This window comes from Agelaius tricolor, unplaced genomic scaffold (genome assembly GCF_023055355.1).
Source record: "Agelaius tricolor isolate 1412-34295 unplaced genomic scaffold, bAgeTri1.0.p SCAF_13, whole genome shotgun sequence".
NCBI classification, from domain to species: Eukaryota; Metazoa; Chordata; class Aves; order Passeriformes; family Icteridae; genus Agelaius; species Agelaius tricolor.
In genome coordinates this window covers 17445102-17586112 of record NW_027269273.1, presented here as the reverse complement: position 1 = coordinate 17586112, position 141011 = coordinate 17445102, and the positions used below count along the sequence as shown (strand labels likewise).

At 43.9% G+C, this 141011-nt stretch overlaps 4 protein-coding genes and 1 pseudogene across 10 annotated transcripts in view; 3 read left to right on the top strand and 2 right to left on the bottom strand.

The window, feature by feature from the left end:
* The window catches only part of TLL2 (tolloid like 2), an 85454-nt gene extending 40947 nt beyond the window's left edge, over positions 1 to 44507 (top strand). Inside the window, exons 3-21 of the mRNA XM_071438988.1 lie at positions 6014 to 6085; positions 8550 to 8720; positions 9525 to 9642; positions 10050 to 10228; positions 10514 to 10619; positions 15526 to 15650; positions 19437 to 19552; positions 21475 to 21577; positions 24376 to 24492; positions 27945 to 28090; positions 29030 to 29225; positions 32399 to 32524; positions 34244 to 34404; positions 35758 to 35938; positions 37238 to 37363; positions 38174 to 38301; positions 39069 to 39282; positions 40300 to 40550; positions 41721 to 44507. Of these exons, the coding sequence (XP_071295089.1) occupies positions 6014 to 6085; positions 8550 to 8720; positions 9525 to 9642; positions 10050 to 10228; positions 10514 to 10619; positions 15526 to 15650; positions 19437 to 19552; positions 21475 to 21577; positions 24376 to 24492; positions 27945 to 28090; positions 29030 to 29225; positions 32399 to 32524; positions 34244 to 34404; positions 35758 to 35938; positions 37238 to 37363; positions 38174 to 38301; positions 39069 to 39282; positions 40300 to 40550; positions 41721 to 41855 (2771 nt within the window). The 3' untranslated portion in view covers positions 41856 to 44507. The remainder of the gene's footprint in view (positions 1 to 6013; positions 6086 to 8549; positions 8721 to 9524; positions 9643 to 10049; positions 10229 to 10513; positions 10620 to 15525; positions 15651 to 19436; positions 19553 to 21474; positions 21578 to 24375; positions 24493 to 27944; positions 28091 to 29029; positions 29226 to 32398; positions 32525 to 34243; positions 34405 to 35757; positions 35939 to 37237; positions 37364 to 38173; positions 38302 to 39068; positions 39283 to 40299; positions 40551 to 41720) is intronic.
* A 3110-nt stretch (positions 44508 to 47617) lies between these two features.
* On the bottom strand, positions 47618 to 52576 carry LOC139595658 (cytochrome P450 2C8-like). The gene is made up of 8 exons (XM_071439197.1): positions 52390 to 52576; positions 51766 to 51915; positions 51300 to 51460; positions 50716 to 50892; positions 50075 to 50216; positions 49575 to 49762; positions 48290 to 48431; positions 47618 to 48011 (listed from the first exon to the last, which is right to left on the bottom strand). The coding sequence occupies exons 1-8, from the start codon at positions 52574 to 52576 to the stop codon at positions 47830 to 47832; spliced, it is 1329 nt and encodes a 442-aa protein (XP_071295298.1). The 3' UTR covers positions 47618 to 47829.
* A 4160-nt stretch (positions 52577 to 56736) lies between these two features.
* Positions 56737 to 62274, top strand: LOC139595657 (zona pellucida sperm-binding protein 4-like; annotated as a pseudogene).
* Positions 62275 to 65276: 3002 nt separating this feature from the next.
* Positions 65277 to 96342, bottom strand: LOC139595558 (uncharacterized). Of its 4 annotated transcripts, none has more exons than XM_071438984.1 (9): positions 96039 to 96342; positions 85733 to 86595; positions 78387 to 78548; positions 75666 to 75852; positions 74712 to 74866; positions 73413 to 73439; positions 71858 to 71976; positions 67944 to 68063; positions 65277 to 67440 (listed from the first exon to the last, which is right to left on the bottom strand). In XM_071438984.1, exons 1-8 carry the CDS (start codon positions 96085 to 96087, stop codon positions 67967 to 67969), a joined length of 1659 nt encoding a protein of 552 aa, XP_071295085.1. In that variant the 5' UTR covers positions 96088 to 96342; the 3' UTR covers positions 65277 to 67440; positions 67944 to 67966. The 4 variants fall into 4 exon arrangements, with proteins under 4 accessions (XP_071295085.1, XP_071295084.1, XP_071295087.1 ...); XM_071438983.1 differs by having other exon boundaries at positions 67939 to 68063; positions 96039 to 96337; XM_071438986.1 differs by having other exon boundaries at positions 67939 to 68063; positions 85733 to 86592; positions 96039 to 96336.
* Positions 96343 to 108969: 12627 nt separating this feature from the next.
* HELLS (helicase, lymphoid specific) lies at positions 108970 to 139547 on the top strand. Of its 4 annotated transcripts, none has more exons than XM_071438982.1 (22): positions 108970 to 109087; positions 117996 to 118117; positions 121647 to 121769; positions 123078 to 123137; positions 123621 to 123657; positions 123750 to 123814; positions 124278 to 124319; positions 125090 to 125314; positions 126463 to 126645; positions 126880 to 127023; positions 127596 to 127792; positions 128466 to 128562; positions 129492 to 129653; positions 130161 to 130303; positions 131456 to 131594; positions 133004 to 133087; positions 133175 to 133294; positions 133631 to 133747; positions 134665 to 134824; positions 137025 to 137121; positions 137285 to 137361; positions 139023 to 139547. In XM_071438982.1, exons 1-22 carry the CDS (start codon positions 109072 to 109074, stop codon positions 139118 to 139120), a joined length of 2508 nt encoding a protein of 835 aa, XP_071295083.1. In that variant the 5' UTR covers positions 108970 to 109071; the 3' UTR covers positions 139121 to 139547. The 4 variants fall into 4 exon arrangements, 3 of the variants coding, with proteins under 3 accessions (XP_071295083.1, XP_071295082.1, XP_071295081.1); XM_071438981.1 differs by lacking the exon at positions 108970 to 109087 and adding an exon at positions 117448 to 117947; XR_011681060.1 differs by lacking the exons at positions 108970 to 109087; positions 139023 to 139547 and adding an exon at positions 136687 to 136750 and having other exon boundaries at positions 117448 to 118117; positions 137285 to 137303.
* The last annotated feature ends 1464 nt before the right edge of the window (positions 139548 to 141011 follow it).

Genomic DNA, 141011 nt, shown 5'->3' with positions numbered 1-141011 from the left:
CTCCCAGGGCATAAGAAGGTACCAAAACTCTCCAAGAAGCTCCAGGACTGTGAGTGTCTGAATGTCTAGGCAGGAAGAAAGGTCTCTCTAGTGGCACAAAACATTCTTCATGGAAAGGGTTTTAATTCCATTCAAACATAATTTAGCTTCCCATGTAAGTGTTTTCTTTTTGAGTTAATTTTTATCCAGCATAAACAAAGGTGGGGGGAAAACAAGAGGGTTAGGGAGCTGAAGGGGAGGAGTGGCCTGGCTGGGTTTCTGAGAGCAGCAGGCTCTCCCTGGAGCCCCAGCTGGAGCAGGGCAGGGAGCTGCTCAGGGCAGCACAGGGAATTCTGCATGGCCTTGTCCAGAGCGGCCTGGGCTGCACTGAGGCTGGACAGCAATGGGTGAACCCAAGCCAGCTCTTACAGTTTCCTTATTGCCTGCAAGTTCACTTTCCTTCTTCCTTTTCCTTTCTGTTTCCTTCCAAAAGAGAGACAGGGAGGGAAGGTGTTTTTTGTGAATTGAGAGGAATGTAATAGTGAAGCAGACACCTGTTAGGAGTAGATCTTGATCCATCAGATTGACAAGAAATCAAGTGCAAGGGGATGGGGACAGTTGGTACTATGCATTACTCAGTTATATGCTGGGAGGGGAGAAGTCCTTACCCCATGTGTGAGGACCTGGCTAAATAACAGAGACACTCACATGGCCAGGATACTCATGTGCCCACTTTAGTATTTCATTTTTACTTGCCTCAGTAAAAGGGCTCTTTGTCACTGGAAGAAACCAGTGAAATGACACAGGTTGTAGGTAACTTCTTTCTTTCTTTTATCTCTCATTTATCTGTCTTTTTACCCTTGGGAACAGAAGTGATTGTTACAGCCCACTAGAAAACACCTCTTTCAGTCTTCAGTCCTTCCTTTTATCCAGAGAATGTTGGTCCTCTTAAGCATTAACTCTCAGTGGAGAGGTTGGGTCAGATTGTCCCCTTTCTTGCAATGCCTTCTTTAAAAACCAGATGCATCACAGTATAAAAGCAATGCTGCCACTTCCAGAAGAGCAGGCAGTATCCAGGGAAAATACAGAATGTTTGGGAATGGTGCTGCCTGCACTTCTGCTCTGCCTGCCATCCCACTCCAAATACAGCTGGCCAGCAGAAGATTTTGGTCCATGAAGTGCTTTGCAGCTGATGTCTGTGGCAGCCCTGGGTTTGCTTAGCTGCACTCACCTTCCTCCTCTCATGAACTTCCCTGTGAGGCCACTGTCCTCCTTCCCTGCACCAGCATTCACAGCTGATGTGGAGATGACACATCTGCCTGTCAAGCCTCTGGACCTTGGGACTTTCCTGAGTTATTGCAGCTAGTCAGCTTACTCTGAATAGGAAAAACAGATTCCTGCAGGGAATTTGGGGCTCAGAATTCTTCCTTTCTTTAATTTATTTTTCTTTAAGTAAATTGAGGGAGCTTCAGCTATTCCACTGACAGGAAATGCTGAAGGATATATCTCAAATCGTTTGCTCAGATCTCCAGGGTACGGGGATTTATGAAAGGTTTTTGCTATAGACTTTCCACCAACTCTGGGAAACATCTGTTCTGCATTCTGAATGCATTTTCCCAGCAGAAATTGTTTTAATAAAATCATCACTTTTTCTGTGCTTAGAAAACCCAGTGAAATAGTTTTTTCCTATGCTAAACAGTTCTTGATCACTGGTTAATGAAGTTAAAAAGTGCATGTTTGCATTGTTTGACTTATCCTGTTTTTCCAGGAGCTTCTCTGATGGTCATAATATGACAGAACTGACCAGAACTCAAGCTCTAAAGAGTGACTAGTGTTTCATGTTGGTTTTGTTGGTGCTTCATTGCAGTCTCTGTTTGAAATCCAGTCTCTAAGCCATGCCATATGAATAGCCTGTATATTGAGTGAGACTATGAAAGCAGGGTGTTCTAATGCATAAGGTAGGGGAGGTGAAGTTGTTAATAATTTTTCAAAAGTATTTTTTAAATCACTGTGTCCCAGCTCTGAAATGGCCTTTTCTCCACAGTAAGATATATTAGAAAAAGTCTTGCTGTGATTTGATTCACCTGAGAGCAAATAATTATGTGCACAGCCAAGTTACTCTGTGCTAAATCAGAAAAATTGGAAAATCTGTTCAAGTCCTCAGTGCTCACTGTGGACTCCTTTGTCCTCAGCAGAGGTGATGAGCATATGGGTGGTGGCTATCTTCAAAGTTCAGCTGTGGAACCCTTTCCCTGTGTGGACAGCAATCAGGAAAGGGAAAGGAAAACTCTGTGAACATGAAAAGATTCTTCATTGGTCTGGAGAGGAAAAAGTATCCTGGCTTGGACCTGTTCTGAAACAGGTTTTGATTTTAATGGGAACTTTTACAATTTGGAAAAATTGGGTGGTGTTGCAAGCTTCATCCCATCCAATTTCCTGTGTAAGCATATTCTGTGTTCTCAGACTGCAATTTTTTTTTTAGATAAACATTATAGGTAGGCATCATTTGAAAATGAAGTTGGGCTCGGGATAGACGGATGTTTCTCCTTTGCTTTCAGTTGGGTAACTCATCTTGCCTCAGAGTAGCATTTTCCAATGCAAGCTGAAAGACAGATGGTGCTAAAATGGTTTGGAAGTCAGCGGCCCCTCAAGCAGCTTTGAGATCTTAAATGGACCCAATAGGAGGGTGGTAGGTATTTCTGGGCCAATTACATGCATTCTGATTCACCAGCAGGCTTCTTCACTGCTTTGCCTGGCTTTCCTCTTCCTTTTTCAGACAAGAACCCCTTCATGGTCCATAAACAGGTGGAAGAAGCACAGAAGCTTTAGTTGGCCGGAGATCTGATTGTCCCCTCTTTGGTGATTCAGACTACCTGGGCTTAAGCAAAAAAGCCAAACCAGACCATGCACAGCAATAAATACCTTCAATCCTAAATTGCATCTTCTAGAAGGCACGTTTTCAGGTCTGATGTATTGCTACTTCTCCAAGTCCCACCCTCTCTTACTGGAAGTGAGGGTTCTGAATGGAGTCTGCTTCCTGCTCCTCCTTCAACCTGCACATCTCTTGCCTGTGCTAGTGGTGCAAGGGAACTACAAACAGTATAGCTTTGGTGGCCTGCTTTGTGCACTCTCAATATCTCGTCCTTTATTTTGGTTTCAGCTGAACAACTTGGACTTCATTTAACAAAATTGGATTTTCATTTTCCTCTCCTGGGAGAGTGAGAGAAACTGCTTTCTTCACAGCAGTGCCCCAGCCTGCTCCTTTCTGCTTCGCTGGACCCTTACTTACCACCTTAGGCTGCTTCCAGCTCCTGAAAACAATTTATACACCTGTTCTTCAGCCATGCTTGCAGACGTGGTGGATTTATCTCAGATGTGTGGTTCTTTCGAGCTACTGGACATTTCCTTCAGTTAGCCAAGGTCCCTTGGAAGTGCTGGCCTGTGAGAAATAGAAAAACAAATTGTTGTACAAATGCATTGTAGGCAGAAAGTGAAATGTTCCCCAGCCTGCGTAGAGAATCTCTTCTGTGTCTCTGCCAGGTCATGCACAGAAGCTAAGTTACCTGGTCAGGGACTCCAGAAGTGTTCTGCTGGGGTTGCAGCTGTTAAGTGGGACAAATTATTAGGAAGAATTGAATTACAAAAATGTGGAGGTTAAGAGGGTTTAGGAGATCTAGTACAGCTCTGTGCATGGAGACATGACCCAACAAATTCTGTGTTTTCAACTGACTGTGGGAGAAGCATACAAAACTCAGGCTGAAGAAGGATGGGTGCTGGTCTAGCACAGCAGTGGGTGGAAAGTAGTGAGGATAAAAGTGATCTTGGGGGGCTTGTTAATGCTGGAAATCCATTAAAGTCAATGTCATGTCTTTGTGGGATACCAATCCTGCTTTTATTGGCTTTCCACAGAGCACCATGTCAAACAGGAAATCTCCCTTCTTCTCCTCAGTGCTTCCAATGATAATGGGCTTCAGTACATACCCTGGGCATTTCATGCTCTGGAGCAGTAACACTGCAATATGTTCTGCTTCTGGATGTGACAGAGTAGTCTGACAGAGAGGTACCACTTCAGGAATGTGTTGAGGGGACAGCAGAACCTACACATTATCTGCAATCTATGTGCAGCTGCTTCCAGATACAAGGTGCATTTCTTGGCTTCCTTATTTATTGTTAATAGCCAATCTCTTCTTCTGGGATCCCTCTCTTGGAAAGAATCAGAAAAGGACTAAATGTCTGTCCACTGACTTTAATTTTTGGGATATCTTTAGGCATCATGATGATAAGAAATGTCTAAAAACTCAAGTGGATCAGAAGAGGGTCTTCTAAAATGTTCACGTTTGTTTCCAAACACCCTTGTGTTTGGAGGCAGCACCACAAGGCTGTGGGTGCTCCCAGTCTGTATGAGTGAGATTAGAGTTTGAAAATATCTGGTATATGTGCACCCCCATATCTGGCCTTTGTGTAGTGCTCTCCCTTTTCATGGGCTACTATAAGACAAAATATGCAAAGATGTTGTAGATTTCATTAGTCACACTAGTTTATTCAAAGCCCCTTTTTGCATAAGAAACCAAGGCCTGTGCTGATCTCTGGGAAAGAATGTGCTCAGCGCTCGGAACAGCCGTGTGCTCCAACGGCACCGGCGTGGCAGAGGTCAGCGGCTCGGGCAGAGCAGAGGGGCCGGCTCCAGGGGTTGGTGCCATCATTTGCAATTCAATCCCATGCAGCTCCCTCTTAGGAGAACAATTCACTAAATACAGAGTTGTTCTTTTTCCCTAATTCACCATATAATTCACCTCCTAAGTTCAATTAAGAAGCAATCTGTTTGTGACTGGAAGCAAGCTGCATTTATTTAGAAATACAAAATTATCCTTTGCCTCAGCAAAGACTGCATGCCTTAATAATTCTGGTGATGAATGGCTAGTTGGGGTTTCCTTTAAATGGAATGAGATATTGTGTGAAGAATAGCATACTTTGCAGGGGTGGGGGTGGGAGAAGTCCTGGGGATGTAAAACTGAGGAGAGGAACTTTTGTTGAGCTTGGGCTTAAGGAAGTGAGGAGGACTGGGCATGAAAGAAAACAAAGGGAAATCTTGGGATGGGACATTGAAGCTGGAAAAGAGTGATAGAGTTCAGAGCAATCCATCTTGTTGAATCAGGCTTGTTCCTGTTCACACATCTAATGGCTTTTGTCCAGCCAAGCTCTGTTAAACTATGGCACTTCCTTTGGGAGACAAACCCCTGATTTACTGTGTCTCTTGGACCAGGAAGCTCTAACCTATAGCCAGCTGGAAGTCTGGGTATTTTATTTTCTTCTGAATTGTTTTGTAACTATCTTTCATCATAATTTTCCTGATACTCATATCAGTTACAGTAGTATAATGTTGGAGATTTGTTACCATCCTCTCAGTCCTTCTCCAAGTTGCCAGAGATGTCCTTGCCCTGTTGGACAGGCTGGAGAAGGATTTGCTAGAAGCCAGCTCCAGAGCAAAGGAGAGTTTTCCAGCTGGCAAAGCAAGACTGCTTCAGTGACTGGAAGGTGTCCAGCTGTCCTGGAAGTGAGACATCCCTCTTGGAAGTGTCCACACTGCATCCAGCAGTGCTGTATGATGAGCAGTGTATTCTTTTCTGCGTGTGGTGGTTCACCATGCTTTTCATGCTTTATCTTGCCACCAAGACTACAGAAACTTGCTCTTGCAATACCTCTGCAGAGATCAGCTCATTCAGCTCCTGCTCTCATTAAATCTCCATGAAATAAACCTTCCCTAGAAGAGACTTTCTGCTTATTCAGCATGTGGAGAAACTTAGGCATGGTATGGTAATGAGTTTCAAAGTGTCACTGTAGGCTAGGAACAGATCTAGGAAAAGTGTCTAACTTTATCAAGGGTTTAGTCCCTTCTCCCTGAACAGGGAAAGCAGACAGTTCCTGTGGCCAGCAGACCCCCAGCTGGCATTACTGATAGCTGCTGTCCTTTCCACATCAGAGCTCTGCCAGCCAGCTCACCAGAGATGAGTCTCTGCTCTTTTTTCCTTTGCAGGAGGCCTGGGAGAAGAGGTGTCAAGTGAAAATGCCACTTCAACCGATCACAGTGACAAAGCAGTTAAAAAGGGTAATGTGGTACCCCACCCCGACCTTTGGGTATCTTTTATTTACTTTTTTACCCTCTGTAAAAACATATTTTGTACTGTTTTGTACATGTGTGTGCCTCCATGCCTGGAAGATCGGCCCTGCCCAGGCATTCTTTGCTGTTGGTGAACTCTCTGAAGGGGTGGGTTTGCCTTGTGTAATGTGGTGGGTTGACCCCAGAAGCCAAGCACCCAGTCACTATTCCCCTCCTCCAGCAGGAGAGGTGAGAAAGCAGGAAAATCAAGAGTGAGAAAACCCATTGGTTGAGATAAAGACAGTTTAATAAATGAATGAAAGAGGAAAAAATAACCAAAGTGATACAGAGGCAACAGCTCACCCTTACCCACAAGCAGCCCCTGCTAGAAGAATGTGTCAGGCCACTCCAGGGAGGAGAATTTAACAAATTTCAGTTGTGAAAGGCAGAAAAGTACCTACTAAGGAGCAGTCAAGAGCTGTTGTGGACTGGTGAGGAGAACTTGCCCAAGAGTGTGTGCTGCTGGCAAGGAATGGAAGTGTTGTGGCACAGAAGTGTGGACCCAGAGTCCCCTGTGTGGAGCTGCTGCTGCACCAGGCACAGGAGAGCCCAGGGCAGACACCTCCTCACTTGGGTTTGCTATCAGGAGCTGACCATGTGCAAATCCACCGAGATTTTGGGCAGGCACAGGAGCAGTTTGTGAATAGAAGACAAGACTTCTATCCTGAGAGCCTCTCACTTCTAGCTGTGGCCCTTTTAATGCCAATGTTTGTGCTGGTGCCTGGTACCAGCAGTACCAGGTGTAGGCAGGAGGGTGGTTCTTCCTTTTTTGGGAGAACCCCTAACCTCAGAGCATCTGCCTTCCAGGATCCAGCAGCTGGCTTGGAGATGGGGCAGCTTCTAAAATGGCAGGAAGGTGCTTAGGAGTAAGAGGAACAAAAGGCAAATTCCAGTTTTTGTCCTGCAGCTCAGAGCAAGGTCTTCAGCAGGAAGGGCTTGACCTGGTGAAGCAGGAGGGAGGGTTTAAAGTTCATTCTTTTCATTCCCTTATACTGCCTGGATTTCCTTCCCATTGTATTGATCCCCTCAGCCTTGACAGTAGTGGTTTGCTTACTGGTGCTTCAGCTGGAGGGATGAATAGGGGAAGAGGCTCTCAGCAGCCCCCCTGGTCACTAGAGGAAGGTCTTAGCAGGACCTGTGCTTTTTAATAACCCAGCAGCCCATGTCTCTGACTTGGAAAGCAAAGCTGTAGCCAGTCTTGCTGATTTACATACAAATTGCCATCCCCTTGGGCTTCACAGCAGTCTGCTGTGAGCCACTGTCAGTGGTGCTGCTCCTCAGAGTGACAAAGATGTTCACCTTGGAGTGACCCTTGAGGCCAGCACTTGCTGAAGGCATAGCAACCCCTGTACTCTGTTATTCCTTTGCCCTAGTCCAGCTGATAAGTTGGCTGAGCAGCACAGGGAGCTTATCTAAGCAGTGGTGTCTGCACAGAGAGGTTTGTAAAGCTCAGCTGGACTGTGGCTGCTTTGAGGGTTTGAGTTGCCCATGGCACCTCAGTTAGGGGGTGAGCAACCAGGAAGCTTAGAGTAAAGGTGCCAGCACATTAAAAGTGCAACTCGTGTAGGCATAAACCAGTACCTGAGCAGACACTGAGCAGCAGCACAAATGCAGGGCAAGTGACAGGGTCTGCCTAGAAGCCAGTATGAATCCTCTTGCAGGTTTCAAAGCTGGTGCTGAACACAACACAGACAGGGCTCCTGTACCCTTTGTAACAAGAAATGTGTTCTGCTTTCCCTTTTGTATTTTTGCTCCTTTTCATTAAAATGAAGAGATTCAGCATGGATGGAGATCTGCACTTCTGTTTTTCCCATCCTGAGCATCCTCCTCCAACAGAGACTGTCCCATCTTTATAGATTTTCAAACCACCCAAGACCTCGTATGTGAAACCAAAGTAATACTTTTCAGTACAGATTTCAGAGTTAGGAGTCTGTCACCTTCTTCCAAGGCCAACTCAAATGAGTAGTTGTTGCTGTGAAGCTGTTCATAATAGAACAAACCATTCTCTGCAGATGAGTGGATAGATAGGGCAGATTGAGAATGTACAGTGACATCTAAGCTTGATTTCCACCTTCTGTTCCCCTTGAGTACTGTGTCCCTATCTGTGATATTGCTGTTGCAGAGAAGGAGTGGCTAGAGACAGGGAAGGATGTACTTTGACATCCTAATGGGAGAACAGCTTTGGCATGGTGCATATGGAGGCTCCAAAACAAGAAGGGACAGTTTTCTATAGATTAGCAGTCTCAAAGTCCCAAAAAAATCACTGGATCACTGGCAAATCAGGTTATGACTTCTGGTTTGGTTTAACACCTTGCTTTTTCTTTTTATCTTTTTCTGAAGCTCCAGGGTATTGCCTGGGGGCTGCAGGTGGAACTAAAGAGGATTTAAACAGTGTTGCCACTCTGTCTTGCAGACGGCAGGCAGAACACAACGCTTGCAGGGAGCCCGAGGAGGAAGGAGCACACAGATGAGCCTGGGATGGATGCACACCCCTCTGCCAGAGTGCGCAGGGCAACCACGGCCAGGGCCGAGAGGATCTGGCCAGGGGGAGTCATCCCCTACGTGATTGGAGGAAATTTCACTGGTCAGTGGTGAAAACACTGCTTTCTCTTTGCCATGGGGTTTGTGTCTCAAACTGTGCAGGAAATCTCTGGAGCAGGGTTATCCCAGAGACTCAGGTATCCTTGGGAATCTGTCTGCTGAGGTAGGGTGGGAATGATTGCACAAGGAGTTGTGCACTGTGGAAGCCTGAAGCTGATGTGTGCACTGAGATGGTTCTTCTCTTGGAGTCCAAGAAATACTTGTGTGACTGAGTCCCTTTTCTTTAGAGGCCAGCACCTGCGAGCTATGCTTGCCCCCTGTTTTTCCAGAAGAGAATTCTCTCTGCTGTTGGAAGAGCAGGAGCAGAAGTACTCTGGGGTCCTCACAATAACTTTGCCTTAGTTTTGAGGAGCATCTGTAGCACTCATGAGATTCCTGGGTCTTGAAAGATGGGCATGATCATTAATTCATGTCGTGAGAGCAAATTTGGCACATCACTTAGTAGCTGGTGTTCAGATCAGACCAGCTGGCAACTCTGCCAGAATGGCCTGTACCTAGAAAGGTGACATGTTTTATATTCGCAAATATTGATGTACTTAATCTGTAAAGTTTTCTACCTATTTAATTAGAGCAGTAAATTCATCAGATACAAGGAGAGAAAAGATGATACAGAAAGGTAATGATATAGCTGGAAGTGGACCCTAGAGTCCAAGAGGTGTCTACAGTATAAGGTTGGCTGTTTGAAAGGTTGACTGTTCCCATATCCAGATGAAATCTGATGAAATCCATTAGAGATTTTCCTGAAAGCCAGGCCTTCACTGTTTGCTACTCTTGGTTTCCTTTCCAGGAACCCAAAGAGCTATCTTTAAGCAAGCAATGAGGCACTGGGAGAAGCACACTTGTGTGACCTTTGTGGAGAGAACTGATGAAGAGAGCTTCATTGTGTTCACATACAGAACATGTGGGTAAGTGACGCACGCATTCCCTGCAGCGCACTATTGCAAACAGCGCTTTCAGTCACACCTGGCTTTGTAAGTCTAGCCCAGAACACACCAATGGCTAGCTTGGAGAATCTGTCACAGAGATGCAGCTGGTCACTTTCAGTGAGGATTGCTAGGATGGTTTAGTATTTGCTCAGAAGGTGCTAATCCTTTCTGGATTCTTTTTTCCTGAGATAACACTTAAGTGTACATGTGCTTGTTTATAGATATACACTTTTTTCTTTATGTTTTCTTTGTACTTACATGTAAGTACATATAGTGTATGCAACTGCTGGCCTGTCCTGAACCCTGCCAGATGCCATGCTCTGTTCCTGTGTTTTAGAGTTCCTCAAGCCACTGATGTGCTGCATTTTGTGGGTTTTCTTTTCCAGGTGTTGTTCCTACGTGGGTCGCCGAGGGGGGGGCCCTCAGGCAATCTCCATTGGAAAGAACTGTGACAAGTTTGGTATTGTGGCTCATGAGCTGGGTCATGTGGTGGGTTTCTGGCACGAGCACACACGGCCTGACAGGGACCAGCATGTCACTATCATCAGAGAGAACATACAGCAAGGTAAAATCACGCTTCAGGTTATTCACCTGACTTTTGGCTGGGTAGAAATCTTTCTTGCTACACTTGTGGAAAATGCTGGTGGTCTGAGGGTTGGGATAGAGAACAAGAAATATTGCTGTCGGGTAAGGGTCAAAACAGCTATATGAATAGAAATTTTGGATGTCCAGCTGGAATTGTTGAAACAGAAGAGCATATCCATTTCATTCTAGGCTTCCCCAGGTAAAAGTCCTTTTTTTTTTTTATTCTCTAAGAGTGGTTTGTTTCTTTTCCTTTTTGTCATCACAGGTCAGGAGTACAACTTTTTAAAGATGGAAGCTGGGGAAGTGAACTCACTTGGAGAGACTTATGACTTTGACAGCATCATGCACTATGCTAGGAACACGTTCTCCAGGTGATAATTCAAGGTTATGTGTCCTTAGGACCATTTTTGGTAGTTGTGGTTGACTCTGTGGGATATATAGAGAGCCTAGAAGGAGACCTCTGATCTATTGCTGCATTGCAAGGCTCAAAAAATATTTGAAGAAGGAAGCTTGGTGTAGTATGGTGGACTCCTGTTTTCCCCTTTCCACTGTATTTACTCAGTAATAATCCTGGTAATCTCAGAGTTTCCAAAGCCTTGCTGACATTCTTTGCAGCCTTCCCAGGCAGCACATGTGTATCTGTGTGCATATCTGCCCATGTGCACGTTGGGTAATACTGGAACAAGCTTTGAATCTTTGGAGTCACAATACAGCCATCAGAGTCTCTAGTGGTTGTGCTGAGGGAAAGTTGAACTCTAGATCATGATCTTTAATTGCTTGGGTGGCTTTTTTACCCATTTATGCATGAGCTTTCACTCATGGCCTCTGCAGCTGTGTGATTCTGTGTGACTGGGTTTTTTCATGGAGGAGTTATCAGTCCTTCCCCATCTAATGCCAGTTTCTGCACAGGCTGTTTGTCCTTGACTCCCATCTCATGCCTCCAGATGGAGCCCATTTTCTGATCAGACTGCTCCACTGCATAGAGAGGTGATATAAACACAGTTATGTCCTGTGTTTGGAATGAGAGTTACTGGATGACCAGATTCATTTTGCTGCATTGTTAGAAGTTTTCTTCCATAAATTCTACTATTGCTCCTTCCCAAGAGCTTTCTGTCACTACATACTGCAAGTTAAGGGGTTGGAAGGTACAGTGGAAGTATTCACACTCTTGGAAAATTTTTGTTGCAAAAATTAAAGATGTCTTTGTGAGTTTTACATTTTCTTACTCCCTTGTTGTAGTGAAGGGCCAAGTCTGTTGTTTTGTGCTTTTCTTTTGACAACTTCACACCAACCAGTGGAAAATTGCTGAAATGCTGCTTGTTGTGGCAGGAGGAGATTGTGCCTGGGCAGGGATGTTTTGCAGACTTCGCTGATTTCTTTGCATTAGATATCCAAAGTAAACAATTTTTCTTCCCTTGAAGCATCTGCTGGACCCTCCCAGCATTTGCTAAACTCTTAATGGTTTGAATTGTCTTGCACAAAAGCAGGATTAAGTTATTACTGCCATTTATATTGTGGATGCCTTTGAGTCTGTGTCTCTTGAAAACTGGGGTCCTTCAGAGCACTGCTGGCCCAAAATGGGTAAAAATGGCAAGAGTCCTGCTAGATTTAAATTGGTGCTTGATAGGATTTTTAAGCCTGTTTTCTTTAAGCTCTTTGTCTCTGTGACCCACCCTTACCCCAGTTGCAGTCTTTGTGCAGTAATTGAACTGAGCACTAAGTGCCCTGGTAGGCTGATTGTGCTCTCAGCACAAATAAGCAGGGCTGGAATTGGCTTTTACTTTGCCAAGACCTGTCTTGACATCTGCTCCCCTAAGGGAGCAATGCATTGACCAGCCAGAGAGAGACTGGTGGGTGTATGCATCTGACCTTCCCACCTCACTGAGGTTTGCTGGCCAATTGCAACCCAAACTGACACAAGCACAGAGTCCATGAAGATTTTAAGTTCCGGCAGGTTTCATTAAGATCAGTGGCTAGGAAAGGGAGAGAGTTCCTGCTTGGGCCTGCAAGGAAAGGGCTGCATTGAGTGTGTTAATGCAGTAGCAGACACAAAAAGTCGACATAAGATGGTGTGAGCACCTGACCAGTGGAGATGGGATGTGTGAATGAGCAGGGAAAGGACACAGTCATGTCTGTGACTTACTCTCTTACAGCAATTCTTACTTGGCACTTAGTATAACCTTGTTTTTAGCTTTTAACAGTCAATATTGATGATAGTAAATCATATGGTGCTTGCCATGGTCAAATGCTGCTATAAATCCTGGGCCCTTTTTATTCTAAACATTTTACCTGGGACAGAAAGGTATAGCCTTTCTGAGATTTGATGAGTCCTAGCAGTTTCCAGTGATACTTTTGAGGATTGGTGTAGAGTCACCCCTTTGCATTTCATAGCAAAATATGCCTCTCATTTTTGTCTGTGGCTAATAGAAATAGGAGTATGGTACAAGAGGCTGTAATGACATCAGGAACAAGTTTTTACCATTGGAACTTCTGTTCTCGTCTAGGTCAGAAATTTGCCTGTAGTGCAGAGTGTGGCTGCAGGCTTTTATTTCCTGGTGCATTCCTTACAACATGGCAGCAATCTAAACTGAATGTTGCTGTATCATGAAACAATTTCTTTTATAGCTGTCAAGACCTAAAAATGGCAACTTAGCAAGAAGAAAGTTTAAATCTTTACAAAGCCCTAAGCAGGTAGCTGGTTACCTTCATTCAGTAAGTGGCTTGCTAGTAGACTTTATGGCAGAGTCTGGAGTTACAAAACATGACCTCTGCAAAGCTCATGTTCAAATGAGGGTGTAAGTAGCCCTGCCTCCGTGCCCAGGAGGCACATCATGTGTTTGCAATGCACTGTCCTAATCCTGCACAAGACATACATGGATCCTCCACAGGTTTTACTGCATGAAGTGTCATGCTGTCTCTCTTCTGCACATGGAGATATAAGGTGGCTGCCTGCAGCTGCGTCCTTAACCTGCCTTGAATATCTGCTTCCTTGAGTGTTGCTCAGGCACCTGTATTTGTTACCCTATCTCCTGGGACATGAATGTTTAGCATCTGTTGAGATCAATTGATAATTTCATAGCATTGGCCTGGCACTTTGCATGTTCAGGGTGCTGTGCAGATGCTACTGACTTGTGTGAGTCTCTTGTCAGACTCTGTTGTTCTTAGCTGGTAGGAATGGTGGGGTGTTTGCTTGGCTTACACTGCGCTGGGCAGCTAATGCATGTTCTGCCTGTTCCTGGACAGCAAGAGAATGGGGCATCCAGGATTCATGGGTTCTTCTCCTACCTCTGGGAGGGGAGTTCAGATATTTTACTCAAGCATGGTTCTGGTGTTAGACTTCCTGAGCTGCTCTGTTTAATGATGTCTGTTTGTTGTTTATTAATTTTTGAGTTAAAGTATTTGCACTTTTAGAGGCACTCACCAAATGTGTAACTTTACATTCCAAATGTTTCTAAGCAGATGAGGTTTGGGTGGACAGCATGAGACTTCTGGGACTTGTGTAGCTTGGGCCAGACAGATTCTCCTGTTCTTGGTTCCTTTGATGGCAAATTGAGAGAAACTGTACTTACTGCTCTGTAGTTGAGAGTCATGTTCAGCAATTCACATGAAAGGAGAAAAAATTCAATTGGAAGAAGAAGCAAAACCAAAAATCTTACTGCCTCAGCATAGAGTACAGCCTTCTAGAAGAAAATGTGTTTGGCAGGTAGCAAGGGTAATTTGAAGTTGTGTGGGTTGTTTGTGTTGTGTGAGTAGTGTCTGAGGTATATACTATGTGCAGAAAGCTGAGGGCGGTGAGTGCACAGTTGTGAGGGCTGGAATGGGAAAAAGAATCAAAACTTTGCATGTGCAAGTAGTGGTTTTTCTATTAAACTCTGTCATTCTTCCCTGGTTGAGCTTGGAGTTCTGCAGAAAGCATTTCAGAGGCCGCAGAACTATGTCCCTGCCAAATGCTGAGTTCTTCTGTGAACTCCTGAGGAGGCTTGAAAATTTACTGTGAGCAAACTGACCTGTTTCTATGCTTGTGGTGTTTCTGGAATTGGAGGATTTATTTTCAATACATAAACTTAAATAAATTCAGCCCAAGGCATGCAGTTGGCATTTAGCATAACAAACTGAATTTATAAATTGAAATTTGAGGGACTCAGCTCAGATCTTCTAAGTATTGGTTTTGGTGCTGATCAGGAATTTTTCTACTGCTGAAAAAATGCCAATATCTCCCATGCAACAGTTGATTCCAGTTTTCAAAACAGATTAAATTCCTTTCCCTCTATTTCTTTCTTCAGTTTGAATATTTACAAAACAATTTCCCCCTTCCCTCCCCACCTCTGGACTAGGCAGCACTAAAATTATTGCTTCTGCCCTGATTTCCCATTGGGCCCTCTGGACAGTTGTATCCTGTCCTTCAGAAAGAGCAGTCTGCCTCACTGAGCTGATGCTGAAGGTAAAGCTCAATGTTAGCCTTGGTATCCCCAAGCCTGTTTGGTATTCAGGGGTGCAGTGAAAGGTTGACTGGACTGGACAGCCTGGCTGCAAGAGCTTGGATTTTGCCAACCTGGAGCTGAGGTTTCTGATTCCCTCCCTCCTTCCCTACAGTCCTAATGCTCCCTTGGGGTCTCTTTCTGTGTGCAAGCTCTTGCTTGGCTACGTGGACTGCATTTTGATAGAATTGGGGCCTGAGCTTAAATCCTTCACTGGACTGAGATCAGAAGTGCAGTAAAGAGCTCCTGAGTGTGAAGCACATGGAAGAAATAGTAGCAAGTGAAAAGAGGTAGAGACAAGTGGAGTTACTAGCTTGGAAACTCATACAAAACAAAGGTAGAGCACATGATCTTTTCCTCTTGTCTGTGGTAGCCACAGACACTGCCAGCCCAATCCCATCTGCTACTGGGAAAACTCCCCTTCCTCTGCTTTGGCTTAAACGCCAGATCTGTGCTCCAGCTGAGCCAGATGTGCCATGAACTGTCTGCAGGAATATTTCATTGCTTTTTCTGATTTATGGCAAGGAATGTGCTACCTCAAACAGAGGCAGCAGCAATTTTGAGATATCCAAGAGGAATTTGGCTTGGCAGACTTGCTTGTACATTTGGAAGCTGTCTGCTATAGTGAGAAGGCTGTCTTGAGATAGTTAGCAGTTATTAGAAGCTGAACCACTACTGCTTGTTAGCATGGGATATATGGTCAGGGGGATGGGTGTGGGAGGCCTGCCAGCTCTACTTTCTGTTCATTGTGTCACTTTCCCTACTTGACTGCTCTGTGTGTCTCTGCTCTTCCCTTCAGAGGAGTTTTCCTCGACACCATCCTTCCCCGTCGAGATGACAACGGGGTGCGGCCGACCATCGGTCAGCGTGTGCGCCTGAGCCAGGGGGACATCGCCCAGGCAAGGAAGCTGTACAAGTGCCCAGGTAAATATGGCCTGGGGAGGTGGAGCCAGCTCACCATAAACACATGGCTTATGTGGAGAGCCTTGGAGCTCAAGAGCAGCACCCTTTGAGGAAAGAGACTCAGAAACACAGACTATCAAATGCTTTAGGCTGGAGCTGTGGGGGAGAAGTGAACATGCCTAAGATGTGTCTCCTGTTAGTACTTTTCCGGGATTCTTGTTGGGTTTGGGGCTTCAGATTGCTCCAGTGTAGGCTCTATTTGTAGAAAATTGAACTGATGCACAAGGCTATGGACAGAGTGGGGACTAGGAGTTAGCAAAATGGTGGAAAAATGTCTGGTAGACTGAGGCCCTGGAAAGTGGTGGATCGTTGGTGTGCAAATCCACTGTTTTTCTGTATCCAACTACAGGTCAGAAAGTATGAGTCCATAAGGGTCTAGAATGAATTCTGAGGGCTTTAGGGTCTATATGTTTGAAGATTACTGCTTTTATCTTATAATGGGTGGTGTAACTTGTAGGTCTGTTAGTTCTAATTAATTTTTTTTTTTCTTTTTACCTCATAATTACATTTTTCTTTTTACACTCATCATTATCTCTAAATTGATTTTGGTTGAATAAAATGTTGTTCTTGCAAAATTATCTCATGGATTAGTTTAGGGGTTCATTTTTTTGTGCTATGTTTTTTGCTGGAGTCAGACTTAATCCAGCCAGGCTTTTCATTCCCATAGCTGGAAGAATCAATTACAGATTTAGATTTCTCAAGGCAAGCTGAAAAGCCACTTTGGCCTGAGGTACTAACTAAAAGCTACAAACTCTTCTGTGAGTCTCAAGTTTTCCATTTGTGAAGTAGAACTTTTCCTACTTTTTTTTTTTTCACAAAGCTTTACCAGAGGTTATTGCAGTTCAGAACATATTAGGCAGGAAAATAATTAGAGATTTAAGCCTACTAAACTTGTTTTTTTCAAGTACCTGTTGTTCTGCTTTTTTTCTTTCCTTAAGATGTATACACAAGTATACATCTTGCATCTTAGGAGAAGAGGTGCAATATATTTAATGACAGTGACATCTTCTTCTGCTATTTGAATCTGTAGCTTGGAAAGTTTTCTTCCTCTGCAAAATACAAAGCAAAGGGGTTCAAAACCAAAGGACTTCATCTCTGTGTTCAAGCAGGGTCTGAATGAGACTTTAGGATGAAGACACTTTGTTCAGCAGGCAAGCTGAGGATTTTAGGGTAAAATGCTGCAATATAATTCAGAAGTTGAGTGGCAGATGGCTTCCCTTTTACAAAGAGAGTCTCCATCTGAGAATACCTAATAATATCTCCCAAAAAAAGTGCTAGTATGGTGGAGGATGAGTTACAGGCATGCACTGGAATCAGCCAGAACAACTGCTGTATCTGTTGTGAGAAACAGGGCTCTCCAGCTCATTAGACTGGACCTCATGTGCTTGCTACACTTAGGGCTTGCTTAGCTTGTCCATTTCTAAAACCCTGCTGGTCTAAATTGCTCTTAATTCCTCAAAGCTTATACCTGCTGAGTTAAAGTTAGTGCCAAGCCAGGTGAAATGAAATGAAATTCGCTGAAGGAATTTCTGGAAGGCAAGTTGCAGTCTGCTATAGAGTAGTTAATGCTAGATTTGCTATGGCTGCACAGTTGAGGATTTGATGACTACAGTGACTATAAAAGCTTTAAAACAGCTCATCCTTCTGTCTTATGCTGTGCTAAAGGAAAAAGGCTTGTGTAGCTGTGCTAATTGTGCAGGAATGGTTAAACAGTAAATTGAGAATGGTCCTGCATTATATAATTTTCTCCAGTTCTCTGGGCATTTTCAAAAGGATACAGTGTACCAATAACCAGCTGATGAGCTGTAAGTGCCTGTCACCCAACTGCTTCATTTACAAATGAGTTCTGAAGCATTCATCTTACTTCTTTGCTTTTCACCTCTGTTCCTTTCTACCTGCTCAGTTTCTCGGATCCCAGAAGTACCGAAAAGTTGCTTTCTTGGACTTATTGTCTTCTTTGCTACTAAGTGGAGAACAGTCATATTGCTTTTTAGGGTGCTCTGCAAGAGATTGTGCTCTCCCCACAAAGATGCATTGCTCACTGCTGTGCTTCCCCTGCTCTGCACTGCTCTGCACTTTGCTCCATGCTGCAAGGCCAGCCTGGCACAGGGTCTGGGGAGTCAGAGAGTTAGATAGGTCTGCTTTCATATTTCAGCAAAGTAGTCTTTGCAAGTAGACACAATAGTACCTGTTCATAATTACAGGGTCTTGCCAGTCATTGTGTAATTGCATTCTGGGAGAATTAAGTCTGGCCTGTTGGAAACCTTCACTATTTCTCATCTGAGGGTAATAATCTCCTATCAGTATGCTCATGTTGTGCATGTTTCCTCTGATTTTGAGCTGCCTTTATAATTTCATGTTTGTTTAAATAGATTTTTGAGCAGAAAAAAAGAACATTTATTTATCCTGGTGAGTTGGGGATTGGAATCCCCTATTTATTAAAAAAAATATTAAAAAGCTCCTTTCTGTGTCCCCACATTTCTTCATCTAGTCTGATCTGCCATGCTGTGGATCAAACTTCCTTAGGGAAATTAGGAAATTGCAGATTAGGTGACTCCTTCTCCCCTGCTTGAACATATTACACTTTTTTCAGTGGAACCTGTCTCTTTTCACCTCCAACTGCACACCCGCCCATCTAAATGTAATCATGGCTGCAAAATTACCCTGTGATAGCATCAAGCAGAGGACCAACCCCTGGCATTTCTATGAGAAAGGGAAGGCCTTGTGGCTCTTTCAAAGCACTGCTGCTCAGTCAGGGATTTTTGCGGGCTGCCTTGCCATCTCTGAGGAAACAGAGTTCCAGGTCCAGTGGAGCTTTATAATATGGGTTGGTTGTGAAACCAGAAAAACAACTGGGAAGCAGGCAAGCCAAGGTCCCTGCTCCTTGCAATTGGCATTTGGATGTGTCTGGTGGGCACTGTAAAGGGAATGGGAGCCTTGATATTTGTGGTCCTCCCACCCAGCCAGTCAGGTGCTCTGCAGGTGTGGATGGTCCTTGTTCCAGCTCAGCCATCCTGTCTCAGAGAGCAGAACTACAGTAGTCACAGCTTTTCCAGATGTTGGAAGCTGCAGTTCCCTAAAGGATCATATGCATGTGCATATTCTTTGCTTCCCAAAAGTCACTCTGGGATCTACATTTCATCAACTGCAGCAGGCCACAAAACAGGAAGTTGAAGAGCAATGGACTGCTGTGCTCATATTTTGTCCTGTGCAGCGTGGTGATCAGGAAGGTGCTGGGCAGCTGAAACATGAGGGTGATGGGACTGGCCCTGCTTTTGTGTAGGATGTTTTAAGCCCAAAAAAGAAAATTTACAATGGTAACTAAGGAGAACTTCATTGAGCAGCTTGTAATGAAGGGAAAACAGATTTGCTGGCAGCAGTATGGGGTTGTGAAGTGGGATGGGGTTAATACTTTGCATTTGATTAGTGAATGAGATATTCCTCAACTGAAACCTGAAAGTGCTGGCATGTGGAAGGATGATGAAGGAAGAAGGGTTCTTCTTTAGTAGCTGTTTCATATGTCCTGGCAGTGATCATTTTCTATCCCAAAAATTCTGACAAATTTCACATCAGCCCTTTGGCAAGGCTTCAGGTGGTCAGTGACCTCTGGCCAGTACCATGAATAAGCCCTGTTGGAGTGCCAGCCACCAGCCTGCACACAGCAGCCATGAGCAGTCAGTTTGGTAGACCCTGATGTCTTTCAGAGTCACTCCTTTTTGATAGGTTTCTTTTTCCCCTCTCCTGCAGCTTGTGGAGAGACCTTGCAAGATTCAACAGGTAATTTCTCAGCCCCTGGCTTTCCAAATGGCTACCCCTCCTATTCCCACTGTGTCTGGAGGATCTCGGTGACCCCAGGGGAGAAGGTAGGTGCCACAGCAGCACAAGGTATACTCTGCACTTCCCTCTTGTGAGGTTTTGCCTGTGATGACAGTGTTAGAACCTGCCAGAAGATCTCTGCATGCCTGGCGTGCAGGAATGGAGCCTAGAAAGGCTCCTGAGCACCACTCAGGAGAGAGCTGAAGTCAGGAATATGTGATTTTGAGGAGAGAAGTGGTGATGCTGGAGCAGAGCCCCTCACATATCTGGGCTGTGTGTTGATCTCTGATCCTCCCTCTCAGTTTGAGACTAAACCCTGCATGGACATTTCCTGCCACCTGTTAGATTTGGCAAGCACACATTCCAAAGCCAGTCAGATGAGTTAGATAAAATGTGCTGCAGTCTAGGGTCCTGAAGGGAGCTGAGGAGCTGTGAGTGACATCCGTGGCCTGCCCCTGTCATGCAGGCATAATGTCCCTGTCAGGGCACTCCCACTTCCCGCCTGGAAATGCCAAGCCCCACTGCACATCAATCACCCACCCTGCCCACCTTCCTCCCAGCTCCTTTTGTTTTATTGATCTTCCTGTAGAAATGAAATCTTTCCTTAATCCAGCAACACCAGCCCTTCAGGCCTGTCACGCCATGCCAGGCTGCAGGAATGAGCAGCCCCCTCCTTGGCAGAGTGACTTTGCTGAGGATCACCCTCCAGACACGCTTAAGGCTCACGCTCGGACCGAGAAGCGCAGAGCTCGTTTGTTTTGCAGCAGCTGCCGGGCTCCGGGACCTGTTTCTGTCACCTGCAAGCCCAGTCCCATGCCATGCTGAGCTCCTGCCACCAGCTGCATGGAGAGCATCGCTGGGGCAGGAGGGCCAAGAGCTGTCCAGGTTTGACAACCATAGCACTGAGAGTTTCCTGGTGTCAATCTACTATAAACTCTCCCTTTGCTTCTCAGCCTCTTCAGAGCTGTGTCAGGAAGGACCCAGCATCTAATTAATGCTGAACCACTAGTGTTGAAAAAGGAAATAAAGAATTGATTTCAGATTAAATGCTTCAATTTACCTGTTTAATTCAATGCAGTGGTTGGTGCAAATTGTTGCTCTGAGGTGTTAGCTCAGAACAGATACTGGGCTTATAGCATTCATCTGCCTAGAAACAGATTAATCTCCTTTTGCTGTCTAAAGGCAGAATAATGCAAAACTGTGAAAAAAAAGTGAGTGACATCATTACAACTGCACTCTGTACACCCAACCAGTACTTTGGGGGAGAAATCCATTTTAACATAAAGACATTTCTGTGACTATGTTCAGATTCTGGATGTAAATTAATTACATGGGTCAAATCTTGCCAGAAAAAAAATACAAGTACATGCCAATGGTGACCTCCGTAGGTGACCTCCCAGACCTAGACCAGTGATCCATCTTAGAGAGGAAGGAAATGAAAATAACATTTTAATGCCAAGTTCTGTTTGTTAAAGCCACTGAATGCAATTGCATCACAGTGATGGTGTGAGTTTGATGGTCAGAATGTGGAACCTAATTAGCAAAATTCAATATTTCTTACTCATATCATTTATATTCAGGTATAGACCCTAAATATGTGTGGTTTGTGACAAGGTCTTTCTCTATGATTTTCACATTACTCAAAACCAAAGGGTGTAATTTTAAAAATCTGAACTGGGCCTTTTTTAAAGTAACATTTTAGTAACTGAGAAGTATTGAATTGGAATTACAGAATTGATAGTAAAGGGCTCTCTGCTGTCATATACTATCATGATTTCATTAAAACACCTTGAGAAGCCTTTCATTTTTGAGAAAAGGTGGTGTACAAATCCTGCAAACGGCCCAGCTGTCTTTGCCTTGCATACTCACTTAGGCAGCGCTGTAGTGAAAATAAAACAAAACAAACTGTAGAGTCTTCTCTTTAAAGGAACTCCCTCCCCAAAGAGAAATGTGCCCTCTCTCCTTTCAGATTATGTTAAATTTCACATCAATGGACTTATTTAAAAGTCGCCTTTGCTGGTATGATTATGTGGAGGTGCGTGATGGCTACTGGAGGAAGGCTCCGTTACTGGGTGAGTAGCTATCTCATTTTAATTGCATTTTGTGTATTCTACTTGATGCTTTGGAGAGTGGATGGGGAAAACTAACAGAAACAAACTTTCCTTTACTTGGAAGGATCCTAGGTCCTGCTTGTGCACTGGCCATCCCTTAGTGTCTCCATCCAGAGATGTCGATGTGCTTTATTCACTCCCAGTGATCCATGCTTCAAGCCCTGTGGTCACAAAGGCTTTATTCCTTCCTTTTCCAGCTTGAGAAATGAGGCAGGGAGGGAAGTGAGCCAGGGCCCTGGCTGGGACTAAAAATGTAGTCTCTGGAGTTTTGTGATTGCTCTTTCCTAAGTCCAGGGAAGAACTGTCAGGAAGTGAGAATGAAGCAGCTGCACAGTTCCTGACCCGAGCTCCTGCCATTATTTCTCATGAATCTGTGTTTACAAATACACAGTATTTGTACTTTGAGCCTCTGTAGTCCTAGCAGGGAACTTGCTAGACCGTGCCATGTCAAATTGTGCAAGGACTCTGCTCTCCTTCTGCTCCCGGAGATCTCTACAAAGTGCAGCTGCTCCGTGTCCTCCCTGTTTCTCTGCCTCCTGCTATCATAACTGCAAGTCTTCTGTCACCTTGAATGGTTCAAGAGTCCCACCTGCTTTGCCTCTGCCTCTGATCCTGACCTCATCCCCTAAGCTTGGTGTCCCAAATATGTAAAATGTGATACTGCAACAGCCTCTTCTGCCTGAAAGGAAAGAAGCAATCGGGTTGGGCATCATCCCCAGCTCTGTTAGAGGTGCTGCACCCCATGCTGCAGCACAGGACTTGGGCTAGTGAGCATCGGGTCAGAGGGTTTAGGGAGTTTTGGGTGCTCTCCTTGGCCCCACTGGACGTCCTAGTCCTAGTACCAGGTGAGGTGCTGAGGCTGAAGCCATGCTGCTTCCCAGGTTTCAGTGGGCCTCCCTTTCAGGGCAGTTGGCAGCTGGTTTTACTCTTTACTCCCTACTTTGGGGTTGGCAGCATATACTGCTGTTCTCTGCTGCATGTGTGTCAGGTAACATTGCTCCAGCAGCTGCAATTTAGCTCCTTGTTATTTTTTTTTCCTGCTGAGTAATTTAAAGGTACTTCAGAAGCCAAGCACCTCCCTGTCCCCTAGTGCAGGTGGACCTGGGAGTGTTTCCATCTGGAAGGAGACGCTGCATGAGTGGCCGTGGTTCCTGCATGGGGCTGAGCCCATGAAATTAGGTCAGAGAGGCAGACAGACGGCAATTCAGCAGGGGGTGAGGAGGGGGATTACTGTGAATTGTGAAAGCATGGGCTTCTTGTGGAGAGAAAAAATACATGTGTGCTGCATATTTTCCCAGGGAAGTGTGTGAAAACCCAGCCTTTAAGTGGTGTATAACTTTTTATGAATGGGCCCTTTATCACACTCTTAGGAACTTGCTCATTCTCGTTCCTCATCTGTGTTTCCTCTTCTTGACGCCCTTGTTAAACTCCAAGCCTAAAGCCAGGGGGAAGTTGCTCAGTGACCCTAGAGGAAGAAGCTTTGCAGTGCTGATGCTGTTTTTAGCATCCCCTTTGGGAGTGGAGATGGGGGATGCTGTTGATATGCTGCAGGGCTGTCACACTGCTCCAACAGCACTGGGCAGGTTAGGGGCACAATAGTAGCTGAGTGAAGCTGGGTCCAAGATAATATTTGGATGGGTGACTCTGCAAGAAAAAAAAGCTGTTTGTGAAACTGCCATTCCCAGCCAGTTAATGGGAAATACGATGTTGTCTTGAAGGTAAGGCATTAACCAGGTTTATACCCGCAGGAAGTTGTTCAAAGATGCCTTTGCCTGGTGTTGGAAGGCCAGGATCCCTATCACTGCTGTCCTGACTGAATTCAACCTCAAGAAGTGCTCTTTGCCTCTGTCAGATTCCAACTGGCATTCAGCTGGACAGGGTGCCAAGACCATGTTGAATTCAGTGTATAGCCCTGCTGGTGTGAGCTGAAGTGAAAAACCATGTTTGCTCTGTGCAAGCTCCTGACCCAAGAGCACGTCCCTGCCAATCAGTGCACACTTGGTGCTTGCTCTGTTTCTGTCAGGAGCTTCTGGCTTCAAAATAGGAGCACCAAATTGGGGTTGTTGAGGTTGTCCAAGCTGCAGACGCCATCTGCAGCTGTTCTGTTTCAGGATTCATTCCTACTGGCAAAATTTGGGAATTTACCAGTGCTGGTACATGCCAGAGAGCTCAAAGCTAGTGCAGTCATGGAGCAAAATGGCTCCGGGTCTCTTTCTCTTGAAAGAAATTAAATGACTGCTGAAGCTTAACTGGGATTTGTTGAACAGAGAATGAGGGAAGTGATTTTTTCTCATTAGCCTGGCCGTGTCCTGCCCTTTGTTTGACTTGGAGTACTTGCTCCTGGGTGCAAAGTGCTGAAAGAGTTTTCAAGACTTAGCAGGTGGAAAGGACATTCCCTAATGCCACATCTCTAGAAGGACAGGGGGATACTTCCCCACCATGGTAGTGTATTTGCTGAATTATGTGATCAAGACAAGAGCCCTTTTGAATTTACTGGGGCAATAGAGGCTTCATCTGTAACTGGATTCTACTCCCAGCTGAAGAGAACTTTAATTCACTTAATAATGAAAAAGAATATGAATTAATGAAGGGAGCGACACAGAAACTTTTTCAAAAGCACAACTGATGGGAGTGAAAGGTGTTTACACAAGCACACTCCTTTACCAAAGACTCTTTGCTTTCTAGAGTCACAGGTGCCCATTATGCTGTGCTGTCCCTCAGGATACTGTAGAGATCTTTATTGCTTTCTTGCCTTCTAGGTAGATTTTGTGGTGACAAGATTCCTGAACCAGTGATCTCCACGGACAGCAGGCTGTGGATCGAGTTCCGGAGCAGCAGTAACATCCTGGGCAAAGGCTTCTTTGCACTCTACGAAGGTACAACCCTTAGCCAGAAGTCTGCATCATGGGGAGCAGATGGAACAGGATGGAGGGCTTTATGGGATCAGCAGAAGTTCTGCTGCACTGTGTGGTTAGATACAGCTATGCCCTTGTTTTTATGGGAATTGCCAGATTTTGTGGCTTGTTTCAGTAGACAAGGCATGAATTTTCCAACTATATTATCACATTTTGAGGTGCACAACAAGATGGGAACACAGAGCAATAGCTTCCATACTTAGGCTAGGTTCTGTTTGGTCTAACCAGCCCCTGCAAGCAGCAGTGTATGGAGCAAGAGTTTATTTCAGTATTTGAACAGGCAAAGTTCTGTTTGGGATCATACATTTTATATCACTTAATATAGATTGTCTTGGGGTGGTTTTATTTGTTTGGTTGTGGTTTTTTTTTTTTTTTTTCTCAAATTCAAAGGTTAGTCTTTTGTTTCTCCTTTGTATGTTTTACTTCCAGGAAATTGGAAATTAGAATGTCAGATCTTCTACAGGTCAGGTATTTTAGAAACTTGCATAGCACTGAGATGATGAAACCACTTCAGTGGAGGAACAATACTACCATAGTCATTAAAAACCAGTAACTTCCCTTTTCCATATATGCTTGGGTTTTTTGCAGTAAAGATTGTAAAATGTATTCAAAGCCCTCATTGTTTTCTGGGCAGCAGGCATTTTTTTTAGAAATACCAGTGTTGTCAACAGTGTTGAGGTTGACTGTATTGATACCGACATTGCATCATCTTCTTTCTTCAGCCACAGGAGCAAGCATAATGCTGGAAGCCCAGTGCCCAAGTGTCCCATAAACTCATGAATAATGATGCTAACAGAGGGAAGTGAAGCAAACATGGGACTGTTGGGGAAGTGCAAATAAAGCATATGAGGATTTCACAGCAGTTTGGGGCTAACAAATCTGTTTCACAGGAGAAATATCTGGTTTCTGCAGGAATTGTTGCCCCAGAGACAGAACTAGCTTGCCTGATGTTGGGTTTTTTTAAACATCTCTCCTGAAAAGCAGCTGTTGCCCGGAGCATGTGGTTTGTAACACCCCTTTTATGGTAGTTTGTTGGAATTGGAAGTGATCAAATTAATGTGTATGGCATCATCCTTCATATTGCTAAATGGTATTGGAAGAAAAAAAAAATTACATTGGCTGCATTCCAAAGTCACTTTGCAAAGTGACTTTGTTTTCCCTTGACAATTTCCCGTATTTCCTGTTGATTAATAAGTGATCCCTGAAGATTCAGTAAATATGAGCTTGCGTCTCTTGATTTTTGAATAGAGCAACTGAAGGTAGAATGTGCAGCTAGTGGTCAAACAAACTTCAAGTTCATATTTTCCTGCCTCTTCAGGAGTGACTTTTTATATAACCCTTTCCTGCAGGAAATTTCCCATTGTAAGGCTGCCAAATGCATGGCTTTGCCTGAGAGCAAGCACAGAGTATGACTGGTGTAAACCAGCTTGTACTACAGACACAGTGATGGCTCATTGCACAGTTTCATTCTTACCTCTGGATGATGAAGGGAATGCTTAAGCACTGGATATCTCAGCCTCCTCTTGTCAGAACAGCAGGTAGAGAGATTGTCTGCATGTCTTTCCATAATTTATTTGCTGAAATAGGAGATTTTCCGAAAGTCTTCTTTAATCCCTATTTCCCTCTTAGGCAAGTTCTGATAATATCTGGTTTCTTTTGCCCTTTGGAAAGTGGCTTGCCTCAGGTGTTTTGTGACTTCTGTGCTTAGGCAATAAAGGTAGCTTTTATTTCCAGGAGGGATTGCATATAATTGTTTAATTTTCTATCAATTTTTGTCCAAAATCTTTCTCTGCTGCCGTAAGTTCCTCTTTTTCTTTTGACCTCCTTCCTCAAATTTAGCACTGCTTCTCTGTCTTCTGCTTTAGTGACAGTGTATATGAATGCTCATGCATCTGAGCTTTTCTGGAAACTGTGGGTGAAGACTGATTTTTGGGCTTGGATTCCTCCAAGTCTTGGCCCTAAAGTTTTCAGAGGATGGGAGGAAAGAGGCAGAAGCATGCAGCCACATGATGGTAGAATTACTCGATCCTAAATGACAGTTTATGTAGTGAAAGTGTCCAATTAGTTCAGTCATTCTGTTCCCTTTCTTTCATGAGATTTAAGATGGGAAGATGTTGGTGGTTTTGTCCTACAGCACTGCTGACAGCCCTGAATGTGCCATCCTTACCATCTTCTCGGGCTCTATCCGTAGATGTTCTTTCCATTTTGCAGTAAGGCTCTTCCAAGTATAGTTGACACTCAGCTGTATCTCAGTGTGAACTTCTGCAGTGGATAGAGAAAATATTATTTGTTGGCTGTCAGTTTCATGGCTCTTAGAAAAAAAGTCCTCTGCTCTTGAAGGCCTCTTTTTGATGGGTGGGGGAGAATTTTTTAAAGGGTCCTTCAGAGGTTTTCTCATGCACCACTGGTAGCACTGAATATATGAACTCAAATTGCACTCTAAATTGTGCTCTGAAGCTGGATTTTTGGGTGCAAGTTTTTGGTGGTGCTTTAGCACTGATTCTGTAAAACAGAGGTTAGCTGCACTAATGAAACAGTGCTTTTAACTGTTACATTAGCAGCTTACAATGCAAGACCAAGACAGTGTTACCCTGTACTGGAAGCAATCTGCAGGACACTTCATGGAGACCCTATCTGAATTGCAATGCAGTGCCTTGTGGGGAGAAGCCAAGGGGGAGGATGGTTGATATCTGGCAGGTGTCATTGCAGTAGCATCTCTCTTGTACTTTCTACTGGTGCTTTTTGTTTCCTTGACTTTAGGCACAGCCAAAACATTAATGTGTTTTGTAGATGTGTGTCGTGCATCGTGGGTAACACAGGTTTTAGCCTGTGATCTTACTTTCATTTCTTATATAGTCTTGCAGACAATTTTGCTGAGCTGCTGTTGTCTTCAAGATATTCACTAGTTTTGTATTAAACTAGATTTCCATTAAATTTTCTATTTTGGTATTTAAACTTACTCTTATATTTGGCAGTAAAACTTAATTTTTCATGCACAGCAGTCAGCCTGATGGTCTGGTGGCGAACAGCTCAAGTTGTGCTTGTTAATATTGCCATCGTGTGGCTGGATTAGATTTGCAACTTCTCCCCTCTCCCACACCCTCACCCCCAACTTTTCTTGGTTCTTAGTGCTGGTAGCAGGTTTCAAGGAAATATGAAGGTGAGCAGGAGTATGAATAACAGAAATGTATAAAAAATATCTGCCCTAGTGAGCTCACCTTCTGAGGACATTAGGACAGCAAGATAGGAGACACTGCTATAAAACAAAATGTTAAAAATGTCTATGACTTGTGTGTTGCCTTTGTATAGCAAGCAATACTGAGACAGATTTGATGAGAAAGGTGTGTATGGAGTGGGCTTTACCTGGAGACAAACTTGCAATCTCATGGGTTTGCTGTTTCTTTTTTATGAAGCTATTTGTGGTGGGGAAATACACAAAGATGCTGGCCAGATCCAATCTCCCAATTACCCAGATGACTACAGACCTTCCAAAGAGTGTATCTGGAAGATCACAGTTTCTGAGGGTTTTCACATAGGAATCACATTCCAAGCCTTTGAGGTAAGAAATATCATTGCATATTATATTGCAGATATTATTTTGCCTCTACAAACCCTTTAAAATGAAAAAGAAAGTAATAATAGCAATAATAATAGTAATAATTAAAAAATTGTTTGACTACTTCAGAGGACCATTTACCTTACCAGACGTTTTCTCAGATATTTTGATTTTTGAAGTTTAAAATATGCTGAGTTTTCAAAAACTGTTACTCTAGACGGAAGGAATTAGAAGGAACTCAGAAGTGTTGATGATGTTAGATAGGGACTCATGAGTCCTTAAATTTTCACTCTGGTCAAATGGAAGTAAATGGTCACAATCAAAAAAAACTCTTGTTGGTGTCACTGGGAATTGTCAGATTGCAGGATGTGACTCCCCAAAAGAACATCGTGTTCCCAGATGGCAGACAGACTTTGAAGAGATGACAAAAAGTTTTCTTCTGCTGGTTATAGGATGTTTTACACTCTTATCTACATGTCAGTGATCAGTCTCTGATTGCTGATGTTAAATCACACACAAGAGTGGGCAGGACCTTGGTTGGTGCATAAATCTCGTCCATCCCACAGGCTCCTGTGGCTTGTGTACGCTCACCATACGTGTCGTGTAAAGGGCTGACACTACTGCCTCACCGTGGCTGCTCCTTGAGCCTTTTTGTTTGCAGCTGTTCTGCTCTGTTTCTTACAGCTTCTCTTGCAGAAGCAGTTTGTAGATGGTCAGGGGCTGGGTTTCACTGCAGGGTAGCCACGAAGCAGTGGCAGAACTGAGATGTGCCTAGGCTCAAATGCAATTTGAGCTGCAGAAGAGCTCAGTGGCAGCCACAGCAAGTACTTAGCTGTAGCCAGTTGTTTGGGGAGCTGGTCTGTGGCCAAAGTCAAACTGTGTCACTAGCCTGGCTGAAGAACTCTCACTGTGAGGTACAGACAGACACTTTTCCCACTGCAGATTGAGTGGCATGATGCCTGCTCCTACGACTACCTGGAGATCCGAGACGGCCTCACTGAGCAGAGCCCCCTCCTCGGCCACTTCTGTGGCTACGAGAAGCCAGAAGACATCAAATCCAGCTCAAACAAAGTATGGATGAAGTTTGCATCTGATGCAACCATCAATAAAGCAGGCTTTGCAGCAAATTTCTTTAAAGGTATGTGATCTAATACATCTCACAGTCAAAGCTGGGGACAATTCATCCCTTAAGCTACTGCCATCCACAAATCAATTCTATCTATCAATTCACACTTTATCATTCCATCCACTTGTACTTAGAATTTTTTTGAACAATTTGTTTGCAAATATCGAATTTATGTACAAATTGCTTTGAGACTGTAGAGGGGGTTGATGTCTCTACTGGCAGAAACACCTCCTCCCTGATTAGGACAGAAATAAACTCTGCTGGGCTGGTGTCAGCATAAATGTTGCACAGCTGGATGGAATGAAACCTCTATTTAGCCATAGCAGAGGACACTTACATTTTCAAAGTACTAATACTGCACAAGGAGTGGTAAAAACAGCTCTCTGCTTAAGTTCGATTCCAAAAGAAACCTCTGGAGAGAGGATAAATCTAAATGCAAGTAGAGTCCTAGTAAAAGAATACTGAGACCTTTAGGAGATTAGGAGACGAATGTATTCCTAAACTAAGATTCTCTTCAGGAAGATGTAGAACTAAGATTTTAGGTTTTTTTTTTAAGAGCTAGACCCTAGAAATGGTCCTTTACCAGCATCCTGGTGACTTGATAGAGGCAAGAGCAAATATCTAACTGCTTGGGAAAATACCTGTGGAGCTGCTGGGGGTCAGTCATTCATGTTTATCTTAGTTTCAGTGGCACTTGTACAGAAATAATAGTTGCAATGCCAATATTTGGATTGCATAAGTCCTTTATTTATTCCTACCTTAACTTTTGTCTTGTATGAAGAGTATCATGGTCCATTTAGGTTTCTCAAATTTTCAGGAGAATATATTCTGTGAATTAAACTTTATTTCATGAACTTCAGACTTAAAACAAACAAACATGTCAGGGCTCAATCCCCTTGGCTCAGACTAGTCTAACCTATGAATTCACTTATTCACCATTCAAGGCATAAAATGTCATCATTTATAACCCATAATTCTTAAACCATGCACTTAAGTGAAAAAAAAAAGGTAAATAAAGTTTAATTCACAGATTATATTCACCTGTAAATTTGAGAGGTCTTAATGGACTGTGACAAAGGGTGATTGCAAGATCACTGGCAAATACTGTCACATTTGATCTCAGTTCCTGGACAGGTCTCACAGTACCTAAATTTCCTTGTTTAAGTTTCTCAGGTTCCATAAAGGCTCAGAGAATACTTCTTCCTAAAGATATATTGACCCTTTCAGGAGTGAACAGTGCAGGCTGAGTGTGGCAGAGATGTCTTTCAAGATTAGCACTACATGGAGACACAGCAAGTCATTCTCTAAAATCTGAGTTTCACCTACAAGTTTGTAGGAGAAGAAAGTTATACACCTGAACCTGAAGTGCTTTCTCTGTGATGCAGATAGGCAAAAATGAATTTGTTTCTTTTTTTTTTTTAATGTAAAAATGTGTGAACTTGTATACTAGTGCAATTGGAGACACAGGTATTTTCTGTGGAGTTTTTGCTGGCAGACTAGATCTTTCAGTGTCTGCTTGAATTTCTCATATTTGAATCAGAAACCATGTAGCTTGTGGTTACAGCATTTTTGGTTAGAGCATTTTTAAGTCCATGTCAGTAAATTCAGCTGAGGAGCAAAGTGGTTTTGCCTGAACCAAGCCTCACAGTAGTCACAGCTGCACAATTTCTAGCCAGCTTGCATGGTGGGCAGAGCTGATGTCTGTGTGCAAAAGCTGTGTAGACACATGTGCAGGCTACATGTGGAGTTTCAAGCTGGAATCTGAAGTCTGCAGTCTCTACCTCTATATCCAGGGGGATTGTGAGACAGACACTCCATGAGCAAAAGGAGTGAATCAGATGGCTCTGCAGGCACTCTTCAGACTGCTTCTCATAGCTGATTGGTAAGCTTTGCCTTAATGAATAAGGAAAGGAATAGCGTTTCAATTAAATGTCTTACAACACTGAAAGAAAATAACTTAGCCTAAAAGATCAGAGTTAAGGATGGAATTGAATGCTATGCTTTGTGAGACCATGCAATGGTAACGTTCAAGTTTCAGAGAAAATAAATCTGCAATCAGCTTAAAGGGTAAGCCATTGGTCACACCCAAGATGCATTGCCAGGAAGATATGGAGAGCAATTACCTCATGCCCACCCAGTCAGGTAATCCTGGATACCTCCAGGGTTTTTCTTGTTAGTTGTCTTCATTTTGGCAACAAATTGTTTGTATCATTGAAGCCTATTTTTATATGGTTGAAGTGTTAGTTCATCTACCTGGAGCAGGGGAGAAGAATGAGAAGAAGCAGCAGGGTCATATACTGCCTGTGGCTTCCCATCCCCTCCTGCCTTTGCACACCCGTGGCTTTGCTGAAGGGGCTGAGTGTAACTTGTAGGGGGGTACAAGGCAGGAGGAGAGGGGCTTGGAGTGAAGTTGAGCCAAGAAAGGGAAGCAGAAAGATGTTTTCTCTAAATAATTTGTTTGCTCAAACCAGAACTTGCTCTTATTCTTCCTGTTTTCTTCCTCATTCCATGGGAGTGGCAGGCCAGGGAATGAACCAACAGCAAGGTGGGAGTTCAGCTGCTAGCTGAGGCTAACCCACCACAGCCATGTTAATAAAACCACCTGTTAAGGGATGCATGTGGAATCAGGGGTCAGGGTGAGAAGCCAGGGCCTATCTTTGTATTAAAATGTCTGTTCAGGTTGTTGAGATGTGATTGAAGAACCTGACTTCAGACTCTAGGACAGCTCACGTGCCTGTGAAAAGGCAAATCCTGGCGTGTCCTGCCAGCTCCTTTGCAGCACCCTGTTCCATGGGGTATCACCTCCCTCAGCTCAATTACTGTGTGTGCCATAGTGGGTTGGTTCCTGGTAGCTCAAGTTACTCAAGAGGGTGAGGAATTTAAAACAAACATCACAAAGCCAAAAATGGCATATGAGAACAAAAGGCAATGAAGTCTTTACAGGATACAATGTTTTCCTGCTTGTGTCTAGAAAAAGCACTGTTGGCAAGTGGCAGTAATGGCAGTCCTTTATGGTTCTGCGTTAGGAGTATTTCAGCCCTTGTGAGCTTTGCTGCAGTGCCTGCTTCACAGCCTTGGCTCAGCAGTCAGGGCTCTGTTCCTTCTGTCCAGAAGGGTTGCATGAGGAATATCAGGGTGTTTGGGTGGTCAGGAAAGTGCTACTTGCTCTGGTTTTCTCCTGACAGAGATGGATGAATGTTCCCTGCCGGACAATGGTGGGTGTGAGCAGCACTGTGAGAACACACTGGGCAGTTACAAATGCACCTGTGAGCCTGGCTATGAGTTGACAGCTGATAAAAAGAGCTGTGAAGGTAAGTAACCCACAGACTGAGCCATCTGACTCTAGGAGAGGTACTACAGCTATAAATGGAATTGAGCAGTCTTGGTGTGATTTTCCTTACCCCTCCATCCTCTTTATTTCACTTTATTTTCCCCCAACAGATATTTTTGTTTTTGTTAACATCTTCCATTGAAAAACAAGTTTTGGTTCAAAAATCCCTGAAAATGCTCTGGTTTATACTGCTAGTCATCCCTAAAGCCAGTTGTCCTTCATGGCCAGAGATTGCTGTTCAGACCAGATCTCCCACAGTGCAACATAAAGGAAGCAGGCATTACAACCTAACCATTGAGTGGCCCAAAAGTATTTAAATCTAACACTGAATTTATTTGTTTTTCGTAAAGGAATTTACTTCATATAATAAAATATCAGTGGTTTGTCTGCATGCAAAACAGGCTTTTCCCCACTGAAGAGAATTTTCCTCCTTTCCTCTTCTATGAAGAAAAAAAACCCCATGTCTATATTAGAAGGTGTTTGTGTCAGCTTTCTAGAGAGTTAATCTCATGCAGCAAGTGTTGCTTCTACTCAACAATACAGCTGTTGGTGTGCTGAGAATCCATCCATTGTTCTTGTCTCAAAACTCTGTCTGTAGGGACAAAACTCCACATGCTATCAGTGGTGCTCTCAACGTCACCTGGTTTGCCCTGACTTCTGCTTTTGTCAAACTCTTTGGGTAAGCGTGCTATTGACTTAGTGAGGGCACTCAGGTGTGCAAAAAGCTTCTGAAAGCTTTTTTTTTCTCCATAATCCCTAGCAATTTTAGCAAGCCGGTTGCTAAGTTGCTACAACTTGGCAGGATTTTTTTCTGAACTTCACTCTTAACCTCCTGTTTTAAACTTCATTTGTGGGCAAAACAGAAAGGATAGTCTTTGAAATTGTAGCAATATACATCAGAGTAAATTGCTTTTTTTTCTCCAAAACCACTTTCTTGTTATTCTATTTATGTTGAAGCTGCTCCCTTGGGTTAGGGTTAGTCCTCTTAATGCAAAATGATGCTGGGAACAAGACACAGAAAGCTTTTATCCCTGTGGGTTTTGAAGATGTGGCTATATCTCATTATTCTCAAGAAACAGCAAGAAAAAAAAAAGCTTTGTTGCAAATACAATTTTGCAGCAAATTGAGGTTTACTCCTTTGAGGTAATAGCCTTCTCCTCCCACAAGAGAATGAAGCTGAGATGTCTTAAGTTTTTAAGGATATGGGAGAATACAGTTAAGTCTTGACTTTGCCTTCAACTTTCCCTAGAGAAGATGCAGTCCAAATATAATAAACCACTGAAGAGTTGACAGGAATGTCTTCCCTATGATTCCATTATCTTGTAATTATCCCATTACTGATAAACTTAAAATAGTAAGGTTTGTAGCACTGAGTGTAGGTGAATTTACCAAGCTGGGTTTTACAACTGTGTTGTGCATGTCAAGTCAACTGATTCACAGTAAACCCAAGGAGAGAGATTAAAAAGGAAATTAAGTCTTACATAGTGGCTCTCAGGGCCATAGCCTCACTGGGAGGTGATTTACTGCAGTTGAAGGTTCTGTCTTCTTCACACTTCCCAGCATTTTAAGCCTGTTCTGGAGGCTGGGATTTGAAATGTGCCACCCACCAGGATCTGGTTCATTTGCTAGTTAACTGTGGCCCAATCTGTGTGTCTGAACACAACCAAGTAAAACTTGTGTTCATTTATTGCCTCTCCAGCTGCCTGTGGGGGCTTCATCACCAAGCTCAATGGGACCATTACTAGCCCTGGATGGCCCAAGGAATATCCTACTAACAAAAACTGCGTCTGGCAGGTGGTAGCTCCAGCCCAGTACCGGATCTCTCTGCAGTTCGAAGTGTTTGAGCTGGAAGGCAATGATGTACGTAACCAGTCCCTGCATCTCAGAGGTGGGACTACTGGCTAAATCAGAACTGGATAAATCCTTGGAGTACAAGGGAGGAGGAGGCTCTGTCTTACTGGTGGAGCTCCTGCTTGTTTTCCCACCCTCAATGTAATTACACCAATGACAGTGATTGTTTTCCTTGAAGTCTGGATTTACTTTCTCTATGGAGTGGAAGGATTAAAGCTGTTCTTTTATAAGTGGGTGTAGTGGTTTAACCCAATCTGGCAACTAAGCACCACACAACTGCTCACTGACTTCCCCCCAGTGGAATGGAGGAGGGGATCAGAAAGGTAAAAGTGAGAGAAACTCATGAGTTGATTTTAATAGATAAAGCAAAAGCCACTCATGCAAGCAAAGAAAACTGAGGAATTAGTTCACTACTTCCCATGGGCAGGCAGATGTTCAGCCACCTCCAGGAGAGCTGGTCTCCATCACACATAGTAGTTACTTGGGAAGACAGACAATGTCACTCCAAATGTCTCCCCTTCCTGCTTCTTCCCTCTACTCACCCCCCCTTTATATACTGGGTATGATGTCCTGTGGTATGGAATATCCATTTGTTCAGTGAGGATCAGCTGTCCTGGCCATGTCCCCTCCCAGCTCCCTGAGCAGCCCCAACCTCCTCACTGGTGGAGCAGTACAAGAAGCAAAAAAAGGTCTTGGCTCTGTGCAACTCCTGCTCAGCAGTAACAAAATGTCTTGATATTATCAAACCTTTTCTCAGCACAAATCCAAAACACAGCCCAGTGCCAGTCACTGTGAAGAAAATTTAATCTAGCCCAGCCAAAACGAGCACAATGGGCTTCTTTTCTCTACTAGTTTTGCATAATTGTAGGTATTTTTCATCCCTAATAGGAGTCCTGCCTCCCACCTCCCCAGTGCTGCTTTTGCAGGAAAATAGTTGGAAATGAACAATGAAGTAGAGTTCTTCAATGCTAAAGGAAGTAACAGTAAAAGAGTCTGTTCTCTGCCATGCATGGTAAAGTTTGAGCAAAGCATTCAGGTCTGAATTTCCCTACTGTAAATGGGAGCAGTGGCACTTCCATAATTCAAGAGGCTGCTGAAATTCATTCAACACTGTCAGAGTCTTGGGTAAGGTGGAAATAATTACTTTTGCTAAATTCAATGAAGCTTTCCTCTTTTGAAAAGACACCTATCATTTAAGATCAGGGCAGCAAGCGAAGGGGTGAGAAAACTGACAGAGGAGATTTTGGGCAAGTTAGGAGTGTACTTGAGTACGAGGCTGTTTCTGTTCCTTCTCTGTCCCCTTCCTCTGAAATGTTCTGTTCCAAGGCCACAGCGGTGAGAAATCTCTTCCTCTCTTGGCAGGTCTGTAAATATGACTATGTTGAGGTTCGTAGTGAGCTGGCTTCTGATTCCAAGCTACATGGCAAATTCTGTGGTTCAGAGAAGCCTGAAGTAATCACATCATATGGCAACAACATGAGACTGGAATTCAAATCTGACAACACGGTCTCCAAGAAAGGCTTTAAAGTTCACTACTTCTCTGGTATGTGACTGTATTCTTTCATTTGCTTACCTGTCTCCTCTGACTGAACCTCATGGTTTTGGTGAGCTTTCTTCAACATCCTGTCAGAGCCTGACCTGGTTCATTAAATCTAAAAGTGTGATTGCTCTGTTATGTGTTACCTTCATCTTGGGTTCTCAGTGCAGTGCATGGTCCAGTTCCATAGTGTGGTGTCAGCAAGATGCATGAGTTCCATCAATGCCTCCAGTCCTTCTACAGTAGGAAGCAATGTGGAACCTAACCCTGGAAGTTATTTCTGTCCCTAGAAGATTAGAGGAAAGCTTTTTCCTCTGAAACTAGAAGATGTTGAAAATTTCCAGTAGTGTTCTATATAGTAGTCGTTCCCATCAGAGCAGCGTTTACCTAGTGGAAGCTTTTCATCCTATTCTCAGTCCTTTGTCAGTGATGTACCTTGTTGGCAGGCAGTTCTGGAGGTTATCTGTATGTCATTTGGAAGCAGAAATTGAATTTAGTTGTCTCTTCAGCAGAGGCCTAGGAGTATTAATGCTTTTGAGGAGAATGATCAGAAAAAACAGCCTTGAATTAGGACAGGTGCAGAGTAAAATCAGGACTAAGGGTTTGACTTAATAAATTGTACAGGAGGAAGGATGAAGTGGGTATGATTCATCTAGAAATACGTTTGGGAGTGAGGAGACAGATTAATTTAATGAGATCTAGGGAGGGCATTATCCCAAGAAAAAGTAGAGATAAACTTCTCATACATTAAAGTGGACTGGAAACCATGAGCAGATTCTATGCTCAGAAAGTGAGACTGAGGAAAGCATAGTCCTGAACACACAGGAGTCAAGATCCACTGGGGCATATTTCAGCTTCAGGGAGCAGCTCATACCTTAGATCTTCTTCATCAGCTGGGTGTTTGTGCTCAGACAGAGCTATTTAGAAATGGAGGCTCACTAGAGCGCATAAGAACTTGAAAATAGGAAGTTGATTTTTACCTCAGCTAGTGAATTTGTGTGATTATTTTCCTGGGCTCTATTATTAAAGAATGAGATGCTGCTCTAGGTTTCTTTTAGAGAGGAGTCTTTAACCAATAACTTACATTATAAACTAGAACACATTTGTGATACATCTTATGGAATGTGAGGCATTTGAAGAGAATAGGAGAATAGGATCTGGACTGAAAAGCTGACTGGACTAATCCAGCAGTAGAGTTGGAGGTTTGCATTGCTATCTGCAAGCCTGGGTATGGGGCTCTCAGCTGGTGACTGTGGTAGCTTGTGTCACTGTTAACTCAGTATTTGTTGGTTTGATCCTGCCCAGACAAGGATGAATGCTCCAAAGACAATGGTGGTTGCCAGCATGAATGTATCAACACCTTTGGGAGCTATATGTGCCAGTGCAGAAATGGCTTTGTGCTGCATGAAAACGGCCATGACTGTAAAGAAGGTAAAGTCCCCACTCCTGCCCTCAGGAATGCCAAGGTACTCCAAACACTCTTTGGTTCGCCTGTGCTGAAAGGAAGTTTGTACAGCTTACCAGGCAAGGGCAGTGAAAAAGCCCCAGCTAGCTGCAAAACCAGCTAGAAATAGGACCGTTCCCATTCCCCAGTCTTGCTCTCTGTATGCCCATAGGGGGTGGACAGGGTGGGGATGAGAAATTTGACTTGCAAAAGGAGCAGTTGTGGGACATCATCATTAGACTGGTCACTGCTGCTTCATTTAATTATTGTGTTTGAGTCAGAAGAGAAAGGATGGGCTGATCTAACCACTTGCTGGTGCCAAAACTACCTTTCTTCCTGCACCCCTATTCCTGCTGTGTGCTCCCATGGCTTTCCTGTATATGGTTTCTGGTCCTTGTCTGACCTCTCCATGAGCTGATAAAGCTCTCCAAACTGGCAAAACAATGCAAGGCTGAGATAGCACCAGAGTCAACACTGTGGAGGGGTTGACATCATGGCCCTAGGAACAGGGCAGATGAGGTGAAGGAGCAGGAAAATAGATTAGGGTGTGAAGACATAGGTTAGGTTAATGAGGCCCAGGAGAGTGAGGTGGTCCCTTTCACCATCGCCAGGTTAGCTCAAAATAAGTACAGGACAACCCCATCAGAACTATGGAGTAACACTAAAAGGTCTTGTTTGGTGACTGAAGCCTTCCATATCTCTGCCCTGCTGAGGGTCTCAGTGGGCAGACAGGACCATGTGGGACACTGCAGGGTTGCCATGTGAGACTTGCCCCAATGCGATTTCTCTCTCCCAAGCTGGTTGTGAGCACAAGCTGAGTGGTGCAGAGGGAATGATGAGCAGTCCCAACTGGCCTGACAAGTATCCCAGCCGGAAAGAGTGCACCTGGGACATCTCTGCAACACCTGGCCACCGAGTGAAAGTAGTGAGTAGCCAGAGAGCGGGCGTGTGAGGCAAGAAGCAGGCTGGGTTGTGAGCAGCTGAAGTGACTTCCCACCACCACCGTGTGAGTGGGAGGCTGATGCCCTCAGGTTCTGTTTGGGGCTCTTGGAGGAGAGTGTTCTGGGAGGCTGCCGTGGCTTGCAAAAGGGTAGATCTCAGAGGGACGCAAGGCAGAGGAGAGGCGGCTCGGAGGAGACTCCAGCAGATGACAGCTGTAGAGTATTTCCCTCTGTGAACAGATGGTGTAAATGCCCTCCCTCCCCTACCCCTCCTTGTGAGCCACTCTCTTGGGGCCATTTCTACATAAGGTGGTGGCTGAGCCAGACCCCAGCCCCTCTGAGGGAGAGGTGTCAGGCCTATTTTACAACATGGCCCGATGCAAATGGCAGGACATGTCCAAAGCTGTGCAGATGCAAATAATCCCTGTGCTGAGTGGAAGTGATATTACAGAACTGCCCTTCTGGTGTGCTGGGCAGAATTTCAGAAAAATAAGTGTTATAAGGTTTAGAGTTGATAACTGTTGTCATGCACCCATGTGAGGCAGCAAGGCTGAGGCAACACAGCACACTGATATGGAGTTCTGATCTTTGCCACCTTGAGATCGCTCTTCTCTCAAAGCAAATTATTCTGTTTTAGTGTGTGGGGAGAGTGGGACAGATGTACCATTTGATCTGTTTCTCACTTGCCATTTCACTGTATGCTAAATAGTCAAATTTAGAACTGTCTTAATTCTCCATATTCTTGCTCTAGACCTTCAATGAGTTTGAGATTGAGCAGCACCAAGAATGTGCCTATGACCACTTAGAAATGTACGATGGGCCCAACAGCAAGTCACCTATCCTCGGCCGCTTCTGTGGCAGCAAGAAACCAGACCCTGTAGTGGCTTCTACCAACAAGATGTTCCTCAGGTTTTACTCTGATGCTTCTGTGCAAAGGAGAGGTTTCCAGGCAAAGCACAGCACAGGTAAGCTGGTTACCTGCCAATATCCCAGGGCCAAAAGATGTCGTAAAGTCTCACTACATTTTTTACTAGGTAAAAACAGACACACCTTGCTCCTAAATAAGCTTAGCCTAAGTTTTAAGTGGTGTACATTCAGTTCCCAGACCACTGCCAGTGTCATACCATAAATACCAGCGCCCATAACAGCTCCAAATTCTCTTGGTATTGGACATTCCTGTTCAGGCTCTTTTGTTAAATTTGAGGTATTTGGTTGAGTAATAATCCCTTTTGTTCCACATCAACCATTGGACAAGGCAATTTAGCCCATGTATTGGCCCACCCTCAGAACAGGCCCACATTAGATTGACTGTAGTAGTAGCAGAGCTGTGCTGTGGACAGACACAGCTTGATCCTCCTATCTGTGCAGGCCAGAGGTGGGTGTGTTGTGCCAACATTCATTTCTTTGAAATCCCTGCCACTGTAAATAGATGAAACATGCTCGAAGTGGCTGTGCACGTGACACTGGTGAAGAAGTGTCTTCCTCACTGGCTGCAGGAAAGCTCTGCTGAAGCACACACATTCTACACAAACACAGGGCTACTTTAGTGCATTGTGTGGACAGAAAAGGATTGTTTTGGTCACCAGTTTTCTGATGTGCTTCCGCTTCCTGCTGACAAAATACTTGGGGTCAGAATTTCATCTATAGGACAAATGCAAAGAGCAAAGTGATTTTTTTCTAATACAATAAAATTTCCCAGAGTATGTGTCAAGAGCCCTATCCTACAGTTTAAACTGATCACCTCTTTCCATGTGTGTTCTGTACCAAAAAAACCAAGTTCCTCTAAGCTCTGTGGGTCTTTGGATTCATGGGTGACTGTAGAATTCACTGCTTTATTGTAGTTTGGTGCAGTGTTTAATTACCTTTCCTATTGCACTTCAAGCTGGAGGTCTTCTCTGCTCATGACTGACCCAAAAGTGGGATGAGTCTTTGTTGTGACTAAGAACTTTGAGAGACTGTTTTGTGTCCTTTTCTCCCTTCAGAGTGTGGTGGGCTCTTAAAGGCTGAAGTACAAGCTAAGGATCTGTATTCTCATGCTCAGTATGGGGACAACAACTACCCAGGTCAAGCCAACTGTGAATGGGTGATTGTAGCTGAAGATGGTTATGGGGTGGAGCTAATATTCCAGATATTCGAGATAGAGGAGGAGGCTGACTGTGGGTACGACTACATGGAGATTTATGATGGTTACGACAGCACTGCACCCCGCCTGGGACGCTTCTGTGGCTCGGGGGTAAGCCATGAGAGCAGGGATTTCAGAGGGGGCACCAAGGGGGCCAAGGAAGTACCCTCATACTGTTTTTGGAGAGGGGCAGCTGTCACAAACTGGTACTGAGAATGCTTTGTGGCTGGGTTTTGCTTCTTTCCCTTCCTCAGGAGATCACAGCCACTTTCTGTTGCACAGTGTTGGCTGGAAAATTCTTCCTGACTGTTCTTTGTGGGCCAGGGCCACGTACAGCAGCATGAGACTGCCATGCTGCTGTGACCCAGCCCTGCAATCAGTCTTGTGTAAATATGGGAAATGGCTTCTAAAGGCCAGTTTCATCCTGTGTTGTTTTCTGGCTCAAGCCAAGTTGTGTTGTGGCCATGCTATGGCAAGGGTGAACGGTGGAGGGACTTAGAGCTGTGTGATGCTTGCTGCCTTTAGGATGGTATGCTGTCTCCTAAACTGTCACCTGCATCCCCATTACCAGGAGTGATTCTAACATGAGTAATGGTGTGTGGTTTTTGAAATCAAAGGGTCTGTGTTTGATTTCTCTAGGCCTTCAGCAATGAAATGGACATGTGTCTTATTGATTTTAAAGAGAGACAATCAGGGACCAGGTGTGTGGAAGAAGTTCTCACAAGCTGGGGAAATGGTCTGGAAACCAAGGCAAACAAAGGCAGAGCAGCTTGGTGTGAAGAAGCTCAGGGCAGCTGGGTAGTAATCTACCTACCTGCATACTGATGAATGGAAAATGGCTGGGAAAGGGAAGCACAAGGAGATTGCAGCAGGTCACAATAGTGTGGGACATAACCAGAATTGTCATGTAAGATAAGTACCTGAGTTATTTGAACCCCAGGAGAGCCTCAGCTGCAAAACAGGTTCCAGTTTTCTCCTGAAAAGACAATGACAAATTAGAGTAAACCTGAACACTGGAATGAGAATATTCAGGGAGGTCTGTGAAAAAAGCAGCTGGAAGGACTGGGGTTGTAGAGTGGACTGACATCAGTCTTCAAACATAAAGAGCAAAGGAATGTGCTTAGGGAGGCAGATCAGGGCAGGAGGTACTGAGCATTCAAGTCTTCATGTTTACTGGCCAATCTGTCTTCACTGTGGGTTTAAACTCTAGAATCATAATGCAGACAGTTATTTAGTCTCCATATTTGACCACTGTGCACTGTCTTCTTTCCTTTTCTGCAGCCTCTGGAAGAAATCTACTCTGCAGGGGATTCCATTATGATTCGATTCCATACAGATGACACCATCAACAAGAAAGGATTTCATGCCCAATACATAAGTACCAAATTTCAGGATGCATTGCACATGAAAAAATAGTTTGACTGCTCCTCACAGATATTCCCCGTCTAAAGATTGAGACATTTAACTGTGATCCTTGTCTTTTTTTTTAAAGCTTCTGTGCACTTGGCCAAAAGCAGTGTACATTATTTTCTGTAACTAAAACTAAATCCAGTCTCAAAGGTTTGCCTCTGCAATTATTAGCATGACCCTTTCTTGTTAACCTACCCAGGACCAAAAAATTGTCTTTTAATCATATCTGCCAGGGCATAAACATTGTATTTTCCACAACTTGCCATGGGGCTGAATGAAGACTGAACTTGAATTGAGAATAGCCTTTGTCTCTTGCATATCTTGTTTCTAGGTGACATTTCCGAAGCATCCACATGAGCTGTCTGAACGTATTTTCTGGAGCAAGTGTTTTGGACAGACATCCAGTAGGATTTTTTCAAAGGACTTTGTGAGCCACCCCTACCTGCCCCAACTACTCTGCAATAAGAGACCAACCAGATGGCTGTGCCTGCATCACTCTTTCTGTCCTCTCTATTATTGTCTTGCTTATTGTTGAGTGGAGAGCAAGGCAGGGGACAGGGGGAGTCTCTTCTAGCTACTTGGATTCCAGGGAATGAGGAGGACCCAGTATTTGTAGTAATTGTCATGGTATATGTTGAATGGAAATATTTCAATGCAGTGCCCAAGGCAGGGGTGGTGGCTGACAGGGAAATGTGGTGAGATGCAAGGCAAAGCTGTGTGATGGTGGCAAAGCTTAGTGTTGACAGCCTGCCCCAGTTACATCACCATGCATGGCAGCTCAGAGGGCTGTGGCAGCGGTCCAGGCCCTGTCTTAAATAAGGAATCTCTCCTTCTCACTCCACCCATGCCTGCTTTCTCAGCCTTCTTTACACTGCTTCCTTTCCATACTACCACTTCCCTGTGTGCCCTTCCTTTTCACAGTGGAGCTGCTCTCCCCAGGGCTCCCTACCACAACCTAGGAGTGCTCTGCAACTTCAGCTGGCCAGAACATCTTGCTGAAGAAAACACTGGGGCAGGGGAAGTCAGGGTGTCCCTGAGGCAGAGGGACACAGACCATGCTACAGGTCAGCTTTGGCGATCTCTGGGAACCTGTCAAACTTGCAAGCTGAAGGCATGGGGCTAGAAATGGAAGAGTTCTTCTGGTTTCTGCTTCCTCCCCATTTGTCACTGGTGCATGGCCCGGTCCCTTAACTTCACGGCAAGGGTGCAAGTGAGATAGTGACTTTGACTAAGAGCACTTAGAGCTATAAGGTTCAGACATGTTCTTGTTTGCCCGTGAGAGCTATCCAGCCACAGGCTTGAAGAATTAACAGGTAGCTTGGTGCTTCTTTCAGGAAAAAAAAAAAAGTATGTTTTGGGGGAACCACTGTAACTGAGCAGTTGACATGGGAGGAAAAAAAATACTTCATTCTGAATGTGTCATTAAGACAGTCATGGGCAATTATGAGCTAAAAGCTGAGGTATGTTAGCTTTAATAAAGTATTTATAATCCAAGGATTGCTATGTTTACATAACCATTGTGCTGTCAGGCTTTGGAGTGGCACTCCCTCTCTTGTGTATGACTGTGGAGAAGTGTGGGGCCAGTGCCACTGTCTGGCACAAACAACATTCCTGGAGATAAGGGCATTTTCAGATGGATAATAAATAGACCCAGCCCTCTCCAGAAATCCTTGAATAGAATATGGGCCAAGTATTGTGAATACTAGGAGAAGCAAATGCATGAAAATATTTTCTTGCTTAGATCAAGAAAAGTAAAGTAATTTATGCCTACACACAGAGGATTATTTGTATATAAAATGTGCATGTAGAAGACCAGTAGTCAAAGCCTTAATAAGTGTAATGTGAACAATACTGTACCATTGACTATAGCTTTATTGCAGGCTGTATAAAATCATGTTATCTCTGTTTTGGTTTTGGGTTTTTCGTTTGCTTTATTTTAGCTCTGCTTTGTTTATTTTTTCAAATTTTGTGGCCTTTTTACAGGCAAGACCTAAAGCTGGTTGGCCATGCAGGTCTGGAGAAGTAAGCTCTGCTAGATGGGGTGTGCGTTTGTCCTTTTCTTCTTTGCTTCAGTTCAAACAAAATTACAGTAACTCAGGTCTGGAAATAAAAGTGTGACATCAATCCCTGTGAAACAGAAGCAAAGTTTCAGGTGACAAGCAGCAGTTCAAGTTTCCTGACCTTTTAGTGGCAGCAATGATTCTAGAGGAAAGTGACTGTAGCAGGTTCCCATGTACTTTAATATCTTTCTTTCCGTGTTCTGGTAATTTCCCATACAACCCAGACTGGTTTGATGCAGATGCTTGCAATGTGATTTGACAGATCTATGACACTTGTTAGTGTTCATCCAGGTGTCTTTTGTGACAGTGTGTTCACAAATATTGTACAGTGCATTCCAACCAACGATCTATGTAGAATATTTCTGCTGTACTGACTGGACTTTACAGTCAATAATTCTAAATGGGTGAAATTTTCTTAAGAAAAACAATGTGAAACCCTCTGATGTGTGAATATGTATTCTGGTCTTTGTGTGGTTTTACATTTCACTAACTAAAATAATTTTTAGAGGGGAGAAGAAGAGGGTGTGGGGACAATCACAAATGTACCTGTGTCCAGAACAAATCTCTGCATTCATTAAAGACTGTGGATTCAGTTGTACATTCTGCTGTATGCATGCATTTTCCACTTCCTCAAGGTGAGGAACTCTCTTACTGCATTCCTTGTCCTGCCAGCTGCTGTTTGGGTCTGCAGGTAATACCAGCAAGGAACTTTGCTGTGGTCCTTTAGGTTTGTATTGGCTATTGCAATCAAGGGAGAATTTAGAAAGTGGGGCAGAGAAACAAGTTGGCCAGCCAAAGGGCTACATTGTCCCATGTGTTGCTCACACTTTAGGGGGCCAAGATGCAGGTCTGCAGTGTTAAATATCAGGGATCGGGGAATTCGTCTGAAAGCATTTTTTAAAAGGATCAGCTCATTTGCTACACTACAACCCATGGCTTTCAGCAGCAGGTGCCAAAGACCCAGAGACTTGAAATTCCTGTGTGAAGGACAAGAGGATGAGGCAGATGTTCCTTACTGCAAAGTTTTAGTCCACAATCCGTGGCAGCAAAATGCTGCTAAGGCAGCACCTAAAATGCTTTTCTTCCTCTTCCTGTATAGTGCTTGATGTCTACCCTGCTTGCTAAGGACCATGTCTGAGTTCTTTCCCCAACACACACCTAATTGATTAATGTTCCACTACCCAGAACAGTGCTGTGGTGTGTCACAGCTACCCAAACCTTCATGGTATCTGAATTTCCTCTCAGCTGTTCCCAAAGGCAAAGCAGGAGATGAAGTAAGGAATAAGGATCCCCATGTAGCCTCCTGCAGCTGAGTACCATGGCACAGTATGACCCAGTGTCACAACTTCAGACAAATAATGATGCCTCAGACCAGACAGGCTCATTGGTCCCAGCATCAAGCCAAGAGAAATCTTCCACTTTGTCCTGGAATTTCCAGCAAATGCTCTGGCAGAGGAGGTAGTAGCCTTAGAAAGCAAAAGCAGGATTCCCCTCTGTGCCTCGTAAGTGCAGTCTTAGAGCCAGAAGCTGCCTTATTTGCCATGCTGCTGGTAGAGAAGATAGGGAGGCTCCAGTGCCCTGAAGCCCAGCTTCCCAGGTGTGTGCCAGAGCCTGGATGTTCTGGGACCCAGCCAGTTTGTCTGAGTCAGCCCAAGAGAAATGCCATAATCTTTTCCACTTTGCAGGTCCTGCATGTGTTAGCAGGAAAAGAAGCTTATCCTAAAAGGAGCACTAACCTGGACATTGGGCAGTCTGCTGTTACTGCACACAGGGATTTTCCATGGAGAAGCATGAAATGGTGAGTGGGAGTTGGGTATTTGGATGGGAGTAGCAGGGGGAGGTCAGAAAGCAGGAGAGGTGAGGCAGTGGACCACCTTTCTATTGGTTGGAAAGCTCCATGGGGGTGTTTAACCCTCCCGTTCTCTGCCCCAACCAGAGCAATCAAATTCACTCCTTCATTAGCTCTGCCTTTCCTTACCATGAAAGAGATGGTTTCAAATACCTGCTTGGATTTTAGCATCTGCCCTCAGCCTTTCTGTCCTGGAGGTATTGTTGGCTCTTGGGTCTTGCAGTTGGAGCAAAGAGGAGGTTGGTGCCCTAGATTATGAAGCAGACCTCTGCAAGGTCATTTTTGTGGGCAGGTGTCAAGAGGATGCTGTCATTGTTCCAAATGCCACAGCATTATTGCATCCAGCTTAGGATATGTTGAATATTATTCCAAATATTATCCTCTGTGTGGTTGATTATCCCCTGAGCTTGTTCTGTGTTCTGGAGCGCTTTAGGAAGAGAGCATTTTCTCACTGCCCTGTGCTTCTCATGCAGTTGTTGGTGAATTGTTGAAAGATGATGTTTGTCATGGTTTTGTTCATTGCCTCAGATGAATCAGCATGCCAGTGGGCAGGAAGGACATGAATATGAATCATCCCCTCCAAGACCTCCAGATGTAAACCGTTTTTAACTTGTTCTGACCAAGGCACACATGCTGCTGGGTTGCAGGACTGACTCTAAGGGCAGCCTTAGAGTAATGGAAACCTCAAGGTAATCTCCTCTCCGTTGTGCCTGGGTCTCATACCTGACTGCTGTTTGTGCTTGCACACCTGTCCATTAGATGCAATCCTAGATGAGCAGTCAGCAATGGCTTGCCATTGTTTTAGAGTACACAAGCAATAGAGCTGCAGTCCTCATGGGAAAAAATTGAGGGACAAGGAGGGATGGACCTGAGCTGTGGGCAAATGTGATATCTCTATCCAAGTAATTCTAAACATTTCCAAAAGGAGGTGGGAATGTGGCCAGAGAGCTTCTGCCACAGTGGGAATTCTTGCACACTGTTTTCTTTGCAGTACTCACATGGTCTCGAGTGCCTTGTGAGAACCAATCACAGAAATTATATTTTGCCACTATGACTTTTTTATGACCATGATGCAGGGGACAAGAAATATCTATGTAAATGAAGATCAAGACAAACACAACAAACTGAACATCCAGACACAACCAAAGGCCAAAGGAACAAGAAGCCCAGGAGAAAGTAATCTGTGGTGGAATATTTTTATGAAAACCATCTGGCCTCTTACTGAAAGAATGGCACCAAATTGTAGCTGGAGGCAGAAATAAGAGACACTACCCTTTTCCTAAATGAATTCATTTTAATAAAGAGCATCTAAATCCCTGCAGTGATACTGATGGTAGAAAAGAGGTGCCAGAGAGTTGGTTGCAGTCTCCAATGCTCAGGTAAGTGATCTCCTTGCAACAGGCTGCAAAAAGCATGAATACATTTTTTCATTAGGCAGGCAGGCTGCAGGACACCCTTCCCCTCCAGCACCATGAGCCTTCCCGACTGGTGGTGTGCTGTGACTGCTCTGGAGCTCCTTGCAGGCAGCAGCATTGAGCACAGTGGGTGACAAAGGCAGGATCCTTCCCAGGAGGGACAGCCCTTCCCACAGGCTGCTGGCCACAGGCTCTGCAGACCTACTCTGCAGTGCAGCAGCTGATGTGGGCACTGCCCCAACCCAAATTAAATAACAGTTCAAATCATCATAAACAGATTTTTGTTTATTGGATCATTAATGTACACACATGCAGCACTATCCATGTGCAAAGCCAGGTCTTGGAGGGACACGTGCTGTGGGAGCAGCCAGGGGAGCTGTGCTGGTGAGAAAACCAACGGTGGCTGTTTGATGCAGCCACTGCACTCAATGATCATGTGACAGAGCATCCATGCAAGAGGCTGCAATGTCACCCAGGGCCTCCTGCAGTGTGGTGGAGTTCTGGGAGGCTTCAGAGGTCTCTGCTTTGTGCCTTGTGTTTGGACTGCCTTTCTGAAGGCCTGGGAAAGGTGGGCCAGTGCTCCTGCTGTTGATTTTAGTAAAGAACATGTAAAGGAATAGCCAGTTTCAGGACACTGAAGAGTGGTTCAGTGCTTTTCAGCGGGGGACGGCACAGAGCTGGTAGGCAGGAGGTACATTGCCTGTCCCACTCAGAGTCGGGGTTATGTTGAGCTCCTGGGGGTTGACAACAGACTTCAAAGTAAAGTTCTGCAAGATGGTGGCTATGAGTAAGAATATCTCCATTCGTGCCAGGCCCTCTCCTGGGCATATTCGTTTTCCTGAAAGTGAAAGCAGCAAATAGAACTCAAATGGGAGTTTCTGAGTAGACCAGAGTTTGTGCTAAGCAGCTGCGTTGCACAGCTTTGTTTACTACGCACAGCCATAGCAGTGAGACAACTGTCAAAGTTACCAAGGACATTTTCAAGAGAAGAATTTGTTTACAAACGACCCCTGACAGTTTGGATGGATGTGTGAAGGAAGAACAGCAGGGAAAGGCAGGGTGATCACCAGAGGAAGAGGCTGACAGAGAGAGGAAAAGAGCAAACCTGTGCCTTACCTGCTGAGAAGGGCATGAAGAATTCGCTCTTCTTAAAGCTACCGTTCTTATTCAAGAAATGTTCAGGATTGAACTCATGTGGGTTTGGAAACTCTTTACTGTCATGGAGGACAGAAGTGAGGACAGGGAAAATTGTGGTGCCCTGGAGTAACACAAGAAGAGCAGAACATGAAAGGTTGGCAAGTGAGGTCACTCAATCTGCCTGCCAAGTTGAGACTGTGCTTCCCTGTATAACCCTACATGTGCCTTTGGTTTCCCTTTTGGACCCTTGTTTAGAGGAGGCAGATTTAGGGAGACCCTACTGAATGTTATAGCAGTTGTTGGCTGCTCTTCCTGAATTCTCCCTGTCATCTCCAGAACATTCATTCTGGCCTTGCTCTGGTCATCAGGGGACACCCCACCTAATTCTTCACTTTCTTGGTGTTTCACAATAATGACTTTGTAGATGCACCATGTCCCTTCTTTTCTGCGAGTCCAAAATATCAAAAGCACACAAGGTTGTGGAAAAGAAGTTCCTGTGGAATTCCCCTGTCCTCACAAATTTCTCCTGCCACAATCCTCTATTTCCCACTCCCTGGCCAGCCATTGACAGGGGCTGGAGTATTCAGCAGCGATGACACAAGAGTTCTCTGCTGGTGGCTGAGCAGTTCTCTGGGTCCTGCCTGATGATTTTATACAGAGAGGCTGGAAATCACTCCACCAGCAGCCCATGTACTGCTGTTTCCCAGCTGCCCACATTCACCCAGAAGAGCAACAAGCACTGCTGCAGTGGGCCAGGCCAAGCCATGGGCTGCTCTTGCCCACCAGCCTGCCTCTGGCAGTGCCCAGCAGAGACTGCCTCAGGAAGTGTGCTAGAACAGAGGCAACAGGTTTGGCTTGTTCCATTCAATGCAAACATCACCTACAGCATTTTGTGGCTCAGAGTCTTTCTGTGCTCAATAACCAGCAACTGACTTTGCTCCCAAGCATGTGCACAGGCTATCCTGGATGGTGGTGAGCTGCTTCTCAACTTTGCTGTCTTTTGTGTGCAGAATCACTGCTCTAGTTTGTGAACCTACTGTGATTCTGCAAATACGTAACGTTGCAGAGCAAGGGAAAAAAAGTGTTGGTCAGAGCTACTGTTTTAGTGTTGGCCCATGAGCATCAAGAAGAGAGTGCAAGTCAGCTCCAGCTGCCTGAGGATAAAACTCTCAGAAAGGAATGGGTGAAAACAAAATCATGCCACAACATTAACTTGTGGCTTGTAACTGACAGCCTAAGAACTGCTGAACTGGAGGGAGCTCACCTTAGGAATGACATAGTCTCTGAAGCTGGTGTCTTTGGTCACAGTGTGAGGGAGAGCCAGGGGGATAAGAGAGATGAAGCGCTGGATTTCATGGACCACAGCATCTGTGTAGGGCATCTGGGTCCGGTCAGCCACACAGGGTTTTCTTGATCGTCCTACTACCTGGTCAATCTCTTCTTGAATTTTCTCTGTCATGAGAGGCACAAATCATCAAATGGGTAAATAAAACGAAACCCATCTAAATAGGTTGCTGTAAACTACCAACAAATCTCAGATGGCAGGAGCATTAAGTTGGTTTTGCTGTTGACTGGAACACAGCTAACATTGCTGCCCATGCAAAGAAACTTCTATTGATTTGGCTAAATAAAGATGTGGACACAGTCAGATCCCAGAGAGAGAAAGAGAGAGAGATAAAGGGAAAATCTGGGAGGAGGACGTGGTGTTAGTCATGTGCCCAGCCCAGAGGAACAGCTAGAGAGGAAGAGGTCACAAACTGGTACCTTGTATCTTTGGATATTTGAGAAGAAGCAGAAGCCCATATCGTACAGTGGTGCTTGTTGTCTCAGTTCCAGCAATGAACAAGTCGAAAGCACTTGTTATCAGGTTCTTCATGTGGAAACTGGAATTGGGACGACCTTTCTCCTAAGGAAAAGGCTTTGTTTTTTCCTCTGGCTGAGCTGAGAGAAGTGGCCCTTTCTCATGTCTTCCCAGACCTTCCTTTTCTTCTAGAGCTGTGGCCTTTCTCTGCTAAGCGGCCGCAGCCATCTGGGGTGTTGCAATGCAGCCTTGAGCAGTAAACTCAATACCAACCTCCTTTTAAGCTGTGCACTGAATGGCATTCTATTGCTTGTTTGCTGTGTCTAATGCTCTCCAGTGAAAGAACTGCAAGACCAGACTGAAAAGTCCCTGTGTTTTGGTGAAAGCAGAGGAAGCTCTCCCTCTCCAAACAGTAGTGGTGGCTGGTGAGCACACAGACCCAGAGCTGTAAGCTCTAACACAGGCAGTATCTGGGGTATTGTTGCTGTTTTCCCATTGCACAGCTGACTGGGAAGGGGTCATCCCCATGTCTGTGTTACTTATGAGAGGGAAGGACTCAGCATAGGTGTGTTTGGGGACAAGCTGGGGCCTTCTGTCTCCTTACCTCCTGCATTTTGCTGAGGAAACAGTCGATAAAATCCTGAGGGGAATTGGGATCTAGGGAGGCTTGGTGCAACTTCACCTCCTCTGCTACAAAGGCTTTTAGAGCATCAAATTCTCCAAATATATTGTTGTGTGGGCCAGGCAGGTAGTCCATGATATTTGAGAACATCTGGTAGAGCTGGAAGGAAAGAAACAGGAAAGTCCCTAGTATGACATTTGCCCCATCCTTTAATATTAATCAAATGCCCAGAAAAGCCACAACCCTGAGCCAAGTGTTGTGTAACTGAGCCTTGGCAGAAGGACTATGAGGCTGAGCAGTCTGGCAGGACTTGCTTAGAAGTAGTAGTAGTAGTAAGCTTAAGTGGAGAAGAAAGTTGTCCAGGGCTATTGGGAACTATTGCACTTAGCTGGCAAAGCCAGTTCCAGCTTTGGTGAGGGAGTTTCTTGCTCTTGAATGAAATGCCTTCAGTGCAGCAGAGCATTGATGGGGTCCTACTTAGAAGACTGAAATGGAACTTCATTGGGAAAGAGGCCTCCTGCTCCTCTGGAAGAATGTTGCCACTGTGAAATGCCTGCTGAACATACCTGTCCCCAGCGGGAGTTCATCATCTCAAAGATATTGTTCATGTTGTCCATCAGAGCCAGGAACGTCTTGTCTTTATAATCATATCGTTTCCCAAAGACAATGGAGCATATGACATTGGAGACAGCACAGCTCAGCATGAAGGTTGGGTCAAAAGCTGTTCCTGTGATTTCAGAAACGTTACAGACTATTAAAAAAAAACCCCATGAAATGTTGTTTTTCTACTTATGGCTACTATGGGTAATCTGAACTCTGGTTGTTAGTGGAAATATCAGATCAGTCTCTGAGTGACACAGAAGTGTCTTCCAAACAGAACAGGACATGATCACAAAATTATTACGGCTTTGTAATGAAAGGTAGCTGGTGCGTGGACCAAATCCTTAGGAACTTCATTCTATGCTAAAGAAGTGAGCTCTCTTAATAGAGCCTATTTTTTCAAACATAAAATATATTAAAAATGGATTGTACCCTTTGTTTTGTTGATCTCTTCCAGCAAGTAGTCAGATTCCTCCTGTATCCTCTCTTCAATGCTCCTCTTCCCCATTCCAAAGTTTCGCAGAGTGGTGAGAGAAAACCGCCGGACTTGTAACCATAGCTCATTGTTGCTAAAAATAATCCCTACAGAGGAAGAAGGAAGAGGAAAGACCTGTCTTGGGCATGCTGGCTGTGAGATGAACAGTAGCTCATGGTGACAGTGAATCCTGTCCCTGGAGAGAACTGACATGGCAGCGTCACAGCATACTGTGGTTTGGAGGTTCTGTAGTCCAACTGTCTGCTTTTGGCCTTCTCCACTACATGCCAAACATCCTTGTGAATAATTCATCACTCATCCATACACAATTTCCCTTGCTGCAGCAGCTGCTGGCTGCCCCTTGTCATTTCCCTGCCCATCTTTGAGAGCAATCTGGCTCCCCTTCTCTGCCACCTCCCACCCTTTGAGTGGCAGTAGCCTTCTCTGGCTTCCCCTCTCCAGGTGGGTTGCACCCAGCCCTTGCAGTTTTCCTCCTGCAAGGTACACTCCAGCTCTAATCTGCTGATCACATCCTCAACCCTTCTCTTCTCTTTCAGAAGGAGCTCAGTCAGCAGACATACCTAATCCATTGTTAGCCCTGTCTCCGATTGGCATGTGTCCCCTGGCAGCAAACTCGTCTGCGCGATCGACCAAGGCTTCTTTCACCACGTCGTATCCATGCAGCACCACCACTGGGTCAGAGCCCAGGTGCACTGTGAACACGGGTCCATACTCTTCACTGAGCTGTAAAAGTGCAAGAGAGAACATGGCCATAGAGCAAATAGTGAGGAAGAGTGGGAAAGTCTCCTTGCTGCTGCCTCCCACAGCAGGCAGTTAGCCTCACACATTGGTAACATCAAGATTTGGGTCTCTCATGATAAATGTGGCTGTGCAGATGGGTCCCACTTATCAGGCCCTAAACAACATGGCAACAGCAATGAGGGAAGCAGCTGCAATCCCCATGACTTTTCTGCTCCTCTGGAATTGCAAGTCATTGAGCCATAGCCACAGGCTGACCCCACACACAGGTCCCACAGATTTCTCACCCAAAGCAGAAAGACAGAAGTGGCCTTACCTTCTGGAGGGTTTTGGCCAAGTTACTTGGTTTCACCTGCAGCAGGTTGCCTAGAATGGGAAGGGGAGCTGGTCCCGGAGGCATCTTCCCCTTCCCAGACCTTCCTTTCCATGCTGCAAAGGAGAGCAGGCAAGCAATGCAAACCAGGAGGACAACAGTGGCTCCTCCCAGGAGCTCCATTTTCGTCTGTGGCTCAGGAGGGAGTGACTCTGGCTGTCAGAATCTGAGTTTATATCCCAAAGGTCTGTGTTAGTTCAAGAGCAGGTTTTGGGTCACATGGCTGAGTCAGTCAATGTTTACTAGTCAATCATTTGTTAGATTGCCCTGTGTTATGAAACCAAGATTTTATTGGTATTAATTATTCATTGAAGTCACACCTTATCTCAAACAACTGCAGAAGCCAACAGAGATTGGGAAATCTGTAATGTGCTCACAAAACTTGTTTTCTTTTATCTATACTTAATTGTTAAAGAAATCATGGTCGGGACACATTGTCATTCTGAGGCACTCACAGACATTCACTGTCACAAGAGCATCTTCCAAGTACTTCAGTGACATTTGGGTTTTCTGTTCTTCCATATTGATTGTGTAAGCCCTCAGTGGTGTGAGCCATCCTTCATTGTTCCTGAAATCTTCTTGATGTCATTAGTAAACTTCATACTGCATGTTATTTGCTAAAGGACAAGCCACTGTGTCTTCCTCAGCAATTGCACAGCAGTGGCCCAGTCTCTCTCCCTAGGGGTGTCTGGCCTCACAAGAGAGGAGAGTATAAAATATCTATCCAGCAAAGCTAGAAAGGTCTCCAGACATGACAACAGACAAGAAAGGACTTTCTGGGTGAGACAAAATGAAGATGTAAGAAAAGGGTACGAGACCTTGAGACTCTGACCTCTTCAAGGGCTCCTAGAGGAGGAAAAAAAAAAAAGCACAGAGAAGAGAGAAACCCAGAACTTGAGAGAGTCTCTGGGAAATGGCTTCCCAAGCTGGGACAGAGGTGCATTTGTCCAAGGCTGGGTATAGGCCATTGCAACCTGGCAACTTGTCCTTGCTCTTACCAAAGCAGCTCACCCAACCTACAGCTGGAAGCTGGCATGCACAGGTTCTTGTTTTCTTGATGTCTGACTCCACTATGAGGAACTAGTGCCCTGGAAGTTCCCTAGGTGCTCTGGGAGACAGCAGAGCATGTTGGCTGTGTTGCAAGGGCTTAAAAAAGAGCTGGAGGCTTCCTGCCCAAGATTGCCCAGGGCCTGCGTACCAGTGGGATCCCAAGAGCAGTGGCAAGGGCTGGTAGAAAACCCTCAGGGCTGTGCTCATCTTGTTCAGTCTGACCTTAACCCTCTGTCTCTCCTGAACTGTGACACATTTGCAGGCAAAACTGATCAGAAGGTGTTGCAAGGATAGGGGATGTGGGACTTGGTGGGAATTAGCAAGAGGCCTGGCTGAATTGAGTGCTTTGTTGGGGCATGCTGTGTTTGCTGCACAGCAGTGTGTTAAGGTGAGTTTCCCTTCCACTTAGAGGAGCTAGTGAAGATCTCCATCCCTTGCAAAAGTTTTTGTATCTTCCCTACAGAAGGGAGTTCTAAGTCATCCTTGTTCTCTTGAATGGGTGCAATAATTTTCTAGTTGTTAATTTTAAATCTTATTTTACTTCTTCAAGAGCCATACTCAATGCTTTGGTGGAAAAACCAAATTGCCAACAACTTTTGGCTAGTTGCTGGTCTGCTGGGCAGAATTCCTGCATCAGCTCAGATGCTGCCAGGGTAGCTGATGGAAGTTCATATAGGTTCATGGACTTTCATCTAATGAATGTAAAGTTCATGAGAGTTTGCATTTTGACATGAGGTAGCTGCCAGCTAGCAGCGTTCATGACCTTACCACCTTGTCTACAAAGTTCCCTTTTGCCCATGGCACTCATTGATCAGACTAATGGTCCACAGAGAGGTTTTCTTCACCTACTTTCATCCTCTGCATGTCCTTCCTGTCTGTGGTGGTCTTGGCTGCTGTCTAAACTGGTGCTTACAACTGGGTCACTGGAATGCATGAGAATGATCAAATGGGTGAGGAAAAGATTTCTGAGGAAGAGAGACCTGCTTGTTTCATTTCAGCTAGGCTGCTTTCCACTTTCCATTTTCCATAACAACTTCTTTCAAACAAAGCATTTAATTTCCCTGAATTTCAGGCTTATCTGAAGAGCCTCCCATCCCTACAGGATCAAACACAGCTATTTGGTGTCTGTGTAGGAACTAGGAAAGGACAGTTACCTGAAACTGTTCTCAGCACAGGTACTCCTTGGCAAATCTACAGCACTTCTGGGGTTCTTTCATGTAGAATTATTCTTCAAGTCCATGTACACTTTTTTTTTTTTATTATCAGAAGTATTGATGGGTTAAAGTATAATAGAAGTACTTCCTTATAGCTCCAAAGTACTTTACTGATTTTTACCCAGTTATCAGCAGGTAATGCAGCCAAAAGAAGCATTTGGCTGTCATTCAGTGATGATGTGATTGGGGCATACACAGTGCTCAGCTTCTAAAGAGATGAAGCCTCCCTCCCTGCCAAAGTCCAAATGCTTTCCCTGGTGTCTCTCCTCTGTTGCTGCCTGGTGCCCTGGCAGGCACTGTGGGGAGCACACTTGGTTCATGAGGGCTGCTCAAGCCTCACAGGCAGCCTGCCAAGATCCATTGCCTCTGTCTCCTGTTGTGCACAGCTGCTGACAAGGTCTTACACTTTGTGGAGCAGCCATCCTGGTTGGTGCATGAAATTAGCAGAGGTAGGCACAGTGACCCTCTTGACCAGCTGGGATCATGGCATCTTGCACAGCTGTGCAGCAAAGATGGGCTGTGGGCTGAGGTGGAAGGGCAAAAGAAATGCCTCCCTCAGACTCAGCTGCTGCCCACCCACCATGCCTGTGATGAGGGCTGGCTGGGGCCAGGGTACTGATGCTGTACAGTGCTGTGCAGACATCCAGGAGCTGGAGGATCTGCTAAATGGCAGAAGTGTAAAGACATTCACAGTTCCATGGCATGAATGCAGAAACATGCATGGAAAGATGGACTATGAGGCATTCGCTGCCTGATGTGTGGCTGGGGAGGACACCCTCCAAGACACCTTGCACTTACAGGCAGGCAATGGTTGCTGGCAAGCAGAGTTTTCTCTGGGATCACAGAAGCTCCCCTTGCCTGTGTTTCAAGCCCAGCGCAGGGGCCCACCTGCCACTTTTTAGGGGTAGGGATCCCAGAGAGCATCCTGCCACTTAGCAGCCAGGTCTGAACCAGTCCTGCAACTATCCCCACACAAACACACTGCAAACAGGGCTGTAAGTCCACAGCCAAGAGTGTTTATGGGGAATCACCACAGTTTATGTGTGCAAGGCCTTCTGAGCTAGATGATTTCTCACAGATTTTATGTGGAGGGCTCTTTCTGTGCTTTTGTGTCAGCACCCTGTGTCTGGCATTTGAACCCGTATAATCTTTAAAAGAATAATAGAGCATTGTCATTGTTTCTTGCACTCACGCCATGTATTGAGCAATTAGAGCAGCAATAGGGCGCATGGGGAGAAGCAACCAGATTTCCTACGTGTCCCAGCTGTGGGAAGAACTCAGGGTAGGAAAGAAGTTTTGAAGACACTCCTGGGGCTCTACAGTATGAATACAGACCCGTCTCTTAACATTAGTTCAACTCTTGCCCTTTGATTTTCTTCAAAGAGTGCCAGCAGACTCCGCTGAGTTCAGGTGAGGGCAATGGAAGGTGTTAAACTGCTGGGCTGGGTCCACCTGGGCACTTCAGGGATTTCTGGTCCCAGCTGGCTTCACAATTTAAAAGGACTAGGCTAAGAGCCTAGCAAGAGAGCAGGATGGGTGTTGTAGGGTGGTCTTGGGCTGCATCAGGAGCTGTGCTCTTCTGGGTGTTTCTTGGCCCCCTGGCTTTGGTTCTGGGGGCTCCTATCAGTGTTTTTTCTGATCCTACCCTGCTGACTTGTGGCCAGAAATGCTTACACCTCACCTTACCACCAGGCTGGGAAGGGAATGTTTCATTTGTGCTGACTACATGGGGTGAGGCAATATCAAGAGGCATTTTTAGCCATATCTTTGCCCAAATGCAGAGATGCATGGAAGGAGAGGAAAGGAACAGATTTTGATGTGCAGTGCTGTTGTACTTTACTGAAGTTCTGTGCATCTTGCAAAATCTGGAGGCTGTTTATATGACACAGCACTCAAGGACTTGGTGAAGTGCTGTGCCTGGATCTAGATGTCTTGGCTGCTGGATTCTCTCACTACTGTTACAGACCCTAATATTGTCTAGGTTCCCATTTCCTACAGAAAGGTAGGATTGTAGTGGGTCTAATCTGCAATGTGGGACTCTGAAGGCCCTGCTGCTGTATCCTCTTTCCCTAGATACTGAAGGGAAGGCACATGTTCTGCAGAATGACTCTGGCTGTGCGCCCTTGGCATCTGGGACTCCAGAAGGCTCCAGGAAAATATCTCTTATGCAGGCTGTTATGTCTTTGAGGGGGTGAGTGGCCTTAGGGATTCTGCTGGGACTGTAACTACTGCTGCTCTGGCTGTCCAGACTGGTGTGGCTTTTCCCTAGGGTCACAATTACCTTATACAGTTGGGCTTGAAGGAACAGATGCTGCTGGGCAAAAGGTTCTTCATGAAGAGACTGCTCAGGTGCCCTGTGGACCTTCCTGGTAAGATACAAGCACCTGTCAGAATCTTGTGATCAGTACCATTCCTTTCAGATGGCTGCTCCTAGTCAGTTTGGGGGCTAGGAAAGGAGACTTACTGCTGTGCAGAAATGTCCACGAAAAAAGGTTTGGACATAGGGGCCACCAAATTGCTAAGGACTAGTGCCTTTCTGCAGGGTCAGCAGGTGAATATGTACATGGTGTCTCCCAGCCATATTCTGGCTACATGAGTTCAGCAAGTTCAGTGAATTAACTGGAGACTAGGTACAATGATTTCCTTAATTACCATGAGTCCATCTAGAAAGCTTTATCTTGACAGATCCAATGTAGGTCCAGTTTTCTGTACATGGCCTCAGGGGGAGTCTCTGCTCCATGGAAATGCGGGTCCCTCCTGAGCAGGCTTCCATGCCAGATCCAGGCCATGTGTCTGACCCTCACCTAACTCTCACTTCCCTTGATTTGTATGCAGAATCACCAGGACTCCTTCAACCAGTGTCCTTCATGTCTTTATCCCCCTGCTCTTGTGCTTTATCTGCAAAGACCTGCTGTTTTTTCCAGCCCTGGATGCTCCAAGTAGCAGTGTCTGTCTGGCCGTTCCCAGCCAGGCTGGCTGCAGTGTGCCTCCCTGCCCATCAGCCAGGGAGACTGTAAAGCACGAGGCTGCTGCTATGACCCCAGAGACAGGGTGAAACCTTGCTACTTTGGTAACACAGGTAAGCCTGAGCACCTGTTCTCCCTCCCTCCTGAGCTGCTTCAAAACAGGATTTCTCATTTTACTGGCAGGGCAAGCCAGCACTTGATGTGTACCACTCCTGCAGGTGGCTCAGGGCTATGTTTTTGGCTGCCAAGAATATCATGTCCCAGTCAAGTGTCCAGCGTTTTCCACTCTATTGCAACACACCTGGTTTTATGCCCAGCATCGGTGTTGTTGTTGGAACTGGCTGCACTTGTCTTGCCATACTTAGCACTTGTTTTGTGGGTTAAAGGCAGGACATCTTGCAGGACTTGCTGGTCTTGTCTTGGTTGTGATGTTAGAGCATCCTTCCCATCTCTCTTATCTCTGAGCTCAAGACTGATTCTTTTTCTCCACTGACAGCTCATTGCACACCAGATAGCCAGTTTTCCATTGCTGTTTCTCAAGCTGTCACCCTGCCACCTGTTGCCCTGGACTCAGTGCAACTGGCCAGTGGACACAGTACTGGCTGTGTCCCTGTCCTAACAAACAAGGCCAGTTTCCACTCTCTGCCTGTGGCACTACTTTTCAGGTAAGAGCTGCAGCTGTTGCTAGGCTGGAAGAGCTGGAACAGCCTGCCATGGCTTTGGCTGCTCAGTGGACATCCTACAGACTTCCACAGGCCAAATGCTGTTCTCCAGCCTCATACTGATCCAGCCTGACTTTACCACAGTGATGGTGCCTATCTGTCATTCCAGATGAATGCAGACCAGGCCATATATGAGAATGAGTTGGTGGCAAGCAGGGATGTGAACACTGGGAGCCTTGGCTCTGCCACTAGGGATAGCATTTTCAGGTATTACCCTGGGGCTGATGTTGCTGGGTGTCCCTGTGTTCAATGTCACTAGAGAAATTCCTGCTCGTCACAACCTCTGATTTCACATGAGGGCCCTGGAGTAGGTTAAAGACCAGTGTATCTCTAATTAGTAGGAATGAAGCTGGAATTGATCAGTGACAATCTGCAGATTCTCAAATCTAAACACTAAAGAGAATTTCAAGTATTTGTTAAAAGGAAGTGACAGAAGGGGATATAAGTAATTAAAGCAGATGATAGGTTGCTATATTGGAGAAAGGGGATAGCAGAGTGGCTTTTCTTATTTGCCTGATTTGGAGCTTTCCTTTCCCACCAGGTTACATGTCTGATGTACTTATTCCATCAGTGGGAGCTCCATTCCCTTGAGTGTTCAGGTCTTCACATTGCCACCACTCCCTGCTGTGTCCCAGCCAGGTCCTCTGTCTTTGGAGCTGCGTGTTGCCTCAGGTAGGAGAGGTTTGCAGGACCTGCTCAAGGCTCTCAGAGCAGGGCTCTGGTCTCTGATGTGTAACAGTGGAGTATTGATGGGTTAACCCAGCATTGCTTCCCTGCCATGGTGGGAACTTACTGATATGGCTCTAAAGGATGCCTATTCCTGCTTCTTGCTGCTCTTAAATGGCTCTTGGGTTTCTTCTGTCCCAGATGGAAGCTATACTTCCTACTATATTGACAGTGACTATCCTGTTGTGAAGACTCTGAGAGATCCTGTTTATGCAGAGGTCAAGATCCTTCAGAGGACAGACCCAGACCTGATTTTAGGTCTGCACCACTGCTGGGCCACACCAAGCACCAACCCCCAGCAACAGCAGCAGTGGCCAATTTTGGTGGATGGGTAAGTGACTTGTAAAAACTTTGGGTCGATGGAATAACTTGCTCTTTTTCACTGCTTACCTTTCCTCCTCAGGTGCCCCTTATGCAGACGACAACTATCAGACACAGCTGATGCCTCCAAGTTTCACCTCAGGACTACTATTGCCCTCTCATTACCAGCGTTTCACTGTCTACACATTCACCTTTGTGGACTCCACTTCCCATGAGAAACTCTGGGCTGGTAAGATCCTGTCCTGCCTGCCTAGTTTCTTACTGAAGTAAAATGTGTGAACAATAAGAACCACTTCATGACTATGAGTCTCTTGGCCTCCTTGGGGGAATGGGGCAAAGACTAGGAAGATCCCCTGCTGAAATAGAAGGGGAGAAGTTAATGCCAAAAACCTCATTCCCTGAAGTGAATGTGATAGAGTTAAGAGACATCACTTTTGGAGTGTGACAGAAAATGTGACTACTAGAAGGGTAGTAGTGTACCTAAGCAAGTGCTAGTTTGTCTGGTGAATTAGCTTAGGGTGTGTGCTCTAGAGACACTAATCAATATTCTCTAAACTGCATTTCTTGCTCAAAATGACTTGGAAATAAACTTTGAGTACATTTTGAAGCATCTGGGCTCTGAATCTCATTGAGCCCCTCCAGTTAAGTCACATGAAATTCACCCTGCCATGTACTGTTTGCTCAGCTCTCCTGGGATCGACTAATACCCAAAATTGGTCTCAGCTGTACTTAACAAGGTTCCCAGTGAAGTGGTGCCCGGGCAGCAGTATTGCAGGTGTCAGGGAGAAGTGCTGTAATGCCGGATTGGCCCGAGCTTGAAAGTGTATGGTGTAAAGGTTTCAAAGCTGCCTGGGAGCGGACAGCAGAGGGCTCCAAGGCTACAGGCCGGGTGTTAAACAAGCCGAACAGACCTTTCTGCTTTCCGCCTTAAGGACCAGGCCCATGGTACGGAGCTACCTCTCCTCTTAGCAGCCCATATGGTGCTGTGGCTTTGAATTTGTCCCTAAAACAGTGTTGAAAGCAGATGTTCTTGCTGACTGCTGAATGGCACTTGCAGAACACCAAGACCTTCTCTTCATTCTGCTGTCTCTCAACCCCAAGTGAGTAGGCATGGGACAGGCTAGAACCTGGGAGGCAGCAGAGCTGACTCAAAGTGGCCAAAGGACTATTCCATGCTGCATGATTTTATGCTCAGCAGTGTAAACTTTGGGGGATTTCATCTTCCAGTATAGCTGATGCCCCAACTGCCTGGGCACTGACCTGCCTGTAGGAGCAGGGTAGGTGACTTGCTTTTACATCACTTGTGCTTTAGGTCTTTTCTTCCCTCTACTCCTCTCCTTCACTTCTTTAACTGTCTTTTCTCTCCAGCTACAGGTTTTCTTGCTTTTGCTCTTCCTATTCTTTTTCTGCCCTGCTGGGGCAGAGTAGGGGGAGTAAGCAGCTGTATGGGCTCTTAGCTGCTGGCTGGGGTCAGTGCAGCACACTAGGATATCACCAGGCCCCAGACACTGCCTGAGGGATTTCAGGCTGTGTTCCATTTCTCTCTAGGTGTACCTGCACTGCAGTGCTTCCGTGTGCCACCAGTCTGTAAAGGAGTCCTGCATCCCCTCTTGTCCTTCCAGAGTCAGTAAGTGTCCTGGCCTTCTGCTCCCTAGCCAAGGGGCAGCAAGGGCCTAGTCTCCCAGCTGGGGAGGAGGAGTCATGTAGCCCATGGAGTAATTCCCTTAAGGCATGGACAGCTTGAGAAAGCATTTCCTGCTCCTTTCCACTGACTAAGGGCTCTTCTTATGCCAAAAAGACAGAGGTCTTCATGGGCTCTTAGCTCTATGTGGGCTCACATGGAAACTGTGCCTTCAGCACTTTCCGTGTGTTGGGAAGCTGACTTGAACAAAATTTGCTGACCTTCAGGTCTCTACCTCTTCTTACCTACAACCTTCATGTTGCTCTGTAGGGGGTAAAAGGAGTGCTGAGCCTCCTTTTCAGGAAGGTCTTTCCCATGTCTCCAGCAAAGGCCCTGTGATTTTCCTCCAGCATGAGCTAAGACAGGATGCAGCCAAGGATGGCCTTGGTAAGTGTGGCAGCAGAGCAGGAGAAGGGGCCTGGTCTAAGGCTTTTCTGCAGAAAGGCTGAGCCCCTCAGGCATCCCTGTGCCTCCCTGGGAGCATTCATTGGGGTGTCTCTCCCCACAGGAGAGGCTGTGCATGCTGCTCTGGGATTTGCTGCTGTGGCAACTGGGACATCTCTGTGTGTGGTGCTTGTGGTTTCTGTGCTGTGGCAAAGGAAGGTGTCAGCCATGCATGAAATCAATGGATTACAATAAAGTGACTGTCAAACCAGTTTGTTTGGTGGGACCTCTTCCCCTGGAGACCCTAGCTGTAAGAATTTATTTGCAAGGCAAAAACTACTCCAGTGGCTGTGCAAGCTTTCCAAATGCTCTGAATTCATCTCATTCTGGAATTCTTCTGCATTTGCTGTTACTTGTCTGCCATAGACAAACTGGAGACCTTGTCAAGGCCTGGGCTGCAGACTGAGGCAGGATTGCTGCTGGGTGATGTTGGCATTTCTGTTAATGAATATAGTGGCTTTTAAAAGTAGTGACCTAGGCTCCATTCCAGCACTGAGCAGAAGTACACCAAAGCTCACTCAATGCAGATCCTGCAGCTGCTTCTCTGGAGATGCAGAACAGTTATTTTGACTCTGCTGAGGAGCTGGGACTTGCCAACTTGTCCCAACAAGGGGACAAGTTGGCAAGTCCCAGCTCCTCAGCAGAGTCACTAGGTAAGGTAGGGCTGTGCTCATGTGGCAGGACTGGAAAGCAAGAATGCCAAAGCACTACACAAATGGGCCTTGCTAATGATGCTGTGCATGAATTTGCCTTTCTTGCCCTAGAAACAGAAAAGGGTAGGTGGCATTTTTCTGGTGAATGAGAACATGGAAACTTCATATCAACTGGAAAAAAAATAAAAGGGCCTAGGTGGTCTGAAATTCAGGGAGAAAAAAAAATCTACTTAGAGCTACTCTTAAGCTTTAATGTGACAACAGGCAGTTAGGAGTCTTCAATGGTCTTGGATCAAGGCTAATTTGACATCGCTGTTAGCATACTAGTGCTTTTCTTAATTTTTAACTTGATTCTTTTAGATGAGAAAAAAACCTTGCCTTTTTGAGCATCAGGGGTGGTTCAGTGTGGTGTTGTCAGTCTCAGCAGCTGGGCAGCATCCCTCTTGGCTTTCTGAAGTCCTGGCTGAAAACAGTACAGCAGAGCTCTCCAGGCAGTAGAGGGGAAACGGGGCTCCACCTCCTCCTTCCTGCCCAGCCTGGGGCAGCTCTGGTGCTTGCACTTACGCTGATATCTGCTTATAGCTGATGGGGTAGTCCTTGAGGGGAAGGAAAAATACTTTTCCCTTTTTTCCTCTAAGGCTTAATTAGAAATTTTTCCTGTTAAGGGCAGGAGAGAAGCCTTAATTGTATTGCTTTAGGGCCTTTAAAAGGGAGGATTAGCACTTATACGTGGAAGAAAAGAACTGATCAGTAACTTGCTTGAGGCAGTAGATGTTGTTCTTTTTAATTAGGTTCTGTTGATCGTGTGTGATTGGAGCGTGTTAATGAGTGGTGGGATTCCTTTCCTATTCCAAGAAACTTCAGGAGTAATTTTATGTTTTTATTTTTCTAGTAGGAATGCTTTTCCCTGCTACTGTCAGGATAACCAGTGATCTTTGTCTTGTGTGCTTTCAAAATCTAACCAGATGAAAAGACTGTTCCGACTTGTACGGTGGGAAGGAGAAGGAGATTGCCGGCAGGAAAAAAACGTCATCTGAAGACAGGTCAAACAGCCTCTTACTTTGGAGCAGGCTTCTGGCAACTAAATGACCTCGGTACAGGTGGAGCTCTGTCTGGAAAAGCTGAGTGTCAGCTCATAATGTGCCTCATGACAAGTCTTTAGTAGCAGTCTGTAATGTTATTTAACTGGGCAGTTAGAGAAGTAATATAAACCACACCTTCTCAGTGCACCAGGCAGGGTGCTCTGGCACTGGTCTTAACTGTGTGCATGTAAGCCAAGACCTAAACACCTCCTGTTTGCTACTGGAACTTTCCTTTGCCCCAGTGAGGGAAACAGAAATAATTGCTTAGAGAGCTCAGATGACTGTGGGGATGCTGAAGGGGCTGTGAGAGTCAAACCTCTGCTGCCGTTTGTTGGGTTACTGAACCATCCCAAAGTGGCAGGGAGCTCTGGGTGTGTATCCTGTGGGAATTGCAGAGAGTCCCCTGCAGGCACTGTGCCTTTTGGTGCAGAGCTGTGTGTAGAAGGCTGGTATGATTCTTAGTGTAGGGTATGTGCAGTGCTAAGTGGAGGTGGGTGAGCAAAGGGTTTCCTTATCCACTCTGGGGAGTCTTCTGTGTTTAAGGCTTGCTACTTGGTCCTCAGCTGGCAAGAAGGCTCTGAGCAGCAGTGAGATGGGAGTTGCTCTTCTGAAGCACTGGTATAGGGTGAAAGACAACCTAGAGATTTCCTCCTCTGTTGCACTGGCCCTGTGTTCACTGCCTGTTCTCCAATGCCACTGGGGTGTTAGTGGCTCTCATGGCTGCTGTTGTTTACTTCTGCAAAAGTGTATTATTTCCCTTCTACCTCCACAGATGCACTTCTGTCTAACTTGTTTTCTAGGCCTCTTTTTAGTTGAGTTTCACTGACTTTTCACCATTACTTTCTTTTGAATATCTGTGTGTAAATTCTTGTGCCACACCCTCTTTAGCTTCACTATGTATCACCTGGTTATACAATTCAGTTAAAGCTGTTGGGGGGTGCTGTACACAGTGCCTTAGACACCTGCCAGGGGAAAGGAAGCTGCTCTGTCCAGGAGGCTGCTGCTGGCTGGGAATCAAGGCTGAGGAAAAGCAGCCAGGAGGCCAGCTAGGATCTGTCATTTGAGGCTGTTGTGCAGTGCTGCTACCAAATCCAGATTTTCAGAAAGGAACCCCAGTGCTGAGCAGCAGCACACTTTGTCCCAGTGCCTTCACTGATTCTTCTTGGAAGTGCTGTGTGTGCTGCCTGTCTGTGGAAGCAAAGTCCAGCAACATCACCTAATACAAGGCTGCTCAAAATTAACATATGTGTTTTGTGATACCTGAACTTTCAAAAGCCTCTCCTCACCCTCTAGATCTTTGAGAACAGCACCTGCTTCCAAAGAGCAAACTTGCTTCTTTGCCAAAGCTAAAGACGGCCTTTAAAAGCTTGGAGGTAACAATTCCTTTCTTGACTAGCTATGCTCACCTGATACCCTAAAGGTGTGGCAGTTGCTATACTACAAGCCAGGTGTTCATTAATAAAATATCTGAAAACAATTACCATAATAGTGATACTTTTATTAAACTTCTTATGCTTGGATTACAATGGATCCTGGAGTGGAGAACTATACAGTATGTTACACATTATAAATACATTTATTTCTGAAAAATACATGAACATATTTAACATAATGCTATAATAAAGAAGAGTGCTAGTTTATCTTAGTTAAAAAAAAAAACACCCAACAAACTTATACCATGAATAGAGAGGGTTGTAGAAAATACCATCTCACGATGCTATGTCTTAAAAGACTTTAAATTCAGTTTGCACTGATTCACATTCTGTACAGTCACTGTAAAAAAGCTGGAGGGCTAATGGAGGTTGTAAGTTAATGAAGGATTTTTGTCCCCTGTATTTATGGAGATATATACAGAATATTCACAGAATAATCAAGTCATAAATCCTTCTAGCTTTGGATGAAGCTAGCAAGATATACAGTGAATAACCAAGTCCTGCAGCAGCAGCTACAGCTGAAACATTAAACACAGCACCTACTTGAGGGTGCCAACCTTGAGTCAGCACAGCCTTTTTTTTCTTTTTAATGGGTATTTGGGTTTGGGCTGTGGGGTTTGGTCATTGTGTTTGTGGGGTTTTATTGAGATGCTAAGTAACAACAGTGGCAATCCTTCTGGCTACTTGAACCCTGCCCTCACTCATCCCTGCAAACTATACTGGCCCTGGAATGGCATGGCTGAGATGCTCTGAATCCCAGAAAAGATCCTGTTCTGGTTTGGAGGACTTCAATGGTTCCAGCTGATGTGGATGAGCAAGGGAGAAGCATCTGTTATGGAAAGACTAAGCCTGCTGAAGCTGATCATTCCTGCCAACTTGTCAAATCTTGGTTCTCAGGCAAGTTGGGGTTGGGGAGGGATTTTTAATCAGCAATTGCTTGACATGTAATTATATTATAATTTATGGGGTAGAACAATCCTTTATCAAGAGGCAATGTTAGTTTACTTAAATCTTTACCCCATGTGTATTAATTACTTTGCTAGTACTAATAAGAGCTAAGTGTGCAGAGACCTCTGCAACCATGGGACGTTCAGAAGCGTGCACTGCCTGTTCCTTGAGTCAGGAAGCAGTGGACATGTAGGCAGCCACCACACACAGTCATGGTGTTTCAGTTGTTAGTGTATCCCAAAAGAGCACCAGTTTATAAAGGACGTATTTGAATTTCTTTCCCTTGTAACCTTGCTCTCCTCAACTTTTGCCAGTAGAGAGAGAGAGAGAGCAGGCAGAGCCATACAGCAGCATGACTGCTCCACCTACAGCCTCAGGCCCCCACCTGCACAAACAGAGCACTTCAATGGGACTTAAACGTAGGAATTCAAGCCTGGTGTCCTGTCCCGCATCAAAAAAAGAGAAAGAGATTGATTACACAATGGCTGGGGCAGAGGCTGCCCTGGATGCTCATCCAGTCTCTTGAAAGGCTAATTCCTGCAGTGCTGCTTACTCTGGTCTTTACAATGAGTGTGTACTATGCCAGCTTCTGTGCCAGGTAGCACCAGAGTCCAGGGACCCCTGCAGAAGGAGCAGGCCCACAGGACAGGAAGCTAGTAGTGGATTCAGGAATGACCTCAGCTTTACATTCATTGTTTTCTTGTTGGATTCCAGTGAAATGGCACAGCTGGCTATAGGCTGCTCTGAAGGGAGGAACTGTGCTGGGGACAGAGACTGCAACTCAAGTTCCCAGAGGGAGGAGGCTGTCCTTTCAACAGCCACTTCTGCTCTGGGCAATGAGTCTCTGGCACTCCTCCAGATGATGCTATGTCCCATAAAGCTAATGTTTATTTCAGCTGGAGATGTCCCCAGAAAGTAATGGTAGTTTTAAAGCTTTGGTGTTTCAGGTAATTCTGTTCCCAACCCAGAGAAGAGGAAGAATTTCCAAATCTTAAAAGTCCCTGTTGCTTGTGTTGCCAAGATGCTAACAGCAATTTTCATCTGTGGCTTGACTTTTTAAAGTACACTTCAGATTTAGGAGCGAAGCCATATGTAGTTGAGCATGTATCTGCCCACAGACCCTTCTCAACATCCCCCTTCCCTCTTTCCCTTCCAACACTCAATTCAGAGTTGCTCTGTTGACAATTGTAGGATGTAGATTGCACAGAGTAACCCCGGGATTCTTGGTTTTGTGTCCTTTGGTGTTCTCGCCTTGACTTTCTGAAACAGAAACGTGCAGTGAATGTCAGATTAGAGAGAGTTTCTCTGTATTTTTAGCCTGTGGGCTGAGTTGGTAAGGTAGAAGATGAAGCTGAGGCTGGTTTTCTTTTAGTCTTTATTAGGGACAGATCGTCTCTTTCCCAAGACATCTTGTTGGCTTATTATTTGGAAGTCATTTGACTGACTGCAGATAAATGAATTTAGTGCCTTTTATGTTTTGTAAAAAGGCTGTGTGATGTAGCCTGTATGACTATAGTTGCCTTTAAATTGTGGGTTAAAAAATATACAAACCAAAAGCTGGGGGACTATTAAAATGAAGATATATGAACTAGTTCTCAGTAGACATCAATCTGCATCATTTGAACTTCAAAAATTGGACCTATGTCTGTCCTTGCAAGCTGGAGTGTGTCTGGATGAAGGGACAGGACTGCCTCCTTTTTGTGCCGAGAAGAGATGAAAAGCCCCAACCCACAAAGAAACACATGCTGCTTTACTTACTTCACCTTGCTCCATTTGACTCAGGTCATCAGAAAGGCCATAAGTTTTCATTCTTTGTATTTTGTCCCAGAAGAATCATGGAGTTCCTCTCAGTTTTCCTCCGGTCTGAAGACATAATATCTGGCCTTAACAAATGGAAAAATACAAGTCAAGTTGACAGTGGCCAGAATGCATGGCTGTGTTCTTAACATTAATATGCTGTGCATATGTATCTAAGCTGTACCCAATGCAGCTTCCCCCTCTCCAGTGTGAAATTCCATAACAGATGCTGTCTAAATATTTGTGGCAGCATCCAAAAAAAGAGCCACAAAATGCAGCACTTGGCAAGGAGCCACATTGTAATGGATGGACACAAACATTATTTTGTTCAGAGCAACCAGTATTTTCTGCCTAGCTGGAAGACAGGGGATAGACTTGTGGCTGAACATCATACAGAAGTTAAAATTTCTGGCCTAAAATAGTAAGGAAATGAAGTGTTTTGAAGAGCAATACTAAGCTAGCTACTGTGGACTGTCTCCAGCTTAATTTTTTGTATGTTATTTATTACATATGATTGAAATGAGTAGAATACATCCTGTTTGGTTGAAATGACTTAGTTAGCTCAGGCCTCCAGGACTTATGACAGACAAACCTTTTGAAACACTTTCTAGACACATCTTTAAAATAGGTTCTGTTTAAGAAAAAAAAACAAAACTGTCATTTGTTTTTTGCGTTTTTTAAAGCAATATTTGAAAGTTATTTACAGAAAATAAATAGCTAATAGATATTTACTTCAAATCTTCAATTTGAAAAATTTTCAACTCAAAGTCCTGACTAACGTGGTACAGACTCATTATTTTGTGAACTACTGTATTGGGGTTTTTCCTAAATGCTGTAAATGTTTATGTTTTGTTCTGCTCCTAGCTCTTTTACAATAGACCAGTCAATCTTCTGCTTTGATGTTCTTTAATTCTTTGGTATACCTTAGTAATAATCTTCCATGTGAAGAGCGTCATTCAGATCTGAGTCTGAGGTTCTTATGCCCTTTTCAACCTTTACCACACAATATTGAAGATGGGGTTTTGTAATGTTAGAACTGCACTGTCCTTGCTGGCTTACTTCACACTAACCACAAAGTAGGCATCATACAGCAGTAAGCTTTTGGTGGCTTCAAACTGAAACTATCATCTTTACCATGAAAAATACTGTATTTGAGGTTAGCTCATGCCCATGCATCTGCATTAAAGCTCCCATAGATACCCAGGTAGGTATATCTGCACTGGAATGTCAGGAGGGGATTGCCTACATTAGATCCTGCCCTGGGAAGTGGAGGACCATGTGCTGCTTAAGTTCACAACACCATAATGAAGTCAGTCATCAGTCTGTTCTGGTCCTTTGAACAGAATATATCTTGCTTTGCAGGAGCAAATGTATTAGCAAGAAAAAGAAAATGAAATGAAAACCTGAGCCTGTTTAAAACAATGTATGGCAAACCACTGAGTCTTGTGCCAGTATGTTTACCTTGGCAGGCCTCCCCCTCTCTCCCATTTAAAGAACCAAGTTCTCTCTGCTATGAGAATTATTTTGTGGATGTTAAAAAAAAAAAAAAAAGAGAGACAGAAAAGAAAAACAAAACAACCACCCTGCAGCAGATCATTCATCATACACAGAGTAGGAGCATGAAAGGGGATTTGTTTTGACCTAGTTACAACAACAAAAACAAAGAGACTTTCTCTAATTGCCCAAATGACTCAAGTGGGACTGGGTGTCAAAAGCAACAAATCTCTGACTCCTTCAGAGCTGTATGTTAATACAGGGCACCAGGCTCCAGCCTGTTCCAGTGCAAGACCTGGAGCCCAAAAAAGCCCAGGTAAGCAAAAGCCAGCCAACTCCTTATGTCTGCGTGTACAAACAGGACCAGGAGCCAGGACAAATCTGTTTCATAATTTGTAACCGTGGCTTTAAATGCTGAGAGTATCAGGGCTTCAAGGTTTGCTTTGTCAAGATTTGCAGATGAGTGAGACTTTATTGCTTTACCATTCTGGTACTGCTGCAGGAAGGGTCCCTCTTACTGTCCAGCAGCATTTGCTGGTTTGTCATTGATCCACTAAGCCTAACTTTTTACTTCATAGGAGCCTGAGGGCAACTGCATATCCAAACTGCCACATGAACAAGGTGCCCAGCTTTTCCACACACCAGTGAAAAGGACAGGGTTTGTACACTGCTATTGCTAGGTTTGGGGTAAAAAGAGCAAGACCAAATACAGATGGGGTGGGGAATAAGAGCTAGAATGAAGGAGAAAAGGGAATGGAGGGAGATAAAGGGCACGAGTAGAGGCAAGGGTTTTATGTAGATATACGGGAGGAGAACATAGAAGAAAAGGCCATTCATCAGCTACTGAAAACAACCTGCAAAAAGCAGTGTATAAGAGCTCTGAAAATGCCTGGATACAGCCAGGCAAAAAACCTGTTCATTTGGCATCTCATTGTACAGCATTTCCATGATAGCAGTAGTTGTCCATTCTAGGAGACTAATTTCTAGGGAGCTAGAATTTCTGTCAGGAGCTGTTGGGCTGACCCTTCATTGGAAATACATTAATTTAGGCAGCTGAGGACCTAGCCTTCAATTCTTATGCAGGGACTGCTGGCGCTGTCCTCTGTGCTGTGGAGATGGGGCAAGCAGAAAGTTACAGAGACAGAACTTTTCTGAAACTGAAATGAAAGTGCTGGTTCTATTCAGGCTTAGCAGGAAGGTTCACAGGAGTTGGTATTTTTTCCCCAGCTGGTTCACCATCTATTTTAGATGGAACTGTTTGATCTCTCTCTGCTTTGTGTTTCTTTCAGTTTCCCAAACAATAGGAGGAAGCTCTCCTGTTACATGTGCTTGGGCCCCAACCAACCTTTTCCCAGCTGGAAAAATCACTCCATGTATTACAGAGGATTTTTTTCCAGCTGTAATTATAAGATTCCCAGTTCCCTTATGCATTTTGTAAGGTTTGTACAGGCTGTCTTAAGGGGAACAATAGGACATTCCTGAGTGCTTAAACAACTGCTGTTTCCCCACCATCACCCCCTCTAAATCTGGAGTAGGACTTAAACACACTTGAGCTGTTCCGCTGGAGGTTACTGAGACCTCAGCTGAAAAAACATACAGGGAGGTGCACAGCTCCATGTAATGCTCCTGCTTTGGTGACTAAGATACCCAGGCTCTTCCTGTTACCTGATTACATGCACAAACACTCCAAATTCACCAGACTAGCTGGGGAGGACTTGGCAAGTGCACAGGGAATATCTGTGCAAGCAGAACTGTCAGATGGACGTGCACAACACAGTTTAGTTCAGAGGCCAGGCTACAACCAACCTGCTAGACAAAGCTGCCCAAGGGAGGAGCATGGATCCCTTAATCGAAATAAGACCTCACACTTGACCCAAATATTCATCTACAGCAACAAACAGTCCCACCCATAAGCACACACTCAGCAAACTTCATCTCTTCTTCCTCTGACAAAACCATCCAGCTGATCCTGACTGTCCCATCCCAACACACATCAGGTACAATATGGTCTGTCCCACTGGAGGAAAGGTGAGAAAGTGGACAAAAGAGAACATTAGTGCTGACTGCAATGCTTAGGAGGGAGAAGAAAGACAAATAACTAGGCTATAGACAGCTCTGGCTAATTGTCTTCATCCCCTTGCCCTGCTGGGGAGAAGCGCCTTATTTTAGTGACCCTAATGTTTCCATGATTTTCACATGGATAACATCCAGTTGGGATCCTGGAGCATCTGGGCACTAAGGAAGCAAACACTACTGCTAGCCAGGACCAGCATATGCAATGGAAATAAGGTAAGGAGTGGTCTTCTCCAGACAGCAACAACCAGAGTTAAAGCTTCTACCACCTCCTCCCAACACTAAGTGAAAATGTCCCACAGCATCCTCTCACCTATACAACTGTGGGCAGGATCTCTTCAGAGCAGCAGAAGACAGCCCCAGCTTGTTCTGGTTTGTCAACCTTGTCTTCCTCATAAGATCTCTCATTCTCCTCCAAGCATGGCTCTCACCCTAGGGAGCAAAAAGAAACCACAACTTAAAAGACCAGAGGCAAGTTGCTGGCAGACTTCAAACACATGATTCACTGGGGTATTCCAGGGTGGTGGGAAAAAGGAAATTTCTTTATTTCAGACAGATAGGGGTCAGGGCCCACAAAAGAATTTTTAACACTGCAATGATGCCCAGTGGCCAGCCTGTATCTGTATACGACAAGGAGACAGGATTGATGAACTCTGAGTAATACCATCTTTTTCATATTTTGCTTGGTAACATTTCTCTGCCTAGGACTCTGCTGTTCTTTCTGATTTAGGATTTCAGAGAGTGAGGTGTCCTCACTGATGAATGCTGAGTAGCTGCTTAAGAGCACGTTTTACCCTATTGTTATGCTATGCTAAAGGAGAAGATTAGTTTGGTTTCCTACCTACTCAAATGCAGGGGGCCTTTACAACGAAACCCAAAAAAGCAGTTTGACTCTCTTATCCTTTCTATTAGGCCAGGTGCATTGGTATCAGCCTTTTTTAAGGTGGTAGCTTTTGTGGAACAAGAATTAGGAGATCAAGCCTTTGTTTCCCTGTCACTCAGCAAGCCACAGCTATTGGCCTTACATTTGAAATGCTAATAGAGATTATCAGGAGGTCAGGGAGTCTCAGGTGGCCATCTCTAATGTTTGGTCTCTCCAGCCTGGGCTTATCTGGACCCGTGAACTAAATGGAGCTCTGAATCCAAAAATTTAATTTCTTTTTTCCAATATTGTTTTAAATTTCCTAAAGTGATGACTGGAAAACCTGGGGAACAGAACAAAAATTAGCATGTCTCAGAACTAGCATAACGGAGAGAAATTATTCCCATTTCAGTGAATTTCCCAAATCACTGTCATGCTCCTGACATTGTTTTGCCCTGTCCCGAGGTTCCTCCTTACTGTGTGCTGGTGCTGCTGCACCACCAGCAGAGCCATTACTACAGGAGTTGTGGCCACCTTGAGAGCACAACCTGGCAGCTGCCTAGCCACACTTACCAGCCCCAGCAATGCCTATTGCAATAGTTCTTCTTGGGAATCTGCAAAGTTTTCAGTTCAAAACTTCAGATGAGGCCATGGCTCAGCTGAGAACTGCAACACCTGATTCAGTGCTATTGAGTTAATTGCCTGTAAGCAAGACTGTTTACTCAAGGAAATAGCAAACCTCTGTGTTTACTGCTAGGATTAATGTGTGCTGTGGAAGGGTTTTGAGGCCTCAGCAGTTAGTCCCTCGTTGTGCTGGTGATGTCTTGGACAAGCAAGCACTGCTGATACTGCAGAAAGCCTGAGCAGCTGATGTTCCTGTCATCCATGAGAGTAAACTTTGGGGGTGAGTAAACCTCTTTTGTTCATACAATGGTGTGCACTACACGGGCATACTCACTGATAATGTAGACACAAGTTAAATATATTCTGCAAAGGCAGTACATACCGAGATGTTCTTGCTGACGTCCAGAGCCTAAAAACAAAAGGGAAATACGCTGATAAATAACAGGACAGCGAGACCAACTCACAGCATTTGCAACAGACTGTTCTCAGCTCTGCACTGGAATGTACTCATAGCCTTGGTCGAGTCCTTCAATCCTTTTTAGACTCAGTCCCCCATGTGTGATAATCCCTTCTTTCTCCTTCCACCTCTCGCCTCTCTTTTGTATTTAAACTGCCAGTTTATGTGTACAGTACCTAGTAGCCTGGGCATGAGTGTAACAGACAGAATTCCCATACAGTACAGAATTCCCCGTACAGAATTCCTACAATACCTGCACTGTAGGGATAAACGGGGCCTTTCATGTTCAGGGTACAAAATCCAATACTAAGTGACAATACTAAGTGTGATGTAACAAGAGAGGATGAGGATTCAGGTTAAAGAGCATGGATCTCGATTCTATGGTCCTGTGAAGTCATCAGAAGTTCCCACATGCTTAAAATACTCCGAAAGCTGGCTGGACACAAGGCAGAGCATGGAGCACCTTTCAGGCCTCAGCCTTAATTTGGGTTCTGAAGTTCACTGAAGTGTTTGTGACCCATTTGCAACTTAAGGGTGGAAATTTCATGAGGTCTTTCCCGTGAGAGACCTACTCCTTCTTCTTCCTGTTTGCAGGGCTGGGAATACTCTGATTAGAGTCTCTGCTCTGGCATTTCAGCACTTCTGAACCCCACCGGAACATGAAAGTGCTGAGGGAGGCACAAACAATGGGAAAGAAAGGGAGAGGAAAGCATTCATCCTCACTCCCTTGGACTTCAGTGACACAGATTTGCTGAAACACATTCCCTGGAACATGCTTTGAGGACTGGAGCTAATTACATTGATATGCTGCCAGTCTGGTAATAAGTGTGACCAGCTAAGGATTGATCCACTAAAATTTTTATAAATGTTAATGAAAACTTGGTTTAATCTCACTAGCATCAGTAGTGGAGATACCTATGACTGAGTCCACACAGTAAGTTATTTGGAGTTGGTGAGGTTGCATGAGCACCCCATGCTGCTGTCTGCAGTGCTCCTTTCCCCTGCACCAGTGATCCATTTGTGCCTTTCTTGGCATATAGACATAGTCCTTCTTCATTTAAGGTTGGGAGTAGAGAGACACAGATCCCCCTAACCCTCGCTGGCCCAGTTCCACTCGGTAGCAGACACGGTTGGCTTGCTGTCCTGGCACCTCACTGTGATCTGCCTTCTCTCTGCTTCTCCCACAGGTCCCACTCAGAGTTAGGTTCCAAGCTTATCACTCACCTTTCTTACTGCAGGGTCCTTTGACAGAAAAGCCTGTCCCTCTGCCATACTCCCAACTTCTCTGAACTCATTCTCCTTGTTGTTCTTATTGTTTGCTGACTTCCTGAGCCCCATCATCAGCTGGCTCTTTCCTGATTCCAGATATCTCTCACTTCCTGCAATGAAATGCAAAGACTTATTTCTTAGCAGTGTCCTGCTAGGATGGCCTCTGGGCAGTGCTGGCAGCGAGTTATGACTTCAGATGGGATGAGAACCCTAAGGACTTAAAGATGGGATAAGACCCCGTGTGATCCCAAAGGCTCTGACTCAATCCTGCAATGAAGTTGTTCTATGTTTCACCAGGTATTAGAAAAAAGCTGAAATCCAAGGTTTGAAATAAACTGATCAAGCTCATTTAGTGACAGACTAACAGACTTTTCATCTGGCTTTATCATCAGTAGGCTGAGCCCAGTGTTTCTCAGCCATCTGGAAAAGCTGGTCTCTGGATCCAAGCTTTGCAGCTGGGGCTTATTTCCACTTGGTCTATAGCATAAGTCACCCTCCAGGAATGTGTTCCATGCCTACGTGAGAGAGTAGAAGACTAACAACAGACATAAGGTTTTCCATCTTAGATCAAATCCTACCTTGCCTGGGTGGAGGGGGGCTCCACTAATGGTCCCATTCAGGCATGGTAATTTTCCAAAAGATCTATTTTATAATTCACTTGTCCTAATCTTTACAGCCACAGCTGCAAAGCAAAAACCCCAAATTCACACACATGAAGCAGCCAGTGTAAAAATCCTAGGTACAGAGAGAGCATTTTAAATTGCTTCTCTTGGATTTCAGCTAGGGTTTAGTTCTACTAAAACCTTGTTCGGTTCCCAACTGTCTTTCCTTGGAAAAGAAAGCAGCTGATCAGCTTGTTTGACCAAGTGGTGGCAAACGGGAGGGCATGTTAGAGGTATTTGAACTCACCATTGCAGCTGCTCAGCTTCTCGGTGTTCGCTCCTATTTCTGGGATGATGGAAAGATCAGAAGGGTTTCCAGTCTGAACCAAAAGGCTGTGAGGTCTGCTCCTCCCAGCAAAATTTGTTTTCATGTCTTGATATGACTTAAGGAAGATACTGGCAGCTCCACAGGAGCAATGCTGCAGAATGTATTCCTGTACCAGACAAAAAGAATGTATGCAGGCTCTCAGACTGCAACAACCCAAGGTAAATGGGTGGTGTGACACTACAGAGGAATTGTAAACATTCCAGCCCAGGGATGTCCATCCTTGTCCTAGGACCCACCAGAACCCAGACAAATTATTTCATTCTCTAAAATGCTGAACAGCCTGTAGTTAGTAATACAGAGCTTTCATGGCTTCATTAGCATTTAACTTAAATTGCCTGATACTCAGCATCTTTTCAGTTTGTTTCCCAGAAGGAATTGAATATGAGTTTCTAAACAGAGAGCTGCTCAGCTGAGGCATGAGTGTAAATAAACAGATCAGTTATAACAATGACTCATATTTTAAGATGTTATTTGTTTTGGAGCATGCACAGACAACAATATCTTGTATTTTTATTGATGGGATGCCACAGTTTTCTTGTGTGTTATCAGCCAAATGGACTGTATGTGGTATTTCAGTCAGTGTACTTCTGCTGTTGCTGGTGGGGTGAGGAAGGGGAGATTTTCTACCTTGCACAACCCTGTTGCAGAAGAGTTTAGTAGGGTAGGAAGGAAGGAGAACTTTACCGAGCTGAAGCAGAAAGGGAACCAAACTATTTACTGGTGTTGGAACCAGGACAGGCCAACACCAGTTTAGCACCTCTAGAGACCCCCAAGAAACTGACAGTTTCAATGTCACTTCTCATCTGCATATGTTGTTACAGCACTGTGGTACTTTGCATTATCAATACCTTTGGGAGATGCTTAGCAAATCTGATGAAAGATGCTGGTTTTGGCCCATGGTATTATAGATTTCCCTGTAAAGAAAGGATGTGAAGCAGCAGTGTTCCCTTTGTGTCGCAGGGTCAAAGCCATCATTTCCGTGGTGATGTCTGTGCACCTCTCAAGAACAGCATTGCGAGCATTGGTTATCTACAATCCTCGTGACCAGCTCTTAATACCATGTTAACCCCATGTTTGGGGGTTATGTCTTCCCTAGCCATGTCTGGGACATGGAAACCTTTCCATGCTCATAGTCTACATGGAGAGTGAACGTGGTTTGTAAAGGAGTCTTTGGACCCCTCCAAATTATGGATGGCAATCTTCATGTTTCATGGCCAGCATTCCTCTTCAATTCAGAGGGGCTATGACTGAAGAACAAAATGATGGAGAGCTGCTCAAATATAGGAGATCCAGGCACCACAGGATACCTGAGAGTGTCCAGTTTTTTAAACCACGCTGCAAGCACTGAATGTTACATCTGAGAATCCAATTCCCCACTGAACAGTATGAGACAAATGCATTTAAGAAGACACTGCTGGGAGACCTTCAGAAGTACCAAAAAGATCAAAGTTTCAAATATTTAAATGAAAGCACAGTGCCTTTCATTTCAGTGGGAGCTGGGGAGGGGGCATGTGCACCAGATGATTTTGCAGCTTGGAAGAGTTACTTTGAGCAATGACTCACAGTTGTAAAGCTTCAGGAAATGTGTTAACAATTCCCAGGCTCTATGTAGGAGGCTGCATTCCTCTGAGTGTGAGAGATGGGTACATGGAAATGACAAGCTACTCTGCTCTGCAACCTGACTCAGAACTTGGCTTTGGCTCTGAGGAGGAGTCAGTCACCTACTGCAGATCCAGTCCCAGCAGGTGGGAGAGCAGCACCAGGGAAACAATGACACTATCAGGAAAATAAAAGACTCACCACAGCACAGCTGGGAAGAAATAGCTGAGTGTGATAAACCCTTTCTGTTCCTTTGCAAGTGTTAAAAAAAAAAAAAGGCAGGGGATGAAAAAAGATGGAAATCTGGTATGATGACTGAAGAAGAGGTGGGGTAGAGCTTAATAAAATATGCAGGGACTAAAAAATGCTGATGGAAATGTTGGAAGACCCTGAAATTATTTGCAAATTTCAGTCAGATTTTGCAGCTAGCTCTGGCTGATAAAAATGACAAATGGGAACACTGAAATGGTTTCATGTCAGAGATTTTTCATCTGGCAGCTCAGGAGCACAGGAAGTGAGAAAAAGCATGGAGCTGGGTCATTGTGTTGCTGCTTCTCTTTCCCCTTGTGTCTGTTTTGTGAAAAATTCTGGGATTTTGACAGTTTGAAAACAGAAGGAAATGTAAGATCTTATAAATCAAAACACAATTGCTAAGGAGCTCTGTGTATTTCATTTTGATAGCATTGAGGAGAGGAGATGTGTTCTTGGGAAGTTTACAGCTTAGAGAAGAAAAAGTTATTGACTTAGAACAGGCCATTGTATGAGGTGAGAAGTGTGCTTTTTAACTCAAAAGAGGCAAGCACATTTGGGAAACAAAACTGAATAAGACCAGAAGCCCAGCCTCAGCAAAGTAAACCCACTGTGGTGTGTGAGGCCTCCCTAAAGACCAGAGTACCCAGTCCAGGTGGGTGCTGGATGTGGTAAATTGGCATCTTCCCACACACAGAACTTTCTGTTTGGGCCTTGAGTTTATTATTTAAGATGTATTACTGAATGGAAGATACTATGGTATCTGCTTTGGATACTATACTATGTGCTTACCTCTTTTATCTGACTCATCTTCTGCTCTTTCTGCAAGCTGCACACTTGTTTTTGGAGACGCAGGTTGTGCTCCTGAAGCTGCCCAATCTTCTCAATCAGTTGGCAGATGTGTTCTAGGTATCCCAGACCAGATCCCAGGGCTTTGCTGTTACTTTGGTTCACCTGCAATGACAATAGATCTTGGACCATAGAGTAACAAGAGAGCAATTCTTACTAGGAGCTGAGAGCCATGCACACTCCTTACAGTCATGTCCTGTGATAAAGTCAGGCTTCCTCTTGCAAGGCGCTTTGGTCTTACCACAGATTTGAGCTACAGCATTACTTGCTGAAGCTCTTTTCTGGATTACTCAGCAATTTCCACTGTCAGAGGAACTCTTCTGACTGATCACAGGCTGATGCAGAGGAAAACCTTATGACAGCCTGTTTCTAGTTCCACCTCCCAGGCTAATTTTTGGGTTTTACTGGCATCAGAAGCTTTACAAACTAATATGGTTCAACTGTATGTAATGGATGGCTGGGGCTAGTGTGGCTCATTAGTCCACAATCCTCAGTGCAAGTCACACTTTTGTGTACTGAAGCTGGGCTTAGCTCCTACCCAAAGGCATGTATCTGCAGGTTGCATTGATTTGCTGAGTTGTGACCAACTTGGGGGTACACTTTGTCTGCTGTACTCTGGCCCTCATCACTGGTGTGTCTGTGAGAGAAACGTACTTGAATCAAGCTGCCAAAGTGAAAGAACATCTTTCCACTAGTCTTTAGTGGATCCCAGCTTACATCCCTGCTGCTACTCTCAGTCTTGAAGAGATGCCTGAAGAAAGTTTGCAGGAGCAACTTTACTGTCTGGCTGTGGAAGGATAATCTCTACCGCCGATTTCTCTTCAACCAGGACCTGACAGAGTCTCACTGCTGCTCAGCCAAGGGCAGTGCTGGAGACAGAGAGTAATCCTATGGCAGAAGAAAAGCTATGATGCTTCCCAGCCTCCTGCTCTGCACCTCACCATTTCTGGTGCCAAGACCTCCCCAAGCACAGCGAGTGTCCTCCCCTGTGCCGGGCTCAGGCTGTGTTGAACGTGCTGCTAACAAACACACACAGGGACTCACTTCCACCTTGGCGCTGCCTGCTGATGTGCATGTGATATCAGTGAGTAAAATAAGCCTTGATCTTTACAAAAGCAGTGCTCTAAGTTTATCTTACTTCAAAAAATAAGTTCCCTCTACAAAAGCAGGAAGCTTACTCTGTCTCCTTTCCCACAACAATCTACATTTTTGGGGAAATGCCAGCCCTGGGACTCTTCCTGTCTTTTCATTATGTCAGAAAGCTCATGGTGTGTTCAAAAATAATCAACATTAGGATTTACTTCTTTTTAAACAAATGATGATACAACGTTATTTATAAACAGGTATTATTAAATCCAGATGCTTTTGTGTCTGAAGTTGGGACAGAGGTTGTTAACTCCAAGTCAAGCAGTCATTAAATGCTCTCAAGCAGAGCCTGCAAGAAGTGGTGGCAAGACAAAAGTTACTCAGCTGTAAAACTGAGTATTTACTGTGGCTGTGCAATGGGAAGGGGCACAGCCCCAGGACCCAAAGGGAGAACAAAGCCTGTGTGGCATCTGGTGAGAAAAGCTTGACTCAAAAGCACTATAACCAACATATCTAAAAGCAGCTAGGGATTTGGGGGTGCCCAGCTTGAGAAGCATAGTTTTCAGAAAGTACATGGGTATCAACTTCTGAAAATTTAATTTTGGGCTGTCTCAAAATGAACAGTCATTTTTATATACTGTTCCAATAGAAAGTCAGTAGTTCCTTATTATCCCAAAATATAGGCTTTCTGCTACACTGTACCCTCCTTTTGCACATCTAGCAACTCCTCTTCCTTCCAGTATGCTAATGCATGACTGCTGGCATGTCTGTACTGCCCTAAGGAGACACTGAGACAAATCCAACCCATTATAGCTGTGGAAACACAAGGGGAGGCTTCAAGGGACACACAAGGTCTTGGATGGAGTAAAACACTTGGCTCTAACTTAGCTTGGAGAAAAAGAATGAAGCATTCAATGAAAGATGGTGACCTCTTTCACTTAGAGACCCTCTTTTTGCTCTGTATTTGTCCTGTCCTTAATGTTTTACAGTCCTGCTTCATGTCTGTGGCTGCTGGGTTTGTAGGCCAAAATGGGCAGAGGGAGGAGAGAAGAGGGTCCTGCTTTTCCATGCTCTGTGTTTAGAGCTGAAGGCTCTGGAAAGCAAAGGTGTGTTTGAGACAAGCATGGAAAAAATGTGGCTTTTAGCAAAAGTTAGAGAAAATTTCTAACTCCTGAAAGTAAATACAGGTGCCCAGAAAACGAGAGGGAAAAGGTGTAGAGTGGGTGCTCCAGGTCTTGGGGCAAAGTGGATCTACCCCTGTAGAGGACCTAAATCAAACTGAAGGTTGGACTCAATATGCTGAAGATCCCTGTTTCACAGCCAGACTTCAGAGGCTGCTTAAGGCACTTTGGGCTACTTAATGACAAATTAATCTGCATTTTATTGAAGTGATCTCAGAAAGCACAAATCAGGCAGAGCCTCCAGTGCTTGCATATTTCTGCAGGGCCAGCCTCCTCTGTGATCAGAATGCAATGGTGAAAACTTTTAGGGGTGTGCTTCACCCTGCCACAGGGCTGGTTAGCAGTAGGATTGCTCAGATATGGCAAGTGTTCCATACAGAATATTTGTGTAATTTAGCTGGTTGCCCCCAAAACAATTGCACAGAGAGAGTCTCTCTAGGAACCCTTCAAAGACTTTGTTTTTTCATAGACTGGAAATACCTAAAGACCCCTAGCTATCTTTTGGTGATGCCAAGTGCACACAGACTCTGGTCTGTCATATTCTGGTCTAAATATTTTCCTCTCAGCATCTGAGACAGTTTTATGCAAGTAGTGAAGAGTCAGCAACCACAAGAAAACTGCAAACATTTTCCAGGATGTCTCTTCCATTCTCTGTCCACCCAGCTGAAGCTTCATGACTGAAATTTGTCCTACTTTCCACATGGTAATTGTCAAATAGTGCTGGAACAAAAGCTGTGTGCCCATTTTTGAGATGATGAAGCCTATGAAGAACGAAAAATATCTTGCCTACTTTTCTGTAAGATGAAGATGGGGAGGATCATAAAGACAATTTATGAATCCCATGGTTAAAGTTTCCCTAAGAAAGTAAGAATGTAATGTACAAATATATGCCAGATTTTGCTTTTAGGCATGAGACTGAGCCACACCCTCCTCTGGAAGAAAGAGAGTTAAAGGCTCCCAGTTATGCTATGCTGAGTTACTCGTATTATGGTTTTTTTACCCTGAGGAGTTAAGATGTACTACATTGACTGCACACCTGTGTAACCAAAGAAGGATCTCTGCCCTTGTCAGTGCTCACTTGACTAAGTTTTGGGCACAGGTTTTCATTATGTGTGTCCCTGGCAATAAATCATGACAGTTGTGCAGACCCACAGATTTCTTAGGAAGCTTAAAAATACAGGATCAGCATCTGCTCTGGGAACTTTGGCTTATCTAGAGCCCTCTAGTCAATATTTTGACTGGCATAAATCACATCTTTTCCTCTGTGGTTGCACAGCTCACAGAGGTGAGAGCCTGTCCTCTTGTCTCTGGGGAATATTGTGCTCACTGCAGCATCTGATCACTACAAAGAGTTGAAGTTCAGTGGGAGCTGCAAGAGTAAGAGTTGCTTTCAAGTACTGATGTATAATCAAAATCTGCATGTCTGATCATCTGGTCAGCACTTTGTCCAGCCTCATTTCAGCCACTATCTGTTACTTGGATGCATGTGATGTGCTTTTCTACAATTGAGCTCAATGGAGAACTGTCCTGGGCTGGACCTGGCAGCAGGAGCTGAAGATGACAGGCAGTTTGCAGGGGAAGCTTTTCTTTGTTCAGAGAAATGCTCACTGATGTATCTTGCATTGCCTTAGGTTTCTGTGCTTCACACAATGCTCTTCACTTTTCTTGTGCATGGTTTTGGGTTATACTAGGCTGCATCCTGCCATGCAGCCCTCACGGTGCACTCTGGCCATGTGAGCATGGCTGGTACAGGCAGCACGGTGGTCACTGAACCACCCGACAGGGAGCAACAGAATTTCAACTCTCCCATCCTGGGCCCAGAGCAACCAATTAGTGACACAGCCACAGGCCGAGCTGAGTGGGAAGCATTTGTCACTGGCAGCTGACAGCACCGAAAGGCTTGTGAATAACAGGAAAGAGAGGGATCGTGTTGTGTATTTCTGATGTCTCCACCCTGCTGTCCAGGAGGGGCTGTGCTTGCTGATAGCTTCTGGTTTCCTCTGAGCAGCATGCACAGGCTAGGGGGCTGACCATCACAGGTAGCCCTATCCTTCCCCTGAACTGTACCACTCTGTAGAGAAACATTTTGACTGCTTTGGCCCAGGATAAATAGCACTGCATGAATAATGATTTTTTTTTCACTTAATGCTGATGGTGCTCCCATCCTTTTTCTTCTAGGAGGCTGGGTTGGGCTGGGCTGACTTTAAATGTAAACTTTATGGAGCGTGAGGAAGTGTTTGTAAAGGAAACGCATCAAAAGCTATGTATCTTTAAACTTCAAGCTTAAAAGGAAATGCTTTTATTTAGGCTTCAAAGTTCTTTCTCTTGTTGTTTGACATCTTCCATTTTCTTTCATCTTTCAAAATGTAGGCAAATTTCAAAATAATGACAGTTCAAAACAAAAGATCAGAAAGATTTGTCTAAAAATGCTGCACTGAAATGATTTGATGTATATTTTCAGCCAAAGCGATTCACCAACTGAATCCAAGTGGTCAAAACATTTGGTCATTTCCAGTCTCTCTTTTTCAGCATTTTCCTTCCTGTTCTCTTGGAAGTGGCCTCAGCAGTGAGGGATGGTCAGGAGGACATCAAGGGACAACTTCATCCAGAGACTGAATCCTTGTTTGGCTGTGGTGAGCCAGTGAGCACAGTTGGCACTGCCACAGCCATCTGAGCTGGGGAAACTCAACTGCTCTTCTGTTAATTGAAAGTTCCCAAAACCATCAATAGAACTGAGGAAGATGGTGTCACCTGTAACTAAATAATGCTCTCACTGAGCATTAATTATAAGCCAGTGTAAGCACTTTTGCCTTTCTATCAACATTAATTTAATGCAGGAATTGATTTGATGGTTTGCCATGATCTTGCCAAGCAAGGTGGGAATACACTGTGCTGGCCTGCTTTCTTTCAGCCAACAGTGATTCATTTCCAGGGATATCTTAGTCCCTCAGAAGACAACAGACCATAGCAGAGATTGGTTTCTAAGTACCATTTTGTGTCTTGGACAGACAAATATGAAAACCACAGAGAAAGCCTGGAGCAGATCCTCGGATGGGATGAACTGAGATGCATCTGTCAGCTGTATGGTCAGATGATCATCTGGATCTCACTCCTGAACAGGTCTCTGTTGTATGACAGTGAGGACAGGTCAGCCTGGTGTAAGCTTAGTGAGGGCAGAAGACTCTGCATCTGCCAGAGGCTGTCCTGGTGCTCTGAGGCACACAGTGCAGCAGCTGCTGCAGGGCTGTGCAGCAGTCCATGGGCATTTCTTGTCCCAGTCAACTTCGGTGCTACCTGGCATCCCAGCAGTTTGAGGAGTGCAGCTCTTGAGATACGTCAGCCTGGGGGTGTGCTGTAAAGAGGGGCAAACTTCCCCAGCATCTAGGTCACAGCTGTATTTACACAGCTCAAAAAAACAAAGAAAAGTGCTCTAGGGCACAGGGCTTTAGCACTCAGCCAGTGAGGATATTAAAAAGGAGCGGAGATAAGCCACCAAGAGCTTAATTTCCTCTTCAGCTTCTTTCTAATTTATTCTCTTGTTTATTTAAATGCTTTGCTTTGGTAAACTGAGGCTCTATTTCACTAAGGGTTTAAAGGAATTTCACAGGCATACAGAGCTGTCGACAAGACCAAATCTGGGTGCAAACTCTCCAGAGTGCAACATAGAATTTAGGTAACTTTTTATGAAGTCTCCTTATGGTCAGATTCTGCTGTTCTCATCTTTTCTTGAACTCTCTGCCAAATGGCCAGATCTGTTTGGGAGCTGTGTAGAATAGACATCTGTCTTCTGCCATGTTTGAGATAGCTCTGGGGAGGAAAACACTGCTCAGATGGGTTGTGTGTTGCTTGTACTTCTTTGATAAGCAATGTTAACAGAGATGAGACATCTCTGACCTTCCTCACTGCTCAAGAGGTTTTAGCATGCTGGAAAGGAAGTCCAGTGCCCGATTGTTCAGGGCAGCGAGGTCATGGTTAAATTATTTGCACAGCACACATCACTTGTTACTTGGCTTACTCTCACCCATCTCCAATTCCAATTCATCACTATTACCACAATGAACACCCCCCCAAAAAAATCTCTGCTAGGCACCATTTGATGCTTTTGTGTTTGTGACCCTCTTCACCCAGTCTGTCTTTCTCCCTTTTCCTTCCCTTTGCTCATGGGGCTCTTTAGTCTGTCTCTCTGTCAAGAATCAGCTCCCCACTGAGATCTTTGCTTTCCTGGTTCCTGGAACCCACTGCAGTGATCTGTCCTCACTTCAGCAGCATGAGGCTTCAGGCAAAGAGCTGGGGGGAGCACTTACCAGCACCTGCAATGGGAGAAGGTGCACAGAAGGGCTTTTTATTCTCTTGTCAGTGGCACAAGGTACCAGCAAGGGGAAAGAGAGGGAATAAGGAGTGAGACAACCTGCTGAAATTTGGTCTTTGCAGTTTGGTCCATCACAGCTATGCTGGCAAGTTAAAATGGCATCTCCAACTCCAGCCCGACAAAAATCTGATTTTGTGAATTAACTCCCTGCTCGTGCATTATTTGAGACAGTTGACTCAACAGGGCACAACAGGCCTGGGCAGAAATTAATTAACTCTTGGACAAGTTCTTTACAAATTTCAGTGCCCCAAAAGCAAGCCAGCTATTCCCAGAGACAAGAATAACCTGGTCTTGAAAATAAACCTATGTTCTGACCCCCCACTCCATTATCAGAGGATGATGACTTAACTTCATAATCTTCATTTTGAGACCAGAATCAAGTCCATCCTCTTATCTAGAGCTTTTATAAACACCAGATTTCAATGAGTCATTTTTCATCCTTACCCAGACCTGATATTCACAAATTAATTCAGAATTTTACTGGTAAGAAAAGAAACCTTTAAAATCAAATACCATTTTTTACTGCTTACAAGTTTCAGGGGACATATTTTAAACTCACTCAGATGTGTCTAATTTGTGACAAACAGGACTTGAACACTGACTGGGGTGTTTGGACAGGCCTAGATTTAAAATTAAGTTCACATGTTTCTCACCTCACTCAGTCTACAGCATTCATCCATGTATTCATCCAGGCTGTCACTTGTGGGGTACTTCTTCAGCTGATGTTCATGGATCTGAAGGTCTTGCATGCTGCCAAAATTCTCAGGAAAATTGTCAGCAATTGTCTCAATTGTCTTTGGCTCTTCTATGGGACCTGGGGTGGAAAGAGTGCTTTCCCTGGAAAGGTCCATCTCTGCAGTCGGTTCCTTTTCTGGAGACTGCTTGTCATCCTGGTGAAAATGATCATCAGGACTTTCTTCCTGAGGGTCATTGAAGTCTTCAAGGGAAGCTGTAGAATCCTGCACAGCATCTGCCTCCTGACTATAGTAATCATCTTGCTTTTTGCTCTCTGGATCTTGTAGGCTAACTTTTCTGGCATTTTCTTTACATGTTCTCATTAACTGATGGTCAATTTCTGGAGAAGAAGAGGTGCTAAGCACACCCGAGTCACAAAATGAGTCTCTGCTGTGAAGCACAAAGCTCTTCTCTGAGCCCGTGGGCGTTGATGGAGAATTAGCACCACTTGGCAACTCAACCCCCGAGTCCTCAGATTCAAATTTGGAAAATCTGTGGAGCCTGCACTTGGACTCGAAGGCGCTGAGGTCAGGCAGGGTGGCTACATAGTCAGTGCTTGCCGGGCCATCCGCACAGTCTGCATCTGCTGGCGTGGCTGCTGCATCTGGACTTCCCAAGCAGTCTGGTGGGACACTGGCACCGGGAAGATGGGACTCCTCTGTGCAGGCTGTGTCAGCTGGAGCCTCTGGGATTAACCCTGGGTTTTGAATTCCTTCATTGCTCAGTATCTTCATGTGTGTTAACACGACTTTGTCCTCTGCAGGTGGGCTCTTCTTACCTGCTGAAAACAAGTAGAAGGTCACAGGAGGCTACAAAACTCAAGTGTCTAATGCATCCCCTGAGGGATGTGGAATGTAAAACTGCCTATACCAAGGTGGTAGAGGGGGACAGCCCTAATTTGTTTTTCTTGACCTATATGAAGCTTTCTTGTGGGCTTTACTGCAACAAAAGGCTTGTGTTTCATAGCCTCAGAGTCCTCCAGGGGGGCTCATAAAAGCACAATTCTGATTTGATAGGTAAAAAACAACATATGTAGGCAGGTAACATTTTAGTAATTATCTGCATATAGATGGAGAGATGTACATGTTCTTTCAGCCTGATAGACATTAATTTAAGGCTCAAATATTTTTTTCAAATTAATTGTATTCTGAACCAGCAGAAAAAAAAAGAGCAAAATGAAATCACTCTTCCCAGAGGCTTAAGTGAATTTTGGGTTGCAACAAGCGATTTGAAAACTCTTTGGTATTCTCTGCAGTATTCTCTGCTCACATACATGTGACAAAAATCAAGTTTTGATAAAAAAAGCAAGTGTAAAAAGCACTATAGATCTTTTTCACTTCCTATATGGTTTTAGCTATGAAGTAATGTCTTTAAAGTGAGCTCCTACCTTATTTGTAAAGACAAAAGAGATGGGGGCAGCCTTGCTCAAGAGCTTTTGCACACAAACAAAGAAGACTTGTTTTCAAGTCACAATTATTTTACACAGTAATGTGATAGAACAGTCTCTGGACGAAAGGCTGATCTTCAAGGGTCAGAGATCTGCTCCCAGGTTTTTCTTACTGTTTTTCTGAATATAATATTTCATAGTGTAAACATTTGGGTCACGATGGCACGAGAGCCAGTGTGAAAGTTCTGCATCTACCTTTTAGCAAACTGCAAATCTCAGCTCCAAGTACGTATGTTTGTGAATTTGGAACCAAGAATTGATGCAGAACAAAACTTCAGTTTCCCTGGTATCTTTTCCCTTAGTGCCCAACCCTGAGTGCCTCAGAGGGCTACAATGCATACACTTTTCTGGATGTCTTACTTTCTACTTCATTCCCCTCTCCTCTTTCTTTTTGCCTGAATCAGACCAGCATCAGCTTCACAAACTCACTGCCAATAATGTAAATGTCCCTAGGTGGGCAGGAAAGCCCAGGATCCACCCCACCAGGAGTGGATCAGGGAGAGCTGTGCTGTGCAGTTCTCCTTTGTGGTAACCCAGAAGCTCCCTGTTTCAGAAATAGCCCATCTTTACCTCCTCCAGCTTGCTTTCTGCAAAGTACTTAGATAAGGGAGACTTGTACTCATGAAGGCCAAGCTAACTCTTACATGGATCATTTTCTACTTTATTTGAATTCCCTTCATTTGACCTTGAGAATTTCCTGGCATACCACTGAAACATGCCCTTTGCTGTTCATAGACACCCACTGATTTAATATTTTACACTGGACTTTTATGAAGGGCAGTCAGTGATAAATAATCTGATGGGCTTCTTGTGGTACGTAGTGCTAATCCCCCTTATATAAGATTTGTTTATCATATAGAGAATTGCACTGCCTCCCTTAGCAGGATTCACAAGCATCTTCCTAGTGCCAAGAGCCATGTTTGGGACCGTCAGTGCTAGACCTCAGCAATACAACACCAGGATGTTGCTGTGATGAGAGACAAGAAAAAGACATTACCCAGGAAAGCTCATCAGGAGCTGCCTGTGCTGGGCTCTGTTGTTATTCTTCCACTTTTGGGATATGTATGAAGGACCCTGACCTGAGGACAAGGACTAGGGTGACTGGTTTGCAGCTTCACATATAGCAAAACATCAGCTCTAAGAGGGAGCTGGGTCCCAGGGCTTGGAAGGAGGAGTGGAACTGAGTCACTTTGATTTGGAGTCAAGAGGATCTACCTGCTCAGCTGCAAACACCTCTTGGCAGCCAGACACAAAATGTTGTATCTGCATGAAAAATACAAGGCTTACAGGCTCTTCTGATGGCATCACTACCCGGCTGGCCAACAAAACCACTGAGAGTCAGGAGGAGAGCAGTTGCATTCCTGCAATTACTTTTAGGAACAAACCATACAGCTTTCACTCTTACCAGGAATTACTATATGCAATGGTAGTTCTCTCCCACATACTGATTGTTCTCACTTATTAATCATGCCATGCTTTCCTTTGACTGGAGATTCTCTCACTTTCAATCTGCCCCTGTTTTTTCTTGCTTAACTGGTTTCACCCTGGCCTACACAAATATTGCTTTGTCTAAAATCAGGAAGCAGCATATTAAAATGAGGTCTTGCTACTTACAGAAGGAGATGTCAGATGCTTTACTGCATATCTTTTAGGACTACAAAAGCTGCAATGTGAAGGTTTGGCTGGAGTAGAAAGAATAGAAAATAAGATGAAATCTTTGACCCTCTGTGGGATGGCCGCCTTGATGCCAACAACAGTTCTTTGCTCTCCCCTTACTGTGGTCACTAGCAACATGTTTTACAAAAATTGTTTATCTGTTCTAGGCTGCAAACCATTGCTCTCAGCACTGTCAGGTCCTGTGAACCATAGAGCATTTCTGATTTATTCTTCCAACGCCCTATGATGAGGCAAAATGTTATCATCCCCCTACCACAAGACCAGAATACTGGCAAAGGACAACAGGATTTTGCAACACACTTTGGCACCTCATCCTCATTCATTCAATAGTATTTTTCCTTGGTCAGTGAGGTCATCTGTGCTACAGCAGAAAGATCTCCAGTGATTAAGGCAGTGACCTGAAACTCAAGTTATTCTTGCTGCACCTCACTGACAGAAGAGTATCTCTTCTTCCTCTCTATTAACTGGATTATAGAATCTAAACCATGGGGCTTCCAAGAAGCAGATTGTTCCTGCTACAGATCTCAAAAGAGGCATACAAAAACACTTAGCTCTTTCAAGCATATTGCTAACAAACACCAGAATGGTGCAATTAAAGTTCATCTGCTTAATTGAGGGGAAAAAAAAAAAAAAAAAAAAGCGACCCAGACCCTCAGCTGCTATAAATTAACTCATTTTCAGGGCCCTTAACAGAACTGTGTCAGCTAATTTTGGCTGAAGGCTTGGTCTGTAAGTGCTTTGTTCAACAGTTCCAGGGGCCCTGAGTAAAGCAAGGAAGGGAGACAACTCCTGCCTGGCCCTGGAGGGAGTGTGCTGCAGGGGTACGGCTGCGAACAACCCTGCACGGGGGCTTCTGAAAGGAGGTGTGAAGGGCTCCAGAGAGCTGAGCGGTGGCATTAACAATGGTAAGATGTATTTACTGGTGCTGGAGGCCAGCCAGGTTTAACGCTGCTGTTCCTGGGAATTCAGCCAAGATTTTTGTTGTTGTTGTTTGTTTCTTGTCCCCTGGACCGGTTTTCCACACCCCTCTGGTGTGGGGGTAAGATAGCAAATGCTGTAGTTTTTAGGAAGCTGGCTGCTACGCTGGTGTGGCAGCCAGGGAAGGAGTGGAGTTTTGTGTGCATGCTTCAGAATCAGTACAGGTTCCTGAAGCATATTCAACATGTATGCCCAGGCCAAACATTGTCTCAGGGTAGCTTGTGCTACTTGCCTAGTAGCCCTTTCAAAGAGTTATATGGCTCTGTAATCACCCTAGAGGTATACAGGATTCCCTGCATTGAAATATATGTCTGTAACTGGTGGTAAGTGATCATGTGTAGCCTTGGAAAGCTGAGTTTCCTGTGCCTGTAAAGCTGGAGAATCAGACTGCTTCCCAAGTCACAAGGAGGTGGTGACAGTGAACTAGCTAATATCTGAGAGTAATTGATAGGGAGTGAAAGGAGCAGATATGTCCCAGCTAAGTCTCTAGAACTTTGCTCTGCATCATGTTTAAATTGCTTTCTAGGATATTTCTATATTGCAGTTAGCATAGCCTAATAGAGAAACTTAAATCTCTCAAAGGTAAATACCCTCCCAGTCATCTCCTGTCCCAGGGTTTCACTTTCTTGGGACTTTTAAGTCCAAGTTATCTTTCTTGTTGCACAATAACTAGCAGCTGCCAGGACTTAGCCTGGTGTATTAGTACAGAGATCACTGACCAGGAAAGGGAGGGAAGATACCTAGATATAAAATTGCTTGAAAGTAATTTTTTTTATCCCAAGATGCACAAGATGAACTCAAACAACTGCCCAGAAAAAACTCCTTCACATTTCCAACCCTGCTCAAGCCCAATTCTTGCAAAAGCTTCCACCTTTCTAGTAAACCAAGCCAAAGTCTGTATCCTAATCCCTGTACTCCAAAGTACTGATGCCCATGTCTGTTTTTTTCTTTTTTGTATCTATGCCTGTGACTCAAAGTCGTGTTTCACTGGCAATTCCTTCAGTGCAAGACCTGTTAAGCTCTGCTACTGGCAGCAGAGAGCCATACCATACCAGCACTGCCCTTTGCTGCTCTCTTCCTTTCCAGTCTCTGCCCACCTGTTGTCTCAAAATGTTCATTCTGATTTTTAGGCTACTTGGCATGGGGAGAATCTCTGTTGAACACGGCACAACTGGAGCCAAAGCTCTGCTTGTCTCCATCCACCACTGTCTAATAAAGGATAGCAGAGCCATGGCAGCCTTCTGCTTGTCTCTAGAACTGCTGCAAGGTCTATGTGCACAGCAAACCCATCTGCAGGCTTGTACAGGATGACCAGCCCAGAGATACTCAGAGAATCTCTTCCACTTCCTGCTACTGTGTGCCACACATGCCACAAGACATGCGACATCCTACACACTGCAGTTTATAAGGCCAGCACTTTCCAACTTTACTGTGCCACCAAAAATAGAGGGTATCACCAATGACTTAGGTTGTTGACGTAGCTGGGACTTTGCACAGCTGCCCTGCAAAGGAAGACCAAAGTCAAACCACAGCACTCCTACTATTCTGCTTGGCCCTGAGTACAGGAGTAAGGTGCACATGCAAAGAGCCAGAAAAGGTTTTTCAGCATCCTTTGGAGGATACAGCCTGCTTAGTAACTCCTCTCTGGCTCCAGCTGCACCAAGGATGAAACCCTGCCATGCAGGACTGGTTCTGTGATGGGGCTGTGGCTTCCAAGTAACAGACTATGAGATGATTTTTGCCTTTTGAAGAATTATTAGATAGCAGTGACTAGTGCACTGGAGTCAGACTCATGACCTAGAAATGAAAGGCTGCCTGTCCTATTCAGTCCTTACATTCCTTCATTTTCCTTCCTTCCCGTACAAAAAGACTCCCTTAGTTTTGTCACTGTGCCACATTCTCTAGCACTGCTGGCAGGACGGCTCAGGTGGTATTTCCCTTTCATTTCGAAGAGGTGGCTTTTTTTCTCACCAGTGATGAGGTCTCAATTTCCCAGCATTTAAGAGAGAAGGGGTCACTTCCTTTCTGAAACAATAGGCATTTTTTGCTGATGACTTTTCCCCCACGTGTGCTGAAGGGTGGAGCCGGGTGCTGGGGCCGTGCTGGCCCCTCCAGAGCAGCCCCCACGCAGGGCCAGCGGGAGCCGTGTCACCCCCCCCCCGGCTGGGGAAGAGCTTCCCTAGCACAGCCCTGTGAGCTCAGGCAGGCGGTGCACGGACAGGACCTCGGTGCTCACTAGAACTGAATTACTCTTGCACTTCCAAAAACCCCAAACCCAACAAACAAAGTCCCCACGCCAAAAAATCAGTAACCACTACCAAATGACCCTCTGTGAGCAGTCTATCTCCACACAGCTTTGCCAGGGATTTCCACGGGATGGGGATCACCCGACTATCTGGTGCTTTACCGGACTGTTGATCCCAGTCCTGCCAATGGCAGAGGTGCTACTTGTCACCAAAATCTGCGAACTATCTGCCTTCCCCAATGCTCTTCAGGCAGCGTGCTAAGTCTGCTGCCGAATCTTGGGCTGCTCAAGCTGAGCAAGGCTTCTCCTAAATAATCAGGATAATCACAAGCTGAAAAATTCATACAGAAAGCTTATCACAGGGTCTGTCGTCTTCAGTGCACCAGTTACAACTTCTACTTACAACAACAGAAACTTGTGAAGGCATGAAAAGCACTGTCAGAGGAAAGGTCGGGGTTTTTGTTGTTTTATTTTGTTTGGTTTGCTTGTTGTTTTGTTTTTTCTTTACTGGAGTTGTGACTGAAAAATTCACATTTGCAAGGAACATGCTGCCGTGTCGTAACAATATTTGCACAATAGATCTGATTCTCTAAACTTCAATTTATCCAGCTGGAGAAGTGAATTGCACTTGATTTCATGAATATACATATACATTTTGTTTTGCTCAAAATGTTGCATGCAAAGGAATAGTTATCATAAAGCTGGATTTCAGATAGTCCTTGAACAAAAAGCACAAAGTACTTAGATCCCTTGGTTCCAAGGTGGTCTCTAGTCTCAATGCTAGTTAAGCGTGTGAAGTTCCTTAGGATCGTAGTTTGGTAATATAATGTGACCAGAAACGTTATAGGTCCCCACAGGTGCAGCTGGTAATGATAAATCCATATAAAGTAGATGCCGAGAGAAAGATAACAGGGTTCAAGGACTCTGACTGAGACTCTCTGAGGAGACATTCATTGCTTTGGTATCTATGTTTTAGAAAACAGGAGCTAATTATAGCTCTTTTCAAGCATTTGAGGAGGAATGAGAGGGAGATTGATTGATTGTTTACTGATTGATATAGTTGGGTGAACTAAAGAGGAAATGGATTTCCAAGTAGAGAGGCCACTTGACACTTTTACAGCTTGCTCCTATTCATTCCAAGTGACCTGTGAAGTTTTTGAAACCTAGCGACAGGTCTGATAGATTAGTGACCTCTGGCAGAAAGTCCCGGGGCACAGCAGGCCCCCTCAGACCACCTGGTTTATCGGTTACTTGGGTAGGCTGGCACTCACCAGTTTTTAGACCAACACCTGACCCTGTGCACTGCACCGGCTAAAGCGCTGCTCCCACTCGTTTCTGCATTCGCGCTGCAACTTATTTCTTTGTATCTAGGATCCGGAGGGAAACCCTGGCCGGGGGTAATTTTGGTGCACAAGGATTAGTGCCTAAATCCTCCCTGCTTTGCAATGTAACCAGTCCTGAGGGCTGGAGGAGGGAAGAGGTTCAGCCCCTACAATCACCTATGGGTCTTATTTGAGAGATTTTTGTCAGGGAGATGACAGCTGCCACTAAAGACCTGCAAATCCTTCTCCTTGGAAGTTCCCATGTGTTCCTCCAAGAGAAGGGTTCAAAACCTTAAATAAAGGAAATAGTGCTTTGATGAGCAGCCCTGTATAACAGAAAAGGATTATTTAGCACACAACTCAGAGATATGTCTGAGCAGAAAATTAAAACAATAGAAACAAATATATCACACATTGGCAAAAACTGTCTAATTTAGATCTTTTCCTTGTACGTCCGATCTGCAGGCTGCCTCATATCACAGAGGATTATTCAGCCAGAAATTAACTAGGAGCCAGGAGGCCCTTTGCAAGGATGGAACGTGCCCCCTAGGGATGACAGGTATGTAGTAATTCAGGTTTTATTGCCTATAATAGGCTTGGATAAACAACTGTTCAATAGCCCCAAAGACCAAGGCCATTTAGACATCAGTGCTTCAACTGAAGCCAAAGGAACTCGGGAATGGTATTAGAAAGGTCGCTGTTAAGCCATTCTTCATGACAGTCATTGCTGTCCCTTGGTAAAACCCTGGAGAGCTGCTTCTGCTCAAACAAGGTAGCACTGGACAGGCATAACCATGCTCTGGCATGTCTGAAATCTTTTATAGTTGCAGTGAGAGAAGAGCCAAGAATGCTATTTCTGAATAGAGATAGTGTCTAAATCAGGACATGCATAATATTTGGTCTCTTTTTCCTAGCTGAAGTGATTAGAGAGTGATGTTGCTGTTTCTTATTTGGATAAATTCTAGCAGAACCTCTTTTTGATCCCTCAGTGCTCTGTAGCATAACTCTGTTCTCCCACCAAAGCTTTCACCTACCCTCTTAACAATACTGCTGGGTCTGGGTGGTGAGGGACACTTCCATGTGGAAGAGCAAGCTTCCTTTCACCTCCTAACCCTGCCATCAGGTTTGCACTATATATCTTGGAGGAAACAAGTTCATGGTCATATTACATCCAGGGCAAAAAGGAGCAGTTCCCACCATACTGTAAAACACTCCTCAAACACCCTCCACATCTTAGGGGGATGCTGGCATGTTCTCACAGCAGCTTTGCTCTAGAGCCCTTTGTGTCCTTGGGTAGCAGTTTCCAGACTGAACCCAGGCAGAGCAAGGTGCTTCAGCAGCCTTGCTGGCAGCAGCACTGAACAGTTACCTGCTGGGGCACCTCACAGCGGTTCCAGCTCACACGGAGCTCTAAGTAGCTGCCCCAGACCAGGACAGCGGAGTACAGAGAGTACCTGAGTGTCTCCAAGAATGTGTCGTTTCTGATGACTCCATGGGAACAATTGCTGCAGCACCCCAAAAGAAGCAGGAGTTTGGCATGAGGATGGAAGGTCGGGACCCCAGGAGGTATCACTGCCCCAGACACATGCGTTTGCAACATTTTTACCATCCTGCTGTTGCACTGCACACTACACTTACGCTCTCACAAACTCTGTCTGTGGCCACCTCTATGCCAAGCAATCCAGCCCAGTGCAGCCATGCCAATGAGATAGAACCTGCCGATCTCGTTTACAGCTGCCACAAGCCAAGCTGAGGGATAAACAGGGATCCTAAGAGAATTGTGCTACATGGGGCTTGTCATCTCAACGCCTGCAGCTCTGGCTAAGGTATAAAATATAGTGGCCCCATTATGCCTGGAAAAGGCATACTGAGACCTAATAATTTGTTGGCACAACAGGCTTAAAAAGTTCTAGGTGATAAGCTGCAGGACTATAGCTGCCTTTCTTGCCAGAGTCACCTCATCTGTACAGGCGGGAGCAAGTAAAACACTTGGAGCCCTCGGCAATCCCTGTGGGGTGGGGATACACTGCCTAGGAAGGAGCCGATGTCCGCGGCCCGCGCCGTGACGGGCGGAGGGCAGCCCCGAGCCGCCTCACGGGGCGCCGGAGCCGCGCGGTGCCGGGAGCAGCCGCTCCGCCGGGTGCCGGTCCCTGGGCAGCACGGACCGCTCGGAGCCACAGTGCTCCCGCCTGCCCTCCTCTCTCCCAGGCTTTGCCACGCTTAGCAAAGCGAAATAAGCCCGTTTTAAGAGGAAACGAAACCGGTTCCTTAGGGGCGATCTTTATCCCCAGCAGGAGCTGGCGGGCCGGAGGCTGGAGCGGGGGGGGGACGCGCCTGGGGCAGCCTTACCTGCGAGGGGACAGAGGCAGCCGGAGAGCAGCGAGCGCAACATGGGGGGGCCGGCAGCGGCGCGGGGCCCGGGAGCAGGGCGGGCCGGGATGGGCTCGTCCTAAGTATCGTCCGCGCGGCCGCTGAGGGGAAGGAAGGGGGTGGCGGGGTGCGGGTTTGGGGAGGTGTTGGCAGCCGCTGGCTGACCGGGGGGGCGGCCGACTCACCTCTCCTCCAGGGCGCTCCCAGGGTGAAGCTCCGATGCCAGCTGAACATCCCGGCGGCAGCAGCCGCCCTCAGCGGCGGGCGGGGCACGGGGGCGGGGGTGCCATCGCTGCCGACCCTGCCCGAGTGGGTGAGCGGGCCCGGGCTAGGGCATGGCGGGGCAGCGCGGCCGGCGCGGAGGCTGCGGAGCGGCGGGCGGGCGCCCGGCCAGCAGTGACTTATAAAGGGAGCAGCCCAGAGGAATGTATCTCCTGTGGCTGATAAGCCGGGATGACTGGAGGGGTTTGAACTACCTTTGCAACCCCCGGAGAAGAGAGGGAGAGAGAGAGGGAAAAAAAGGATAGCAGAGAAGAAATAGAAAAATATTTCAGTACTTGCATAATATCAATAAACAACTCCCCTCTCTAGTGGCAGGGAAGGCTGGAATGTTTAGAGTGGGGAGGAGAGAGAGTAAAAGAGTAGAGTGGGTTTGTTGGTTTGGTTTTTTTTCCTCTCTTTTCAGGTTTTTTCTTGTTCTCTCTTTAAATTGCATGTTATGTGTTCATCATGGAAAATTGCCTTGGTTATCACTGGTGCTGCAGGCTATGGGTAAGAGGGGTGAGAAGGAAGTGTCAGGACTCTGCTGGGTGCAAGCTCCCATGGGCAGATTTGCACTGTCACCATACTGGAGTGAACTCCAAACATGCATGCCAGGCATGAAGTGTTCTGGGATGCCCTGGGCATGGTTGAGCCCCCTGGAGTGTTGTCTTGGGAAATGTGTGGGAAATTACTCCTAGGCTAGGTTTAAGGAGTAAAAGTTCCCTACAACAAGCAGCCCCCAAACCTATATAGGGTCTCTGCTTGCTAAGACAGCACCAGTCCCTGTATTGCTCCCCCTCCCAGATTTCTGCTGACATGAGCACTCTCAGGATTGAAAATGTGCTGCTCCACCGGTTAAACCGGCCTAATTGCACGGACTTCAGCTGTCCATAGGATCAGTGGCCCCAAGGATATCACAGAGTGGTGCTACAAATGCCATGAGAAAGTGAGTGAGAGGGGAGCTGTCAGGGGAGCTCAGTCCAGTTGCCCCATTGCTTTGCAGGTACCAGCCTGCAGTCCTGTGCCTCTGCAGCACACACTTCAGGTCAAGTATCAACTAAAGTGAATTCACTTTTTGCTGTAGCAGTCACTGGAGTTTGCTGACTGAAGCCAGCCACAATTCAAAGGCAGGGTATCTAATTTGCCCTTTTCCCACCACATTGCTCTTGTATTTAATTATTAATTGCTCCCAAATTTGTGTCATCAACCAAAAGGCATCTTTTCTCCTCAGGCTGGGAGGATTTTACTGCTCTCCCCTTGCTTCCCACTGCAGTGAGATAGAGTTTTTGGGGGCTGCATCTGATTCTCTTCAAACACTCCAGTCACCCATGGTGCACCCAGCACCTATTCCTCCTTTTCTGGGACACCAAAGAATGTGGTTTGTTGTGTGGACAGAGCCAAGTTTTCCATGCTCTTTGGGCTGGTGAGAAGGAAAGCTGTAGGTTCCCTTGGGAGAGGAGGTCCCTGTTTCCAGCACAGTGCTGTGGTTAGTGCTGTGTGCTTGCTGTCTGACGTGCTGCCATGCTCGGCCCATGCAACCAGCTCGGGCTCCCCTCTCAGCTCCCAGCTGCAGAGAGCAGATTTAAATTATTAGAGCAGCAGAAAGCAGATACAGATGCCTTAGCATGAATGCAATAGCACAGCCAAAGGAATTCTGGGGACAAAGAATTAGCCTCTCACCTTCAGCTCTGCTGCCCATACACCATTGCACTCTCCTTTCTTTCTGCCATTGAGCTCCATTGTTTTGTACCCTGCTGAGCACACTCCTATATTACCTGGAGATTTTTTTTTTTTTTTAATAACTAGTTTGGAGAAGGAAAAAAGCTACAATGCTGATGTTTATAAATAGCTTCAGCCCAAAGTGTTCTGAAAAGTATCTCATTTGTAGTAAGCAAAGTGTATGATGCAGTCAGAAATTGAAGTTCCTAAGGCATCTCAAAGCTGGCTCTTTCTAAGCTTGGTTTACCCCCTTGTGTTCAACGAATGCTTGAGGCCAACAGAAATGACTGTGTTACCAAATATAATAAATAAAACAACCCCGTGACAGTAAGCTTTTGAACAAGAATAAAATATCTCCTGGAATATGTACAAGACAAGTACTCTAGCTGTGGGCTAGGGCAAACATGGAATGAAAATGACTGGCAATGAGCACAGGACTTCAATGCTCTAGGTACTCTCACAAGAGGGTGTGTTTGTGTGGATGAAACTGAAAATTAAATTGGAAATGCCCTGTGTTGACACAATATATGACAATGTTCAGAGTCTAGAGGGTTCCACAAAGCTGTTGTTAGTTGTTGCATGTGATTATTTTTGTCTACACTTTGAAAGTTTTAGTAGCATAATTGTGTTTTATGTTTTTTTCAACTCAGGTTTATTTGCTATATTAGCATCAAGATGTTTTACTTGAATAGCTTAGCACTGAATCAGAAAAAAGCATTACCATGCCTAGGACTTTTATGCCAGTGTAAATGCATGTACCCAAAGGGAGGATTCTACCATTTTGTGCTTGTATTAATGAACAGCAGTGAAGCCTTCCGAAGGGTGGACACCACCAATTCCAGCCCTCATCAAAAACAGCCCACAGGCAAGAAACAAAACTGATGCTTGGTTTTGGTGTCCAAGCTTGAGAAAAGTGCAGAAAAGGGAAACTGATTATTAATGTGCTTTTGTCTAAACCTTGTGAACACCCTTGACATGGGAAAGATCATGTTCCCTGTGTGTATTGAACCAGTTGCTGCTGCAGTACAATAAGAAAGGAAAGATGCCTCTATCTTGCAGCTTCATCTCATCTGGCAGTGAGAGTATTGTCAAATCTCACCATTTAATTGGGAGTCTTGAGAAAGATCGACTCCTTTTCCTTAAAGTCCAGTTTGTTAGTGAGGGGAGCATGGGGTGCTGGGGCTGAGCTGTAGATTGCTGTCCTGGAACAGAGCACAAGGATGGGAAGGAACCAGCCAGGAAAGGAAATAGACTTGGGACAGCCTGGCCTGGGGACTGGGGCCATTGTGGCTTTTGGCACACACTACATCTGCCCTTTCCCTGCAGCTGCCATTCCTTGCGCTGGATCTCCTTCCCATTTAACCATGTGCTGAGAGCATGGCATGTGTTCTCCAAATATTAACTGGGCAGGAAATTCCCTCTTGAGCTGCAGAGGATGTAACAGGAAGAGGAAAAACCTCTTAGTCAGCATCAGCTTAGATTTTGATGGATGCATCAATTTCCTCAGTCATGAGAAAACTCTCCACCCAAAGAAGTCCACAAGTGTGGAAAGGTGTTGTGTCTCTGGATCCCCTTGGTGTACAGCTGCATCCTGTGTTTCTTGTCATTTCTGTAAACTCAGAGCTTGTGGAAAGCATCTTCAGAGCAGAGGGTCCTTCTCTACTGTTGAGAAGTCAGGCACAAGCTCACAGGGAGCTGCTTGCCCTAAGAAGGGTGGGTGAGGGGTTTGGGCAAGGTCTGTTTGTACTACAATTCCTGAGTTAGGTACCTGGAAAGCAAGAGAGATTTATTAAGTGGTGACTCCTAAAACTATTGTGCTGTTTGGACCATTGTGTTGTTGCCTCATGTCCCAATTACTACTGTGCAATCCCAGATCTTTCATAAAAATGTCTACTATGGTGTCCACTGAGATGCTCTGCAGTTGCAAAGGAGGATGCCTGTCAAATGTGAGCCTTGTTTCAAAACTTCTCCCCAGAAGACAAAATCTGTCCTGCAGTAGCAGGACAGATCCCTGAGCAGGTGCAGCTCTGCACAGATGAGCTGTCCTGGCTGGGAGAGGTGTTCCTCTGCTGTTTGGCGTTAGGCATGTCCCACACGCAAATAATTTCATCTCCTTCTGCCACAGCTTGTCTGGGAGAACAGGATTTTTGTAAGTAGTTTCAGAGCCCATCTTGTTTAAGTTGTGCAGCCCCCAAAGCACAGGATTTCTCATGCATGTTAAAGGTCTCTCCACCTGGTGTGAAGTATTCATGGTGTCAAAAACCACATTCCAGTATCATTGTCACTGTGGTTTTCACACTGAAGCACACAATGAAGTAACTGTCAACCTTTCATCATACATACATATTAGACCTTGTTTTCCATCCCATTCCCTGATTCCTTAGTTAAAGGCTGGATCTGGACAGATTGCTTGATTACCTCCTGATTTGTTTTGTACACATGCAGCATGGCACAAAAGGACTCTGCAAAGCAATCACCTTCTTGACTTAAATATGTTTTCTTTCACTCTGGTACAAGCAAGGTTTTGGGAGGTAGCATGCAGAGGGACATTGGATATCTGTGTGACAGTGTGGGAAAAGCGGTGGATTTAATGACGTGTTATGGGGGTACTCCCCAGCAGCTGAGAAAGGACAGGGAGGATATGTTCTGTGCAGCATCCATCAGGGTTGGCTTGGACCTGTGCCCAATAGCTGACTGTACGGGGTTTTTTTCTCTTTTAGGTTTTAGCTACCTTTGCCCAATCTGCCATGCCAGCAGTGCAGTATTAATGTCATTTAAGTGAGGCAGCACCTTCTGCATGAGGGTCTCAGTGCCAGCTGGGGGGTGTTGTGGGGCTGTTGCCCTGCTGAGCCCCGTGCCAGGCAGGGTGTGGGCAGGCATGGCTCAGGGGAGCCCGTGCTGCCTCAGCCAGCAGTCTCTCACAGGAGGGACAGGTCAAGGGGGAAAAAAAGAGGTGTGGGTTCAAAGAGCAATTGCATGATAATTGCATTCCTGTAAACGGAAGTTTCGAAAAGACTCCAGCTTCCTGTGAAATGGTTCTCTTGCTAACTTGGCAGTGGTCTGCATGTGTACAGCTTGTCCAGGTGAACATTTGGGATCACATAAGAGGAAGCTGTTTCACTGCAGTGCACTTATGGTGCAAAAAATAGCTTCTTGGGGTAGTGAGCAGCTCTTGACTCTGTTAGAGGTAATGTGTTAACTCTTGCAAATCTTGTGTCTTGCTCCAGACATTTGGCCTAGTCTAAATATATTTCAGTTTTTGCTCTTCCTTCACTTAATTAACATTTATTAACACTTAATACTCAAAATGTGCAAACCCTGCCTATACAAGAAAAAACCCTCTGCATCTTCTCTGCCTTTCTTAAGGATGCTGCTGCCCCAGGCAATTCCCCAAACACATGAGCAGGAGAAAAATTGCCACCTAGCTCAGCACCAGTTCTGCTTGTTGGTGTGACCAGCAGAGAAAGCCTTTAAGAGCAGAGAAAGTTCAAATGCCTGGTGTGTTTGGATCCTGGAGTAGGTATGTGGTCCCCACTCCACCCTGCTGTAAAAGGATCCTGGTGAGCCACATGGGAAGCAGCTGCTCAGAACTCTGCGCTGGGAAGTCAGGGTCAGTGGCTTGCCAGGCACATTACTTCCTCTGGTGCACAGTGGAAGCACCTTTGTGCTCACTGAGTTGGGCTGAAGGGCTGACTTAAAGGATGTTAAAACAAGTGCTTAAACTCAGTCACTGCTTTCTAGGCCTCCTGAGCCAGGACAGTTCCCCTCACTTTCCTGTCACTACCTGCCCTCAGGGTCCACACTTTTCTCAGTCAAGGGACAAGCTGGCATACCTCATCAACACCTCCTGAAGGTAGGCTGAGCTGCATTGTACTGGGCTGTGCTGGCTGCTTTCTGGGTTATGGCACAACCCAAACCCTCTGTTTTCCTTCTGTGATGCTTCAGGCTGGATGGTGGCAATGCAGGCACAGAGGGGGTCTCTCCACCCGTGGTTTTAGGTCAGGTGTCTAAGACTGTATGCACCAGGTCTCGGCCAAGAGAGGACGGCGCCTGGTTTGGGATGGGATGGGCAGCAGAGCCGTGGTGAGCTCTTGGGGCCATGCACTGGTGAGGCAGTCAAGAGTGAGTGGAGAAAGACAGAGGAGTGATGCTGGAGAGCTGGTAAGTAGCACGAAAAGTAGTAGAGGTGCTTGAGGACTGGTGGCAACAAGGAAGGAAGGAACAAAGCAAGCAAGCTGAGCTGGGTATGAGGCAGAGGTGCCTTACTCTTCTGCTGGGACCTTGGTGTCCTGCGGGTGCCAGGGGGTTGCTTCTGTGGTCCTGACAAAGGACAAGTCATGATCAGGGTCACTCTGGAAGGGCAGGATACTTTCATGCTCTGCTTTGTCACGAGGAGACTTGTAAAACTAGATGGTAATCCAAGGAACCGTGACAAAAAAGATAGAAGATATGAGGGAGGGATCGAGGAGATTTCCATAATTAAATTTTGTGAAAAGGAGGAACTCAAAAGAGTGCTGCTGTTGACCTGGGCCTCCCTTTTCACTCTCTGAGGTGTTAGCAGGCCTGCAAAGCACCAGCCAGGCCTGGCTTGACCTGGTTTTCTATCCCTATTATGAATCTGCCCAATGCAGAAAAATGGGTACCCTCCACCCTCACTTGATCTGTTGCTGGGAAGAAGCCAGGCTGGGCAGGGTCTGCCAGGCATGTGCCAACACTGCATCCTGAACCAGAGATGGGGTGTGAGAGTATCCAGAGAATCCCTCAGCCTCTTTGCTTCTTTGCTTTTAATGCCTGGAGAATCCCAGTGGCTGTGAAAGTGCTGCTTAAACCTTCCAATTAACAGGGCTGAGGGTTTGGCAATTGCTGCTTCATTTACCTTGTTGCAAACGCTGTATCAGTGTAAATGTTGCAGTTGCTTTAGTGTGGAAATGCTCACTCATTTTAGGACAATCTGTTTCAGTGGAGTAGAACAGAAGAGTTAGATGTGACTTGCCAACACATCACCAGAGTTTAAGAAGTACAAATAGCCCTTAATGAGATCCTGGACAATTTGCATTGCTTTTCTCCTGAATATATGGGCACTCACCAGTAGAACTAAATATTTTTCCTGTATAACAATTTAATTATAACTGATTAAAGTAAACATGTCCTGAATGCTTGAATATGATAGTAATACTGCATTATAAATGTAATTTTGATTAAATAATGACTTCTTTGCTTGAACAGGATAACTATCCACCTGACACACAGGGGGGAAACTTTAGTTAATAATAAAACCCCCACAAATTTCAATAGAGCTATATTTCACCTTAATTGCAACCATAATTGCACGTTCACAGTTTGATTACAAAGTTTACGGTTTCTTGCTTGGAGGGGGTATACATTGTTGTACACCTTCAAAAAGAAATGGGAACAGAGGATTGTTGACATGCAGTATGTGAGCCTGTATTTCCCCCATTCAGTGAAATGATGGAGTTCACATGTTCCAGGATTCAACAGAAGCACTAAGAGTTGCCACATGGGATAATACTAAAAAAAGGATAACTGTAAGCTTGGCCTTGAGCAGGGGTTGTCAGTTCCTGTGGATCTGGCTGTTCCAGTACTGGGGAGGAGTAACTGAGAAAAGCAGGCTGATGTTAGCAAATTTTAATACACTAGGAGACCTGACCTCCACTGGTAAGATATACAGGGGCCTCCCAGGCTGAAAAATGTTGAAAACAACTGTCCTTGATGAGCAGATAGGTTCAGTAGTCAAGGACCTGTCTGGATGACCTCAGGACATACTTTACAAATAGCATGTGTTTCTGAAAACCTGTTATTTAAAAAATCTCTTGCTGAAGCCAAATCAATGCTCTTTCATTTGTGTACAACTCTGATATCCAGTTCTGGGGTGTGTATTTCCTGTGGACATCCCAGAGGATATCTGTGTCTCTGCTGTTTGTGAACTGAGGTTGCTAATGTGACTGTGGATCTTACATCACAGTCTGTGTACAACTGTGTGCAGCACCAGGTGACTGCTGCTGTATCCCCCCACATCTGGCACCTCTTCATGTGACAGGATGGGCACAGGAGCTCAGATATGGCACCAGCACTGAGGTGCTCTCCCTCCTCAGCACATTGATTCAGTTGTCTTTGCTTTTCATCTCCCTAGCTGAGAAAAGGGGGAAAAAAACCCTTTTTCCCTTTTGCAAAGCTGCCTGAACATTAAAGATGCGAGTCTGTATTAAACTGTTCCTATGGGCAGTAAGTGACCATGGCTTCCCAGCAAGTTTGGCATGAAGAGCTGTTTCTTCCCTTCCAAACCAACCCCACAGCAGGGCTGTTCTATGTCTAGATGGGAAATGCCACTGATATATTCATATTCCCTCTGTGCAGATCTCATCTAAGGCCACTGTAAAAAATTAAATACTACCAAGAACTTTCAGGGGTTGGAACCTTTGTGATTTTTATCTTAGCAGTGCTATTTGTGCTTTTATCTATAAAATTCTACTTCTGTTTGTATGCTTGTTTAGTGTGGGATGACTGGAGACAGTCTGCTGTTTTACTGCAGACTTCCCTGCACTTACTAATTTAGGACTGCTGCTCAGACTGAAATTTCCAGGTTGGCTCATGATGAATCCACAGTCTATATACAGCACTTGGGAGATATTTCCGTATCCTGAAATAACAGGAGGTTTGTGACAGATCTTTTCATGACTTTGCGGTGTTCCGCGACTCGGGGGATGGAGGACAGATGTCACCAAACTGTTGTACAGCAGAACAGCCACTGCACAACTAATCTTTTTGAAAGTCAATACAATTGAACTGACACGCAAGTTTCCATGCCAAGTAAAAATAATGGACATATGTATTTTTTGTGGTTTTGTATAAAGAGAGCTTTTCCGGTACCTTCCCCAGAGTTCTTGGTAGTGCTCTTAAAAAAAAAAAAAAACAAAAATAAACAAAACCAAACAAAACACAACCCCACCAAAAAGCCACCAAAAACCCCTGACCTCCAGATGACCCAAGTTTGATACTTGGTGAATTAAAGTCTGGTAGCACAATTTGCTTGCTCCCGAGATAATTTCAATGTAAAGCAACAGGCAAAGACACAACAAAGTATTGTCCTAAGTTTGCAAACTGAATCAGTCAAGTTACAGTCTATCAAAATCAGCAGGGACCAGCTTTACCCTTGCTCTGATAACCTGCATTGTGCAGGCTGAGGGGGCATCAGGAAACCAGGGAAGGGTTCCTAAGAGCTGCAAAAGGCTGCAGAGCAGATTTCAGGTAAGCTTGGCTGCCAGGGAGACACCAAGCTAGAGTCTGACTTTTCAGCAAAGGCTCCACATCTAACTGTTTCAGGGATATTTAAAGTAATATTTTCAAAGCACACCATGACAAAGAGCCCTCGTGGAGGAGCTGGCTTCTCATTTTACTGCCCAAAAATGCAGGCTAAGCTATTATGAAGACCTAGTTCTGTTTGTTGCTGCTGAACTGTTTTAAAAGCCAAACCCTTTTTTCACATAAACACCAAACTGCCTGAAGTCCAGTCAGGTTTGCAAGATAAGATAAGAGTGCTCAGTGAGGGAAAAATGGAGGAGATTTTATGGAAACTGAATTATTGTAAATAGATAGCATCAAGAAGAAAGGGGGTATGTGTGGTGCTGTCGAGAGCAGAGGTGGATAGGGAGTGAATACATATTTTTTAGAGCTGCGGCAGAAGACAATGAGTGGGAGGTGAGGGTTCCCCCACCCCTCTCACTGCAGTGGCCAGGAACCCCATGGCACAGGTCTGAGCAAGGGGATCTGGAAGCCAGTGGATGGCAGCAGCACAGGCTCAGCGTTTCACAGGCAAGCTCAGAGGGCGGTGAGAGGAATGGAGGGAATGTGATAAGGCTGGGGGAGGATTCAGTAAGGGAATGAGCAGGGAAAAGGAGGGGGTGTGGGAAGCCAGGAGTGCCCCTTTCCAGTGTCTTGCTGTTTCCCCATGCTGAAGGCAGGTTTGAGATCTTCAGCTGAAACAACAGGGAGCTGCTGTACTGAGGGATGTCCCTGTTACTCTTATGGATGAAGCAGATACCCTGACTAGTGTCCTTTCACCCATCCCAGATGGCAGGAATGGGGGACAGTGTGCTGCCAGCAGTCACTCATCCTGGCCACCAGGAACCTCAGAAATAGCAAGACTTTGTTGTCATTATCCTTGTATTTGTAGGTGACTTGTCCCAAGCAAAAAGAAAAGACAGTGGAAATCCCTAAGCTGCTGTGGATATTCCTGTGAAGACAGAACAGATCTGCAGGATCATACTGCAGAGGGTTTTTTTAATGGAGACTTCTTGGTTTTTGAAAAGATGGAACAGTGTAATTCCACAGCACAGAAAGAAGCTCAGAGGATCACAAGTGGTTATGCTGGGAAGCTGCTGAGCTGTGCTGGGTGGCCAGGGTGTTCCTGAGTGCTGAGGGCAGAGCAGCCACAGCAGTGCACCCTCACTCCACATCAGATTTGGTGTAACGTTCCTGGCTCCAGCACTAACCCAAGTGTCTGCACATTCTTATCAGCAAGACTTGCAGGTAGCATTACATGTTTTTCCACTTGGAACAGAAATATTCCTTAACTCTGAACATCCCTGGCCTTTCTCTTCATATACTAGTCTCAGTGAGTGGACAATAGATTGATATATTTATATTTAACCTTTCTGGCTATATAAATTCCTGCCTGCAATGACTCACAACCATCAGAATTCAGAAAAAGGCAGTTAGAGAAAATCCATCATGGCACATAGGCACATGAGTTTGTAACTCACTTGCTATACTAACACATGAGAGCTAATGACCTGGAAATTTTGATATATGAACTTAACCCAAGCCCTATACCTGAACAACTGAACATTTTCAGAGATTTAATACATATTTGGATTGTGTAGCTCATTAATACGTTGAGAAAGCTCTAGGAGAAAGAGAGGTAATCTTTAAAGCCATGGGTGGAGAAAGAGACAGACAAAATCAGACAAAGTAGACAGTTCTAGTTAGTAGCTGACTGTGGTTTTTTTAGGATATTCTTTCTCAGAGATATAAACTTTTATGGTTAATTGATCAGTGTTAACTGCTGATTTGTTGCAAGCCATTATATTTGTAGCTGAAAACTCTAGAAGGATGGTGCTGACCTCCCTAGAGTAGATCAGACTTCTCTGCTGGCACAGAAAATATTGTGTGGAAAGAATTGTGGTTAGCAAAAGATTTGGCAATGTCAGTAGTACCCAGAGGGAGGAGGAGGTGGAGCTCTCCATGAGTAATATGAGGTTTGGTACCAGCAGGTTTAAGTATCTCTGATAAAATTTGTGATTTCATCCTGGTATTTTGGTGAAGACCTGGGCACTCTGCTTTTTTCTCACAAAAAGAAAAGAATACTCTTCCTTCCTCTGTACCAAGATGCTGGCCTCCTGCAAGGGAGAGCTTTACCTCCCTGTTCTCTGTGCATCCCACAAGGCAGCCAGCAGACCAGCCTCCTGATTCTTACAGTGGTGCTTCCCAGACATCTCTTCCTGTGTTGAGTAGGCACATCTTGGGCAACGTCTACCTTTTCAAAACTACCATTTTCCTCAGAACAGATGCTGATTCCCACCACTTCCAAACTAGCCATACTCTCTGCCAAAAAACCACACTAACAGGGGTTTAAGTCAATGTCAGGTGGGTCCTGAAATGTCTCACCTGTCTGAGAAGCAGGCAGCTGAATTCTGTTTGTGCTGCAGCAAAGGGCCACAGAGATGGATCTCAGTGACACATTTTGATTCAGTCAGACAATGTGCTGCTGAAAAATATATGTGATTGGTGTGCTGTCAGTTTTGAGGTGGAGGAGAAAATGGCAAGGAGCCTGAATAAATTAGTATTATACCACACTTGGCAGACACTAACTCCTCCACAAAGTACCTGTTGCTAGAGGATATGAAAATATACCTGTTGATTTGGATGGGTGAGGTGCAGAGATAGTGCCAAGAAGCAGGATTTACGCCAAGACAGTGCAGAAACCAGCATCATGTTCTTGGGTGAAAAATCATTTAAAAGCAAGTAGTAATGTCCATGACTTACAGGGCCCTTTTCACCTGGGCACTGAAGTCAGCTGGTATTGAAGAGAAAATGACTGGCCTGTTCTAGGCAGGAAAATGCAACTGTGATGCTCAGTGTCTGAGAGCTCTGGGGAAAAAATATCCCAGCATATGGAAGTGACAATATTTTTCTACTGCTGTTTCACCAGTAGTTCTCAATGTGTTTTGAAGCAATTTTGAAGAAGTCTCCAAGGTTATTTCCACTTTTCTGTGGGGAATACAAAGTTCAAGTACTTGAGGCAAAGGGAAGGGAGGGTAGTCAGGCACTGTAGTAAACCTGCATAAACTGTTGCCTTCTTTAGGAACATGATAATTAAAGCAAACATAGAGAGAGCCTATGACTGGCATGAGATCTCAATAAACTACAACCAAAGTACCTGCAATTTATTGCCTTGATTATGAGACAGTCATTTGAGTGTAAGAGTGAGTCTTGTACAAGAACGGGTATTTTTTTTCCTGTTTACCTCTTTCTACCATGTGAAAACTGGGGTTTCCAATTTTAAAACAACAACAACAACAACAACAACAAAAACCCACAAAAACAAAAAACCAAAAACAACCCAAGGTACCAGTATAGCTGGCAATGGCAATAATTCCCTGGGCTCTCAGGTTAGCCTTCATCTTTTTGGAACCTTTACCCCAGTCAATCATATGGGTGTCATCAGTGTTCATATTCACATTCTCATGAGTTTCAGGGGAAATGAGTGTCACTTCAGCTTTTTTCCCCACAAATCTTTGGTTTTCTCACCACTACCCTAACAAACACTGAAATTAGATCATTAAACCTAAATTGATGTGTTCAATATTACTGCAATACAAGTAAAGACAATTTCAACACAGCATTAAAAATGTCACCTTCACTGCAGCATTGTACAGGAACTTGACATGACTTCTTATTTTGTTTGCTCGTGGAAGGGAACTGTCCTTTTCTTTTTTAAAGTATTTTTTCATTGGATGGAAATAATTACAAGTGGAACAAAACAAAATGTTTTGATTAAATACAGGGCTGGTCTTGTTTTTTCCAGTAAATGTTTCATGTTTTCAATTCTTTTTCCCCTCTCCCAGGGATAATATAATGGATAGTTAGAGATCACCTTCCATCTCAGAGATCCTAGATTCCACAGGGATCCCTTCCTTTGCCACTGGAATTTTGGTACCCATGAAGCAAACCACCAGTAAGTAATTTATTCCCATGGGGTACAACAGTGAAGGTGAGTTATCTGCTGCAGAGCAGGGGAGTTTTCAGGAGACAAGACTCCAGTTCATCATTTGTGCCAAAACCAAGGGTTAACACTGAAATGTCAGATCTGGCTAGCCCATGGCAGAGGAATGAAAACCAGCAGCTGTCTGAATTCCAGGGATGGTGCTGGGAATAGCTGCGATGAAACAAAGTTCCACCAACTTTGATCTTGGATCTCCTGCACAGGATTAAAGGAATAACTGAGTTTGGGCCTGAGGCACAGACATTTGGAGAAGCAGCAGGGGGAATTTGCTAAGTTTTCATGGGAGTTTACTAAGCATATGAGGGTAAAGCAAAGATAATTCTCTTTTATCATTGTGATCCATTTCTTTAAACTGTGAGTGCGCTTCGAAGCCCCAGTGAGATCACAGGAAGGACATCAGCAGACTTGCAGTGCTCTCTGCATGGTGCTGTGTTGTTTGGTTTAAAGAGGTGATGTTTTGTCCTGGATCAACCTTGTAAATAAGAGTGGAGCAAGGCAAGATTTGTTAGAGCAAATCCAAGTATTTTCCTCACTTGTCACTTTTCCTGAAGTTTGATGAGATCGTTTCATATACCTGCCATTTCCCTGGGATATGAGCAGCTGCCAGAAACCCCTCTGGCTGCTGCCAGTCTGGCTTAGGACATCTTTCCAGGAGTGGCTCCAAGATAAGAGAGTGCAGTCCATCCACATACAGCATTCGATCTCTACTATTGTCAGAGCAGGGAATCATATTTCCCTCACCCCTGCCCGCTGGGTAAAAAAGGCAAATGTTTCATGAAGGTACCACAATAAGTCTGCTAGAGTTGTCTTCACAGCCTCTTTCTCCTCCCCATACTGGAATGTGCCTAAGCTCCTTCTGGTCTGTTTATTCCTTTTTTCTAGCAGCCCTTGGGGAAGGTACCTAATACCTTTTCATAAACATTATTTATGGACTCAGAATGCCAGAAACATGTCTCTACAAATAGTCTGCACAACATGTCCTGAACCCTCCTACTGGCACCTACTTATGTCAGTCCCCAGTGCTGATATTTCTTTGTCTTTTTGCTGTAAGCCAGATTTACTGATGTGGGGTTGTTTCCACATGAGCACTACTATAGTGACTGATAAGCTGCACTCATACGACTTGCCCAGCAGTGTCCCAGTTGTTCAAGGTTATTCCTGCTTAGGTCCTAGGGTGAATGTTTAGTGTTTCTGGAAGAAATAGAGGTCAGGTGCTAGCCCTGCAGTGCCTGTGTTACATTGCACAGCACCCTAGGATGCACCACAGAGGGTGAGCTCCCTTGATCTACAGTGCACTCCTCTTACCCAGCACCAGTGATGTCTGTATTATTTAGATGTACGTGGGTGTTCTCCCCAGGTACCCAGCATTAAGGTTAAAGAACAGGTCTGACCCAGAGAACCAGCTATATGTACACTTTTCATCAAAACCACTTAAAACTTTTCCTTTGGAGGAAAATCACTGGCTTTGTTAGTATTTCTGCCTATTCAGGGTCAAAACTACAGCATAAAATCTTCTGAAAGAAGCTTAATGGGTTTTGCCTCTTCTCTTACCTAAAAGAAAGAGGAAAAGGCTGCTCTTTCACACTTTAATAGCGTTTCCCATTCCCTGTGAATCTGGAATTCTTTATAAATGACGTAGATCTTGGTCTCAATATAACAGTATTAAAGGAAATACCTCACTTCCAGTCAAGAGTTTAAGTTTAAAATGGAAAACAGTGTGTTTAAATGAGACCATAGGGCAGGAACTGATCTGAGCAAGAATTTTGTCTGGGTACAAACATTAACAACTCTATTATTCAGTGAATACTACGTGACTCTTAATGACTGTAGTTGCATAAAAATTTCAGTTTTACATTTAAATCCAAGAGCAGTATCCCACCAGCATAGGTCTTGTAGTTTATCCTGTGTTGTTTCCATATCTGGTTTGTACTGTAATAATTTCTGTGACTTGGGGGTTAAAAAAGCACAGCATAACTAGATCACCACTTTCAAAGGTTTGTCTTCTGCTCATCCCTTATGTTGAGTCATTCATTCTTGGACTGTACATCCTGAGTGGATCACAGCAGAAGCTCTCATCAACAGCAGACTCTAGAGGTGCAAAAAATTTCTGGTGAAATCCTGAAAATTTAACAGAAATTTGGCGAGGAAAGAATATACTCTGATGGGGCAAAATCAGCAGTGGGTTCACTGAGGCTGGGATTCCATTCACTTACCCTTAACAGGCTATCTCAGTGCGTCTCCAAGGCTTCACCTACAGCTACTCCTGAAACACTGAATTTCTTGGTTTGCCTTTAAGGTAGGTTCTGTTCTCTAGACCAGTGTTTTCTGAATGCTGGCAGAAAGGATGTGACTTGCTGACTTCAGACAAGATGCCAAAGCATGCAGAGGAGACTCCACTGTAAGCAATCTCTTAGAATTCATTTTAAAAGGAAAAAGGGATATGAGGAGGAAAAACAAAATACTTAAAGATGCTGACTTGCTATCTACAGTATCCTCCCTTGCTGGTGATTAATCATCTCCTCCTTTGAGCCCAATGGACCAGATACACACATTCCTCATTTGCTCTGTTGATGGAAAAATTTGATTTTTGGCATGCCTTTTGTAGGATCCAAAATACCTTTGCGCTGTGGTGAGTGTGAGGGAAGGGAGTTTCACTTCTCAGCAGATATGCTAAAAGCATGTATTAAGGGCAGGGCTCTCCACCCCACCAAGGTCGCAGGGAGCCATTTGTGGCTGCCTGATCCCACATCTCTGACACATGCTAGACTTACCAGGCTGGAGACTCTGTGTTTGTGTATGCTGTTGCCTGTTGCTGAAGATCAACATACTCTTGCATAGTGGAAGTTGCTTATGAGTCAACAAAAACTAAGCATGGAGGAATCAGAAGGTATTTTAAGTGAGATAGTTACTTTACTGTCTGTGTGCTGTGAACTAAGTGAATTTTAGGTCCTATATTTCAAAACACAAATAAATCACATTAGTTAGTACAATTGCAGGCTAAATTGAATTCAACCTAGTTGTACTAACTAAATCACATTTGTTAGTACAATTGCAGCCAACCTTGTAACAAGTAGACTCCCCTGGAGTCAACCAACAGCCAACCTTGTACCAAGTAGATTATCCTGGAGACAATCCCTGGGAAAGAAAAATTCTTAATGGCACTGACAGACCCTTCACCACCATGGCTGTGGTTCTAGAAAGCTTTGAGAAGGTAATGTGAATGTGAATCTGGACCTCCTGTTTGCTAGGGTTAAACCATGGGTTTGCTAATTGTGCAGCATTTGCTGATATTTGTAACTACGATGAAAATTAAAAAACATTAGCTGGTGATAAATACTGTAGCTAGCCCAGTTCTGAAAGAGTTACCAAAGGCAAGACTGATTGTCTCATGCAAACCAGCTGTCATCAGATCCAGCTGTATCCCTGCCATCAAAACCCACAAAAGGAGCCGATTTATTATCCACGGACAGTTTTGTGAACATTGTGGTGCTCTGATCGCTCTCGTCATCAGCACTGTGTTTGCCTGTGCATATATTATATCTCCCCACTCTGTGCTCTCAACCTGTACTAAGATTTCAACATGCATGTTTGGTATACATTGAGTTCACAGATGTTTGTGCTCTTCCTTTGCCTGCCAGCAAAAATTTCGCAAGAGGTAGTTTTTTTTTTTAGTGTGACTTAGAGGTCCTTGTCTCATGTGACACTCAAAAATGTAATCATTCCTGGTTAGAGCTGACTCTGTGGGGAGAAGCAGGGAGTTGGCATGTTCAAACCAAGGTGAGGACTCCCTGAGCTCACACCTCTGTGGGTTACTGTGCAGCACATGCAAGGCTGCATCCTGTGATCAGCTTTTCCAGATCCCTTAATTGGTGAATTCCCAACATCCAGTGGGGATCCTAACATCCCACCAACTGCAACACGCTGCAGTTGGTGGGATGTTAGGATCTCCAGGCTTCACTGGCAAATTGGCAACAGCGATGGGCAAGTAGCAAACTAAAGCACAGAAGAATTTCTGGCCTCTTCCTCTCTGCCTGAGCTGTAACATTTTAATTTCTTGCAGCCACAAGCAAAGAGGTGGTTTATGTACCAGGCAGGAGCTTTGTGCAACATAGTTAGGGCTTGGTTCTACCTTACCTTCCTGGAATGCCTTGAAATGAAGTTGTAAGCTCTGATTCTAGTATGTATACATGTCAAGGGAGAGGAGAATGAAATTTTGAAGCAGAAGGTATTAGGGCTCATTGTGCATGAATTTGGTGCCTGTGTGGATGCACAGCCACAAACCATTGCAAAGAGTCAAACAATTATGGGAAGAGACGCTAGAAGGGGATTTTGTTACAGTTACCCAAATGTAAGCCAGCGAACAACACATTGCTGACAGAAATTATGCTTGAAAGATTTGGACTAGGTGATGAGCTGGATAAAACTGTCATTTCTCAGCAATGTTGTATTGTCAGTTACAAGCAGAAATGCTGAAACATGCAGACCTGGTCATGGTGAGAAAACACAAGCAATCTTTCACATAATATATGAATAAAAGTTGTGAATTCAAACACCAGTTTAAGAGCTCGCTGAAACTGTTAGACTTATATGGTAGTAATTTTGTCACTTTTGGAGGATCTTTTAAGGAAGGATCCTCCCCCTAAAGAGAACTGATCACCTGCTGAAGCATAACATCCCACTATCAATCCTTTTCCCTGACAACTCTAATCCTGCTCCGTCTGGTCTGGGCTGCATGCTGCAGCAGGAGCTAGAAACCTGAGAGCTGTATCCTGGAAATCTTTGGGATGTTGATGAACTGAACAGTGGGTGGTATTATTTAGATGTCCTTGTAAACAAACAAATATGGCTGATCAAAGCTGGACGGCCACAGAGGTTTCTGCCTCCCTCTGCAGACTCCACCCTTTGCCTGGCAGTTGTGGGGATATCAGGTTTCTCAAAAGGCCAGGTTGGAAATGAGTGTCTCAGGAGTTGCTTCACATGTGATTCAGCTCCTGGTGACAGGGACATAGCAAATCTGGAGGAAGGCTGCCCCACCATGGTGTGATATTCATGTCATTTGGTGGGATGCTTAAGTCCAGCTGTCAGCAAATGCCCATCCTGCAGCTCTGCCTGCCAGCTCAGAGAACTGGATTGCCTACTAACACACAGGTGCTGGCACACAAACACACTCCACTGATCAGCACATCTCACCGTGAGTATTTCAGGTGCACAAGCTGCAAAATCAAACTTGCAGACAGCATCAGTTTCTTGGAGACTGTGCAGCCATCTAGTGTTATTGCATATACAGCAGGCTGGTTACCTGCCGATACCCCAGACACTTCCCTACTTTTTTCCTACACATCTCCCAGCTTGAGGCATAACTTTTAGTTACAGGAGTTTTAGTTAAACTTGCCAATCCACTGGACTTGATCCCTGAAATTTCTGACCACCTGAAGATTGTGCTTGTGGATGGAGAATGGAATCCTGCTATAGTATTTCTTTTACTCATAATAACGTTGTTACTATGAAGAAGAGTAATCAGTCACCTTGGCTTCTACTACTGTGTTTTAGCAATCTTTAATTCTTAAGGAAACAAAAAATAACAATGGAAAAAAGAAAAAAAAAATTTAAACTTGAACATCAGTGAGCAAATGCCAGGGATCTACTGCTATCTGCTGGAGTGTTTTTGAGACTTTCTCATTTTATCTGGAGTAGGAAAGCTTTGTACATGTATCGTGAGGGAATAAGACAAAGACAAAATAGCCTGAATTTGTATGTCTCACTTTTCTCATCTAAAGAAAACCATCTTGTTTCAAAGTCCCAGCTTCCTCTTTGGGCATCCAGCAGACAAGGCAATTAGTACAAGGAACTACTTTTATAGTTTGTAGTAAATTAATTAGGTAATCCGTGCAGGCAAGGAGCATGATGAAATGACACACATTCTTGTACTGCATACCAGAGTGACAAGTAAAATTCAAAGGTGACAACCCAGGGTTACTGTGACTTAGCAGCAGCCACTCAGCCAACCTGAGAACAGAAACGTCTTTGTTTACAATCTGCATTTTTCTAACTCTTATCTGCTCTCTTGCATTGTAATTTTCCCCCAGCTCCCTCTGTGCCGCTAGGTTCATCTTTTTCTGCACCTTGCATTAGACTATAGAAGTGTCCAGGTGTGTTTATGAGGGACTTCCATTTTCTGAAAGAAAAGCTGATGGACCAGTGACTTTCTGCACTGCAGTAATAGGCACTGATTAATGAGGTAAATAAATGGCTTCTAGATAGAAGCTACGTGTTGCAACTTCTTTGCTTGGGCAAAGCAGTGAATGAAGATATTATGCCATGGAGACATATAAATTTTTGGATCCTGCTACACTTGTGGAAGGTACTCTCAGCTCTGCCCATTTAATATATTTTGCTGGAGAAATACCCCTATTCCAAATTCCTAACAATCTACCCCATGAACAATTTACTCAAGGACTGCCTTATTCCTCTTGTTATCTCAGGCTTTTAATATCAAATACTAATATTTCAGTCTTGAGAGCAGCTCGAGCAGAGCAGTGACAAGCAGCACATACTCATTCCACAGTAGTGGAATCTGGTGGATCTGGAGGAGGATGTTTGTTGACATCACCTCACGTGTGCTAAGCCAGGCTAATTGCCCTTGTCTGCAAGACTGGACAAGAATCTCTTGCACACTCCCCTTCTACGTGTCTGTCTATCTGTGGGATGTAAAAAACAGACAATGGTATGTGTCCAACAGGTTTCAACCACAACTGATTGATGTGGTAGCATTTATCTGAAAGGTTTTTTTAAAAGGCATGTTTTACAAAGCTTTCACTTCATCATGTTTTGTGGGTGTTGGATATAAGAATGTCACCAGACAGCTGGTTATTTACCTTTCAATCAATTTTTTCCTGATGACTTTTAAGAATAGACAGGGAAAATCATATTCTAGAGCCAAATTACAATTAGTTGAACACGGAAACACACTGCACACAGAGGCAAATAAGAGCTCACAGAGCCTCTCTCCTGCTGCAGGGCACAGTGGGGGGTCCATGGGACATGGATGTGGATGCATCCACGGAAGCTGTGATGGGAGGGAGGATGGGAGTCCCTGCACAGCAGCACAGCCTCTCCCTGAAAAACTGAATGGCAATCATGCTGAGCCACCCACAGGGAGCCACAATACCACTAGCCACAGGCAAATCCCTTCCCATCGCAAATTGCTTGCAGACAAGGTGTTGGGCAGAGCAGGAAATGGCTGAAACAAAGCTATCTCCTTTAAGTGATAATCTGAGGTAAGGTGCAGTACGTGTGTCTCACAATTCTAAAAATGGTTTGAATGATGTTACAAAATAACGTGTTACTCCATAACACAGGAGTGAGATAGAACATTTGTATTCTATTAAGTATTTTACTGAGAGGTTTATTCTCTTTGGATAAGAACAATTTCTGGGAAGGAAAGATTTAATGGTGGGTTTTTTGTTTAAGTAGTAAAGGTGTTGTCATTAATTTCTCATATAAAATCTTTGCAATTTTCCAAAGTGCTCCTTAAGTTCTAGTAGCATCTTCATCCCTGCTTCCTGTCTGCAATAGAAGTGTTGAGAACCACGGCATCCACCATCATATTCCAGCTTGGATGCCTTTCAGTGGTCATTTAGTTGATTTTTCTACTTTAATGTTATAGTTTTGAAAGCACTTTAGGTTTTACAGAATGACAGGTGCCATGACAATAAGGGTTTTTTTTTGTTTATTCACTACAGAATATTTGCAAGTGAAACAGAGGCTTGAAAAAGGTGCATTTGTTTGCCACCATGCCTATAAAATAACTTTATTTGGGATTAATAACATTACTCCCTGCTAACATTCCCTAAAATGGATGCAGAACCATCTCCAGTTAACCTCTGAACTATGGCTTGGAGAACAGAATCACTTTTCCATAAACCACATTATCCAGAATCAGCCTGTCAGGCTTTGGGAATGAGAAGAATGTCATCCACCTCAGTTATTCCTGGACTTGTTTACCTTTCTTTGCTTCTTTTTTCCTCCCCCTTTCCAGGTCTCCCGGCGCAGGTCGCCGTGTGCGCGCAGCAAGTTTAAAATAGCGATTAGTTTGACAAATAGGCGTAGACAATTACCAGCACAGCATCTGAAGCGATAAGCCCTGTTATTTTGACAGCTTGTGTGTTATTTACGTGGAGCGAAAACGTCTGTGCTCCGAACACTGGAAATATTTATTGTAACACAGAGCCTGGCTTGGGTTTCCCGCCGGCTGGGGTACGTGCGCTCCCGCCCGGGATCCCGGCGCTCCGCCGCCCCCTCGTGGCACAGCCAGCAGCGTCCAGGGGAGCCCGCGGGCCGGGCCGGGCCGGGGCCGGGCAGCCCGCGCCATGTCCCCCTGTCCAGCTGCCGCTGCAGCCACGGGCACCGGCGGAGGGGAGCGGGACAGAACCACAGAATCCCTCCGGCTGGGGAAGTACCCTGGGATCATCGGGTCCGCCCCGGCAGCTAGACCATGGCACCAAGTGCCACATCCAGTCTTCCCACAAACACCTGCAGGCAGGGTTACTCCCCCGGCTCCCTTGGCAGCCCATTCCAAGGGGAACGGCCCGCCCAGGCACCTCCATGCCCGCACCCGGAGCCTGCCAAGGGCCGAGACGGCCTCACGCGGCCCCTGCGGGCGGAGCGGGCGGCCTCGCGAGAACGGCGCCGCCTCTCGCGCGGTTTGGGCAGCGCGCGGTTTTTGTTCTCGCGAGGCGGGCGGTGAGGCGGCGCGCGCGGGAGCGGGGCCGCGGCGGGGCAATGCCCGCCCGCAACTCGGGCAGCGGCAGCGGTGAGGGGCGGCCGGGGGTGACCGTGAGTGACCGTGCGCTCGTTGCAGAACCGCTGGGAGCCGAGATGGGGGAGCAGGCAGAGGCGGTGGTGATCACGCCGGCCATGCTGAAGGAAGAGGAGCAGCTGGAGGCGGCGGGGCTGGAGCAGGAGCGGCAGATGCTGGAGAAGGTGAGGGGCGTCAGGGGTCCCCACGGGCTGCGGGGTTTGCCGGGAGGCCGGGGCCTTGCAGCTCCTTCGGTTTCAAAATAAACAAACATGAGGGGCTAGTAAAGGCCCTGCTGTGGTGTAAAGCGCCTTTTGATAATCCACCGGCGACCTTTATTTTTCTTTTTGTTTTTAAAGGCTAGTGGGAAACTCTTGCTCTTAGGGAGAACCCTTCTGCATTTTATATGCATTGAAATTTGAGGTGGGAAGATTATGTCTTTGCTTCTGTCGTTCTGAGTCTAAAAGTGTGAGGTATAATGCCTATAAAGTGAGCTGATTTTTAAAACAGGATAGTAAGTTCGCATTCTTTTGAATTTCTGTCTGAAACATTAAAGACAAAACTTTTCTGGTTTTGTTTCTCAAAGTGGACATAACACTTCTTTCCCTCTTTGGTTAATACAAGCTCGTCAGCCAAACGGCTTGAGTTCCAGAATAAGCCTGGTTATGTGTTTCTTTCAGTAGCAGGTATAGTTTATGCAGAACTGATGAAGTAGTCTGGCTAAGAAGGCCCAGCTAACAAGGACCAGGTTTATGCCAGTCCCTGGCTTGGTCCGCGCTCCTGCTCTTCCCTGCAGACAGCTGGGCGGGAGCTGCCTGTGACCTGGCATCGCTGCCAGCAGAACCGTACGCCTGAGCAAACCGGGAGGCCATGCTTGGTTTGTGTACCTTGGTTTGCCTGTGTGACAGGAAATAAAGACTGCTTCGGGGAAATGGTGCCTCCCACCGCAAGTTATGTCATCGTTACTTTGCTTCATTTCCCTCTTGCTGAGAATGTTTTCAAGAGTTGATGTTAAGCACTAGCTGAAACTAACCAGTCTGTTTTGGAGTGAGAACATGAGAGCATGGTGCTTCTACACCTGTGCTGATCCCTTATGTGCTATTCTGATGATAATTTGTTTTGTGTTTCAGACGTAAGGAGATAGAAGCTTGAAGGAACTGTTTTCTTGAATGCTTTTTGGGGAATTGTATTCTAAGGAATCACAGAATGGTTTGGGTTGTAAGGAACCTTAGAGATTTTGAGATTTTCAAGAAACTATATAATAGAGAAATTAGGTGATGGGGTTTTTTCCCTATCTTACATTGACACATTATTCTAAGGGCCTGAAAATGCCAGTCTTTAAGGCCTAGAACTAATTTCGATTACTCTTTTTTCCTTACTCTAAGATAGGTTAAGTTTTATAAAGGTATGTTTTGATGATGCATTATTTTGTGATACTGTTGTTAGAAAAGAGTATCGATTCTCCCAGAAGTCTCATAATATTCTTTGTTGCAAAGTGTAAGTGATGATGTAGCATGTTGGAACTTCAGGTATTCCTTGCTTAGACTAGAAACTAAAAATTTGAAGGTAATACTTCTTGAAGGTAAAGAGGAAACCCTTGTAGAGCAAATTTTCTCATTGCACAGGAACTATTGAGAAAAAGACTTAAAATTTTAATTTCTTTCACAAGGACCACTTCTGTAACGATGCCGTAATGTGGGTTTTTGTCTTCTCCATTTCTTGAGAATGCACAGGACTTACCTCTAGCAAGAATATGCCTCCATTGTCCTGTATGCTTTATCACGTTTTCCCTGTGCAGTCAGAAGACAGTCAGACCAAGGGATTTACTCCTGCAGTTACCACAGGCTTACTGGGGGCAGCTTCTGTGTTTCCTATGCTTGTTACTTCGGCAAACCCCCTGGCAGGTGATCTGTAAGGCAGTTCAACAAAGGAGTTGTCAGTTCTTTTTGAGGGATAATGGTGAAATACCACTGTGCAAATATGTGTGAATGTAGCGTGGTGCCAAGAGTGGCAAGGTTTTAACCTTTTCGGTCAAAAAGGGGAAGAAAACCCACTGTCATAAGGCTTCAGGGTTTGAGTCAAAAGGCACAGTGAGATGTCATTAAAGTGCTGTTCATCTTTGAGTTTTCTTTTTTCTGCTTGAAATTTTTGAAGTTGGTCGAGGAAGCACTCCTTCAGTTTGACCAAATAAGAATGCTTTGTTCACTCCAATAAAAAGTGAGCAATAGCAGTTTGCTGAAAAAGTAGGTTAGTTTAAATTATATTTTCTCTTGGCATTGCCATTAAGAGTTGATCTTTCTGAGCTCAGATACCTGTCATCTGAAGGTAAAAACCTGGACTGGGAGAGTAGAAGCAAGGAAAATCATGAGAATGCAATCTCCTCCTCTAGAGAAATTGTGGGAATAGATCTTCCTCTCTTAAAAGAACATTGTGATTGCTACCTGGTTGGAATTACTTGGAGAAAATCAAGTTTTGATTTCTGGGGGGACAGACATTCTCCACCTTTTCAGTGTCTCAGAGTTTGTCCCATGGTTCAGGAAATATCCCATTTCCTTGCCTATTAGTGTATTTCGATTCAGAAGAATCCCTTGTTTTTCTGTGTCTTAGCGTGCCCTTCCCCCTGTGTTTCTTTTGAAGGCAGTGACATAGATAAGCATCTTGTAAAGCCCTGCATCTTGTGCTCTGAGTTTCTCTTGGAGATGCTAATTTAAAACTTTTCACTCTATAACTACTGTAACAGTTGGGGGGGGATCTGTCTCTTCTTCCAGGTAACAAGCAATACACAAGAGGAAGCATCCTCAAGTTGAGCCAAGGGGATTTTAGATGGAACATTCGTGTAAAATTTTCTTCACTGAAGGGGTGATGAAGCACAGAGACACTGCCTGGGGGAGCGGTGGAAGCAGCACTCAAAAAGTGCAGAGATGCCACACTTCCAAGGCATCCTTAGTGTAGTGGTTTAGTGGTAACTTGGCAGTGCTGGTTAATGCTTGGACTCCATGATCTTGGGTCTTTTCCAAACTAAATGACTCAATGACTTGTTTGGTATCTCGGTTTTGCAAGCAATGTTAGATGAATGCAGAAGGGTGAATGTTTTTTACTTTTTGGGGGTGTCTTGATGCGAGTTTTAAAGAGTAATTTGCAAACTTCTAAATGCACAGCCCTGACTAATTCAGCAGCAGTTACTTTGCAAAGCAGGTGTGGATTTTGTAAGTGAGTAGAAGTTACTGTTTTCATATTGGCAATTGACTCGAGCCCTGTAAAACCATGTGATAGTTTTGTAGCTGTCTATATCTTGTTCTTAATGAGAAACTAACTTGGTGTAAATGTACATGAAGGGATATAATAATACTGGGGAAGCTGTGCTGAAATTTGCCAGGTAGGGTTTATTTCCTCAAAAATTTTGCAGACTACAAATAAACTGGATTTAATTTTTGTGTTGGAGTTGAGGCATCTCTGAGTCTTTGAATGTCATGTGCTGCTATACCAGGGGTATGCATGGTGCATGTGCAAGTGAATGCAACCCTGAGTTACTTCGACCTTACAGCGCTTCATAGCTATGTGAGAGTCCATACAGTCACAAATCATGGAGTATGATGGCTGAAATGGGTCTGTGTGTGAGACACTTCAGAGTTAATGCTTTTAACACAAGCAGTGGTTCTTCAGTGTAATCACCAGTGGATCTGCAAATGGTTGACATGTCTTTTTGTTGGCCAGGCTCGCACTTCTTGGGACAGGGAATCAAGTGAAATGCGCTATAAGAGGCTTCAACATTTGCTTGAAAAAAGCAACATCTATTCCAAATTCTTGCTAACCAAAATGGAACAACAGCAGCTAGAGGTAGGTGTGTTCTTGTTTGCAGTGGGGATTCTTAAGGTGCTGTCTCTTTGGGTGTTTTTTCCATCCAACTGTTTGAAGTAAAAATGTTTTTAAGATTGCGTTAGTAACATTAAAATCTGCTGGAACCTAGTGCATAGGAATGACATCATGCTTTTTATCTAGTGTTCAGAATTTGTTCTCTAAATTAAAACATGAATCAGATATGGAAGAACATGAATTATAATTTAAAGTCACAGTGTAAAGGTGACACTGATGCCTTTACGGTTCTTTTGGCCTGAGTGCAAAGAAAGCAGAGTAAGTATTTCAAATAAAAACTGAAGTTTAAGGGAGCTAGAAAACATGGAGGGAGAATAGAAGGTGCAAAGAACTGACAAGCAGAAAGGTGAGTAGCCTGTTTGTGTTATTAACTGAAAGCTGAGGATGAGATGTACCTTCAAGATGCTAACTTAGGCCTCCCTCAAACAAATCGGTGAATTACAGTGACCTGAGGCCATGCTGTTCCCAAAACAAGAGTTTCCATAAAACAGTGTTAAGTGTCTTCTTTTTTTTTTGAATCCATGGGCTGCTGAATTCATACCTAGCTTGGTCTTGACTTTTTTAACTGTAGGTTTATGGACAAGCTTGCAAGATTTTATGTTTGAGAGAGAGGGAAAAGCAGGAAAAGATTAAGAACAACAACATTTTCTGTGAAGGGACACTGATAGACTGCAGGAACCTCCTCTTCAAAATACTTCTCTAGTTGAACTGTCAGCTCAAATTCATGGTTATTTTATTGCTAGAATGTGTATTTCAGTACTAAATCTTGCTCCATCTGATAAATACCAAAGTCTTCTACTCTTTCTTCAGGATCCTTTTGCTTTTACTTCAGCAAGCAAAAATAGTAGATGGAATGAAAATCTTAAGTTCTTCAAGACATTTCATGTGTCTAGGCTATTTACATTGCTGTCTGTTTTGCAGTGATTATGTAGTATGTGTAAGTTGGATAAATGGAAAACTTACTACAGTAGATTTAATCTTCAGGAGTTTGCAATTAGGAATATTTTTGTTAAAATCTTTCTAAATTACTGTATTTAAGTGTTTAAAGTATTTACTGACAAGCAGTTTAGAGCAGTGGCACTTTCTTGTCCAAATTTTGCTTTATTGTTTTCAGTTACACCAGAACAAACTTAGTGGGGATGCAAAAACAAAGTCTACAGAGTACATGGAACTCGGAATTAGCAGTGCAATCTATTGCTTCTGTAGTGGATAGTACTCTTGTGGGTGTTATGGAAGGGTAAGAATTGCATGTGTGATTTTTATTTTGTTTAGGAACAGAGGAGGAAAGAGAAGTTGGAAAAAAAGAGAGAGATGATGTTAAAATCTGCCAAGGTAAGATTAAGTAGCTTTATGCAACTTTATAAATAAAAGTCTGAGAAATTACAATGCTTGTTTTGACCAAGGTAAGTAAAATAAGTTTGATTGTCCAGTATTTCACTTGCAGGATCTATCTAATATACCATATTTATTTTAACTGTAGTAAGACTGTTTGAAAGTGCTTAAAAGTTGTATACCATGACAGTAATTTTTAGGGAATGTTTTTGACTAGTTATTATTAGAGAAAATGGTTTCAGTTTATCTTTAAAGAGTTTTTTGTTTTAGCAATGATTGCTTTGTTCAGCCAAAATAGTGAATAACTAACAAGAAAAAATAAGCAGGAATTTTTTTCTTTTGCTGTGTTTTTGAAAATGTTTAGTTGTAGAAATGTTTCAAGAAGCTTTCAGAGGTAATTACACCTGATTACACCTTTTTGTCTGTGTCATGATAGTTAGAAATGCATAAGATGATGAACTTCTTTCTATGGTTATTTTCTAGGGTCAAAACCCAGTTGATGGCAAAGAGGAGAAATCAGGTAATGTATTAGGCTCTGCCTTTTTTCAGTGCTGGTGGGTTTGATTTCTTTAATGTTTGATGCATTGTATAAATTCATTTATTATCTTACAGGTGCAAAAAAGAAGAGAGGAAGAGAAGATGGGACATACAACATATCAGAAATTATGTCCAAAGAGGTATGCCCTAACTATAAATAGGATGTCTGGATTTTTGTAGCACTTCTAATGGGTGAGTCAATTTCTGTGACATCTGTATTTTAGAGCACTCCATTCTCACACATTGCTACCAGATATTAACAGCCATCAGTAGTCTGTCTGTGTGCAAAGATGTACGTAACAAGCAGTGATGTCACAGCTGTAGAGGTTGGATACTCTTGTTTTTTCAAGTCTTTAGGAAGGCAAGCTGTGAAGAGTCTATGTTTCCAATTGAATTTTCAGCTACCCTTTGTAATTGAAATGTATTACCTGGTGTGTGGTCTTGTTTTAGAGTCACTTGTATGATTAATGATTTTGTATGTTAAGCTTTTTAAAGTATATCCAGATTGAAAGATGAATGAAGAGATTGCATGAAATACAAATTACAGTAGCCTTTAAGGTTGAAAAGCATATAAGCATGTTTTTTTTCCCCGTTTGTTTTCAGGAAATATTATCAGTGGCAAAAAAAAGTAAAGTGGAAAATCAGGTATGTTGACACATATTATTGCAGTTTAAGAGTGCTAAGCCCAAAGGGAGGGAGGGCTTTTTATATTTTGTAGTGTATCCCTAAACTTTACTTGTAAATAAACATCTTTGCTAGTTATTGAAGTCCTGAATTAAAGTTTAGAAAGGTGGTATAAATGAATGCACTTAAATACTTATTTCAGAAATCCAAGGTGAAAACTTTTAATTTGTTTTTTAAAAGACTGAGTTTGAAGGTATTTATACTTCATAGATTGCTAGTAGCTTCAGAAATAAAGGAAATAGGAATTTACTAGAAAATATTTGTGTGTTGGTGTTTAAGACTTTAAACCAGTAATTTTTAAGCAGTCAAGTGTGGAGATAACAGGGGAGGTCTCTTTTGCTTCTGTAGTTCCAGAGCTGCATGCACAGTGTGAATTGCTTCCTAACATTAGAACAGCTTACAGAAAGGAAGGCCCTTCTGCTTACCTTTTCCCTTTGCAGGGAAATTGCTGCATTGAATGCCAGCCTCTGTGAGGAAAGGTTTTAAGTCTGTTTACTGTTATGGGTAGAAAATTATAAGCCAAATAGCTTCAGTAGCTGTCACTGCTCTTAAATTCTAAAGGAAAAAAAAGTCTACTCTTGAGTTGACAGTTGACTCAAAAGAAGTCTTTCTGTCAGAGACTGAGTTACTTCACTGCACGTAAAGGCTGGTGTTAACTGGGAAGAAGTATGTCTTAGCAGGCTTTGATGTGCACTGCACTTGCCACATGTTCCTTGACCTTCCTTCTACAGGATGAAAGCTCTGCTGACAACCTGCATCCAGAAGACCTGCAGAAAAATGGAGACTCAAACAGTGTCATTAAGGACAGGTTGTGTCAAGCTGTACGACACAGTGCCAAGCAATTTCTTGATCCAGTGCGAAAATTTAATGGACAACCAGTGCCTTTTCAGCAGCCAAAGATTTTTACTGGTGGTGTAATGAGGTGGTACCAAGTGGAAGGCATGGAGTGGCTAAGGGTATGGATGCAATTGAATTTGATCAGAATTACTGCTGATTAAAAACTGGTGTGGAGGGGAAGACATATTAGAAGTCTATGGTCATAGTTGGTACAGGGAAGGTGAAGAGGAGAGAGTTATGGTCTTTCATGGTACAAGAATCTGGTGTTATGAAAAAGTTGTCAACCAGCAAATAAAATGTTTCATGTGGGAAGGACATTGGTTTTTCTAAGCCTTTCTTTATAGATTTTCTGGCTGGTGTTCCCCATCATCCCTTTTTCCATCTCTTTTCTTGTTCAACTCAACCTCTCCTTTAAAAGATTTTGTGAAAGTGGGACTATACATCCTACTGAGGAACAGCCTAATTTGTTTCTCTCAAGGGCTTCAATACCTAGCCCAAAGGTATTCAAAGACCTGATACCTTTGCAGGTTTGACACAGATGAATTTTCATTCTCTGTATCCTGGAGTCTTAACTGTTACTGGTAAGTGCCTAGTGAAGACAGGCCTCTTCTGAAGGGAAAACCAGTTTCCTTAGTTGGGCTCTCAGTTATAATAACCTTTATATGTATCTTTATTGAATAGTAGAGAATGGCCAAAGAGCAATTCTGTGTCTTTCTGTTTTTTTTGTGAGAGGTTGCTCTGTTCTTTGTCAGAGTAGGCAGTGTCTGCACAAAGAGCTTTGGCTGGAGCAGGTGGCTGTGTTGGCCAGGAAGTGCACCTTTTTCTTGTGGTGAGGTAGCTACAGGAGCTCCATGCCTACAGAAGCTGCTTGAATAGATACCACTGAAATGTCAGCACAGTCATTTGGTCTTTCGGAAAGCAGAGCTAAGTGAAGTTTCGAAGCTGGGATGAGTAGAGGCTTGGTTAATGCAAGCTGTACTTGCAGTTAAAGTGCCTTCTGGTGCAACACTAAATTATGTACTTTCCTTCAATACTGTTCTGGTTTTTGTGCCCTAGTCAGGCACTTAGCTGGCTAGACGTGCATACAACTACATGAGAATATCCAGCATTTACAAGATGCTGGTATTTATTTTTATTATAGAATCATCTTCATCTGTAATATAAAATGGGCCTAGTGTAGAGCGTTTTCACATTCCTAAAGATCTTTGTTTTTCCAAATGTGTGTTGATTATTTTGCATTTACTTTTTTTTTTTTTTTCATATGCAGATGCTTTGGGAAAATGGTATTAATGGCATTTTAGCTGATGAAATGGGGCTGGGGAAGACAATCCAGTGTATTGCAACAATAGCACTGATGGTGGAGCGAGGGGTCCCTGGTCCATTCTTAGTATGTGGTCCTTTGTCTACTCTTCCAAATTGGATGTCTGAATTCAAGAGATTTACTCCAGAGGTAAAAGAAATTAAGACTTTTCTTCTTCTTCCTTATTGTTTAATTTCTATTCTAATTCTTTGCCTTGAAGCTTTCTGTATATAGAACGTCATTTTAATTGTAGTTGTTTATGTGGTTACTACAAACTGTGCTGTGACCTGTTATGTATTTAGAGCCATCTTATAAGAGATCTCACTATTTCTACTGTCCTCCCATGGGCATCATAGTCCTGACTTGTAAATTCTTTTTTTACAGATTCCACTGATGCTCTATCATGGAGCTCAGCAGGAGCGTCGCAAACTGGTTCGTAAAATCCGCAGCAGACAAGGATCACTGCAAATCTACCCTGTGGTCATTACTTCCTTTGAAATAGCAATGCGAGACAGAAGTGCCCTGCAGGTACCCAAGTTCTCTTAGCCCCAGGACTGTGTGTGCCTCAGTACTGATAGCAGTGCTTTTGAACACAGAGAAAACCCCATATGCTGCCTGTACAATAAGTTTCATACTGTAGCATGTATATTGGCATTCACTTCTATTTCCTTGGTAGTAGTAGCTCTGCAATTTAATGCTTAAGTTCTTCAAACAGAACATTATTCTAAAAGCAGATAGTTACAGAATACCTGCTCCTTTTGTTACCTTCCTTTAGGTGATGATTAAGGATGTTTAGAGCAAGAACTATACTTAGTGTATAAATATTGTGGTTAACATCACAGTGGTTGCTTCAGCAAGATGAGTTTCTTGTAGAAGTTTTGTTTTAACCACCTAAGCTTTCTAAAAGGCAGTCACATGAAGCAGATGTGTGGCATTATCTGTTTGGCTTCAGCTCTATTAGTCTGGCAACATGAAAAACAGTAAATAGAACCTTTGTAACAGGCAGTATCAAACAGTCTTATTAGTGCTTCTTAATTAATCTTACACCTGTTTTGATGGAATAGACCTAAAATTTACTGAAATACTTTTTATTTTCATAGAACTGCTACTGGAAGTATCTCATAGTAGATGAAGGTCACAGGATTAAAAATATGAACTGCCGCCTTATCAGAGAATTGAAACGATTTAATGCAGACAATAAACTCCTGTTGACTGGCACTCCCCTGCAAAACAACTTGGCTGAGCTTTGGTCATTGCTTAACTTCCTGTTGCCAGATGTGTTTGATGATTTGAAAAGGTAAGTTGCAGTCTGATGGTGGAAACTATTTCTGTTTGTTCTGTTTGAGTATTATTATGACTCTTTAATTATTAAACTTATCAGCATGTGAAGAGTTGCTTTATGGTATAGTTGTATTCCAGTATGATTATTTGGTGGCAAAGGCTTTGAAATGTTTCTTGCCTCACACTTAGTTGTTTCAGAAAGGAAGGAATTAATTGTTGTCTCCCTAGATAGTGGAAGCTCAGCTGTGAGCTAAGACATAAACATTTGAGGTGAGAGATGTTTGTTTTATCACAAATGCCTGGTGCTGCTTTTTGGAGATTGTCAAAGGTGTTTGGATGAAGCTGTCTGAGGCTGGCAGACAGGACCCACAGATCCTTCTCTGCAGCAGTAGGGGGTCAGGTGGAAGAGCACTGCCAAAAGAGTGTTTTGACTAATTTTTGGAACAAGCTATAACCTAGATGGAATATAACAGGTGATAACGAATATTCCAACTAATACAAGTATTTTTACACATCACATAAAACCTCAGGCTTCTGAATTGACAGGTATATTTCAGAAATTCCTCCGATACACCTTCTATTCATGATGGATGTGAGTGCTTTATTTTTTTTTTAATCACAGGATACTTCGTAGCTGTTATTCTTCATTATTTTAGTAAGGTATTTTTTCCCTTGCTTTGTTTTTATAGCTTTGAATCCTGGTTTGATATTACCAGCATTACAGAAACTGCTGAAGATATTATTGCTAAAGAAAGGGAGCAAAACATCTTGCATATGCTGCATCAGGTTTTCATTTATCCTTCATTTTGTATTTTTTATTATATAGTTATAACATTGACCATTCATGTCCTGAAGTGTGTCAGAATCTTGTTTGTGATGCTGAATAAAATCTGAGATTTTTATTGTGGCACTTCTGGACTTCCTGAGACTTGTAGGGTTCTTTTCAATCTTTGCAGTACTTACAAATGCTAAAAGAACAATGTATCTCTTTCATAGCCACTCATTTTTGTTCTTGGAACTGTATTGAGTTTAGTCAAACTTAATTGCAGTTACAGACTTCAATTCACCAAGAGACTTAATCAGTGTATTTATTTTGTTGAAAGATAACTTTGAGGAAACTGAATGTAGCTTTTAGGTGTTGAGCAGAATACCTTTTGACAAACTAGTTATGTAGTATGGCTGTCTTCAAATTTACACTTAAAGCTCTTCTTTAAGAGAGTGTGTGGAAGTAAATGCTTACAAACCTATCATTTTTCCATTATAAGCTAGTGGTGAGGGATCTAACCTGAATCTTCTATGTATAATTGTTGATGACAATTTATTTAATTTGGTTAAAGGTTTTGGGCATTTTCAGAAAAACTTGATTTAAGAAATATAACAAACAAAATGAGCAGTTTTGCATTAAGATTACTTTCAGTTACTGGAATTTGTAAGAAAGGTCTGTAAGGTAGTTACTACTGCAGCCCTACTAAGCACTTCAGAAGTTTTTACATGTTAAGGGGTGTGTTTCATTAGTACCAGCATGTGCATGAAAATGTGGAGTAGGCATACATATTAAAAACCTAAATATATGTGCAAATTAACTCTCTTGCTTTAAATTGACAAAGTAGTGTTACATCAGTAGGCCTGCTTCTGTGTGGTTGTCTTGTTTTCTTTGTTTTAAACTAGCTGTGTTGACAGCTTTGAGTAACTGTAGCATCTGCTCACTATTCCAGATTCTGACACCATTCTTACTGAGGAGGCTGAAATCGGATGTTGCTCTTGAGGTTCCTCCTAAACGAGAAGTTGTGGTGTATGCACCGCTGGCAAAGAAGCAGGAAACTTTCTATACTGCCATTGTCAATCGCACCATTAGGAAACTGTTTGGAAATAATCAGGTAGCTGCTGATAAGGATGTTAGCAATGTGCTTGTTTGTAATAGTTCATATGCAAAACCATATTGCTACTGCTTCATACCGTTGTAACTAAACCTGCTTTTATTCTTAAAGTTTTAGTCTGATCTATTTGTTATCCATTTCAATCATGGCAGTTACTGTGATAGGCCTGTGGCACAGAACTAAAACAATAGAAGTGTAAATATAGTCTTGATTACCTGTAGCTTGGGAGGGAAAGAGCACTGTTTTCATAGAGTTGACAGTTTCAGCTTTGAATCGGTAAGGTATGAATGTAGCTTTCTAAAATCAAACAGAAACTTTCAAAATCTACAGTTGTAGACCTTTACAATTTGGCTGCATATTCTACATAGCCAAGATTTAAGCTGCTGAGTCTAAATAAGTGTTGCATGATGCACATCACTGAGGCCTCTTTTCAGTTTTGAGAATTGGATCAGCACAGGCTGATTCTGAAGCTGGCTGCTGTTGATGCAATGTTCTCATTTCCCACAGGAAGAAGTAGTTGAGTTGAGCTCTACAGGCCGACCAAAACGCCGTAGTCGGAAAGTGGTTGATTATTGTGAAGAACATAATGGTTCACCTGATGACTTGGAAAAATTAATCAGCAAAATGCAAGAGGAAGTAGAAAAAGAGAGGTGCCTGTCTTGAATGATTTTTTTTTCTTGTTGTACTGTTTATCTCCCTCTTAGTTTGTTTCCAGTGTTTTGCTTACTGAAATTGATCAGGAAGAATGGCATTTAGTGATTCACAATCCTTGTAGCTTTATTGTTCGTTTCTTTGATTTTACCTGGTATTCACTGAGCCATGATAGCAGTGATTATTGTACCATCACTCACTGGCTCATTAGAGTTACAGTTAACTTCAGGACAATATTGTGGTTTAACCTGAGGCAGCAGCCAAGCACCACACAGCTGCTCACTCACAACTCTATCAGTGGGGTTGGGGAAAGAATCAGAAGGGTAAAAGCTGGAAAACGTGTGATTTGCGATAGAGATAGTTTAGTAGGGAAGGCAAAAGCTGCACATGCAAGCAAAACAAGGAATTAATTCACTGTTTCCAATGGGCAGGCAGGTGTTCAGCCATCCACAGGATAACAGGGCCCCATCATGCATAGCAGTTGCTTGGAACAGTGTCACTCCAGATGTCTTCCCCTTTTCCTTCTGTTGGTGGCTCTAAATTGGTTGAAAGTCCCTTGGGCATAAGGAGGATCTTCAGGCTGAAAAGTGTTTATTTTGCTAGATTTTTATTCTAGTCTAGTTCTAGTCTAGTAGCCTCTTGAGAACAGACAATTAAATCTATGTTTGTGTTAGATTTGTGGTATGCACGGATCCCTTATATTGGAGACAGTACTTAGATGTAGAAGAGCTAAATAGCTTTATTCATTGTGATTTCTGCAATGAGGCCAAAATGGGATAGGCAGACAGCTGATTCTGGAACATCTTGGGTATTGCTCCCCAGGGAATCTGACCCTGTGGTCTGGCGAGGACTTGGTTCTGTTCCTTTTTCTGCTGGATGACTTGCACAAGTCAAATTCTGCTTCTAATTACTACTGACTGCTCTTTTATATTTTAAATCAATAATAGCAAACAGTTATGCCTTTGTTGCCAAGTGTGGTGCTCTAAAAAGTTTTCTCTGGTAATAGCTTTACAGACTAGAAGGGATTTTGAGCATGTCACAGCATGTGACTCCATTGCTTGATTTTATTGTAGGGGTTTTTTTTCTCTCAAATATTTGTAGCATAATAAGGGGACACTTTCAGTACTAATAAGATGTTGTGTCTTTTCAAGGCCAGTGGTAGAAGTGAGCATTCCCATGGATTCTGAGGTGAACCTTAAACTGCAAAATATTATGATGTTACTGAGGAAGTGTTGTAATCACCCTTATCTTATTGAGTATCCTTTGGATCCTGCGACACAGCAATTCAAGGTACACATTTTAAAAGCATTGGAGAAAATTTGTTCCAGGCATTAAAAAGCAATAGATTGGGAGGTGATGGCAGTAAAGAATGACCTTTTCAATGTATTTGGCATATGCCTGCTATTGAATTCCAGCAGTATGCTGAATCAGTATTTGAAACTTCCTGTAGCAGCAGTAGCAGGGACCTGTTCAGCTGCTGTGCCCATTCAACCTTTGCACAGTGCTGCCATGGTGTTCTTCATTGTGACAGTGCTCTTCTGCTGGTGGAGAGTTATTCAAAGAGTTGCTGGCTTCCATTTACTCCAGGTGCTTTAGGGGCTACCTCAAGGTCTCCTCACCAGGGTTATTTTTCAAAACAAATGCTAACCTTGGTGAGCTGTTCGTGAAGTAAATTGTACATGCTGCAGGAGGTGCAGTGATAGCATTTAAGTGTGAGTTGTTGAAGAACTGTACCAAATATAACAGTCATCTGCTCAGAGAATACAGCATCCTTCCTCAAAAGGGAAAAATCCAAGTTATATCAAAAAGACCAGGTGGTAGTTTAATCTACACAAATCAGATGGAAATACAGTAAAGTATGAAATACTTTGAATTGAAAGAATTTTAAAGAACTGGAAGTTGCTTGTACATTCTAAATGTTGATGTAGGTATGTGTGTAGTCATGTTTCCTATTTGGTGAGTCATAACAGAGTATGCTGTACTCCAGAGTATGCTGTTGAAGTGTATTAATGTAAAGTCAGTGCATAAAAAGCAGATTCCCCAGTCAGGGAGGTGAGGGAAAATTAGTGTGTTGAAAATGGCGACTGACAGGTGACAACCACCCACAGGAGTTAGTACTTGCTCAGGAGGATATATTCCTAATTGCCACAGTGGCTGATGTATGTTTCAGACCTTAGAAGTTTCTATTTCCCTGCCCTTAGCCCATGGCAAGAGTAAGATCTAGCAAGCTCTCTTGAAGAGGGGTTTAAGGCAGCAGTGTGAATGAAAACTTGCAGTGAACTCTTCGCCGCTTGGCTGGTGTGTAGTAACTTGTTCAGCAGTGCCTCTCTGTGTCCAGCAGGGGGAAGCCTTGTGTCTTAATTACAAACTGGGAAAGAAACAGCGGCATTATTCCATGAGGGAAAATTAACAACATGAGGGTTTCTTCTTCCAGAAATGGGGTGAAAACTAATTAGTTTTAAAAAATAATTATTTGGGCATATGAAATGGTGGAGTTCAATTTAGTTTCATTATGATGTAAGTGATTCGATGTTGTTTGCTTAAATTAACATTATTTCCAGTAGTGTAGCTTTAAGTTAAGAAAATGGTGCACACTTGTTTCAGTGAGATTTCAGAGAGCTTTTGTTGATGCTTCTGAGTTGGGGAAGCCATTGGTCTCCTTCCCTCCTAATATATGATCCTTTCTTCCCTATTCCAAGGTTGATGAAGATCTAGTAAAGAATTCAGGCAAGTTTCTACTCTTGGATCGAATGCTCCCAGAACTTAAAAAGAGAGGACATAAGGTAAAGCTGAAGATTATTGGAGGGATGAGATACAGTCATCTCCTTAGGAACAAAAAATGTTATTAAGGAATCTTTCTGGTTTTGTAGGTCTTGTTGTTCTCACAAATGACTATGATGCTTGACATTTTGATGGATTACTGTTACCTGAGAAACTTCAAATTCAGTCGATTGGATGGCTCTATGTCCTACTCAGAGAGAGAAGAAAATGTAAGTACATGGGCATGCCCTGTGAGCACATTAGCAAATTGTGCTTTTGCTGTGACACTGGAATATGATTTTGCACAGCACTTCGCCTTCAATAGGCAAAACACCTCCATGCTGAAAACTGTATTCTGCCTTAGTATCTGTGCCTCAGAAATACTGAAGCAGTAAAGTGTGCTGCTAAGCATTACCTTGAGGTATGCCTAAAATGCAGTGCTTCTCAAAACCTCTGACAGCTTGTGTTGTATTTTCTGTGATCATGTTTTCAAACAGGTTTCATTAACCATTAGCTATGTTATATTTAGTCCATCTACTTTTTTTAATATATGAAATCTCTTCCAGATGCATCAATTTAATACTGACCCTGAAGTCTTCCTGTTCTTAGTGAGCACAAGAGCTGGAGGCCTGGGCATTAACTTAACTGCAGCAGACACAGTTATCATATATGACAGTGACTGGGTATGTTGACAGATTGTTAACCTAGTGATAGGTGTCAAAAATGCTTTCTTTTGCTGCTTTTGATAATCATTTACTAACCCATTATGGTATAAACCATTTCTATAACTTTAATGAGATGTTACGTGAAGGCAATAGTAGCATGTTAGCACATGCACATGTTTTGTTTGTGGAATAATACAGCCTCATTTGAAAAGTCTTGGGTTACTGAATACAACATTAGAGCTGGTTTCTGAGTTTGCCCCTGAGTTACCAAAAGCAGGAGGTTTTTTTGTGTTGTCAATACATTTCCTTCTTTTTATTACTTAAATTTGAGTGTAGGTGGACCTTTTATGGGTTCCCTGTTCACAACAGCTGCCATGTTAGTACCAGCTCCATGAATTTCCTCTGTGATCTGCCACATGTGTTTTAGCTAGCTAGGATTCTGCTGCTCCTGTAAATCTGGAGGCTGGGAAGAAGAGAGATTGGGAAGGAAATGACTGAAGACCTCTGCATCTTCACTTTATTTTAGTAGACAGTGCTGCTATTTTCAGCTTCAGATATGGCTGAAAACTTTAAAAATACCTTTGCTTATCCTCTAACAAAGAAACCCAACACAAATCTCAACTAAAATTATCATCTAAGTCTGTTGCATTAACCATTTCCATCTGTAGAAACCTGCAGCACATAGTGCAGAAGTTGTAGGTTACAGTAGTGCAGTCCAAGCTGGTTGGGTTTCTCTGCCTGTGCAGCTATAGCAGCAGAGCTTGTCATGGATAAGCTTAAGAGTCAAGAGTGGTAGAGTTGTATTATACTGTGTCTCTAGTGCTTCTGCACTGACTCTAAGCTCCCCATTAAAAATGCTGCATGTGGTATGTCCTTCAAAAAAAGGATAATAGTATAACTAAATTGTTACTGATTTATTTCTTTTATCTGCTCAGAACCCTCAGTCAGACTTGCAGGCCCAAGACAGGTGTCACAGAATTGGCCAGACAAAGCCAGTAGTTGTTTATCGTCTTGTGACAGCAAATACTATTGACCAGAAGATTGTGGAGAGAGCTGCTGCCAAGAGGAAGCTGGAGAAGCTGATTATCCATAAAAGTTAGTATCTTTCTCTTAGGACTTCATGTCAACATGTGTTCCTTCTTTAAATCTCAATCTGTAACAAATTTCAGTGTCCTGTTTGCCTCTGTCCAGTGTGTATAACCACTGAAGTCCAGTCCTGTTTGAACAACTGGCCAGTGCTAAATAGAACAATAGTCCTTGGGTTTATGTACAGAGCAATGATGATTCTTGTGGTGTTCCTGATTATATGGATTGTCATACTCAAAAAGTCTTTAGAATGTGATTGCTTTGAAGTGTCCTTTTTGGGGATGAGTTTTTCTTGTACAGATCATATAGGAATCCTGCCTTGCTTCTGTAGCTTATTCTATTTGTGACATTTGGACTGTAGCTCCTTACATATAGCAATTTCCAAACATTAAGCTCACTTGAAGAATTGCAATTCTTATTACTTGGCTGCTGAACAATAACTAGTTTTATATCAAACTTCAGAGGAGGCTAAAAACTTCTCATCATTCTTGTATTATCATATTGAGGGGGAATAAAGCCTTTTCATGAGGGCATAAAGGGACAAAAAGGCCACACCTCTTTCTACTGCACAGTCCAGCCTAAGCTGTGGTTTGCCTCTGGTTCTGGATGATGTTATGTTTAATAATTACTTTATCCTAGCATTAGCCTTTTTCTCTGTAATCTTTTTGCACTGCAGTCTTGGTGTGACTGCCAGGGCTGCCTCTTCATAGGCATGTTGTTGATCAGTATACTTGCTTGGTTTGGTTTTTTTAATGATTTGATAATGGTCCAAACTGAAGTTAAAACCCAAGCAGCAAAATGAGCACAGAATGGGCTCTAATAGATGACTGCTGTGTAGTAAAGCAGCACTGGAGACTGGGACTACTTGTACTGGAAGGAAGATAAGTGTCAATGCCTTCAGTTTTGCAATCAGTTCAATATTTATCTTGGCATCTATTGGTGTATCACATGTACATCTTGCAGGTAGGGGGTGTCACTTCAGGAACCTTTGGATTCATTGTGTAAATGTAAAGCTGATGTTATGGATCCTGTTATTGTGAATATTTTAAAAGTTAGGAGAAGCAGATGAGGAAGGAAAATCACAAAACTACCTATGTAGGGTATATACAGTACAAATACTGGAGCTTAAGAACTGGATTTTGTTACAAAACATCAAATTTTTTTTTTTTTTTTTTTTGCTTTCCATCTTGTGCTTCTGTTGCATTGAAGAAAGTTGCTTGGGAAACTGTTCTTTTCTTGCTGTCGTGGCAACTTGAGACCTGCATGGCACTGATTTAATACCATGTGGTTTGTGAAACTCTGAAAGCTAAAAGGGAGAGACAGCATCACTCATAATGCATGAAAGGACCTGGACCCTGTCTGTCAGTGCTGTGGATGTTAATGGGGGAGAGAATCCTATAGCTCAGAGTGCTCTGGAACTTAAATCTGATTTGCACTTCACAGATAAACTCAGAGTTCTTGAAGGGAGATGGGAAAAGACGTAGGGAGGATTTCTGAAGCCAAGATACAGAAAGGAACATCAGTGTGATGAAAGGAATCAGTGGAGACACATTAATAAAATGGATACAGATGCTGATAAAAACTGAGGAAGCTTGGCACAGAACAGCAAATCTTGCCAGTCTCCTTGAAATGTAAGACTGAGCGTGATTTCATGCTCAGCTTTGGTTAGGTAATAATCTTGTAAAGTTTTTTACAGTTGGACTGAGATCCAGATTTGCTGTAAATAGGTGCTAGCATAGTCTCAAGCAAGCAGCCTGTGTCAAGGGTATTACTTTGTCTGTTTCATTAAACTGAGGCTGTTGTCTCTGCAAACCACATCTTTCACATATTTCCCATCATGTGGTTAATACAACTTACTTTGTTTTAACCAGCTTACAATACAAAGGGAACAAACTTCAGCATCCACCATATAAGTTTATGTACAGTCTTTTTACTGTAAGTAGAACTAATGGCTTTTTTGCTCTGTGTGTTCATGTGGGCATGTTGAATTGGTGTTTCAGTCACTCCTTCTGCATACTACATCTATGTCTACATTCATACACATTATAAAAGGTGAAAGGCTGCATGCAAACCTTCATGTACCTCTGAGTCTGTTACGGTAAGGTGTGTTTACATGAGGACTAAAACAATGAAACCTAGCATTAGTTTTGATATTCAACAGTAATTTGTTCTAATCTGTGTGCTTTCTTAAAATTTATTCTTTCTACAGATCAGTTTAAAGGTGGCAAATCTGGTCTAGCACAGTCAAAAAGCTGCCTAGACCCTCAGGAATTGTTAGAATTACTGAAATCCAGAGACTATGAGAGGTATGCAGATTTCATATTTTCTTGGCCCATGAGTTTGTAACTTGCAAGCAGCTGTCAAGAGCTCTCTTGCCTTATGAAGTGGTATGTGGATATTCATAGAGGAAAGAATGTCCTAGGGATTCTGCTATGTGACAACACTGAGAGATTATTTTTTCTTTAACAGGGAGGTTAAAGGATCTAAAGAAAAAGTAATCAGTGATAAAGATCTAGAGTTACTTTTGGATAGAAGTGATCTTATTGGTAAGTCTGAGTTTTCATGTTTTCTTTATTCTGTTTAGCAGTAAATTCATATTTTGTAAGGGTTCTTTGTATGTAGAAAGCTGCCACAGCTTCTTTTCCAGCTGTGTTGTCCCTTTGGTCCCTTTGTTGACATTTTCAATATGGTTTGCTGGAGAAGAAATAACAGAACTTAGGAAAAAGTATTCCAGAAAGCCACATTCAGGCATGCTGTGCCCTGAGCATACTGTGAATGACAAGCATAGACTGGGAGGTGTTCTGCAAAGCAGCTTTCAAGGAGAGCTGTAATTGATCAAAATAGAAATTATTCTCAGAGAAGATTTATTCCAGCTAGCTTAAAAAATGTACTTTGATGCTGTTATAATTCAAAATACATTTATCTAACATTGTCTAACATTTTTTGGGGAAAGAAGTCAAGTCTAACATTGGAAGAAAGAAATCCAGCTTTTGAGAGTTCCCATGAATTATCAGTGGATTGGCTGTTTAGCAAAGCACCCCAAACCAAACCACAACTCTTTTTTGAGGTTGTCTGCAAATTCTAGTGCTTGATCAGGCCAAGATATCATTGAAAAAAAACTCTTAACTTTCCCGAGTGGAAAAATTGTTGTCCAGTCATAGATCTGGAATGCTTTAGTATGATTAGTAGATTTAGTATGCCTTGTTTCCCTCAACATCTTTAGCAGAACAAGAACTCCAAGCATAGATACAGGAAAAAAACCCCAGTTATTACAGAATTTAGAACTAAAAATTTTAGCCTTAAATAAGTACATGCTGTGTGTAGTTTGTGTAAAATTAATTTAGGAACTTAGGAAACTTTTGCTATATTTTAGATAATGTAGGAAAAAAATAAGGCACTGTTCTGTAAAACGGCTTATTTCAGTTAACTGGCTGATAATATAGAAAATTATTCTTGATGAATGGGTAATAAGATCTATATCTTTACAAGTTCAGACTGTGAAACAATCTGATTTCTCTTTCCAAGTTGAAGAAAGTGCTGTTTATCTTGGTTTTTTTTAGTGTGCAACTTATTTATCATGGTTGCTTTTTTTTCTTGTTATGCAAATCAAAGTTAATATAATAAAGTTGCCAGAAAATATTAATACAAAGATATTAGTCTGGCATCATATACTGAATTTTTGCTATAGCTAACTGCAGTTTGTGCTTTAGAAAGCAAAATTCCAGCTCCCACCCTGATAAGCCATAATTATTAAATTTATATAAACATAATACTTTCTCATTAGCTTACTATTCACTGGAAGGACAACAAAGTGATGGCAATTTCCAGGAAGAGAAGTTTGCAGGTCCTTGGAGTTTTGCAAAGAATATTACTTATCAGAGCTGTAATTTTATGTTTCTCCTGGTAATTTGACTAAATAGTTTTTCTGGGTATTTTTTCCAGGAAAATGAAACTAGTCCAGGCAGCTTTTAGAACTGCTTTTCTCCATTCACATTTCGCCAGAGATGTTGGATTTTTTTCCTAGAAGCATACAGCTGAAAAATTATTTTTGAATACAAATTCCTAGTAGCCAACTGTTGATGAAAAGGAGCAAAATGGTGTTATCAGCTTGTTCTCCAATTCTGCAAAATGTTTTTTTCAACTTGTTTTCCAAATCTGTTTTCTACTACACCTTTTATTGTTGACCTTTGATTTGTTTTAATCTTAGATCAGATGAAGGCCTCTGAAAAAATGAAAAAGGAAAAAATGGGTGTCTTCAAAGTCCTAGAAGAGTCATCAGAGTCCAATGCAGAATGTGTGTTTTAATATGCAAGTGTGGCCTCTAAGTTTTCAGATCTTCCAGAGATGTCACTTATGCTTGCTGGTCCTTGATGCTGACCTTCCTTAAGGCCTTGTTCAAATCCCTTGTGTTCTTCCAGTGAATTTTAACATGTTCTAGACTATAATGCAGGTGTTAGTGGTAGCTTTAGTAGGCTTTCATAAAGAAAATGAGCATGTTTCACATTTGCAGCTAGTTCTTGTACTCAGTGGTATAAACTGGCAAATTTGTTAAAAAAATCTTCCTGTGGAAGTCCTAAACCCCTGGTTTTTGGTTGTTTTTTTAAAATATGGTGTCAATTATAGTTTTATTTGGAAGGGAGAGAACATGTACTTTTGTTAAAGCCATTTGTGTAGCTTCTGTTTTTAACTTCTGAGAATTATTTTGATTAAATAAATATCTCTTGTTCTAAAAGTCCGTGGAACTTGACTTCTTAAACAAGCAAAGCTGATCTAATAATTAACACTTTACTACTTATTTAGCACATTAGCCAATATCATACATTTAAAGAAAAACAAACTAACCCCACAAAACAGCAGAAAAACACCCACACACAAAACAAAAACCAAAAAGCAATGAGCCTAAAAATCTTTCTGGTGCAGACATTACTTCTGTATTGACTGCTGGTCAGCCTGTGCAGCTGAGTTGCCCTTTTGAAGCAGGTGTAGGGAGCTGCAAAGCTGCTGAAGAGTCTGGAGCAGAAGTTTTGGAGTGACTGAGGGGGCTGAGTGTGTTTAGCCTGGAGAAGGGGGAACTTACCATTCTACAGCTACCTGAAAGGAGGCTGTAATGAGGTGTTGGTCCCTTTTCCCAAGTAACAAGCAATAGGACAAGAGGAAATAGCCTCAGGTTGCACTAGGAAAGGTTGAAATTGTATATTAGGAAGTTTGTTCACCAGAAAAGTCAAGCACTGGAACAGGCTGCCCAGGAAAGTGATGGAGTTGCCATCCCTGGAAATATTTAAGATGTGGATGTGGCACTTGGTGACATGATTTAGGTGGATCTGCAGTGCCATGCTAAGGGTTGGACTCAGTCTCAAAAGTCCCAATGCAATGATGACAGCTAACTCCCTTAGGTTAAATGCACAAGTAATCTCCTTCACCTCTTGACTGCCCTTCTCTTCCCAGAAAGTACTCCTTGCTTTCACACATCCACGGGGACATTCTGCACTTTACCCTGCCAGAACACTTGGTTACCTTCATTACCTTTCTCAACACTCTCTAGCACATCAGTGTCCTTCTTGTAGCAAGGGGCCCAGAACTGGCCACAGCACTGGATGAATCAGGCAGCTTTTAAACTTTCATCTCCGGTTTGTGAAAATGTCTGTTAGGTGCCATTTAAAAACTCCAGTCATGGAATTGCAGCTGGAGCTGTCACAGTTGCAGTTGTGCTCATTAACATGGCACAGGTAACACAGAAAAAAAAACCCTCTACCAACTCAGACTTCAAAAACCAGTTTTCATTCACTTCATGATCAGAATTACTCTATTGGCCTGATAGAGAAGGGAATCTTATAGTAACAAGAGATATTTATACTTACCTCTAAGGGAAGAGATAAATCTGTTAATGAGTAAGCTGACTTTGATCTTTGCCTGGTGAAAGCCCTGTTTTGTTGGTAATTGCTAAAGACAAAAGTTTCTAATTTTTCTGTTCAGTTACTAATTACCTTGAGTAGTACAAAGTCCAGCATGTGCCTCTCCTGGGGATGGCTGAACACCTGCCTGCCCATGGGAAGGAGTGAATTAATTCCTTGTTTTGCTTAGCTAGTGTGTGTGTGGCTTTTGTTTTCCCTATTCAACTATCTGTATCTCAACCTAATTTTGTTAAAGACAACAATAATTGACAGCTGCTCCTGCACAGCCTACTTAACTTTTGAAG

What these genes read in the sequence shown, in the direction of transcription:
- LOC139595658 (XM_071439197.1), bottom strand. Translation starts at nt 52,576, where the DNA reads ATGTTCTCTCTTGCACTTTTACAGCTCAGTGAAGAGTATGGACCCGTG. An exon ending in CAAATATCCAAAGATACAAG is followed by an intron (nt 49,763 to 50,074) that starts GTACCAGTTTGT and finishes CTCTCATGACAG; the next exon opens with AGAAAATTCAAGAAGAGATT. An exon ending in GAGACTATGTCATTCCTAAG is followed by an intron (nt 48,432 to 49,574) that starts GTGAGCTCCCTC and finishes GTGTTACTCCAG; the next exon opens with GGCACCACAATTTTCCCTGT.
- HELLS (XM_071438980.1), top strand. Translation starts at nt 117,740, where the DNA reads ATGCCCGCACCCGGAGCCTGCCAAGGGCCGAGACGGCCTCACGCGGCC. An exon ending in AGCGGCAGATGCTGGAGAAG is followed by an intron (nt 118,118 to 121,646) that starts GTGAGGGGCGTC and finishes TTTGTTGGCCAG; the next exon opens with GCTCGCACTTCTTGGGACAG. An exon ending in TCTTGCATATGCTGCATCAG is followed by an intron (nt 128,563 to 129,491) that starts GTTTTCATTTAT and finishes TCACTATTCCAG; the next exon opens with ATTCTGACACCATTCTTACT.
- LOC139595558 (XM_071438984.1), bottom strand. Translation starts at nt 96,087, where the DNA reads ATGTTCAGCTGGCATCGGAGCTTCACCCTGGGAGCGCCCTGGAGGAGA. An exon ending in GGGAGCGCCCTGGAGGAGAG is followed by an intron (nt 86,596 to 96,038) that starts GTGAGTCGGCCG and finishes ACTTGTTTTCAG; the next exon opens with CAGGTAAGAAGAGCCCACCT. An exon ending in AGATGAGTCAGATAAAAGAG is followed by an intron (nt 75,853 to 78,386) that starts GTAAGCACATAG and finishes TGTCTGGTACAG; the next exon opens with GAATACATTCTGCAGCATTG.